Here is a 144,179-nt window from a genome sequence, read left to right on the forward strand (position 1 = left end):
ACATGTTTTGAGTATACATGCAAGTTTTAAATAAGACTGCTCACTTCTTTAGAAAAAACCTGACTCTCATGTACTGGTTTTGTCTTTGAAGCATCTGCTTTGCCTCTCACTCTCAGCAACAAGACTGAGACTGATGCTAAATGCTGCTTTAAATATTGTTTAACTACTAATCAGATGATGTCATCTCCAAACTTTAGCAAGCTGAAGGTGACCGCTTGGAAATGAGATATGTTTAGGATGCTTCCATCTAGTGGTAACTTAATGACACTGTTGATAATACAAAATTGGGAAAAAAGGGATTACAACACTACACTGCTGACAATGTTAATATTAATATGATAGCTTTTTGACTCTTTTTTTCAGTGTTAAGTCCAGCATTTAAGCAAATGACTGCAAAAAGAAAATCTTGAGTCATAACATTATATAATGGCGTGGATTGGCAGGGGCTGACAGGGGGGGGGGGGGGGGGGGGGGGGTATTCATTATTTCCAAACATAATGGCTCTGCTAAGCGCATACAAAAGCATATTTTCTTTTACAACTAATTATTAGTTTTACAAAATATATTTCTGACACAGCACCCAGTGGCATCAACAATGACACAGACATGGTAGAGGAGGAGGATAGCTTTGAAAGGAAGCGATGCCCTAAAGGCTGTTTCAAGAGGCAGGATCCACCACTTAGCCAGTAAAGGCTGTCTTGATCTTATCAAGTAGTTAAACTTCAACATCACCTCTGCAAAGTTCTTTCTTCAGTATTTCACCATGTTTCCACTTAAAGTAAGTGGTAAACTAAGCCTGCCTCGGAATTAATTGCCCAGATATCATTGTATTGTATGTACATTACAAGAAATTTGTTAAACTATTACACAGTTTCCCTTAAAAGTGAGAAGATAGATAGTTTATTAAAATGTCATGTGTGTGATAGTCTGTATTTGATGATGGGGAATGTAACTGAAGGAATTAAAGGACTAGTTCAAACTACAACTTGACTGCAGCTTGATATTGGAGTGTGTTAATAGTATACGGGTGTGTTGTGCAGAATGTTTTGCTGTAAAGGTATTTATTCCCCCAAATGTGGGAAAATCCTCTTTCACTGTGGATTAAGGAGACAGTGTGCAAAATGTTTACGGGAGGTGAAGGTGGAACGCAGAAAAGGAGAGGGGCTGAGAGGGAGGACAGTTAGAGGGAAGATATAAGCAGCAGAAAATGGTTTTTGAAAGCTGATATTAACTCCTTTTGGATTGAAGCTGTTGATACTTTGAGCCAATAATAAATACTTTTTTAAATATAATATCTTTCTCGCCAAATCACAAGTGTTCAGCTGCAAAACCTCTAAAATACTCACTATAACATACCTGCTAACACTCAGAAAAGGACATTTTAATCTGGGTTGATAGCCTCCCGTAGCAGAATTGATTAACTCCGCAACAACGCAATCAATCAAACTCCATCAAATCTATCATATCTGTAGATGATGAAACCAAATTAAAGTTTAAAATTTAAACTCTAAAAGTGATGCATAAAAGTGGGGAAAAAAAGAAAGAACAAAGTTGGACTGTCTTCATATTTCATCTGCTCTCCTTTCCTTCATTTTTTTAATGTGAGCAGGACAGGTGGCTTCCAGGTAGCTCAGCTTGTTCTCCAGACAAGCCGGTAATGCCTCCTATAAGATAAAACCTCGGCGAATGTGTTCCTGTCGACAGAGCTGCCACCGATAAGAGCGGAGGATCGCTAACAGCCTAGACAACTAAAAACACGAGAGGATGGGCCGGAGATAAAGAATGTAGGAGGTGGGAGGAAAGAAAAAAGAAAAAGGAAAAAGGGAGCGACAGCGATCAACTGCTGGCGATGCTATCCGACGCCATCCCTCTCTTACATCTCCTCTGCGAGTGTGTGCGGCGATCATAATCTGAAAGGGAGGAGAGGTGGATGGTGTGTGTGTGTGTGTGTGTGTGTGTGTGTGTGTGTGTGTGTGTGTGTGTGTGTGTGTGTGTGTATCTGGGTCATCAAGTCATCAATAACCACCTGCATTAGTGGAACAAACACACAGGCAAGGTCAAAATAGACTATTCAGACTGAGAAGGAGATGAATAGAAAAAAAAAGAAATTCCAGTGTGGGTCCTTTCCAGCTCTACACCACTCTATTCCCACAGGGGGATGAATAGATGGATGGATGAGCGCATGAATGGAAGAGTGGCATTTGAGTATCTACTTTTGACAGATCGGCGACGGCAGACTTGGCAAGAGGAAACAGGTGGGAGTTGGGGGGCTGCCTCTGGCTCGGGCAGAGAGAGGAAGGGAGCGAGGGGTGAATTATGGATGGATGGATTAAGTTAGGGAGGAGGAGGAGGAGGAATGGGGGGGGGGGGCTGTCTGACGAGGGCTGGTGCCCCGCTGACAGGCAAGCTGCTAGTTGGTGGAGTCACTTAGCCACACAGAGTCAACCAGAAATGATCGGGCATCTTTGCCTATGCAATGTACTGTAGCCCTTTTTTTCCTCTCCCAAAAAGGCCGCTGGGATTGGTTGCATGCAGCAGGGCTCCATCACAGGAGGGTGAAGCTGTGTGCTGCTCCGCTTTGAAAAAGGAACACAGGAGCAAGCAGCGGTGCAGGAGCTGACGGCGCTTTTAATAGTTTTGTTTTGTTGCCGTTCTGCGCTCGGCCCGCTCACTCCGCTGCTGCCGTCCTTCTTTTCATCTTATTCTTCTTCCCGCGTCGGACCGCTCACTCTTCGCCCTCCTCTACGTATGTGGACGGAAACCAGCCAACCTGAGGGGAGGGGAGGGGAGGAGAGGGGAGGAATTAGTAGCTATACAGAGGCTGAGAGACAGTATCAGTTTGTGATAGCTTGTGACTTATTTTTGTGACGCACTTTCTCACAACCTGCACTGGCTTGTTCTACCTTCAGTAGTATACAATCACCAGAGTGACTTTCAACAGCCCACAGAAAGGAGCTGTGTGTTGTATGTGTAGGAGGACAAATCAGTAGGAGTAGAATAATTTCATAATTAAAAAAAAAAAGATATTTCACAAGCAACCCCTGCTGAGTGGAACTCCAGAAAGTCCTTTTTCTAACACAATGTGACATTTGAATGATAATGATATTCCATGAGTCTACAGATACTACTTTTCAGACTCAAATAAATTGTTTTGTTATTTTTGGGTAGATTTATTCTGCTTTAATTGCATCTGTAACATATCTTTAAGTATGGTACCTGAGCTGAAAACTAACAAGCTGGTCTTCCATTGCCAAGACAATTAATAAGACAGATTAAGTCTGATTAAAATGCCATTAAATTACATGAGTAATTCCAGTAATAAATGACTGTTTAATGATAAATATAATATGCTGGCAGTCCCTTTGTACAAGTTTTTAGCGGACAACTCAATTTCAAAGAAAAAAAAGTTTATATTAAAAACTTTTAAGGGCATTAGTATTAGGGGTAAGTATCTTTTTCATGAAGTAGTGCTTTTAATTTACTTGTTATGGTGGTTTATCCCTGGAAAAGTTGAGCAGTACAAGGGTTTTAACTGGTTAAAAGCTTTAAACTGCTGTCTCCACACTCTACACACAGTATTTAGTGAGTAGCATCAACATACACAACAGGCTTAGTAAAAGAGAAAACCTCTTTCATTCACCACACTGACAGCATAGACACATTGCTAATAGCTGCAGCACACACACACACACACACACACACACACACACACACACACACACACACACACACACACACACACACACACACACACACACACACACACACACACACACACACACACACACAGGCTGAATTTGTTACTCAATCTAACACTCCCTGCCAAGCTGAAATGCAGTGCATCTGATTGGGAGTCAGTACTTTTCTGCATTTAGAGCAAGGATTATCTCAGTGCTGCATGCCTGATTATAGAGCGCTCTGTGTGGATAGGAACATTTATGCATTTAAGACATGCAAGCAGCAAGTTAACTCGTCCATGTGATGATACGGGGAAACAAAAATGTTGGAAACACGACAGACTTAAAGAAAGCAGAGCAAATCTGAATAGTCCCTTCCAGGTATCTGTAGACAAGAATATCTGCCAAATCTTTCTTCTTTAAAAAAGCCTGTTTTAAGTAGTCTAAAATTGGATTTAAGAACTTAACATCCAAATTGTAGAAACTAATCTGGTGTCTGACTGAGGTGAACTAATGAAGGTTCTGCAACATCTGAAATCATACCATACAGTTTTATCATTGCATCTAACTAATGTTAAAGGAGGCACAACAAGAATTCATGCTTCACACTTGGGACTTTTTCAGGCTTTTTATGAATAAATTCGGGAGCCAATACCAGCTACCAAAAATAATGTGAGTTTTTCTCCAATGTTCCATTCATTGATTGGAGGCTGTGTTTTACCGGCGTATGAAGGCAGCCACTTACCCTGCCGTTGACCTCGCCCCTCCACCACCCATTGGCTCCTGACTTTGTGTAGATCTTCACCACGTCACCCTCCTGTAGTGAGAGCTCCCGGGTGTCACGTGAGCTGAAGTCGTACCGCGCTATCGCCACGCCGATCACTTTGGGAGCGAACACTGCAGAAAGAGAAGGAAGGAGAGGGTCATACAATAACTGTAATTATTGAGTTCATCCTGGTTCAAGATGAATTTGAAACATTAAAAAAAAAAAAAATTAAGTTTCTGCATCAACACATACACACATGGTAATACACACACAGATTAACAGAGATGGTGATGGCAGATAGCGTTTAATTCACCAAGAAACACCTGGGGCTTCACCCTCATTTGAGAGGGTATCACATGTCCTTTTAAAAGTTGAGACTTAGCCAAGTTAGAACTAATGGTTTCATGACCCAATTCAGGTCTTGAGGCTAAGAGGAAAAACTAAATGGTTAAGTGAGAAATGATGTACACATGGATGATTTTGCTATCCATTTGCTTACCATATAACAGGTAATCTGACCAACAATAAACAGAGTTAAACCAGCTAATTCATCTGTGAGAAGTTTGTTCATACTCCTTGCTACCGGTGCATGGGATTTATTTATTTTACTCCACTATGTAGACTGTAGCTTTAGTTGAGATAGTCCAGCTGGAGTGTTCTGACAGTGATGTGTCTGTGTGGGAGAGACTAGAAGTCCTGTCGACAGCAGTATGAGAGCCAGATGTGGAGCAGGTTAGTTAGTTACCGCTGCCACCCCGCCGGTTTTCTTCTTTCTCCAGACACTAACTGGTGGGTCGTACTGGGCTAAGCTGACAGGTGGAAATGGAATGTCAGACCTCTACAACCCGGCCGTGGGGATAGAATATCTGATATAGAAGTGCTCTGTGTGTTTGGACACCCCCACCTTTACATTGACGGACAGACACATGAGCACACACGCATCAAATCCAGACACATATGCTTTAGAAAACTCCTCAAATACCACAACACTTTTTTCTCAACACTGTTTCTGCCTCTCACACAGTGCTTTTGACATGCAAAAATAACACAATACATTCATGCATTAATAAAACACATAGTCCCTGTCCTGCACACTGGATGGCAGTTATGTGGACGCAACTATGAAAGAGGTGCAAATGTAGGCTACAAGTTCAAGTTCTTCATATGTCCAAAAGGGGCAATTTGTTCTGCCACTGTAGTGATAAAAAACAACACAGGCCAAGATACACAAGATAAAGACACCACATAATAAAAAAAACACATATAAATACAGGAGTAAAAGGCAGAGATGCAGGCGATGATGTGAATGCACTGAGCTACAGCCAGCATGCTAAGCAGCTGTTTACATGATAGGAAAGAAAGACAGAAGTGTAAGAGAGACAGACCGACTGACTGACAGACAGAGAAGAGATACCTGTACCTGACCAGAAGGGAGCAGAGGAAGGAGGTACAAAGCTGTAGCCGGCAGGAGTTACAAGAGAGAGGCCGCAGAGCAATGGGGCTATGGCGGGGCAGGCCAGGCAGGGAGCGAAGAGATGCGAGAGGGCGGGGATGGGGGGGATGGTAGAAGGAGAGAGAAGCAAAGAAGAAGAAAAAAACATGTTTTTAAAAATCCCAACTCTGAGCCTTTTTTCAGAGGTATAAAGAACACAGTTGCAGTTTGATACAAAAATAAATGACGCCAGGCACAGGAGGAGCTCTAGCGAGTGTGGACTACTTCTTCCACACAGCCTCTGGTTGATGCAGCAGCATTTCCACATTCATTTGTATTGTTTCAGTGTTTATACTGTCTGGCCTAATGGCGGCACTGTATTTAGAAATCTGCATTTTTATCTCAAACAAGATGCAAATACTGAAAGCATCTCACTTCTCAAATGTCAGTCCAGTTAAAAAAAAGAAGCTGATATGTAAGTCACAGGTCTGATATGGCAGTAAGTTCACTCAACATCTGTCTCGTTTCCATAAAATTGTAAATTAAAGGTCAAATTAAAGGTCAAACTTCGTCAATTTTGACGATCCAGAACAAAAACGCACCGCACCACGTGGAGCGATGACACGTCAGGATTCCAATTTGCCAAAAGGATGTCTGCATCATTAATGAGAGACGACATCTTCACTCGCACATTTAATTGGGAGGAACATGCAGTGTAGTCACAATTACAGCATAGGGAATAGACTTCTATCTGCATATTTATAAAGACAATCATCCACTTGTAATACAGCCGCAACCGCAGATATGCACATCTCCTGCACAAAGTTCCTCTGACAGACACTCTTATCAGTGATGTTGCTATATTTCATTATTATAGGACTTAATTGTATCGTTACTGTCTTTGCATGTAGTCATTTTGCACCTTACGATGTCCACAGTGCAGATGTCTCTTCTTCACAAAGATTAACTGTGCCTTTATCTTGCTAACAACTTGAGAAATAACCCACTGGAGGCTGACTGCATTTGTATTTCTATCTGTCTTCTGCAATTTTCTACTGGCAGGGAAGAAGCTGCGGGCATTGATCCCATTCCAGCAATGTGTCAGTGCCTTGCTCTGGGGAATGGAACCTCTAACCCTGAAAGTTTTTGTTTTTTATTAGTTTTCATGGAGAGATTTGAGAGCCTCTGTACTCGGTTATTTTGGACTGTCAACATAACAAGTTATGTCTGAAGTACTGTAGGGAGAAAATGCTGATGCTAAAAAGAGTCTTTGCAGTAGAAATGAAATAAAAGCAGTTAGCAGAATGGATGCCAATGGATGATTTTGTCTAGAAAAAAATAACGGGTGAGCAAAGCTGATTATAATCTGATTGTCATATTATCTGAAATAGGCATTATCTATCTGGACTGCTCTAATACAAATACATTACATACAGACATAAGAAATCAGTGTGGTAAACTCTGGCTACACGACAACACAGGTCTGCTTCTGCATCATTACACAGGAGCCAACATTTCTGCCACCAGGAAGAGAAAATCTCATCCCCAAAATGGCAGATAAATGCCCAAACTTTATGAAAAATATGCCGCTCCCAACAATACTGTTGGCAAGTTAACTGGCCTGGGTTATTGATATGCTGTAAGGAGAGCAGAGCTCCAGTGGTTTTTAAAATGAATACTAATCAGCGCACTGAGAGACAGCTCAGCAGCCCCTAATGGCGTCTAGGTACGAGCAATATGAAGAGGGATCGCCCTCCACTTCAAACAGCCACCAAAACACCAGCAGCATTTCATGCTTCATTTTTGCAAAATCTGATTTGTGGACCACACTGGAATACACAATGTGAGCTGGTTGACTAATAGAGGAGACTACGGCCGAGACTACACACACACACACACACACATATCACATTGTATCGCCGCACTCAAGAGATAAGAGTGGAGATGAGTTAAAATCCAATCAGCAACCTGAAGTCCCCCGGACGCTGTCAGCTGAGATTGTTCCACAGACACATATTAATTTATATTTTGGGTTAACATGAGTATTGGTTCTATTGTGGTTCACTGTGTCGGTTAAAGACTATAAATCAATCAGTTTTGCCTTCTGCAAAGCTGTCCAACAAAACATTAAACAAAAGCAAAAATTAATTAGCAGCCTCCCAGCAGTGTTTTTGAGGAGGACGGATATCAAAACAAAAAATCATATAAAAGTGAAAGAGGGAAATGAAGTCTGCACATCAGGAGGCAGCCCACAAGACAGAAGACCACACCAGAACAAAACAAATTTGTATTGGAGCTGTCTCGACTTGTGTTTTGCACAACCAAACAGCTCTGTACAATCTGTTCACATTCCTCCTGCTCGGAATGAGTTCGTCAGCAAGCCAGGGACTTATTCTTTTGTCTTGTGCATGCAGTGGCACACAGGGTTCAAATGAAACCTCATTTCACCACTGATTGCGATAAGTCATAAATTTTCCATTAACCAACTGATAGGCGATGTTGCCTTGCCTGGCTCACACACTGGGTTTAATACCTTTTCTTCTGGCATTGCTTGAAACATTCAGCTTGGGAATGGCAGCGTGTGGGGTGTACATGGATGTTTTACAGGGCGAACAGCACTTTCTACTTTGGTTTTGGAGGTGGTAGACAGTCAACTCAGTCTTTAAAGCTCTCTTGATGGTTTTTCAACCTTATTCCCACCTGACATTTTCAGCCAAGCCTTTCACAGCAATAAAACAATGGATAAAAGGATTCATATTGAAGGTCTATTTTCTTAAAATAAACTCTTTCGCCCTTGTGCTCTTTAAAAACACCTTAAACCCCTCACTCCTACCTTTAAATGACATAATTGAATAGAATTGTTGTCAACCACATTCAGAAAAAACTACAGTGTTGTCACAAAAATGTCTATATTCACTCCTGAATAGCCAGTTTGGCAGTGCTCTGCTGTTTTGTCTGTTGTTCTCCTTCAAACACAAAAAAATCGACTCATTAAAATCTCAGTTCAAAGTTACACGCACCGCACCTGTTAAGTTCCAAGTCAGAAAGGAAAAGCACCTCGCTGGGTGTTATGTTCTGCTTCATTAGCTCTGATAAATAACATCTCTAACTCCCGAATGCTGAGAGGAATCAGGTTAGAACGGGTAATGACTGACAAAGTCGCAGAGTTAAGAAGGAACAGCAGCTGCATGCATAAATAATCATCCATGTGCTGCCTTCAAATGTAGCTCAAGTGCAGTTCTGGCGTTGGATTTGGAGACAACAGCTGCTTTACATTGAGGTGTTGCCAGGATGGTTTGTAACAAAACACACAGCTCAATCTAATGCAACTAAAAGAAAACTCACACAGCTGAAATCTTCACCCCGGCAACTGCCAGACAGCAAAGCACAACATCCAGAGGAACAGAGTGCTGTGACAAATTCTCGTAGTGTAACTAACTCATTTTTGTCTGTCTGAAGTATAAACTACTGTTTGTGGTGAGGCATGCTAACAGCTGAAACATAGCAACATTCTGCTAGAGAGCTTCTTTTCTGAAAAGTTAAGTTAAATCATCTATAAAGTTGATTAAAAAAATGAAAGTATCCAGATACTTAAAAATGAAACTACATATGTTAACTTACTGATACTATTGTATTAACAGTTGTATATGATGCCCCTATATATCCATCATGGAGTAAAAGTTGCTTTATATAAAATGTATTTGCCTTTTTGTGAAGAACATTAAATATATAACACACAGTTTAGATTTCAAAGTTATTAATAAAGGATTATATCACTTGAATTAATTAACTGATGAAACTATAACTGACATTGTAAGTAGTCTTGACTTTGGTTAACTCATTGAAGGTTCGTCCACATTATTTCACTCCCCCGAAACTCAAATTGATCTGATCTTCAGTAATCGGCCAGAGTGTGTTATCAAATCTAATAACATGCTTAGTAGATTCTGCAACCACCGTTTGACAGTTCAGTCAAAAACAATTAACATCAGAGGAGACTGAAGCGTTTTTAACAACAAATAGCTATGCGGCTCTTTAAGGCTGTGAAGATGCTCCCGAGTGAATTAAGGCGGTGTGCGAGAGAGTTGGAAAGGATGACAGATAAGAAAATAGAGCAGGCGGCTGCAGTGGTGGGTGGAAATCAGCAGAGCCAGTAACAGCAGCGTTTTGCAGGTCAGAGCAGGAACTATTAAGAGCAAATGGAGTATGAATGATCGGCAGAGTGTCAGATCACACAGACTGCTTTACTGACGTGAATGTGTTTGAAAAAATCTGCTTATGCTGACTAGCTGACAGCATATGTGACTATCATCTGAGGTTTAGAACTGCACTGGCTGTGGCCCTCAGGGCTGATAAACTTGTTGAATACATTTGCTCACTCATTAAACATTGCTATGCAGATTTTTTGCTAAATAATTTGAAACCTATATTGATTACATCCATATTTGTTTGCTATTTTTATCTTCTGGCGTTTGCAGGATCATTTCTACATTTCTTGGCACTTTACTGCCACCGACTGTCAGTGCATGAACACCAACTGGCAACCTCCAGGCCTGAAAAATGCAGCTAAGACAGAAGGGCCAACAACTGCAGTTCCACAAATGGCCACTTGGGGCTGGCTACAAGTGAGTGAGTAAATCCCACTAGACCCCCATATTAAAATGGCCAACTTTACAGTGGAAATAAACTTGTTTGCAGCCTGGTTTTGGTCTTTACAGCTAATTTCTTCACAGCTTTACAGGTTGGGAATATTTAAATAATATACCCATTTAAAATGTTTACTAAGGATTAAAGTTATGCATAACAGAAGTCTACAAACCATTAAGTGACATTACAGTGGCTACATCCATTATTTTTTTTACGATCTATAGTGAAAACATCACCACTGTATACAAATTGGGTGTCTTTTCATCCAAGTATTGCTTTTAATGAACCCAATAACTATATGATAAAAATATTCTTAGATTAAACTATTTTGAGCCCTGTTTTAGTCTAGAAAGCTATGTATCATCAGCTAGAAATATATAAATATAGGATGTAAAAGATGTTAACCTCTCAATATCCATACTTCTTTACCAGTACTTCAATCTTAAGTAATATATTAATCATTTTATCATTTTTGGGGTAGTTTTTACACTGTTTATTTATATCTGAAGTAAAGTGAAAAGGGGAAATAGATAAAAGTGTTTTTAGTGTGTGTTCCTCATGTGTACTTACTGTTGCCACCCAACCGGTTGATGCGGTGCATAGCAGCATTCTCTGGTTCCCGGTAAGGAAACTGCAACGTTGTGTCCAAACTCCTGAAACCTTCTCTCAGGGAGTGGTGTTTGTAGTACTCAATCAGCTCCTGGACACGCACGCAAACACACACACAAACACACACACAAACACACATACACCCAATTAAGCAAACTAATAAAAGATATGCAAGAATTTGCATAGATGTTTACTTCATAACACATTCATAAATGCTTTTTTTTTTGTTTTTGCTCTTGTGACAGTTTTTATAATATATTCAAGAAACATCTGTATCATTTGCATATCTGTCAAGTCACAGAGAGGAATCTTATTATTACCCGCTGCTTTTAAGCTGCTGTAGGCGTGAAATAGCTGAAATATCATGTGGTTACAAAAGATACAGCAGTATAAAGTTGAATTACAGCAATTGGAGAGAACTTTTATAAAATGGGTTTAAAATTAAAGGTTATCAAAATAATCTTTGAAAACACAACAATATTCCAATAGCAAATCTGAGAAACAGAAAATACAGTCCTAGCATAAATAAAATTGGTGAGCCTTTCCAATATTCACTGGACTTATCTATAATGCTGAAGCCCTTAGGCCAGTATAAACACGTCTCTAATCATGGCTATATTTGTGCACACTGCTAAAATAAAATTCAGGTTTTGACACTTCATTAAGCGAACGCAATGATTTATTTATGAATTGCAGTGGTGGAATATAAAAAAATAAAATAAAACAGGCTGAAAAGACTCACTAATATGCTCCTGAACTTCTTGTTCTCTGCGATGTAGAAGCAGCCCTCCTTCGTCAGGATCTTTATGTGCTTCACGTCGTTGTTGTACCTGTGGGCCATTGAATAAGTTATGAGTGTAATTTCCCTCTCTGATCACCGCCATCGATCGGTGGCCGGCCCCTGGCCCCTGTGGAGAGCACGGCCGTCGCTGTAATGCATAGGGTCCCAAAGGTTTGTGACACGTGAATGATGGGTGCTCAGAAACCCAGCCCAGCACCCTGCGCACACATTGTTGTGTTTGCATTAACAGGGTGGCTGATGGTGGTCTGAAGCTGGAGGAGTACAAGCTGTGGACAGAGCGTGCAGAAACCTGGATGTCTTGTTTTGTAAGTGATGATGATGCTTTCTGCTTGATCCACATACATTAAGTTGCTTTGTGTAGAATTTTTATCTTAAAAATGTAGATGTTTTAGTAGAAATCTGTGAAAACCATGGTGAAAAGCAGCGCAGTCTTGTTCTACTCTTGACTATATTTTGACAATTAAAGTTCTCACAATTAACAATTAACTATAACAGCTAAAACATGATAGATTACGGGTTTAAGAATCCAGTATGGACATAAATTGATAGATTTAATGTCAATAAAGTATTTTTAAAAAAGGAAATTAGTGAGTCAATGTTGCATTCTTAGTCCCTGGTATTGTTGAACAATACAAAAGGACCCTACATGACCAAATTAAACTGAATGTAATTTGGACACAGCATGAGTTGGGTCCTGGGTTGAATTTCAGTTAGTAAGAACGACATGGACCTTTGACAACCACAAGCTTTCAGAAAACTCAATTTAAGATTGAAATACCTTAAAGTGGCTATTTAGAAGCTAAAGAGATAGATACACACTTTCCTCAGGAGACAGTCGAAACAAAAATAAAGCTAAAAGGAGAGTGAATGTTGGACTTACATTCATTAAACAATCTTTTTTGTTTTTTCAAACTCACAGTTGCTCTACGTGTGGAGAAAGCTGCCTCCATTTTAGGGGAATACAGTTAATTTAAAATGCCAGGGTCTCTTGGCCATTTGGACACAATCATCAAAAATCCTCTGCCAGTTCAAACTATAAGAAAAAGGACATGAAGAAGAGGGCATTTCCAATCGTGAGTAATTCTTTAAATGTCGTTCCCACCGCTATGTAAGCTTCTTTTTCTATCCTGCTTCTCTCTTTCATGGTGAGGTTTTAACAACCTTGAACAGTCTTACAGTCGTTTTCTGCTCTGTTCACAGCGCTGCGCCTTTGTGTAACAAGCAATTAAGACTTCAACTGAGAAGGAACTTGAAGGCACTACGAGCAGTCCTTCGTGAGAGAGAGAAGGATGCTTAAAAAAAAAAGAAATGAAGTCTCAAGGAATTTTTTCCATTGCTCACAGAGAAGCGTTCTGGCTCCTTGTGGAGGAAAGTGCTCCTGCTTAACACTGCTGCCATTTAAAGGTAAGTTACAAACACTGCACCCAGATGTTCTAGAAAGTGCTTTGCCTTCATTACCAGGATTCCAATGGCTGTACGCTTCAAATGACAAGCTGCTAAGACTGTTCTTGTGAGTTTTGAAGTGAAACCATAACGGATACTATCACATACTGCTTAACTGAGATCCTGCTCAATGATTAGCATCTGTTTTGGTCAGTTTCACACACAAATCACTGTCTCAACCACAGAGGGAGAGCAAATCATCCTTCAAGGGAACTATAAATGGGTCCATCAGATTGTGTAGCATAGCCGGGAGTTTTCATCTGGTCAATATTGTGGTTTGGCTAAAGCATCTGATGAATCTAGCAGACTGTAGCTGCACACAGACAGAAAAACTCTCATGTAAGAGGAAGACAATCAATTGGATTATTTTGACCATTTAAAATTTTTACAGCAATTATAAGCCACTTTTATGAATGATAATATTGAATTTACATTAATTAAATCCAATAAATGTCTTTGTGATAGTGTTTCTATCGGTTTCTGAGGTACGACCTCTATTGATTGACCTAAAAAAAATGGCTGACTTACTTTATGCTGATGGCGTATTCTGTGAACTCTCTGCTGCGATGCCGGACTAGGTAGGTGCTGTTGACCCTGTTGATGAGTTCTGCCTCTGCCTGGAGCCTCTCCATGGGCCCTGCGAACCTGCACAGCGGTTAAAGAGGTTATTATGGAATGTAAAGTGAAATCGGTGGTTGTCTTTCAGCATCTGTGTGATGGTTTCCTACAGTTATTTGCTTGCACATATAGTTTAGAGCTGCGCAGCTTAATTGTGAAATTACATGAATGTGCATTTTGTGATTATCAAAGCAAATCTGTGCATTTTGGATGCATTTACACCTATATTTGCTGTGCTTTGCTATATCAAATAAAGCGTGATTCTTTTCAGCTAAAGTAAAGACATTGACCTTCTCATTCAAAATACATTGAGGCTGAGACAGCTGTATATGAACATACCAAGGTTGAGTGGAGTAATCGACGGGCTTCGGGACCTGGAGCAAAGTGCAAAAGTCAACATGAGAATTTGTTATTTTCATGAACCACCATCAACATGACTTACATCACTACAGTAAACAGTCCCACAGTACAGTTTTCGAGCAGATGTTTAGCTCTGCAATAAAACAAGTGCTTTTTTTACTTTATAACCCCAATAAAACATCCCAATCTAACCTTTTCTTATTTTTACAACATTGTAAAGACAGTTATACTAGTTTATTATCTACTAGATGTCTCATATTCCTGAAGCAGCTGGACAGAGTCTGAATTTCATTTTATCAAATGGAACATGACAATCCACTGGTGAGAAGAGGAGGAGATTTAGAAAAGGTAAAACAAAAACAGGCAACCAATACACTGTTCAGTCAGCAAAGAAGATAAAAAACGTTCTCGCTTCAGCTGACTTACTTTATGCTGAAGTATTTTCTTGTTGCTTTTAAGATATAGTTTTATTCTTTGCTTTAAATTGATAAGGCAAATTAGACTCTAAACCACCTGTATCTCATCTGACAAGCCAAGTTCCTTGTTGCTTGGAACATAAACACCCATTGGCTGTTTTTTTTCTTCTCATGCCAGTTAAAATAGTTTACTTCCCCATCAGAAATCCCCAGCTATCCTCATGACACTGAACTGCTAGTGAATACCGGCCAAATACACGGCGCTACAACAGGCCCTGCTGTAGCGACAGTGTAGAAGGAAAGGCTGCTTACACATGGGCAAGGCTTCACAGCGTCGCTTGGAAAGAAGCCAACCTCTTTCGTCGACAGGATTTTACCCTGAAACCACAGAGAGATAATTGCGTTATGTACATCTGGCTGACTCTGTCTCCATAATTCAGAAACAATTAGCTTGCAACACAGAGCAGTGCAAATTTACAGCCCTAGTTAACTATTGTTGAAATAATGGCTGGCAGGAAGAGAGTTTCTTATTCCTCCCATGGCGATGACTCTTTAAGCTCAATGCCTTGATTTATCAACAGTGGGGAGTCCATATAAATAGGGATTCTCTGGAGTCCTTCTCTTTCTAATTGACTGAGGGTTGATTCTATGTGAAGTGACAAAATATTTGATTTATATGCGACAATAATTCAGTCATGGATTCCATAGCGGGAGACAAAATGAATATTTGTTGTTATTATGTAATTAAAATCTTGAGAGTAAAAAAATGATAATAAAGCCTCTTAAATGAAAACCATCAAAGTCGATTGCTTTACTGCTGTTAAAGCTGCTAAATGAACTGAAGTCAATAAACATGCATGCAGCGTATATAGTATACATTAGCAGTATATTAGCTTTGGCTAATTTAGCACTGTCATATCATATTATGTACCACTCAAAATATCTATTTAGTATTTATTAAGAAGGAGCAGGATGCAAATACACTTTTACAATCGGGGTTGGCATGTTAAACCAATTAACGCAATTATTCATTGAATGTGTCGTCAAAAATAGGAAATGCTGGTGAAAATATTTTTGATGGTTCTGTGGTCTGTGGACACATGACTGCTACCTCAGGACATTTTATCAGTCCTTGAGGACAGTCCTGCTTTGTTGCTGCATCTTTGCTAAGACTGTAATAATGATTATAGCTGGTAACAGTGATGGAGTAAACAAATGGTTGCCATTGAATGAAATGAAATTACAGTGATCGATTCTATTTGTCACGCAACCCCCGAACAGAAATGATTATGGTCTGCTGGCTACAAAGGTGATGGATATTGAATGTTTACAGACTGTGGTGATGTGGCTGCCTCCGGTTAGGCTTTTACACAGGGTTAATTGAATTCTTTATCTATTTTATCTGTTTCTTATTAAGCATTGTGAGATTTGTTACCTTCCTCATTACATGTCTGTTTATAAAACTATAGATGTGCATGTCAGTATGACTCACAGTATGCTTCAGCTACAACCTTATTATAATTATTATGATGGCTTTTATTCAGCCTCATACACACACACATGGAGGAAGAACTCCTGAGTTTAAATGTATAAATGTTTCTAAAAAAAACCAAAAAACTTTCCTCCAGCAGTGAGGTTCAAATCACGTGTTGTCACATAACAGTAATTGCCTGCATAAAACAAATATTTCCAGCGTGTGTGTGGGAGTTTTACTTCCTTATAAGAAGTAGTGTGCTGTGTGTAATTGTCCGTGGGTGTGTACAGACACTATATATACTATAAGCTTCATTTTCACATGCAACTTGTTTGCAAGAACTGTCAAAATTACCTTCCCTTTTAATAAAAAGGCAAAAGTTTAGGTGATACACCACTGTAACGCTATTATATAATAAAAGGTCATGATAAGGGTTAGATAAGGTGTCGGTAAGTAGAGGAAATGAGAGATTTGGATACAGTAGATCCATTTTTGGGTCTGCGGAATAGTGATTAAGAGAGGGTGTGAATTCTGACCTGCCACCAGGGGCAGTGAAGGTCGGCGCAGATTAATTCGATGATGTCACCCGTCTGGATGTTGAGTGCTGGACCAGAAGAGGGGCTCGGCACACCGAAGTAGTTCCTGATAACCACCATCTTGGGCAAACCTGCAACAAGGACACAGTTTGAAAAAGGACATGAACTACAATGAATGACAGCATGTAAATAGTATACAGAGCATCCCAAGTCAATGATGATGAAACTTAATTTGGATATTTAATTTACATAAAACATGTCAACATGTCGGTCTTTTTCTTTATTAACAGTTGAATTGAAGAGTTGTGTTAATAAGTGAGTTAAATCTAAAGTTAGATGAGTTAAATGTGAAGTGGCAGAGAGCTTGAATTCTTTACATCAGTTTCAAACACTCTTGTCATCCAGGTCTTTCTGGAGAAACACAGGAACAGAGCTTTTATTCTCAACGAGGGCTTTAAGCTCCCTCGTTTCCTTTTAACAACGTAACAGTGAATACAGTCCTTAAGAGGCTGAATGAACTGAATTACAATAAAGCAACAGGTTTAAATAATACACTTTCCGGGTTCCTAAGGGATGCAGTAGAGCGTATTACACCTGCTGTTGCCCATTTACTCAATCTTTCTACAGAGCAAGTGAAGGTTTCCACAGAGCTCAAGAGTTCAAGAGTCATTCCTCTATATAAAGAAAGGGGACCAGTTTGAGATTATTATTATTATTGACCAGGTTCAACTTTAAGTGTTCTTTTTAAGGGAACTGAAAAGATCATACAAGAAGAGGTAATTGCATACTTATTGAGTCGAAGTATATCATTTGAATACAGTCAGGTTTCCCATATCCCAATATATCCCATATCCCAATCCCATACCACGAAAATTGCCTTCTATATTTAACAGACTGTATCGGAATGGAGGTTGATAAAGGCATGTCAGGTGGTCATGTCAGAACAAAAAGCCTTTGATTGTGACACTGTAGATCATGATATCCTGCTGTTTAAACTGAAGGCCATGGGGTTTAGCAAAGTGGCAATAAAATGGGTCAATTATGGAAGTCAATGGGAAACTTTCCAAAGCTAAAACTACCAGTTGTGGTGTCTCTCAAGGCAGGGTTCTAGGGCCACTCTTTTTTATAATTAAGACATGAACGATGCCTGTTCATCTGACAATTTTCTCTATGCAGACAATCTAGATATTCCCAGCTGCAACTGAAGGATGGTCTTTAACTCAGACAGAAATGTTAAGCAGGCGATGAAGAGATGACTAAAAAGTAGTCTCTCCCACGGACTTTGCACAAATAAACTCAGAGTTGTCAGTTAAATAGATATTGTGTTTGCACCTGTCAATCCTTGACGGTTTGTTTATGTGATCACTGTCGTCAGGTGAAGCAGTATCATGTGTATTTTATGATTGTAAAATAAATCAGACGAGTGTCAGTACTAAAGAAATCTCCACGACTTCTTTGACTCAAGTCCTTTCTTCAATCATGAACACCTGGCTGAATTTGTAAAAGTCTACGCGCGTATGTGTGTGACCTCAAGTCTAAAGGGACATGTTTGTCATTCTAAAGCTGCGTCTTTGCTCTACTAAACTATTCATGGCCCCATTACAGGTGGTAATGAGAGGGAGGAGACATGTGTACACACATACAAAACACCCCTTGTCAGTGTACTGCCCTTGCAAATCATTTTTCATTATCACAGTACAGATAAGCAGCAGTGCACTGTGGTGTATGTCTGGTCAAGTTGTTAGATAAAAGATAAGCAGGAGTGAGTTTCATTGTGTGTTTACTGCTGCATACTATATTGCAGCCCCATTAGGGAATTTTTAAAGAAAATTAAATCAATGTTAGAAACAATTAGACAAGTCCTAATCACATTTAAAATAAATAATCACGAGAATCATTTTGTTGTTTTTCACTATGTAATGCATGAACACTGCTTTGTCTTCAGAGATGCTTGATGCAATTTCCCCCATTTATTTCTCAACATTCATGCTGATAGTATGCACACTTTCTGCACACTTTCAATAATGCAATTTGTTTGCCGGAATGACCTCCATCAGCACTATTTGATTTTGAACAATGGCCAACTTTGATTCCATTATCCACCAAGAAATAACTGAAATTGAATTATAATATGTCTGCTATGAGGTATCCACCCATGCCAAACAAATCACAAGTTCATATCTCATATGCACAGTGCAATCAAATGTATTGTGCATTCGCTTTCTCTGCATTGTGTCATGACAGTGTTGTCCAAGAACACAAATAAGAGAGAAAGAAATTCAAGTGAGAGCATGAAAAAAGGGGAAGAGCTAAAGCCAAGTAATAGAGAAATCAACAACACTGTATTGAAAGCTAATAGATCTACAGTATATATCTGCCTTGCTTCTGATCCAGCACTGTGGCTGGCAGCCTGACATGTGCTAGCTCGCCTGAATAGCACTTCTAAAGACGCAGGGCCATGGAGAATTGAGTCTTGGGGGCATGAATTGCATTCCTATCCGCACAAGGACAAGCCATGTGTTAGTGCACCTTTGAAAACAGACAAAGAGAGCAGCGTCAAAATATTATGAAACGCCAAGGGCCGGGGCAATCAAATGCCTATTGATTTTAATGCGTCTTCAGTCAGAAATGATTTTCTACAGCATAATGGAAGGAGGGGTGGAAAAATGAGTGCTAAAGCCAGGTTTATGAGAGATTAAAGGCTCTCGGTGTAGTGTATGCACACACACACAAACACACACACACATGCAAACACACACACACACACAATTAGAAAGGATGCAGTGCGTTAGTCATATTCTCCTGGAGAATGATTGAAAGACAGAAAGCAACAGAGCAGATAGAGGCAGAAATATAACGGCTATGCTTACTATACAAACACAGAGCAGCTATTTCATGCACTCTGATTTGGGTTTTTTCAGGTTCAACTGTTTACATGAGCTTTTCAAAAGCTGTGATTGAGTCTCTGCTGCAATGATGAAAACCACTTAAATGACTACAGCTTCCTCTTTGATAAAGCAAGGTTACATCCTGATACCTGAAAAAATGATGACACTGGTAGCAATTCATGAAAACCTTTTAGCAATCCTGACAAACAACCTGATAGAGGAAAGTACATCTCTGTAATCATTTGATTACATTGATCTTCATATATAAATGAGCTAATCTGAGTTCATGGGAAGGGTGACAACTTTACTTTGATAATAATCCTACAATGTGTAAAAGGTGACAGTAAAGAAAATTCTCAATGTTTATACAGGTTAATTGATTTAGAAACAGTAGTCTCTATGCACAGAAACATCTCTAGTGAGCGAAAACAAATTGTAGAGGAGGAAACGAGGGTTGTGTGGGAGGTGGGAGGATGCCTAGTGTAGTGTTGTGTTCTGAATTTCTCACCTGGGTCTCGATCTTTGCCCTGTAAAAAAACAAAAACAAAGTGATAGTTACACACAGGCACAGGCATGAACACTCACACATGCACATAGACACAGGGGTCTTTTTAAAAAAAATTTCCTCAACTGACAGTGATCAAAAGATCATTCACCAGTTTTTCTATCACTGGCGCATACCAATCACTGCCATGGTGAAAAACATATATATCTTAAACACACTAATAAATCCACAGTCAGCGCACCCTCCATCCCCCTCTAATAGCTTATAACTTACTAAATCAATTATTAGCTTGACCCGTATTGCAGTGAGATTAATATGTTCAGACGTACAACCCCTATGAGATGAATATACCCACCTGCTGCTGCACACAGAATGAATATTTTAACCCAGCTCTGCTATCTCCCTCATACAGGCCACATGCAGTAAGTCTGGCATGGACGACACTGCATATAACATATTAAAACTCATATTGCATGAACTGACGCCGCAGGTGAACTGCTGTGCGGTCCTGCAGCAGCAGAAATGTTTTAAAGTTGCAGATAGCATTGCAGAATATAGACTAAAACTGGTGTGACTTTTATTGCAAAATACTACTATTTTTTTGCAGATGATGCACATATCACTTCAATAAATGACAAGGATTTAGTGTGTCTGACAAAACTGCATGAAGCCAATGGGACAATCAATAGGTATGGCACTAAAAACAGTATTTACATTAGATCTTGCTGCATAGATGCATATTTGTGGAATCTGATCAAAAATGCATGGCATCAAGGCAGTTGGTTCCCTAAAGGCTGCAACCTATGCCATTCTCAATGAAGTTTGCATTTTGCATTAAGCACTTTCTGTGCACACAAAAAACTGTACTGCACCAGTAAGGCAATAGAAAGGCTTCTCAATTTCACCCCACTTTTGTGTTTTTTCCTGATGATATGGGATCATTTTTCCTTATAGATCATACCAACATAGTGCAATCACAATAAATGACCATTGACAGACACAAGTTAAGTATAATGCAAGAACCCCATTCTTTTTTCCTGTTTGGGGATACTTGTGAGCAATGACGTTTCAGAGACAGGAGAGACAACTCAAGAGGTAAATCTGCAAAAACATTCTCGTCTCTGCCATCACACAGGCTGCAGCAAGTAAAGTCAATTGGAGTCTCCTTGGCAAATAGCTGCAGGAGAGAGCAGTCTTCAAAGTGCAGCAAAGCTTTTGGAAGAGGCGAACAGCAGACAGTATACACATCAACAAGGACGCGCACACGCACATACACACGTATACACATATAGCGGCGGCTCACCTGAGTTCTGACGGAGCCAGGATCTGAAAGAAGTTTGAGAACAGGCATAGTGAATGACGGGTTAGCGGGTGCACGCAAACACTTGCACACACTCATCGGTACAAGGCAACACTCCCTCATTAGTGGAGAAGGCAGACGCTCGTGTCTGACCGTGGTTCACTTTGTTTTGCTGTGCTGCCACTACCTGACAGCCAGGATAGAGGAGGTAACGAGGCAGGGGGGGGGGGGGCAGACCTGTGGGTTTTGCTCCACCAGTTTCTTTCATTGGCTCCCTGAGGAACAGGTAACACCCCCTTGACACTCACATACACACACCTGTGCATACACACACAAACATACCCCTGTGCCTGTAAAAACAGAACACTTGCATACTTCTACATTCACACACACACACACACACACACACACACACACACACACACACACACACACACACACACACACACACCGAACACACACACATGCACTAGCTGGCAGAAAGACACAAATATACACAATGTACCTACAGTACCTGTACACACACACACACACACACACACACACACACACACACACACACACACACACACACACACACACACACACACACACACACACACACACACACTTCTTTCAGCTGGCCTGTTCCTCAACTGAACTTTGACCTCTTACACAAACATATGGCAAGTGAGCTGATAACAAAGACAAAATGCAGGTAAACATTAGCTTATCTCTGACAATCACACACACAACTCACACAAGTTCATACACACATCGCCCTATACAGTGATTGAATGTGTGTTCATGTTATGTAGCCCTGCATGCATTGTTGTACTAGTAAAAAATGGGGCAACAAAGAAAAGTAAAATTAAAAACTCTGATTTGATGAAACACAGATTTAAGAGGAAGTAACAAGTATTTGTGTACTTGTACTTCTCGGAATTTTCCTCTAAGTAAAGTTTCAGACTTTTTTTTCTCCATACGTTTACTTACGTATGGTACTTAAGTACTAGTCCTCACCCCTGCATTTATCCCTGTTGCAGCACAGGGTGAATACTTTGTGGAGTAATGAGAAGGGGAATTCAAGCCGACATCCATGTCATCACAGCTCTGAGCTCTCCTGCCGCTGGTGTCGCCCAAATCTACTCAGGTACACAGTGTGCCCAGGTGGGCCTGGCAGTGGCGTTATTGCCTCTGCGACCTGATAGCATCGTGACAGATGCCCAGTCCAACAGGAGCTGGCAGCTTGCCACAGGGAATACAAACACACACGCATGCAAGATTGCGACACACGACGTTACAGCGTGTGCACATTGTAACAGTGCAGCTTGCATGCTTTCTTGGCTGTGAAAACATTGTGCAGAGTTTTGGTGCATGCACTTTTAAGACCTAAAAGAGCTTTCACAAATAAAAAGTGTGAATATTGTTTTTTCCACCTCTTCGCTCTCTCTCTTCTCTCTCTGTCTATCTCTCTCTCTCACACACACGCGCGCACAATCGCACAAGCAGAAGACATGCTAAGCTGGTTTCTGAAGGCCTTCTTTTCATTCCATGTCTTAAAGTTTTCCCTCCATTTCTCTCAGAGCTGTCAGTGTTCCTGCACAGGGAGCTGAGTGACAGACACACAACAGGGGCATAATAAAGAGAAAAAGTCTGGAGTTTCTTAAGACTCCTCAGTAAAACTACCATTAAGCTTTGGGGAGCGCTACAATGATACACAGTGACATTGCCTTTAAGCTGCTCTGAAGTGTCAAAACCACCCAGGGAAGCGGGGGAGCTTTTGAACTGGTATCAGATATATAGATCGAACATTTGGATGACCTTGGTTGGAAGAAATGAAGACATGTTTAAAATGTTTATATACTTTGGAGGAAACTAAAATTCCTACAATTCCACCTGGCAAAATCTTATTCACAATATCACTGTGTTGTTGCTGTTGTTGTTTTTTAAATTACAGTGCAACAAACCTCATGTGAACCCATAATTAGTCACACGAGACACTCGTATAACAGCTTTTATGTCCTGTTATGTGTCATCTGTCATAACGCTGCTATAAAAGTGCAGTTGTGCTTATACAATTAGCTTTAATGTCTCTCTCCAAAACATTTTGCTCAGTGACAGAATCGTTGCAGACTAGATGTGACTAGTATGACGTTGTGCAATAAAGTGAATGACTGTGGTAACCTTAAATTGGGTTGTATGTATGTGTGTGTGCGTGTGTGTGCAGCAGTGACATGTTACCTGTTTTTCCACAGGAGCCCAAGCGGCCCAGACATTCTTTATGAGCACCTAAACCACACTTGGAGCACAGGTAGCCCTGGTTAAAGATGCCCCTGCAGACAGATAAAAAGTCAGATTTATCACATTGATTGTTTTATAGTACACACACAGTGGGAACAGTATATCTGTGCAAAGAATAGAAAATTACTGTAATGCTTAAAGGAAGACACAGATCCGAGTGTGTTCTCACATTTTCTGACACTTAAGGGTGAATAACAGTTTGTAAGTACATTTTTCTTATTTAAAGGAGCAGTGTCACATTTCAATTTTTAATTTCAAGTCACACAAAATGTACTTTGGCCAATCCAGCGGCACCCAAACAACAGTACAGCCAGAACGCAACAGTGGCAATAACACAATTAAAACAAGTAGAGATAAGGAGGTTGTATAGAGGTCGAATTACCTCCAGTGAGGTGTTTCACTTTAAAACGACCCACAATGATAAAACACTAAAAATGCATATACTCATATCTAATAAATACTGTAAAGAAGACACTTATATTCTGTGAAATACATTTTGCATTAAAGATGCATGCACACACGTATGTGAAGGACAAAGCAGCAGTGTGTAGTTTCTGCTCTCATTTACATAACCGTCTCGCAGGTCCTTATTAAAATTACATGAAAGCAGAGGCTGCTTTGCTCGGCTCTCCTGCTAATTGACTGTTTAACCTCTTTGTGAAAAGTAGCATGGAGTTAACAGGGGAGGTACTTGCTGCTTTTTGTGCAGCTTATAGGTGTGTGTGTTATGTTATGGAAAGGAGACAGAAACTGTGTGTTAAAGCCATTTAAAGCAAGGTTTTTAAATTAAGAAATAAAAAAAACCCACTAAATTAATGAGATTTGCCATTTCCTTTTTGCTTTAAATTGTATACATCTTGACTCATAAGACTCATGATTACATATTTTGTGCCTTCGAATAAGAGGTTGAATTTCTGTCTTTTCAAGTTATATAAAAGCTACTGCTAATAAATAGATCTACGACAGTAGCCATGATGAAATATCCTAAAGAAAGAACGATCATGAAAACTTCACTCCAGGTGCTTCATGAGACCTTCCCCTGCTTGATTCTTGTTTTCTTATATTTTATATCTTTAGAAAATGTTTCAGCGCCTGTCTCTGTATATCCACAGCGCAGTAAACTTGTCCCCTTTCCCCATCCGTCGCCTTGAGGAAGTGCTGAAGTGTGACAGACATTTTTCTTCGGCGTCCTCGGTAGGTGAAACCACTCAGTCGTTCTCGCTGTGAGAAAGTCCATGAGGCGCAGTCCTCTGTGTGCCGATACCATTCAGCGAATTCAAAAGAAACTTTGTGTAACTGTGGCACATGTGCAGAGGAAGAGAGGACTGAAGGGAAGGTGACGAATAGATTGTCAGGGTACGCTGGAGAGGAATAGGAGGAGCGGAGGTCTTTCAAAAGAGTCATGACAGTTGTTTGAAGGGAAAAGGGTCCGCGTCTCGTCCTCGGTCTTTATGTTTGACGGCAGCCTTGAAGAGCGTTGTGTGTGTGTGCGCGGGTGTGTGTGTTTGAATAATAACTGGCCTCTTACCTCAGTAGCATGTGGCAAGAATTGCAGGAGGTGATTCTGTCAAAGGTGTGCATGTGAAAGTCATGGTGGTTGCTTGTTGCATTCTCAGGACGAATGTTGGATCTAAACAAGACATGAAATACAACCGACATTAGATCTATTGCATTTTTCATGTTAGGGAACACAAATGAGTAAATTTAGACATTTAAACATCTCTGAAAATTTACAATAAATTAAGAAGACCCAAGAAAATAAGGTAAACCTACCATCCTGCCCTCTAACTTGGGAAGTGGATATGTTATAGAGCAATAACACCACAAAAGCAAACTGCTGTTTATGCATATTTTAGCATAATGATCACAAATTTTACATTTTTCACCACTGTCATAGGCATAACTTTTTGGGTTGATGTCCTTACTGCAGTAAACGCATCTTAAAAATCAACCAGGGGCTGAAGCTTGATTGAAAAACAAGTCTATAACAGTAATAGACTTTATGTTATCATCAGGTAATGTAGTTTAAAATAGGAATTTACTGAAAACTCCCATCATTGTGATTCTGCTCTGACATGGAGAATTTGAGCATTTCTTTCATGAATTCTTATGACAGTAAAATCAAACCCAGAGGACGAACAATAAACACACATTTCAAAAGGATAATGCAAATCAGCTTTTTTTTCTTTTTCTTTTTTTTAGTTGTATGAAAAATGCAGTGTCAGCTGTTAGACTCTGAATCTTTAAAATTGATCATACCTGCACTGTCAAATAATACATATCATGTTAAAGTAGGTCAAACATTTGTTCACTCTTCCTATTTCAGGCTTTCTTACTGCAGTGAGCTACGGAATAAATAATAAATAATGACAATGATGATGCTCCAGAAGTGAAGCCTTTAGGTCAAATATCAAAAAACATACTTTGAAGTCATATATACTATAGGAACAGATGGGATCCATAAACTGTAAAAGCACAATACAGCACAATAAAAACTAACTGACACTGTAGGTTGTTCTGCAAATTACAGATGAGTCCAAATGAATGAATGAAAATGAGAGCCTGCTGCCAGTGTGGTTCCTGTAACAGCTTTGCTCTTTGATGAAACGTCAATTTCAAAGCAAATTTTAAGAAAAAATAAAAATTCTCTTATAATTGCAAGCAACAAACTCTTTCATTGCAACAGTAACATTTACTGATATAGTTCTTTGAAGTGGGGAGGAGAGAAATGCAAGAAGACAGGCAAGGTTTTCTTGGAGCGAGCACAGAAGTGTTTTTGGCCCCTGGGGACATGGAGAGCGAGAGAATTTACCCGAGTTTGCCTCTAGCGCAAAGGTCTGTTTATTTGAAATTTCAGAGGTCTTCCTTTTGTTTTCTGCGTTATAATAGGTACACACTATGACATTGTTAATTGGGTTTTTTGCTTAATAAGCTAATAGTGCTATTTCTGTACAAAGAGTTACCGTACAAAATGTTCTCAAGAAAACTGGATAAACAACACAGATCTACTGTCGACAGCCAATATATCAGCTTTTTAGATGGTTGTTAACTAGGAGACAAGACAAAGTGTCGTCTTTTTATAATGGGTGATTGTTTGACCTGAATATGTTGCTGTGGCATCTTTATAACAGCTACAGAATGATCACTGGACCTCAAAACCCTCCAAAAAAACCTCTCACTTTCCTTTTTTCACTGGAGTCAGAGGCTTGTTACAGCTCCACTGCTTCTCTGTGTGCTGAAAGCTTTAAAAGCTGTCCAAACTTTAACATTCAGAAAGCTCAGAAATACAATATGACTTCATTTAAAAGTCTTCTTCTTCACTTTCAAGGATGAAGTCTTCGCTCGCTTGCAACAGTTCGTCTTTTGTTCTCGGAGCTCGGATTTTCTCGCTCTCCGTATGCAGAGCGGTGTCTCTACCTACCCCTCGTGGCTGCCGAGCCTCAGTCGAGCAGAAAGCAGTGGGTGGCTCGGATATAAAGGCGGCATGTGAGGAAGCAACTGTTCACAGATCAGCTATTAAAAGTCGCAGGGGAGCATGTGATTGTCTTGTAGCGCCTCTCTATTCTCACAGCTCGTTAATTCAGCCCCAAAAGTTAATCAAGCGACACCCCCTGTTTGCGCAATCTCACTTCACACTAGGCTTCATCTTCCTAATCCTCATCTTCACTTCCTGTTAAGGCCTGTTGATTCCCTTTGGTGCTAGAAAATACTATTTCACAGATGTTTATTTTTTCTCAGTATTTATATCTATATTTTCACTGTAATTAACCCAGAGTTGAAAAAGCAGAGGGCAAGATGTCCACGTTTAGTCTTTTCAATATGGGCCAAAACAATCAAAAATGCTCCAAAAACACTACATTTCACATAATTCAACACTTTTCTTTAGACATGCTGTGCCAAATGTTCCAAACTCCACACTTTCAGATTAATAACACAGGATTTCCTTTATAAATGTGTCTCCAAGACCAGTTTTTACAAGTTGATTTTGATGTGTTAAACAGGTGGAGTGCTCCTTTAATTTTAGGGGGAAAAAATTCTATCAGCAGCTTTCAGGCCCAAAAACAACAATAAAAGAAAATACCTCTCTGCGCCTACTGTATATAATCAGACAAATTCCTGTTCACTTCTTGGTCTTGATTAACAAAGTGACTGTAATTACATTGAAGCAGCTTTATTTCATGGTTTAAAATGAGAGAATTGATTCCTGCCCTAATCCTGGACCCCCTCCTGCTCAGCCACATCTTCACAAACCTTCCCGTAGTACAAAATCTCTTCTTTCCTTTCTCTCCCGCTTTTTAAACTGGTTAAAACTATTTGAGTTTACACACAGTCGGGTCTAATCCTTTAAGAACTGTTGTTTTTTTGTGTTTAATAGGGAAGCTTGCATGTGCCAGCACAGTGAGGGGCAGGGGGGCTGGTAGAGTATCTCTAGGACAGTTAGTTGTTGTATTCATCTTTTTTTGGCTTTACAAGTGAAACACTACGGCTCCGTTTATCATTCTTGGCATCGGTTTGACAGTCAGAGTAGTTGAATTTGGATCCAGTTCAGGATGCTAACAGGTTGATTGAGTTTATGACACACGTGATGCTAATATTCAATTTAACTGTTTGTGTTATGGTAGTACTGGATACCCATAAAAATACAATACTGCACTCAGCAGACTATTGTCACATTGCTACCTATGAATTAGCTTTTTTTATGTTGCCTTAAGCTTTTCCAGTTCAGTTTGTGTATTTTTAAAAAGACCTGCTAATCTTTGTGTCTCAGTGTCATGTCCCTCATAAATCCTCAAGTGGCCCAACTTGAAGAACCGGAACGGCCGCAGTGTTTTTATGCTGTGACAAAGTGTGGAGGCAACAGAGACACACGCACTCTTATCACTGCTGTCTGTCGCACATGAAAAAAACACCCATACGCACGCACGCAGTACACACTCACATGGCCATGCCAAACTGTTCCAGCCACTTCTTTTTCAGCTCTTTGGTCTTGAAGAAGAATTCAAAGCCGCTCTGGCCCTGGTTGTGAGTGAGGTAGAATCCGTAGGACCACTGTAAGAAAAAAACACAAGTTTGAAAGAGAACATAAAAGCCAATGATTGAATTGAGGGGTTTTTTTGCGTGAAAGAAAAAAAAACAGAGAAGGAGGGGGGTTAGGAACTGAATGAGACTGGATGCAGGGAGACAGATGGAGGCAAAGAGATGCAAAATGAAAGAGGGATGCCTCGGGGAGAGCAAACACAAAGGGTTGTGGGGTTGGAGGGCGGCAGAACTGACAGACAGAGACAAAACAGAGAGGAAGAGCATGAAGGAGAGAAGGAATGCGAGGTAGCTTTGCCATATAACTGCTGGGCATATGACAGCATGCACAGACACAAGAAGCGTGTAAGCCTGTAATCAGCTACCATTACGGACTTCAAAAGGACAAATATTAGTCTATTAGCCTCTGTGTCAACACATGCCTCTGTATTTAGATAGCATTGCTAAACAGATGCACTTTTTATGACTCCTCGTTGTGGTTTTTTTGGGAAATTCTAGAGCTCAGCTCTGAAGGCTAAAACATTGCCAAGCTCCCGGTGGAAGCTCACAGCGCTGACAGGGGAGGGCCGCGCTTCTCTGACAGCACTGTGAGCTTCCATCGTGAGGAAAAAGGAAAGGAAAGCAGCGCTCTACAGAGGCATTCCCAGTGGACATCAGCAAAAATATCGTCTTAGCTACCAATTTGTAAAGAGATACAGGAGAAAGGGTTTGTCTTTCTGTCAGTTTGTCTCTTTTTCTGCTTGAGTGATCTCTGGAACACATGCAGACTGTTAATATAAAGGACTTGTGTTGTTCTTCTTCCTCCAGTCACCTTTAATCTGACCCATAGTTATTTCTCCCACCATGCAGGTCAACATGAAGGAGTAAAACCTACATTTTAAATTGTTCATTCAGACTTGTGTTTCTTGCTAACTGATGAATGTAAGTCAGATATTCATTTTCCTTTTCCTTGGTCTCCAATAACGCTAACTTTGGTGCTGGGTAGATAATATAAACCAAGAAGAAAAATATTAAAGTTGCAGGCCGTAAAAACCAAAACAATGAGCTGAAAGATGCTAAAAAAGTCTAGTAATAAGTATCTGTGGGTGGATCAATAAGAGCGATCACATTACAAATCATCATTTGTTTGTTTTTTAACAGTGGATTGAGTCTAACGGTGGTGTGTATGGCCCTCATTTTCCAAACAATTAGGCTCGTTGTATACTTGGTTTTACCTCCTGATGACTTGCATACAAATGTGATCATTTTGCTTCTATGATGAGCCTTTTTATCGCTGCTTCCCTCAGACAGCCGGTGTCGTCTTTAGCATTTCAGTGATAAATATGTCATCAAGCAAATCGCATCATGTCCATCATGTCAGAGGTGAACGACACTGTGGTAGCTGCAACTTTCATAAAAATAAAAAAAAAGAACTATATGAGCCCATATGGGTCTAAACCATCTAAACCATCACTAATGTCTGCTATTTACAGCATCATGATTACTCAAATCATTGTTTCCTGGCACGCCTTACATATCATTCCTCATTATGATTGGCAATATTTTTCACCACTTGGCACTTATTCAGTATTCAGTGTGTGTGTGTGCGTGTGTGCGTGCGTGTGTGTGTAGTCAGGCCCAAAGCGAGGTTTAATGATAACACCATCTGGGGAGGAGGCAGACTGTTCTAGTCTGACACTGTTTCAGCATAATGCTGCTAAATGAACAAGACAATGTAAAACATGTTTTGGAACAAGCATGTACCAAATTATTTAAGACTCTTTTCAGTTGATTATTTAGTTGTTTGTGTTTCGAGCTGGAAAGAATCTTGCATGTAGTTTATTTTAGCGACACATTTCAGGATTCAGGAGCACAGAAGGCAGCAGCGGTTGTAGAGGTTGTTACAGAGTGCTCGTAAAATACCAACAAGAAGCGAGTTACCTCCGATTTTTATTCAATTCTATAAACCTACATTTATCTGAAAAATTGTTATGGCGACTCATTATGCTGAAGTAGCGTTGTTAATTGGTTTGTCAGGAGTCCAACATTGTTTCTGAGCTTTGCTGACTCAGTCATAAAGAAGCAATAATGAACTCAACAGCGCAAGACTTCCCTCCATTATAGTTGATTGGTTGTTATGAGAGATGCTTCTTTTGTTCTTTTCATTTTACAGCATGTTAAAAAGTAAGTTCTGTTATTATTTCATAACTATTTAGATGCACTGTACGGCAACAGCAGCGCTAAAAGTCATGATATATACTGTATATACACACTACATTGTTTTGGCATAAAATCCACAAATTCAAATGTCATGAAAAGCTATTTAAGTAGCCTAAAGTGGGTTATTTATTTGTGAAAATGGTGATAAAACACCATCAAATTAAACTCAATGTTAAAAACAGCCTTTCTTTTCTAGCCGGTGATGTTCAAGTGGATTGAATCAGTGTGAACTCAAAGTGACTCAACCAGTGAGACCTGAGAATTACAAGCATCCTTATTACAGGTTAAAACTATACCATTAGAAGTATGAATCATGAGTTCCTCTTCACTGTGACGTATCCGGACTAAGAAGTGTTGAGGCAAACTACCTGGCTGTCAGCTCAGTGAATAATCACAGACTTTAAGAATCACTTAGATGTTTTTTTTTTCATTGGGTTAAAATTCAAGGCCTGTGTTTTCATTGTTAAAAGCTCTCTGTTTCTGTGTTCAGAACAATCAAGAAGAAAAAAAAAAGTTAAGTGTGTGGTCTGCAGGCCTGGTAGAGAAAAGAGCTATCTGTTATTTTCCTTCTTTGAATTCAAATGATTTAATTGAGGCTAATATTTCTGCATATCTGAGGTAAAACATCATCACTATGTAGCTTTGCCAAAAGTGCAATTGAGATTCTTGGAACAGAAAAGGAAATGTTCACAAAGAGATGTGTTGCTGCCAAAAACAGAAAAGAAAATAAGCTGAAATGACTGAAAGATGTGCCAATATCTTTTCCAAGGTGATGGCCTGGAAAAAATGTACTTCAGCGTGTACATGGTTTTCAGGGGAATTCACCTGGGAGACCTTCACATGTGTAGTCTGGGGGGATCAATACCAGTGTAATCTACAACACAATGCATGGCTTCTCCACGTCTTTCCTTTAAAAAATCAGAAAATCCCCAAAACTGTATTGTTCTGTAGGAGTGTTATTTTTTAAGGGGTCTATTATAAAATTCAATGATACATCTGTAAAAACCCTCCCAGAATGTGTGATTTCTCTACCTGAATTTTACAGGTGTAATTAATATGATCAATAGTGGCTGCAGTCCTTTTACAGTTGCCAGTGCATGCTGGATCACTAGCATGGTTTCCTGATGCAGCTAAATATAACACAGCCATGTCTATGAATGCCTTCAGTCACCCAGGACACAAAGCCAACAATAATGTTATTAGTTGCACCTTTGAGTCAAAATGTCTGCAGTGAGGAGAAAAAAAAAAGCCAGCCAGCCTCATGCTTTGCCGCAGTATTTTCCTCCAAAATGTAAATAGCAACAATGAAGCGGAGGGGCGATGTGGTTTAATGGGAACCGTATCAGTGTGTGTGTGTGTGTGTGTGTGTGTGTGTGTGTGTGTGTGTGTGTGTGTGTGTGTGTGTGTGTGCAGACCTTTCGGTTCTCCTTGTCCGATGTGGGGTTGTTTGTGATCTTGAAGAGGTGCAGGTCGATCACTTCTTTCATCTCGTAGTTGTCTCCTCGCCGCTTACAAACGATCACCGCAGCATCGAACAGGAAGATGTGTCTGCGGTTAATAAGAGCGAAGTCATTGAAGTTATATAAGGTGCGCCCTGTAACTAAAAGCTACGATATGCAACATTTGTGACGTGACAACATCAGAAAAAAAAAAGATTTATTACACATTATCAGCCTGGGTTTGTTTGGAATCCTGTGTGGGCATTACTCAAACATCCTTGTTACCTGACACTGCACTTTTAATGAGGTTTAGGATATTTTTGAAGTGTATTCTCGGTGTAAAAGGACAAAAAAAAAGAATTCACAGTCACAGAATTGACATCTCTTTAAAGATGTGGATTGCTTCAGCCTCAAGCAAGCTGTTGTTTGAACACACAGTAGACCGCTCATCAAGGTGGCTGACAAGTGTTTGATAAGTATAATCCTAGGACTAACAATGCAGCTTCTGTCTGATGGAAAGGTTGCACGCTGTAGCTTTGAAATAAGATATCATCATTCGTGACACGCATCCATTTTTGCAAAGTAGTTTAGTTGAAGCTATTGCTGGGATATTAGTTGTTATGCTGAAGAACTTGCACATTATTAATCCCTAAATCAACTAAATTTTTCACATTTTTCAATCTAGCACTAACTCAACTACAATATCATTGAGGAACACTTCCCAAATGAGGGCTTATTTATCTATTCAGCTTCCTTGAAATGTTGTAAATGAAGAGCCTTTACCCTGAAGGAAGTTCACTTTATTGTGTTCTTGAGCTATGGGACACACAGGTTTAGTTTCAAACAGCACTTTGGCCTGAAGTAATGCACGCTCTGGCAGTTTTCCAACTTCAGCAGCAGCACTGAGTCTAGAGTGAAGCTGATGTCAGTCATTATAAGTGAACCAGCACGCCAGCCTGACATCTCACCTGTCCTGTTTGGCTCGTTTGTCCACTGAGGCCACCCGTACCTCCCCGTCGACTTTGGGTCTCCCGTAGTTAATCAGAGGTTGATTCTAGAAAAGAGAAGCAGGAAAGAGATGGGGGCGTGATCTGATAGTATTTCTGAGAACTGTAAAATTAAGAATAGCCTCTCGTTATTTGGAAGAATCGGTTGGCTTACCAGGTTTTCGATGGATCTCTGGTACTGATCTATTTCTCGCAACGTCTCATTGTCTCTCTTGACTTCGTTGACATACTGAGCCAAGTCCTGAAAACAAACAGACAATGATCAAGTCTTTTTATTGTATTCCTGGGAGCTGAATGGCAGCAGTGACTAACAGATTAAAGTCCTTTTTTTCCCTTTATGCTTTGTTTTTGTTTCTTTTTGTGCAGTTTTTCCTCTTCTAGGTGGGCTATAAACCCCAGTGAGACACGTTGCACAGTATATGATACTAGACCATACTATAAGTATACTTGGCTTGACTAAAATGACACTGAAACACTACTTTGAGCTACATAATGAGCAGAGCTTATAAATTAAGAAGAGGACTCATTTATTTATGTGTAGTCAAATGTTGTGAACATGCAGTGATTTGCAATGAAGTGAAATATCCTACACTGTGTTTTCAAACTCTTTTTATTACCATAATTATGCTTGTAGCTTGTTTTTATAGCAGCTTGAAAAAACATGTCATGAATTAGAGGGGGATTTCACACAAATGTTAATGGTACTGGCTAATATTGATGATGATTAATAATAAACTGCACGTTATTTAATTGATTAATTTAATGTAACTCCAAAGTAAATAATGCTGTCTGTTTTCTGAAGGATTTCTCAATCGTTTTTGGCGCTTCGGGTATTGTTTCAGTTTTTGAAATTAATTTGAGCCTCTAATTGTTGGATGCAACTGAAACAGCTGTTGGAAAAACAAAAAAGGGGCAATCCATCCACTTTTTGTACTAAGACATTATATGTGCAGCTTCTGTCTTATCTTTATTGGGAATTTCTGTCAGAGAGCTCATAGAGGTTTTATCATAATGTACAGAAATGTTATGATATATTGCTGATTGTACTGTATGTAAACTCAATCTACATTAATTTGTAAAACTGTATTGTCTTCATATACTGTGTATGACAGGAAGTCTTACCCTTCATCTATAGCTGAATGTATTCATTGTTTAATTATCTTATTTGATCTTATTCTTTTATAATCCAAGTTGTAAACATACAATTATATTATATTATATTATAAATGCAAGTACCTTCATTGCGTCCAGTGCTTTCCGCAGATTGGTCTTGTCTGTGGCATCATGAGTGTGTTTCATCAGCTCCTGTTGGACAGAAAAACAATCACACACACAAAATATAAGTGCCCAAGTGTCCTATAGCAACTCACCTTTTCAATGGGAAAATGGACCCACTGGAGTAAACATTTTATTAGATTCCATAAGGTAAAATATATAAAATAAATAAATAAAGAAAGAAATTCTGTGTGTTTAATCATAAAACATAGAAATTCATGATATCTTAAGTTATCCTGCTGAAAACGCACAGTGCAGCACAGCTACATCCCACACATGAACTTAATGCTTTTGGCTCTAGATATGAAATGAAAAAGGTTACTGCGAAAAGAATCCTGTCCTGAAATAAATCAGATACTGTGTGTGTGCGCGAGTGTGTATGTGTGTGTGTGTGTGTGTGTGTAGCTACTCATCTATTGCGAGTGTGTGCGTGCAAGTGTGCATCTGAAATTGCTTGCCTGTGCCTGGCTGCAGCGTAAACAAGACATCTAGACCTCAGCAGTGGAGGATAAGGAAGGATACCATGCATGTCCTTCATACAGGCCAATACGGTATTACACACATACACACACACACACACACACACACACACACACACACATATATATACACACCAAGCCGCTAAGGGAGATATATATGTCTGCTTGGCACTTCTCAAATACCTGGTGTCAGTCAAGCTCAACCTGGGCATTATTATCACTAGCAAGACGACAGAGTCCTATTTATCAAGCCTTGCTCCCACCTTCACACATCCTGAGCGATACAGAGGAAGGGAGTGGTCACACTGATAGCCGGGACCATACATGATGGACTCATTGAGGGAATCGTGTTGTGGTGGGTTCAGGGGGCGGGGGGGTGATGGAGAAATGATGAGCAGAGGCAGCGAGGAAGAAAGGGAGAAAGATTGATGACAAAAAAGAGAGAAAGAAAGAAACAACAAGAGAGAGGAACTCGGGGAGCGAGAGGAAGTGACAAGGCATTAGTTGTACAGATTCTGGCTGTCACCGTGTGGGAAAGTAACCCAGGATATGTTTTATTCGGTGCTGCCCGCTATTACCTGCCTGTTCCGCAGAAAAGACTCGGCCCGTGTTGACACAACATGAGACGCTTTGTTCCGACGTAGCTTTTCTTTTTCTTTTGGGTCATACGTTAGTGTTTCATGCAAATATGAGGGGGTAAGATCAGATGGTTCCAGAGGTTTCAGAAAGCCTAATTTCGGAGATTTTATTGAAAAACTTCAGTGAAATCAGCTCATTTCTGCCTGAACAAAACAAGTGAAACTATAAATGAGCAGTTGGAAGATTATAATATGCATGGCCTCTACTTACAGGCATATTGTTCTATTAAACCTGCTGTTCGATACGCAGATAACAGATGTGTCCTTCATTAGTGAAGGAAAAATGCCATCTGATAAATGCATCTTAATACCTGTAAGTAAAGAATATAGTAAATACATCTTCCAAACCACTTCAAGTCAAACTCACAAGGCAGATTTGTAGCTACAGAAGCAAAATAAACATCACAATTTGAATTTCATGAGCAGCTGAATACCTAAATCAAAAATGTTACCCAAACTGTATGCTTTAAACTTAAATTGGCTTCACTCCCCAGTTCAATCCCCTGTGTCTACCTATATAGGTGTGTCCAACCTCAGCCCTTACAACCCTCCCCTCCCAAACCCCCTTTCTTCTTCTTGTGCCCTCCATCCCTAGTCTCGCTCCCTTTAGGCTCCTCGACGTTCCAGACACATCACGACTATCATTCATCACTTGACCCCCTTCATCCTTCAACGAAATAAATCATTTTTGTGTATTTGATTATTGCGTTCTTGAATTTGTCTGCCTGAATTTGTAAACTCTGCCTCAAACTACTTCAATTCAAGTCCTTGAAATGGCACAACTTGAAATGACCTACTGGAAATCACATAAATTCATACAGATGGTTCTCAAAGTAAAATATTTCAGCAATTCAATTTCAATTTTAGTTATCCAGTAAATCTGTTCCTCCTGCAATCAATGATCATCTAAGCTTCAACATTAGTATACACACAATCAACAAAAAAATATTAAATTAAATTAAATGGAATCAAGAACACTGAGGCTATACCTCCTCCCTATGAATGCCTGGTGCAAGGAGGCTTTTGTCGCCTCCGCACCCACCCAAACACACGTATGCACACACACACATACACACACCTGTTTACCGAGAACAATGCAGCTGCTTATCTTTTCATTAACATAGGCCACACACCACGTATGCATTATAAACGCACCACCCTAAATCTGTTCGACTTATCCAGTGGGAGGAATGTGTGCAGTATGCCTATGTATGTTTACTTGGCATATTCACACACATCAAAGGTATATTGGCATACACACACCCACACACACTGTACACATCATTTATTCTTCATAAATGTGGCTTTAGTTAGATAGCAACTCTCACACACCCAAAAGCTGGATGTGTAAAAATAAGATAAGATTTTATTGTCGTTGTGCAGTCACCTATACAATGAACTTGGGAGTGCCACAACTGACCTACAGAATAATAATAATAATAATAATAATAATAACTGCAAATATAACAAATATAATATGTAGAAAATGATTGAAATAAAAGCCCTTCTCTTTGTCACAAACTGGGCCTGCATAGATTAAGGTAACACACTAATATTTCATGATTAATATGTTGTATAGGATAAACAATAGCACCTATGTTATATGCAATAGCATATCTATATGATGTCAATATTTCAATTTTTCTATCATGAAGACACCAGAAATATCACCTAATCAAATATTAGAGTGTAATCAAAAAATTATGCAATATCAAAATATCTGTATTTATTTGTAATCCGAATAAAGGAGAAGAGAATGTTTCAATTGTCTGTGACATTGGTAACTTTCCACTGACTTTGTCTGAGCTTCCTACAAACTCCAGATTCAGATTCTCAACACTTCAAAAATACTTCACCTCTCTGTCACTTCCCTCCCTCGTGTTTGCCTTGCTCTGTCTGCTGCTCTCTCTTTCAGTCCTGACTTCACTTCATCTATTTTCTCTCTCCTCCTCCTTGATTGTCTCGATCAGATGACAATTAAGGAGCTACAGAAACAGACAGACGAGGAGCCTGAAGGACGAAGGCAGAGGAGGGTTGAAAAGGTGGACGACACTGCCTCAGGTGGAGATGTGGAGTAGTGACGCTACGGAGTCGTCTCATAAAGTGTGACTGGGGGTGACGGAGCCTTTTTTGATTCAACATTTAGGTGTTTTGCACTGTGATCTCACATTTGTACTGTCTGTCCCTGTGATCTGTCTGTGACTATGTTTTTATTATGAATGTGCTCATTTATACACCTGGCTGCCACCGCATTTCCCCTGGTGGGATAATAAAGTTAGACTTGATGAATCAAGAACTCCCCCATGGAGCTGTGCCATTTTCTGACAGTCATTTAGAAAGTCGGGAAAGACTTTTAACTCACAGTTTCTGTCCTGCTTTGATCATTTGCAATGACAGTGAGTGATATTATATACAGCTGAGTAGTGTGGAGTTTGTTGTAAATAAATGAGTACAGAAAGCTTATTACACAGCTGACTATGCGTTATGTAACAGTGATGTGTGATTAAATAAAAATATAATAATAATGTATAGAATATATTATTTTCCCCCAAACTTACTGAGAAGATAGAACAAATAGAACTGATGCTGCTAAATCTTAATGATCATGCTTATGTTTCCCCAAGAACATGATCACATCTGCATGAAACATCTGTCACAATCTGAACTGCTTCTATATGAATAATAAGGATTAAAAATACAGAACGTCTGTTACTACAGAAGCATAGAAATAGGATAGTTTAGGTCGGAGCACTTTACTTTACCTGCAGAAGAAGGTGATACTTCAAGACTCGCTGCATAGGAACCACAAGCAGATCCCTCAGTGTGAACTTGCCATAGTTGGCTCTCTTTGAACATTCCTGTATAAAGACAAAGAAAGATAATCAATACATTATCTCATAAATTAATTATATAGAGACCTTGCAAAAAAATCACCTTAAGATTTGAAAGAGTCAAAACTGCTTTAAGAAACTTAATTTTAATTTATTTTTTCACTTGCTAGTGATGAGAATAGTGAGGATAGGAGTATTACAGCCTCAGAGAGAACTAAGCAGTGATCGATGATAATCACCTGCAATACCTCAGGTACACACTTGAGGGCATTAACCGACCACACTGAGATGTTTGAGGGATGAAACATTTGTCACACCGGCTGTACAGAATCACTTACTGACACCGAATACATGAAACCCCTTTACCTCTAGCTTCATGCGTACGTCCTCTCTGTCTTTGCAGATGGTGTCCAGAGTGGCGATGGACGTCTCCACATGGCTGCAGTATTTCCCGTAGATCAGCAACCTGAATCCGATCAAACACATAAGGGAACTGAAAGAATGACCAGGTGCTGCACTTCCCTCAAACAGTATCTAAGACTTTAAAGGCCTCAACAACAACATCAATGAAAAATAAAGCTGATTGCATTTTTATTTTAGTCCTAAATTGGGCGAAATTAATAGAAGTTCTATATGCAGCATGAGAAAAACTAAATCCCTGTTCTGTATTCATCTAAAAATTATGCAAAGACATTTTCAGGGGATTATGGGTTGTAAAGTATATACTGTACCTCTCTTTGAACGTGATGAATATCTGGTAAAGGTTCTGGGCACTTCTCTGTTGGACTGACTCTTGGATTTCCACTAGTAAACCTTTGTGAACTTTAACCAGTTCCTGAAACACAAAATCACACAATATTTCATGTTGATCTGCTTCCCTTTTCTTTACTGTCATTCAGGGTTGTGACTAGCAATTATTTTCATTATTGATGCATCAGCTGATAAATTAGATGTAAGGAAATAATGAAATAATGAAAACTGCTCATCTTATTGATGAGATATATAGTTTATCCAAGAGACACAGATTAAGACAAAGAATAGCAGCAAATCCTCACAATACAGGGGCTGGAATTAGGAAATGTTTGGGGGTGTTTTGCTTAAAAAATGACTAAACCAATTAATCAATTAGCAAAATAGATGATTCAGCTCTTTCATTTCAACATTTGTAACATTTAGATGGTGGTATATGACATTAAATGCAATCTCTTTTAAGATGAACCTGTAAGTATTTATCCTGTTTTGCAGAACTTAAACCTAAACAGGATACACTGATATAAATGTGTTAGGTTTTGTGGTTAGTTTTTTTTTTTTTTGTGTTTTTGAATATGTCAGCAACTACTGGCTAGACTGCAATGCCTGCTGTAGTTTTCTTATTAGCGACCATTAGCAGCCACGTCAACAAACTGAACTAAGATGATGAACATTATATCTGGTATAACACTGTCATTATGACCATGTTATTATGATCATGCATGCTTATTATGCACGTTAAAAGCTGTGTGAGAAGTTGTGTTTCAATGTGTGTATTTTCACATTGGGACTTTTACAGCAGGTATTTGACTAGTCACACATGTGTTGCTAATAACGTTAACGTTGGCTTTCCAGAATTCAAGCATCCCAGTGAGTCATAACAGTGAGACAGCATGCACAATACCAGGACCCTGAAGCTGAAGCAGCTAAATGGAATTCAGCCATCATTGATTTCATTATTTACACCTGTGCTTTTTCCTACTGAGACATTAAGAAAAAACATGATGCTCAACCAAAATCAATCAGTGTTCATCATTTATCTCACTGCTGTAACATGTCAAAAAAAGTATTGAAAAATAATTTTGTGAGCCAAAGTTGACCACCCAGCTGGATTATTATACTGTAAAAGCCAAAGACTTACCGGGACGTTCACAAACACATTTTCCATCTCGACATGGGTTAAAAACGTGGTGAGGGGCGTCATGAAGTGCTGCAAAGAGAAAGCAAGAGAATGAAGCTCGTCCCTCTAGAATAAGTGTGGGAAAGTCATTTGGAGAGAAGCTATTATATTATGAGGCCAAGTTGCAAAGAGCTACAGTCAGCAAAAAACAAGGAGGACTGTCTGGGTCACGACAATAATCTCATTTTCAGAGTTTGCAATTTAATGATTTCCTCTCAGAAAAACTCCCGCCACACAGTCACCTCTACATCTCAAAGGAACGGGCGAGCACAAACTAAATTCCACCATCCACTTCATAACGAAAGTCATCTACTGAGATACTCCGCTGGGAAATCAGGCAAGGTCTTTTTCCAGACGTACACAAGAGGGAGAAGACAAGTAACTGTGGCTGGGGGGATGGGGGGGTTAAGAGACGGTGGGCCTTCCACAGTTCTGTAAAAGTGCAGGGTAAGGTGGAAATCATCCACCACAAAAGGTCTTTTCCTTTAGTTTGCTCTCAGCAGTGCTCAGTTTACTCAGTACCCACTGCTGAGTTCAAATATAAAAATAGAGTCCTTCAGTTATTTCTCTCAGGGACTAAAGATTGGTTTCACTCATTATTTTTTCTATTATACCTTAAACCAGTGATTATATTCAGTCGGTTTCACACATTGCACTTCATATGGAGTTCAAATTGATTTCTAATGGAGCTGGATTATTTTCACCTAAAAAAGTTAAGCTTTTCTTTTATAGTTGACCCACTGTGTGTGCTCAGGAGTAGATATACATACTGTATTGCTGGTGCTGATGAAACTGGCTATATACAGTAATTAGTCATGGGAAAACACATCACTAACTGTCATTCTAGATTCAGTCAATTAGTCATGAGAGAATAGTTACTATTTTACTCATATAGAGGTTTTGGTAAATCTTGAAGCTCTGAGTTGTAACTTGTTAGTTCTGATATATAACAGAAAAATAGTAGTTTCATTTTTAATAGACTTTGGCTCCTCAACACACCACACTCTTAATGTTGATATCAGTTTACCGCAATTTGATATAGTTTCACATTTAAAAGTTCCGAGGAGAGAGTATCATTAAAGTCAGCGATTTTCAAGACAAGTATGGTGGTGTGTAAGATTATGAATGAGGCAGGAAAGAAGAGTATTATTCTGCTACTCTCATTGAGGTCTTTTCATTTTTACTTTACTTTGATCTTGATGTGGTTTTTGGGTGAAATACTTGATTTTTTTTACCTCTTGAAGTGTGTGAACAGTTGTTGAAATGATACAATTTTGACAGATATAGGAGAGAAACACTCTTTGGTTAAACTGCACACAACTCAAATATGTCAACATGTTGATTGGGTAGGGGGGAGTGGGGTCACAAGTAGACACTGTTTATTCGTTGGGAGCCACTGAAAACCTGAAAACTTGATGACTCAGCACACAAAATCACTAAAACTGTTCAGTGTAAAGCATTGTTTTATAAGTCATGGTGTCAATAAGTCATATTAAGATGTCATTACAATACAGTAACAAAACCCATCAGTCAGCCAGTCTGTACCTTCTCTATAGACTCCAGGGTTTCAGTGTATTTCTCCTCTGTCTGCTTGATCTCTGTTAAACAGCAACTCCTGATGTCAGTCTCCACCTGTTTCTGGAACGTCTACACACACACACACACACACACACACACACACACACACACACACACACACACACACACACACACACACACACACACACACGCGCACACACACAGGCCTGTTACTATGTGCCACCACTGTGGGTGATGTGGCTGACAAACTGTTGTATCATCAACCAGATGTAACCCTTCATGTCATATCAGGGATTCACACATGCAAGCTTGATTCTCAGCTGATTGTGACACAAGATGTGAGGTTTGAAACCATTCATGAACTTCATAAATAAAACTAAACTATGAAATGCTGGAAGTCTGCAGGTCTCAGTAGTAGTACGAGAATCTGTTTGGCTTTTTTCAGTGGATTTATCTATCGAAAGCAATGAATGGAAAAAATAGATTAATTCAGCTCAATCCAAAAACATTGGATAAGAAATTAACAAATGTATGATTATATGATGAATAATATATAGCAAACTCTACACAAAAACTAAGTTTAATGTCTTAAATGTATGTATGTTAATTGAAGGTCTTTTTACTTCACATGTATTTGCACTCTTGGGAAGAAAGAGAATAAATGTGTTTCCCAAAAAGTCGAACTATTCCGTTAACACATGACTTGTAGCATGTGTACAAGTCATGTACTTAGTTAACACCTGTATCAATGAGTTGCAGTAAAGGTGTGAGAGAAGTTAAAGAGCTCTGACCGGAGGAGGGATGACTTCTGTCTTCATCAGGTCCTCATAGATCTCTCCGCCATCTTCATCGTCATACACGCAGTCGTAGAGATCGTCCTCATCCTCCACCCCGTTCTCACTGCAGCACACATGACAGGATAAGGTAGTGATGTTACATTACATCATACTGCTGTGTGATCCTCAGTGCTGGTGAGAGGTTAATGGTTTTTTACTGTTCATGACAGCCACATGAAGATATTACATTGAACACACACGCACACACACACACACACACACACACACACACACACACACACACACACACACACACACACACACACACACACACACACACACACACACACACACAAACACAAACACACAGAAAGCGCCAGCCAGTTCTGGTTTAACAGACACAGGTTTTAATACTATACTACAAATCCTGTTAGTGAGGGGCAACACTTAATCCACGGCTGTGAAAGTGGTTCAGGAACACACACACACACACACACACACACACACACACACACACACACACACACACACACACACACACACAAGACTTTTCTGTGTGAAGCCACAGGCCTTTTCTGATTGCTCACATCCAAGCCAATTACTTTACCTCAGCAACTGGACCAACATGGCATGACTCATGAAAGAAATGTTAGGGGGAAAACTCTCAAAGAGGCACTTCCATACAGAGCACGTAGGTACTCTATGGTACATTAGGGTAAAGAACAGGGGCGGAAGTGAGGCATGTATTTTCAAAAAATACTCCACCACGCCTGACAGAGTGTCGGGTGGATATTGGCATTAACACTGCAAAATGATCTGTATTTCCCTAGTAAATGATTTGCTGGTCAGCTCTGTGATAGTATGGTTTTAGCATGAATGTGAAGTTAGAAATAGTGAGAACACAAGAGGAACAAGTTATTGTTTAAGTTCAAATATGTTGGAAAGTCTATTAGTTTTATGGAGATTTATTTAATTTGCTGTTACAAAAATAACAAGCTGTTTCAACAAGAAGGGATTGCTATTATAGAAAGAAAGGGTGTTAAGTAATGGGTAATTCACTCAATATAGAAATGTAGAAATACTTTTATTTATTTATTTTTTTGCTTGGGTTTTGGTTGTTTCACTTGAGAGATTTCTGCACTTTTCTCTTTGGCTTTTTTCTCCTCTGGTTAGAATTGGTTGGGAATTCAGATGGAAGTGATTATGTCACATATTTGAATGGTCACCACAGTCCTTCACAACAGTTCTGATGAAGCAGATTAAGTGAGGGTTTGAAGTTGTTGTTGTTATTGTTGGTTGTGGAGTTTTTGACCACTAGCAACACCACAGAACAATGTTTTAAAGAGTGGGTTCACATGATGTTTATATTGCATATGTGTGGGCCATGTTGTACAGTCATCCTGTTGGTTAGACACTATTCCACAGATCAACAGCTGGTAGCGGTAACATGCAAAGAAACTTAGCAATGTTCCAACAAAGGAAGAGAAGTAGAAACTGCTCACAAGTAAACAATGAAGGAATTAAAACATTTTAAATACCATATTACCAAATGTTTCATGAGAAAGGAAGGAAGGAAGACATCTGTTTGCTTTACTTTTTCGTTTTGTGTCTATACTAGAAAATTCCACCTTGTAACTTTAACATGAGAAGCAAAGTTTGAGGGGCTTTACTATGAGTTTTATCATTACAAATCACACAACACAAATCACTACTAACCAACATTAAATTCCCAATATCCTTTCAGTATTCATTAGAAAAGATACTTGTATTATTCAACGAAATGTTAACATGCACCCTTTTTTTGTTCATTTCCAGCCACACTGGCAGCTGTGGAGCATCAAGTCTCTTTGATACATCTGAAAATGATTCTCTCAAGGGTCTAATAAGCAACAACACCTAATCTTCGGTTACATTAAACCGAAGTATGCTAATAAAGACCGAAGACGACCATTGCAAGGTAATATACAGAATCTACTCTTCAACCTTTTTTTGCAAACACTGCATCTTCATTAGCAGTTGCGATTTACAAATATGTAGATTTATTGTGGTCATGACCTGTGGCAGTGGTTGTGAGGAATTTGTATCAGTTAGTCTGACAGTTGGATCCAAATGAAACAAGAAGATTATAAATTAAAGTGAAAAGTGAATCCCTCCTGTGTTGGGGGATGGGTATGTTCATGCATATGTGTGTGTTTCTGTATATATGTTATGTCTATTTAATGTCAGTTTAGCACTGAGCAGATGGGAGTGGAGAGCTGCTCTGTTCAGTGTGATCCAGGCTGCCACATCCACCTCATATCCACTGCTGCCTGCTGTCAGCCCCTCTGTTTTCCTCTGTCACTGCTGACTAGTGGACTGCCTCCTACTCCAGGAGCTGTCAGCACTAAACATAGACCAGAGCACCGCGTCATCCTAAGGCCTCCCAAAAGTATTTTAACTGTAAGGTAATCTGCTTTACATCAGAACACAAGCCACAATATCTCTTCCCTTAAAATGGTTTTCAATATCAAACCCATATTTTTTCCACAATTGTTAATAGTTGCATGCTTAGATTCAAGAAGTGACTTTTAACTCAGTGTCGGCCAAAAATAGAGACATATAAATCTAATTAGTTAAAAGGCATTTGCTTATGAAGAGAGCCTTGAATCTATAATGAAATGTTTAAATAAGCATGTGTTACAAATACAAGAAAACATTGGTGAGAGGAAAAATATTAGCAAAAATAGAACTATGTTGCAAACTGGCAGCTAAAGCACTGTCAAAAACCACATTAACCAAGCCACTGTCAAGTCTCTAAAGTTCTTTCAGATCCTGTTTTTTTGTTGTTGCTGCATTGCATTAAGATAGAAGGCTTTGCATGAGATAGTGGCAGCAGCCCTGTAAGCAAAATGTGTGTTCCTTATTTACATTCACAAAAGGAAAAATGCATTTTTTGTTTAAAGTTTAAAGTAAAACTGACAAGGCTGTGTGTTCACATGTTCTGAGAAAGCAGTCACTTTCACATCACTTATCGGGTTGATTTGATCTACCAAAAAGCATTTACACTCTGCAGCGCTTTCATAAGAATTCGGGGGAAAAGGGTTGAATACAAACTGTAAACATGATTAAACCACAAGCCTACATGACTTGTGGTTAACAGCTATGAGAAAAAACTGGGGTGATGGAGTGAGGTGGTGCTGACAACACAGTAGGAAGTGGCTGCTTTTCAGTCAACACCCAGGGAACAAATGCTACCCACGCCCACAATAGGATTTGAGAGTAAATTAAGATATTTTAAATTAGGAAAAGGGAGGAGAGGAGAGGAGAGGAGAGATAACATACTCTATAAGGTCTTCCAAGTGGTTGTAGATATCCTCATCTTCAACACTCTCTTCTGTAGGAAAAGGCCTTTTAAGGGGAAAAAAAGAAAGAATCCTGTGTTGGCTTTAAAAGCTTCATACATCAAGCATCACGTGTTCAGCTGTATTATTATGATCATGATAAACGATGCAATGCGTCAGTTCAACATACCTGAGTCCAGTTTGCTGTGCGATCGCTGTGTGAGAAAGTTTAGATAGTGTGTCCATAACCTGCAATGAAAAAAAAAAAAAAAAAGGAAATGCAAAGTGAAACATAAATCTGGTTTTAGAGTTTGTTGATTTGCGCTCGGTGCTCAAGCAGCGCTGCATTTCTTAAAGGAGACACACGAGGGCAGCATTCTCAAACACTCCACCGCCACTACCAAAACACACTGCACTGTGTAACTCACACCTTGTTACATTCCATGAATCAGTCAGTCAAGTTGCACAAGGAAACTTCTATTACCAAATAGAAGTTCATCATGTATATGTAATGGTATAACATACATTTCCACAGGATTCCTTTTAAAGTACAGCAGAGCTCTATTTCTCCTCCTTTAATGCAACCAGAATCACAAAATACACCAAGAAACAATGAGAGAGGTGTTAAATAAGAGGGGAACATTGATGTTGCTGCCCAATAAAAAAAACGATTAAATCAACACGCAGTTAACACTTAGTGGAACAGTAACAGCAGGGCAGAGTTGCATGAACTGATCAGTAATTGATCGCGCTGTGGAGTAAACCACGCTACGCCCCTCATATGCTGACATGCTTGCTATTAGTATGACATGTAATTTCACGCTGCTGTGCTCAGTCCTACCGGTGTCCTTGACCCCGCGTGTACGTGTGAGTGTGACCTGCTTCACTAATCACTGAACTCACCTGCTGAATGAATGATACAGCTCTATTATCAGAGTCAACCCTAACCCTAACCCAAACAGGCAACCCCTGTCCATTCATGAGACCTGGCGAACATATATTGTAGGTCATCTACCCACTAGTACCAAATGTAGTCATGCTGGTGAAAACATAACCGCACACACATCACAGATGAACCATAGATACATTTGCCCTGGAGCACAAGCTCTCACAAATCAATACTGATCACACAACTGGCCTTTCCCTTCCCCCCACCAGTGACACACAAAGGACAGAAAGAGACCGAAATGTTGCCATATATGGCTCTAGTGTAAACCCTTAGGAGCCAATAATGTAACATGTAGTGTGTCACCGATGAGTTAAGGTTCATCCAATGTAGCTAGCTTAAGATTTGTGTTGATCTATGGTATTCCCTGATTCTGTTAATCAGGTGAAAGGTCCCTCGTAGACAAGCTGACTAGTGCCGATCAATGGAAATATGTAATCAATCAAACTGCATCACATCCGTCATGTCAGAGGTGGATGACGCTGACTGACATCTCACGCGTCATCGATCAATCCGCCCGAGTTCGAGAAGATCTTTTATCATCTCTGACAAGTGTCACAGCGGTGTATTAATGATACACAAATTAAAGCTGAGGTCATGAGTCGCAGCTGTGGTCAAAGGAAAATATCAGTCAAGAGCAGCTAAACAGTGGGAGGGGGTGGTGTGCTGGTGACAGAGCTACAGGGGCTCAGCGGCAGCGGTTGATTACGGTGATTCGTGAGCGGAGGCAGCAGAGGTGCACAGGTGGTTCAGACTTGCATTAATATACAATCGTACAAATGACAAATTAGGATATAATTGGTCCTTTCCATACTCCATTGAGTAACCATAGAGACCTTATGCTTTATTATAGATGACATCATTCCTGGGAGAGTGGTATTAGGCATTTGGACCCTTCTCTATATACAAATTAAATGTTTTTTCTCCCTGAAAAAGTGAAGTAGTGAGTAGTGGCTGTAGGTATTCTGTTCAGAATGCATACAGTCCCAACAACCTGCACCAATTACCGGAATGTAGCCTTAAAGGTAGAATCAAGGGCAAAAAAAAGTCTGCCAAGCATTCACTGCTGCTCTTTAAGCTTATTGGTAAAAACTGAAGGCACCATTTTTATCGACCCTCCTCTTCTATCATCTGATTAATTGTGGCTGGACAGCAAGAGAACAATTTTCAGAGAGATTTTGTGAGGAAAATCAACCCGAACTAATAAAAGTAGAGTGGATAAAAATAGGCTTTTGTCAAGTGTGGAGTGGAAAATGTCCTGCCAGCTGCAGTGGAAGTTACACCCGAAGACCAGCGTGCCAATCGAAGTACAATTCATTTTCCACTCATTCATGTTTCAATGTGTTATGAACAACTATTATAACAAGAACCTCAATCACATTCACTTGCATTCATTCTCTTGACTGTATTGCGCACTAATCTTCTGATCTTTTAACAGAACGATGGTGCCTTCACTTTACCGCACAGTGTAGGAACTTTTTTCTAAATTACATGAGAAATAGGACCCAAAACTAAAACCTATAGAGTGTTTAGAGCTGTCACACTATCAGCTGCATGCAGACTGATGTCCTGAAGCAGGAGCCTTGACTATAGAAAACCTCTGCTATCAATGGGCTTCTCAGTGAGCAAAGAGGAATGAAAACAAGAGACAATTTTTGAGCGTAACTGACATTTTGGGGGCTATCTTTGATTTCTGTGTGTGTGTGACAACTGTTAAAATGCTTTTGCAACATTAACTGCAATATGCTAATGAACACATGGGTTTTAAATATTAAAATACATGTCAGTTTGAGCGCCGCAGTCCAAACACAGACATGCATAGACGCATTGAAAGTGACACATCCCGTTTCTGAGCGCATCCTCCGATATTCAAAGGGAATCTTCTTCCCTCCAGTTATTAATCATCACTCAGCTGTTAGACAGAGATGCTAGTGTACACACTCCAATAATGAATGAAGAGCATGACATCTTGAGGCCAGTTGGCAGGTACAACGAGTCCATAAAGCTGAAGATCCACTGCATGCTCTCCAAAGCTCTGGTGGCTTTCCAGTTTCAGTTGGCAGCTGAGGACGAGTAGCATAGAGTTGCGCTTTTTGGCTTTGGCCAATACATGAGTCACTCACTCACACACACACACACACACACACACACACACACACACACACACACACACACACACACACACACACACACACACACACACACACACACACACATGCACAACAGAACTGACCATCTGCACACAGCCAAGACTTTCTGAAGACTCGCAAGCATTTTATCCATCGGCGGTTACACCACTAATAATAGAAACGTGTCCACAAAGGAAATTAAGGGTTGAAATTCCAACAGGCCATCAGCTTAATTTTAGCAAAAATGTCATTAGTCAGCAAAGTAAAAATATAGATGATTACCACTGTGTGAAGAAAAAAAGGTCTTAGAGTTGCTAGACTTAAAAATACATCATGATTCAACTGTCACAAGGTCTCCGATGCAAGACTGGTGCAGTATCTCTTCTGTAAAGCTGCACTGAGCGACTGTCTCATCAGATCACAAAGTGGACCCAAAATGATGCTGTCAGGTTCCCAGTAAACATTCACCAGTACGCTAAGATGTCATAAAAGAGATTCCAGCTGCAATGATCAAAGGTGACGCATTACATTTGGGGTCTAGTGTATGTACATAAAGCAGAGGTCCGAGGTTAGCAGCCGTGTAGCTGATGAGTACTGATTCTGAGGTGATGAAGGCTCTTTGATGGAGGCTTACAAACCTGCCCTGTCTGACCACGGTCGCACCGCTGGATCTAATGAGTCACACCAGAGCAATTAAAGCGGGATGAGGGATCTGTGTCTGTTGAGATGAAAGGGAGATGAGTACACAGCGTGTGTGTGTGTGTGTGTGTGTGTGTGTGTGTGTGTGTGTGTGTGTGTGTGTGTGTGTGTGTGTGTGTGTGTGTGTGTGTGTGTGTGTGTGGGTGTGTGTGTGGGTGTGTGCGCGTGGTTGGATGTCAGTAGCAATCTGTCGGCTCCTGGCGAATTTTTAAAAAGAGCAATCACACTACTCCACATGATTGTTTCTATATTGACAGACAGTGCATACGCATATTGTGCCACTTTAAAGTAAAAAAAATGCAGGTTTTCAGATTTTCATCATTATAATATAATACTTGGCAAGTGGACACAGCGTTGGCACAGTCATATAGTGAAGAGAATGCAGATAAAATGTTCATGCAGACGTAATTTGACAGTCAGTATGCTCAATATTGTCGCACTATGATGCCTCTGAATGGATCTTATAAAGGGGAGATATGGATGTTTGCTGCTTTCACTGAAAGATCAATACTGGTCCTGCAGTGTAGTATAAGTAGAGCGGATGAGGACACAGACAGGACAAATTGATTATCAGGAAGCAATATGAGATGATTTCTAATATCTGCTATCAGCATCTTCTCTTCCGTTCATTCCGAGACATTCTTCACTGCTTCTCATGAGAACTTTAAAAATGGGTGATGCATTTTCAGTGTGTAACATGCCAACAGTTTTATTGGTTTCACACACACACGACCCAGCATGCTGGCCCAGTTTCCTACGCTCCGCTTTCACTCCTCCTTTCTGTGGCTTGTATTCTTTTCGTTGCCTTTTTCTTAATCTAAATTACTGATTACCAGCTAAAAATAGCGATCAGTTAGGTAATCCGCTGGAACGCGAACATTTGGCGATATTATATATTTTTGTTTACGTCGCCTTCAAAAAGCAGAGCATAGGCACAAATGAGGAGAAGAACACTTTATTCCTGCTTACAGATTGCAATTGAGGTCACCTACCCACTTAGAGATGCCGAAATCACAGCTGAAAACGGTGCTTAACTACAGTGTTTGGCTGGGAATCAAACCGTACAACACAGTCACACTGACAAACACACAACTTTATGTACAAAGTCACCTACATAATAATAATCTTTTTATTTTTAGCTTAGATTCTGGCTGATTTGCTGTTTTCACAAACCTACAAACAAAAAAATGAGGTATGGAACATACATAGAATAGGTTTCACATGCCCGTGACTGTCTGACTGAGACTGACCAGGGATCAGCTGTTTGGTGGACACTGCCTTTGGGGTTTTCTCACTCCCACACATGAGATAAACCAGGAGGGAAACACTTCAGGGACCGATTCAACCACACCAAACAAGCAGGTGTGAAGGCACCTTCAGAGAGTGTTAGCATCATCTGCAGCTCTCACTGACTGTTATTTCGGGGGGATTTCACTGTAGTAGTGTCTGACTCTAGAGTGTATTCATGCTTAAAATATTTAGAACAGTTTAAGTGCTAGAAGGATGAGTTTGCTTGTGTAAAATCTAAGGATGTGCTTTGATGTGCCAATGAAGAAATTCAACTTTTTCTAACAAACTATGGTTTTACAGTTTTAAATTGTCAGAAGACTACAGAAAACCATAAAAGGTTTGTTGGGGTTGAAAAGCTCTAAGTCTCTTTTCCCAAAAAAAGCCTTTTAATGGCACCGCCTCTCATTTTTGCAGCCCATGTTTGATTAAACTTGTATGAAAGGCTGGAAAACAAGTCGGTAAAATTCTGTTTGTGTTTTAGAGAGAAAACCAAAACGCTCCTCGCTCGCATGCTTTTCACATCAAACATGTTGCTGTTGAAACAGTCTGGAAATAAATCACGGGTGAATATTTACCAACCTCCTCTGTTTCCCTGTGATTGAGCCTAGTGACAAATAATGGATGTCAAATTCGCCGAGACATGAAAAGACACACAATTTACATAAAAATACACAATGGAGACAGTAAGTACAATGCATGATGGTGTGAAATGTGTGGGTGTGTGTCAGTGTGTGACAGAGAGAGTGTGTAGTACGTGTGTTATTTAGACTAATTGACTTCAGTATCTTTCCTGTGTGTGCATGTGTGCTGGGGGGGCTGTTGTTGCATGTGAGACCGATTGTTATTTGTATATACTATATGATTACATAAATGTGTGTACACTTGTGCGTGTGTGTGTGTCTGTGTGTGTCTGAGCAAGTGTGTCTGACAGATGCAGCGGCATATAAAATTCAATCCACATAGCGAGAAGCCAATAAAAGCCTGATTGGCTCTGAGAAAGACAGACTAGCTAATGTTTGGCAATCAGTGCCATGGCTCATTAACGTCCATAATACATAATTAGTGTGTTTGGATATACAGACATATAGCTGATTGGAATGCGGCACACGTTTGCCATTTTCTCCTCAGTCTTCATTGCCTGCATCATTTAGTCCGCCGCTCTCCTCATCAAACACTGCCTCACTTGCATTAATTCTACTGTCATGCATATAAGACAGCAGAACTTCCTAAAACACATTCCTTACATCCGATCATGTCCACACTGAGCCAGCTACATCTCAAAACTCATCTTTTTCTCAGGATCTTTGCACTCCGTACACATCAAGCAGGTGTTTTTCATTCATAAAAACAGAGCTTTTTTTTTCAATCTCATGTTTTAGCATTTATGTGAAAAACTAAACTTTTGAGAAATGATAACATGAGCCATCTCGGACACAATGACGCAGTGAAGTTAAGAAGCCAACTGTCTGTCACCTTTAACTGTTTCTGTGAAATGTTAATGTCATTATAGCTGAAAGCTCACATGACTGGAGCAGTCCTGACATTAGGACTGCAACTGATGGATAATGTTCATTATTGATTAATCTCGATCAATCATTTGTCTGTAATATGTTACAAAATAGTGAAATATGCCCTTCACAATTTCCCAAAGTGCCAGGTGTTGTCTTCCAATTGTTTTTTTTTCTTAACAGTCTAAAATTCAAATATATTCACTTTACTGTCACTTATGACGAAGAAAAACAGCAAACTGTGACAGTTAATAATCTGGTTACAATGAATCTTTAGTATATTTTCTATTAAAAAAAGGTTTCAGTGATTAGTCAATAATTGATACATTTTCTGTAGTTGCTCCATATGAGGAAATGACTTTATTAATGTCTCAGCACAGCAGCACAGGGATTAGTGTTCCCCTGGCAAAGTATTTATGAGCCAAGATCAAATGATTGATTTGTTTTTATTTATTTAAAAAGCTGTATTAAAAGGTGGTACAGGGTAACCATGGCAATCAGGAGGGGGAAAATCACTAGAGCTGTGTAGCTGAGGCTGCGAGCTTGTGACACTAACCTGTGATGCATTGATGCTAAACTATCAGCTGCACAACCTCACAACTGTTTGGAAGGTGCCTGGTAGCCATTAATATATCTGGTGGTTTCTACTCAGAAATGGCAATAATGGTCATGGATGACATTTGGATATAGAGCATGTACAGCATTATAGTAAATAACATGCTGATTAACAAATGAGGATGTTTCCATGGCCCACAAACAATATGACCATAGTAGTAGCTGCAAGTTTTGAAAGTGTTGTCATTCAGTTCTAATGACTCAATAACTGGCCCAGCTGCTGAGATGTCTCATGTTCAAAAACTCTTTTTCCAGCACAAACTTTGGAACAAATCGGTCCCAGTGGAAGCTGAAGACACTCCAAGTCCTCCTCTAACTACACTATGTCACGCTCTGACTAAGTCTTTTGGCTTTCAGTTCAGTTTGTGCTCCAGTGGAAGTAAAAGTAACAACAGTATAAGCTCTGAGTCCCTCCTAGTAACTCCACCGCAACAGCGTTAGGTCAAAAACAAGGTCACCGTCGCTGTCCAGGTAAATCACATCAAACCCCACAGACTGAACCCCCTCGGGTCACAGATGCATTCACACACACCCCAGTAATCAAAGCCGATCCTTGAAATCCTCCTTCACTGCTGCACATCTCTGCAATATTTTATGCTCATATTGACAGAGCAACGTATCGCCCATGTAATCACCCATTTGTACAGTTTTCACAACACTGAACAAGCATACTGATATTCCCACACAGTTCGAGGCCTTGATGCACAAACACATCTCATCTGCCAGATCCTGGAGTGACTTCAACTGAATTTCACACTGTGTGAATCAGCAGGCTGCCCATAACTGACCAGCAGTGTGCCACCAGCCACACCATCACACCTACAGACACACATTCTACATAAAATCAAGTAAGAATTATTCATACTGAAGCTTGCCTTGGTCTTCCACTACTGTACTCAAGACTGAAATACTTGTCCCTTAGATTACGGGTTTTGTACACACATTCGTGGTCCCTACTTTTGGTACATGGGTGGTCTTCAGGTCAATTTTAATGTGCCCAGTACTTCCTACAATGTGGTTGAAATGTTATGTTTTTTTATGAAATGCCTCAACAACTACTGGATAAATTGCTATGAAATTTGGTACATGGGTGGTCTTCAGGTCAAATTTAATGTGCCCAGTACTTCCTATCAGCCTCAGCCTGTGTTTACAATCTTAGCCTGTTAGTCATTGTTAGAATACTAACACTCTAAGCTAAGATGGAGAACATTATACATGTTAAACATAAGCGTTCTAGCATTGTCAAAGCAGGCATGTTAGCATGTAGCTCCAAGCACCCCCATTGTGAGTACAGCCTCACTCTTAGACTTCAACATTTTCATCCATTTTTTCTCTAAAAACTTGTTGTTTTCTCTTTCAGTGCAGTTTACAGCAAATGGATTCATTATGGTGCAATAGCCACTCATAAACCTCTTGATTGTGTCTCTCTGCTGATGCGTCTCTCCGAGTCATTGTTCCAAACTATGAATGGTGAAAAGGTGATTTGTGCTGTAGATGGTTCTTATACAGTCCAATTTCCACCCATTTGAATTTTGTAACTGACACAGAGACCATTTTGAAAAGGGCAAGTACTTTCAAGAAGTACTTGGCAGGTGAACCATCCGTCCATCACTGTCTTACCTTGCAAGGCAGCTGGATTCATGACGCTAATTGGTCTGAACAACCGGTGATTTCGGACACAAGCTCATAACTTGAAGCCTGTCATGATGGATTCGCACGTGATCTCACAAATCCAGCTGCCTCGCAAGGTAATCTACCCGGAGATAGCGTGAGGATTCCCAGAGCTTCTTGCTACTGTGCTCACTGCTGTTATTATCATCGAATCCATTGTGGCAGCCATGCTTAAGACATAACCTCATCTCTCCACCCACTCCCAAGCCAATCTACAACACAATCTCCATTGTTTCATCACGCTGACATGACAATCTCATTCCCTCACCACTGAAACACTACTCCACAGTTAACTAAGGACGAAGTGAAGCAAACGGGGGAAAAAGCGGTCTCCCCGAGGGGTCTTTCAGTCGAAAATATAAACTCTGTTTTTAAGAGTCCTTCAAACAACTGCTGAAGTGAAGCTATCGGGATACAGTTTAAAAGCTGCAGAATTTCAGTTCCTTGTAGACTCATCTGGGGAGCTAAGACTTGAAAGACTCGCCAAAACCATAACCAAGTGTAAGAGCAAGTTTGAGTGGGTTGCCTGCATTGTAAACGATGTCCTAAGGCTGTCAGTGAAAATCCATATGGACATTCCTCACTATATTTTTTTTCTTCTTCTACTCAAGGCTTTTGATCCTGCTGTGTCAGTCATGGACCCCTACGCTTCAGTTTTAGGCAGCTCGTCCCACCCTGTGGAACCATATGAGTCACAAGAGGGGACAGCCAAGAGCTGAAATCAGTTTTGGGAAGCTGTGTTCAAATTCCATACTCTATTAATTCTAAGCAGGTTTTTGAGCAAGATGTGTGTTGACAGTGAAGCACAATGAAATACATCAGAATGCAGACTAGTGTAGGTCCACTTGATTTATGAATGACAGTTTTGAGCCACAATGCAATGCACAAAGTATATGGATGAGCTTCTTACAGTTGCAAAAAATAACATAAATTGTGGATGATAGTGACAGTTCCACAATGATGTAGGACAACAAAAAATAAGAATTGAATTGAATTTTCTCTTTTTTATCATTGTACTGAAAGTTGAATATTTGGGTTTTTTGGAGTGTTAGTAAAACAAAAGAAGATATTTCAAATTGTCAACTTGGGCTATGGAGAAATGTTTTACTATTCTGACATTTAATGAATGTTATAAATGATTGAATCATTAATTGAAAAATAATTATTGTTTGTTGCAGCCCTACATTGCAGCTCTATACTGGTACTACTTTAAATCACTTGACAGCTGTATGGAGATGGTGTAATTAGTTGAATTAGTCAATACAGGTCAATTTGTCCACAACCTTAACATGAAATTTGGAAGCAAAATGCTATAACTCTGAGGACATACATCTCTAATGGGATAAACTATTTGTATGTAGTTGCATTATAATAACAGTTAGAGAAGCACATGTGTTACTAACACTAATAATGGCTCTGTTCTATTCAGGTATCCTAAATCATGACAGAGACATCGTGTGAGCATTGGATTATGGGATTGTTCACAAAAAGAGGGATACATGCCAGGACACTACTGCTGTGTCCCAATTCCATGCTACCTATTAATTGTATACAGTGTACTATTTTGTATACAGGTAGTTATTTTAGCCACAGCCCTACTATGAAGTCTGCTGGTTCTTTCTGTAGTCATCTAATAAGGAACAGAAAAAGAAAAAGCCAGCAGGGCGGCAGTACTCTTGACCAAGAAGAACTTGAAAGGCAACACAAATGAGAGCTGCCGAAAATATGAAAAAATGCTGTACTGGCCGCGGTTATAAATATAAAAAGTGATACTTCTCAAACCCAAACATTTTTATGTAGCAATCTGCCAAACCACTATAATGTAGTGATTTTCCAGCCACAACATGAGACACATACAGAATCTTTGGCGGCGCTGTGTTTGATTTACAACCACACTGGCTGTAGGTAAACAAAGGCTGAATCAGGGTTATCTATCTTGCTGCACCTCACACCACTATTCATCACGGTAGTTTACATGTCAACCGTTTTATTGCCGTCTCCTGTCGATGTTGGATTATAGTGTTGACCAGAGCCATAACAGGCAAATACTCAGTGAGACGTTGCCATAAATCCAAATCTCCTTGGAAAAAAAAGTAAACATAATGACATCTGTATTATTGGCTCAAGACAGCGAAAGCCTGAAAAGTAAATGAAGAATTCCCATATCCCAGCTCTTTAAATCCTGGTTGTCAGTTTAGCATAAAGTTTTAAATTTCAGGTCAACCAGTCATCCCTATTGGCTTTTATTGGTCACTTTATGTGGTTTGTGTTATTAGGCAGGATTAATATGTTATAAATCTACCAGTTTAATCAGTCTAGGTCTAGAAAAGCAGGGTTGCGACAGAGCAGAGCGTCCAATGACTGATGTAACTTCATTTATTATTTGCCCAAGATGAATTCTGATGTAAGTTATGGTAAGTGTGGGAAACCTTGATGTTCATAACATGACACGTTAAAATCCAAGTGATGAAATCCAAAACTGGCACCGAAACAGCAACGAACCAGCCTGATTAAGCAAATACAGTTCAGCCCCTCCGTAATGCAACAAATGTGGTTCCCACTTCTGCACGCGCGCTGCCAAAGCATTGTCCACAAATAGCCGGCTTGTCATATCTATATGGCATAAGTGGGTTAGCATCACTTAGCATACCCTTAGGAGCCCCCATTTTAATCACGAACAATTAAATACACACTGTTTCTATCTCGCTGTGCAGATTCTGTACATTAGTCATGCGACTGTGTGCAATCTCTTCATGGCGTTTCTCAGTGACTTTCGCATGAATAATTAAATGACACAGAGTAAAATATGACACTTTGAAGCCATTACAAAAGCTTAGAGTAACATAAAACAAATGCATGTATTTACAACCATTCTTAAAAAGGTTACATTTATGGGGTCTTTTTCCTAACTTTATTCAAGAGTGTTGTCTTTTAATTTGAGGGCATGATTTATTGATTTTTACATTCAGATTTTATCATTCTTTCCCTCAAACCCTGCTTGCACTTGGATTTGCTCTGCTTGTGCTCAAACTGTATGCTTGTGCTCAGATACATTGTTGCTTGCTTCTAGCTTCAGCTCTTCTCCTCGAGCTCAGGCTGCTTCTGTGCACTCATCAAACATCTGCTCTCTGATTCTGCTCTGCACTCAGAGTTTTTTGTGCAACAAGCCTATCACAATCCCCCCAACCAATAGGGTCCAGGTTTAGTGTTGACCAATGAAATGATCCCTGCTTTCTCGCGGGCATGTTCACATCACTACTTACAGAGTCCCATACGGGCGATTACTCTTAACCGAGTTCATCCACTCCCGCCCTCCGGGGCTTTATTAAATGTACTTCCTTTGTTTTCTTGTATGACTTTTGGAATAAAAGGACAGTTAATATATATACCAGTGTCCATACTTTTTCTCAATGACTACATATACTAGTAGCGGTACAGCACATCAACGGAAGGAGAGAGAAGAAAATGACGTCACTTTCATGACTTCGGCGATCAGTTTCACTCCGATCGGAGGTCAACCCTAACCCTAACCCTAACCCTAACCCTCAGGTACATTTTTTATGTTAATGGTGCTAATACATGCCTTTAAATTAAATTGATGAAGTCGTATTTGCTCCAGAAGAATACATCCATAATAATATGACTTGCATTTTAATGCATTTATTGTCCTAATAGTGGATATCACCAAGTTTTTATAAAATTCTCAGATTCTCAAGCAAATCTAGATGACAGCAGTAACAGAATACAAGCAAAGATCCAATACTTTAAATGAATTACAACCCCGCCTGTACATCCGATCCTTACCTCCTATTAATCCTCGGTTTGGGCTTGGAGGAGACCATCAGCACACCTGCGCCCAAGCACAGAGCAAATACAACCTGATAAACCTGAGTTTAGATATCACACATCAGACAAGATGAAGAGATTAGTATTGATTAACACCTCCCCGAAGACATGAGCTGTAATAGATAACACACATTATTTTCCATTATCCCTAGATCGTGTCTTAAGAGGGACATTAGAAATCATTTTATGAGGTTCATGACATCCTGTGTGTGTGTGTGTGTGTGTGTGTGTGTGTGTGTGTGTGTGTGTGTGTGTGTGTGTGTGTGTGTGTGTGTGTGTGTCAATTTGTACAAGTTCTACAGCCTCTACAGTGTGCTTGTGCATAAGGTGACATTTTATGCCATTGACCAACACCATTTTGAAGCACACACATCTACTGGAATAGTAAGGAACATTAGGAATGATCTGCATCTGTAGCGCGCTTCAAATGTCTTATTTTTGTGCCTGTGCTGTTAAAATGAAGCTTAAACCATCATTTCTTACTGATCTCATTTTGGCTGTTTCTCTTGTTGAACTATACAGTGATCAGTTGAGGATTCTTTCTCATGAACTAACCAAGACAGTTATAAAAACTGCAGTGGTTTAATCCCAATTCAGGTGTTTTCTGTATTCTAGTGAACTAGAAACCACAACTCTTCATGTAAGATGAGTCATAAGGCTTCCTCTGCCGTGTATCATTTCATCTACCGCATGCATTCAAACTTTTATCAGTTGCCCATGTGATTTGAAAGGCAAAAACACTTCTTTTTGGATATTATGTAAGTCGTAACAGTTTCTATAGTAAACGGTGAAGTGGGATCAGATTTTCTGAGCATTCAGAGTGGAGGAAGGAGATTAGTTTTTAGAGTCGCCCCCGCTTTGAATGACAGCGCATCCACCCACTCCACCTACACCTCTTGGAAGCAATGCAGAGAAAAAAAGACCCCAACCCCCCGTCTCATTGTGGCAGCTTTGAGCATCTGGAAAAAGCATCGTTTACATGCATACGGACCTCTACATGGTGTCTGCAGGATCTTTTTAGACTACAGAAAAACATCTCTGAGAGATCTGAAGAGCATAAATGTTGCTGTGAAATCCCATTTGTTGCTGTTAGCTCAGATACGTTGGAGACATGACAGATGCTGCCTCCGGCACCTCATAAAAGATTTAGAAAGAAAAGTTTTCAAAGATGCGGTAGAGACAGGGATTGAACACTTGTTGGAAATAAAATCCCCTCATTCCTCCTCTTTTAGATGGAGTCGGCAGGTGCCCAAGGGAAACTGGCCTCACAGCAGGGAGATAAGTGGACAGAGGAGAGCCAAATAAACATGCAGAATCTAAACATTTCATGGTTGCCCATCTGACCGTGGGCAATTCGTGTTCTGAATCTAAATGCACCTCGTACAGTCGTCTGTAAAGAGGATCAAAGTTTCTTTGTTCGACTTTGTTATAAGCTGCATAGTGGAGTTCGGTTGGTGCATTTTTTATGTCCAATACTTTCACTTTGGGTTGGCTGCCAAGAGAAATCACTGTCAGCATGCTGAAAAAGCTTTGCAGTAAGTAGGACTTCACTGACAGTTTTGGAGGACGTTTGGAAAACAGTAGCCCTGTTCCAAGACTATAAACTACATACTCGTGGCTCATACATCTGTTACAGAAAGGATGCTCTCCAAAAGAAAAAGGGCTTCTCTTAAACGAATAGTTTGAGGATTGATGAAGCTACCACTAACAGCTGGTTAGCTTACCTTAGAACAGAGACTGAAAACAGGAGACAGACTTTCTCTGTCTAAAAGTAACAAAATCTGCATAAAGTTGCATAATTCATACAGTATCTTGATTTTTGCTGTAACAACAACATATTGCATTGTTTTTGTTGTATTTGGCAATTTTCAAGTTAAACATTTTCAATCTCTGACTTAATTGAAACGTAGATAGCCTCCTTCAGTCCCCGCTGGTTGCCTAGCAACCTCACAGTGACAAAAAGACCCAGCTCCTGGATAAGAAATAAATGCCAGTAGCTAAAAAAAATGTAAAATCGAGTTCCAGGAAATATCCATTGAGCAACATGATACGTGGTATAGAGTCCTGGATCAGGGGTAGAAGTGAAGCTGCTGGAAATAAATATTTGGCTGGCATTCAGTATCTTTTTCAAGCCCCCATGTTTTTCTTTTTGTCAGGCTGGAAAAACCTCTAAAATAATATTTAGACTAGAAGACATTTAACCTCTGCACTGAAATCCAAAGCAATGCCATCTCTAATGTCTTGGGAAGGTTTTTGTCACGTTTTGAGGGTTGAGTTTTAAGGGCATCTCATACAAATACATGTAGTCCAAATACATGTGAATAGTAGACAGTAAACAGTGACTGGACCAAAGACCCACTTTTAACCAGGCCAACAGCCACCTTTGAAAACAATACATCAGTCTAACCTTATTTTGTGTCATTTAGCTACACTGGGATGTAGGTCTTTCCCCTGTAGTCCCAGGTAAAAAAGCATTCTGTATTGAAGATGGGAAAAAAGCTGTTAGAAAGTAGGACAGCGAGGGGAGGGGGGCTGGTTTGTAGACCTGCACTTCAGTCTTTGTAGTCTTTGATCCTGACCACGGTGGCTGAGCTTCACATACGCTCTGGCTGGCCCAGACTCAGCGGTGTCCTAAAAATACCTGGCATGTCTGCATGGCCAGGTAACCTCAATAACCAGCAACACTCTTGAGATGCAAAGCCTTTGCACTGCTGTTCAGTACCTCACACTACTCGCAGAGAGCAGCCAATCCACACCACTGCCCAGACAACAGGAGGGAGTGTTTGTATGCCATCTAAAATGGAGAGTTTTGCAATGTATCTTTTGATTTCAAATATTTGTACTTTATGATTTGTATTTTCTATTTGCAGCTGGAAAGAATCAAAAATCTATTCAAGTTTTTAAAATGAAAAACATTTTCCTTTGAGTCTTCCCCTCTGTGCTAAGCATTTCTGTGCTGAGCGTTTATGTGTAATAGACTCAATAGGAGGTTCCCTTTGAACTGGTATGGGGCAAGAATGTTCGACACACTCACTCACTCACACAGCATGCAGAAAAAGTGGCAAGCATATAAATTTCCCCCATCCAGTCTTCTAGTTTGAGCAACCTTCTCCCTCTTTGCTCTCTTTCTCTGTGTCATACACAAACCCTCTCTCTACACACACACTTCCACTTCCAGGGGCCGGGGCCCGGTCAAAGGAAGAGTGGGTGCTTGATAGAGTCTATGTCAGGACAGCACAGGAGACAAGCTCAGGAAATTTAGGGGAAGTCTAATTGTCTTGGTCCCACATGCACACACAAAATATAGGTCTTGACGCCACGGTAAGAAATACACCACACCAGAGGAGGTAGATTCGATTTTGACAGCATGAGTGGGAATGGAACAATTTATGCAACTTCACACTCACACACACACATACGCAGCGGATACATGTATAATGGTTGTTAATGCATCATCACACCTGAAACTAAATTTAAATTGATCCACACACTCATACACATACAGAAAGAAACAACTCCAGAGGGAGTCTGTGGTCACCGTTTCCTCTTCCTGTTTCCTGCTGCTAACTGAGACTTGAGATGAGTCAGTACACAAGGGAGTCAATGCTAACCCCCCCCCACACACACACACACACACACACAAAGTAGCCTCTCATATGCACACATTGTTTTGCCTCATTTGTATTTAAAAAGACCATGTTGTATTTGAAATGTCAGAATTATCATCAGAAACAGAACATATAGTATGTGTGACGGCTGTAAACACACACGATCTGCTGGAGATCAGTAATAGCCTCTGTCTCACTCCAGCCACACTGGTGCCAATATTTCTCAAATTTCAGCTAATTCCCCATAAACCCTGCAACAGCAGGTTTTATCATCGCTGCCAAATGTCTGAAATTATCCTAATCTATATTTCCATTAGTTTTTCCTGTTATCACAAACCAGGGTGCTTCACATTGGCAGTTTAATGCCATTTTCAGCCATTTTCAGACATGAATATGAGATTATTTTCAGTCCTAAAATAACTAAGATACTTTTAATGAAAAAACAGATCTGAATCTGAGCCCCAGCGGAGAGTAGATGCATATATAGATATAGATGTCCATATCCTTAAATTATTAATTCACTTTTACTGTTAAAAGGAAAGATGCTTGTTTTTAACTTTTTTGTTGCATTAGCTTATGGTCTGTTTAATCACACTCACGTGCCTCCACTCATCATTACATCGCTATCCACTCTCCTTACATACTTTAGAAGAGCTAAATAATTGATAGTTTTTTTTCTGTTTCATTAATTTATAGTTACTAAGTCTAATGTAATTGTCTGTGAATCTAATGTTAGCTCAAGCAGCTACAGTGTAGAGATGTACCACTATTAGAGGTCATCAATCCTATATAAAAATATTGTAATTGTCATATGTGACTTTCCAGCAGTCAGAAGTACATGGCTGTTACCAATAAATTATATTGTTTAACTTATTATATTGTCCACATTTGTGTGACACAGTGAAATGTAATAGATGGAAAATATAGTTTGCCTTATAATTCAAGCTAGAAGGTACTTAATGAGGGATTTCCAAATCTATCTAATTGTTTATTTCTTAAAGCAAACCAAATCATTTCTAATTGTTAAGTAAGCCATGCAACCATGTCTTCATAATTGGGAAACTAGTTTTATTACAATGTGTACAGATTTATTTTTATTTTTTTGCTCTAGTTAGGAAATAAGAAGGAAAGCAGAAATTAGATTTATCATTGTTTCAGATGAGCGATAACATCACTTCCTAGCAACAGAGGTATCACCTGCACTTTAATGAAAGATTATTACAAAAACTCATTGTAAAAATGGCATACACCTTGTACTTTTTTGTTGCTGGATGGACATCAACTTTGCAACTTTTGTGCTGTAATGAAGTCAAGAAGCTTATACAAAAGATGCTGAACGATGTAAAATAAAGCGTAGACGTTTCTAGTTGCAACCAACACCTTTTTAAAAACACATATTTTGTGTCCATGTGTCTCTATGTCTGGCACATTGAGCTACCTTTGGTTTCCAGATGAAATACCCCTACAGAAACCCCCTCCTTGTCGCCAGGTGATGGTTACCACACCTAAGACATCCACTGCGCTCACACAGGGATCAAACAGATGTCCGCAATCATCAAAGAAGTTTCCCTCTCACACCCTGAAACAATCACACAGGCACTTCGGCGCTACAGCTGGTCAGCAGGGATGCAGAGAGCTCGCTGGCTGCGCCATCCTCAGCGAGACGCATGCGTGCATTCACGCTAGAAAGAATGCCAGTTGATATGAGACGTGTGATTCCAGTGGAAGCAGCTGTCATGCAGTCAGTCACTGGGAGTGCATGAATTATCCACAGAGCTTTCAACGCAGCAGCTTTACAGCAGGTTCCATCAAATTGTTGTAGAGACAATTCAAACTTCAAACACACTGAATGTGAAAGTAAGTGAACCGCACACAGCACACACAGCATGAAAATTGGAACTGGAGGTAAATGACAACTACTGCACAGTCAGTGTGAGTATATGTTTCTACAGTAACCAGACAATTAGAGCACATATATATATAGCTCAGGGCTGAAGCTGTAAGCAGGGTGGGTAAAGCCTACGTTACCTCAAGTCACTTTATTGTGTGATGATGCGAATATTTTGTTTGACTCAAGATTGACTTTCATTCTACATGGTCCTTCTTTTTTTTAAACCAAAAAACACACAAGTAAATATTTTGAGTCTGCATGGAAGGCCTGCATAAACACTGTCTCAAAATTATTTTAAAAAAGAGGGCCCTGCCCATGTTGTATTTCCCTCTCAAACTCAGTTCCTGCTCTCAGTTGAAACATGAGAGTCTGTCTGCCCTAAAAAACAGAACTCTCCACATGCATACTTCAACTTCATCAGTCAAGCTACTCCTGCTTGCAGATGACACTTCTGTATTCCTGATCTATAAACAATGATTTCAGTTACCAGAGAGAACCCAGACTGTTGACTACAAACACCTTTCTCAGGGCAGACAAGGTGTAGCTGATAAATCAATGATGACTCCATTTAGGAGTCAGCCAGCATGAATAACAATTTGAGTCGCGCCTGACTGACATATCGGTCAGCCGATATTATCAACCGATACTGGCCTATCGTGTATATCGGTATTGATTTTAATGTTGTCCAATATGATATATATATAAGGGGTTTTTTGTTCTGTGTTTTTAATTAACATTTATTTCTAATTGTTAAATTATCTATCATGCCTCCATTACATATCTTTGTCACAGGTGTTTGATGACCACATTTGAGGGATCATTGCAAAAAACGTATAACTTCTCAATATATAACATTATTGGCATCTAAATCGATATTGGAATTTTTGTACTCCCTAATATCGGTATCAGCTTCTGCCCCTGAAATCTAGTATCAGTAAGGCCATAACAACAATTGGACTGCAACCACTATTAGTGCTTCTGGTTATACCTGTGTTTGGACAGGTCCAAAAGTCTACTAGTAAAATCAAACCAATTGTTTTTGCATCTGTGGGACATATTTTCTCACCACAAGCTTCCAAAATTCCAATGTGTCCTGTATATTTGTGTTCTTTTACTGGGTTTTCTCTATGAAGACAGAAAGCCCTTTCAAACAGCATTTAGACTATTATGGGAAAGTAAGGCTCCACATGTACAGCCAGACTAAGGAATCTGTTCTTTGGGCTGACAGTTTAATTGAAGGTTTAACTGAGTGGCACCGTTAGAAGCTATAGAGTAAAACCTCCTACACCACACTGGAAAGATTTTGCTGGTGATCCAGATGAAGGTAACAATGGTGTGGAAGGAACACTTAGGCCAATATGTGATTTTTTTTTTTTTTTTTAATAAAAGGCAATATCAGTCCCACATATTGACCACCCATTATACTCATTTACCCCTAATGGTGGCTATTAAAATCTGCTACCAAAGTAATTGTGGACCACTTTTGCTGCAGCTTACCCGTGCAGTACAAAGATACACCCCAAGTATCCATTAGCACATAGCAGACACATGATATCTGACCGCACAGATCTGCTAGAGAGAGCACAGCTGAAGGACAAAAGAGACATACAGAGAGGGAGAGATGATGGGGGGCTGGTCTGCAGATGTATCTCCCCTTTAGTGGATTTCCACGGTTAAATTTATCACAGTCAACTGAGGAGGAAGACACTAATCAATAAACCCTCCCTGTCTTTCTCTCTTCATTTCCTTTGCTTACCCCTCCCCATGCTGTCATTCTCCACAACCCCCAATCCCCCAAAAAATACACACAATCAGCATGTTCACCCTCTTTAAAATGCTGGAGAGCATTAAAGTGGTAGAAGATGGTAATAGAGCAGATCCCACTCAGGCTGACTTGGGATTATCATTGTTTGAATTTGAAGGTCTTAAAAGGTCTCAATCACAGTGTGAACAAAAAGGATGTCGATTCAAGTGGTGGGATGAATGTACAAACCTTCCTGCATCTGATAAATGACAGAGCCACACAGTAAAGGTGTGGTAATGTCGTTGCAGATGGATGAATAGGATGCAGCTGCAAGAACAAGAGGGTGCCGCATCAATCTCTTATTGCTATATTTTTACATATTATACGACTAAACACATGCAGATGTGGCATCTTCTAGCCTATTCAAAGGAAGTTGCGGTTCAGAAAAAATTTGCATAGTCTACAGAAAGAACTGATCTGAGGTTACTTCACTGTATAGGAATCAGTCCACATCAGGATCAGTGTTCATCAATCAGCCAGCTGTGCTTTGTGTCTCCACAGCCTGGACTCAAAGGTTTTTAATCATAGTTTGTTTTTTTATGGAAATTCAGCTTTTTTTATTCACATTTAAATATGTTCATAAGGCAAGAAATGCTTTTATTTCAGAGAATTTCAGAGAGCAATAGCATTAGAAGTAATAGTTTGATATTATTCACTTTCTTGCCGAGCTACATTAGAAGATCATTACCACTCGTATTTTTCTGTTAAATATGAAAGAAACGGGTAGCTTAGCTTAGCATAAAGACTAGAAACAGTGGGAAATAGTAGTAATACAAAATCCACTATATCTGCCTTATACATTGATAATCAACACATTATTTCTCAATTGTAAAAAAAAAAAAAAAAAAAAAAAAGAGAAGACAATTAGTAGTATTATGTGGGGTTATGTTGGGGACTACTACTTGGTAGGGTGCAGTGACTTTCTGGAGTCTTGTCTTCACATGTTGTTGAACAGAAACCTTTAGTAGTTAGTGATTAGTATTTATTTATACCAGGTTTAGTGGTGAAATGAGCATAAACCAATTTTATGATTCCAAAAAAAACACATATGATACCGTAAATAAATAAATGTGGTCAACTATTGCATTACTCCTTGCCTAACTAAAATAAAAACTGCATGCTTATTCATCTAAATGTGTTTTCTTGTATCATTTAAAGTGCACATATTAGGTGACACATTGTTTCACACAGTGTGAGATAACGTAATGATAACATGTGGCTTGATGAATTCCTGTCACATGACTGGCAGTCCTGTGGTTGTGAACCGCTGACTGAAAGAGAAGCACAGTGGCAAAAACATTGCTAAAGGGACTGCAGCTGTGGTTAGTTTCAACATGCACATGACTTAAAGTGTACTGCATTATTTAATAGGTCAGTCCATGACACTCATTTTCCCAAGTACTGAGCAACTGTCCATCATGTGACTCTGGAAAGCTCCTGTCAGCACACTGAATCTATTTTGAAATGAGCTGATACAAGATGACTGAACATAACAATAAAATAGAAGTGAGACAATTAGTCATTCACTCTCATGGATGATGAGAGCAGCATGTTTTTTCACTCATGTCACAACCCGAGGCTGAAGCAGCAAGAGGATGCTGTAGCTCTCTATAGCTCCTCTAAATACTGCGCAACATAAACTTTGGCGTTGTATCACCTCTCTCTCTCTCTCTCTCTCTGCCAGGTGTGTATCAGTGTGTGTGTGTGTGTGTGTGTGTGTGTGTGTGTGTGTGTCTGCATGCCCTGTGAAGCCGAGTTTATCTTCTCTCTACAGAGCCCCAGCCCTCCATGTGTCTACAAGACAGATGTGCAAACCAGATGTTCCCGAGGAGAAAGAGCTACAGACAGAGCTGCTGTATCTGTCTGTATGTTTTCCTAGTTAGAGTACAAGAACACCAACAAGCCACAAGCTTTTGTTTGTCAGGTGTATGGGTGTTATCACAAACTCTAACGCACAAGTTTCTCCCTTTGAGTCTAGTCATGTTTTCTATGAAGTGAATCTCATCAGGGACTCTTCTTTTTCTCCTAGATTTCCTTCCCAGCTTTCAAGGTAGAGAAGTGAAGTGGAATTTACAGGCTGTATTGTTAAGCTCGTCTCAAGAAAGTTCAGTTCAAAACATGTCCGCTACAGGAAGGAAGGAAAATACCTTAAGATTACACAGCACAACTGTTGAAGCCCGACAGAGAGATACCCAGCACGTGCTTCCTCACAGACTCTATCACGACTACCACACAAGCTCTAAAATAAACAGGCACAATTGTTTTATTCAGTGGCAGTCCAGCAGCTATTTTAAAGACAGAAAAGAAAAAGAAAAAAACGCTGGAACTGCAGGTGAGTGGCAGCTTCGCCCATTCCCTCCTCTCCTCACTCCATTAGCCTCTGCAGAGCCAGCCAAGCAAGGATTACGGGGCCAACTTGCTGTCTAATTTCAGAGATGTTAAATTCACTCCGGGCAATGTGGGATTCACTCAAGACACTTATCAAAGTGCTCTACCCAAGCCAACAGGATTCACAGGAGGAAAATGAGGGTGAAATCAGACATCAGACCAGCTGAATATAAGTGTAGTTAAAGGCTTAAGTGACAGCTTATCTTGGTCACCTAATTGGACTGAGACTTCACTCATTAAGCCATTTACTTGCAGGTTACTATACGAGCATTTATTGCTTGGGCTATCTATAGGCTCAAAGTACATTTTGAGGGTAAAATTCTCAAATCGTGTTTACTTGGAGGGACTTTGTGTGACTAAACAACTGGGAAAAAAGTGAAATAATGAAGCAACGATACCCTTAGGGTCCAATACTATTGACAGTCGCTAGAGGCTGACTCATAGCTTAAGTAAAAAAAAATAATGGTTTCAATCTCTAAATTCAGGCCCTCTTACAAGTGCACTGGTGGTCAATTTGGAAATGATTACCTTGACAGTTAGCTTAGCTTAGCATAAAGACTGGAAATAGGGATAAACGGCTAGACTGGCTCAGTCCAAATTCATCAAAATCCACCTGACAGTGCTTCTAAAGCTAACCTTAGAAATTGTAAAATGTTGTTTTTATACCAAATGACTGTTACATGAAGAGATATAACACATTAATTAGTGAGCATTAGAGGTTCTGGTGAGCAGATTCTGTTGGACAGAACCAGACTAGTTGTTTCCTCCTGCTTTCAGTCTTAATTCTAAACTAAGCTAAGATACATTTAGCACATTGATATGAGAGTAGTATCAATCCTCTCATCTCAGACTATTTCCCAAAATGTTGAACTATTGCCAGCCAACTTGCGTCAACCAGCTGGAGAGAGATTTTAGTTTTACATTTGGGAATGGGTTGGGATTGGGGATAGTAAAAATACTTTATGAATACTGTAAAAGCAGCACAAATGAAATATCATTGTATTGGGGTGGAGATATCTCAAAATAAGAAAAAACAAAACGATCTGCTATCTTCCTCTAGAGCTAAGAGAGAAAATGTGTTTTTATTTCTTTGTTGTTTGAGTGATTTGGTTGAACTTGTTGAATCTTGGAAAGAGAAACCTATAATTAAAAGGGCTGGGTTGCAATGGGAGAACATTACATTATGATACAGTAAAATGTGTTTGTATTTCTAACACTTGCCACAATTTTTCATAATTATTGGAGAGTGTGTATTCAGTATATGGATTCATGTGCACAATAATTGCACTACCATCATAAGACAATGTAAGCTGCAAAACTGGAAACCCCCTGTAATAATAAACCTGACAGGAAAGACATATTATTTTAACTCTCCAGAGGAAAAAGAGTTTGAACTCTTACTAATAAAACAGTTTCCTCCTTTATAAACTCAAAGGGAAGAATGCTACTCAAATAGTTGTGGGAAACAAAGAGAACACTAGTACTGATGTTTCCTCAAAATACACAGCTATATTTTGTCATCAAGAAGTAGTTTTGTTGCTTCCTCTTATTTACTGTGACATTTGTTTTGGGGCCATGAGAGTTGGCAGGATGGATCAATCGATGTGACATATGCAACGCCTTATGTTTAAAATCCATGTTTTGTTACTTAATGACTGCTAAATCCAACAGTCTGATGAGACATGGTGTTTCTTTAAATTGCAGGGTCTGACATTTCAAATAAAATCTAATCAAAACAGTAAAAAAAAATTTCAGAAGTAAAGACAAAGATTTGCATATGCATATCCTAATTCTAATTTGTCAGCGGTCCTAATGTGTTTTAATTATAGATGACTTAATTTTCTCAGCTACTTAATTCAACTTGTTACGACAGCAAAATAAAGTATTTAAGTAACACAGAGATTAAAAACAAGCTTTTGGCCATCTAATGCCTTTCTATTTTCCTTTCTCTATTCTATAGCTCATTTCATTTTTCATAAATTCCATAGTGTATTGTAAAATACTTTTTTAAATCTGGATGGTGCTCCACTGACAAGTTCATCTGAGAGACAGTATTAACATATCTTTTATAAGTCAGTGTCTTCATTAAAGCAATACTTTTCAGTGGATGTTGGCCAATTAGTCATTTTCCATTTCCAGTAATACAACCAGAAACAGTAAAATTATCAAGGGCCAGACTCTGCCGGGGTCACGATGATTTTGATCATTATTTTCTCATCAATGAACAGCAAAGTCGAAAAGTGCAGTTACTGTCAAAGTCAACAAGGCGATTCAACAACCATCAGCCCCTCTGAGTGCACTGGATGCCCCATTATCAGTGCACAGTTGAACCATAATTACACAGCCTTTCATTTCACAAGCTGCTAGCTTTCGTAAACTTTTTTGCGGTAGTGTTGCTTGCTGACCAGCGTGTTTGACATGAAAAGGGAAGTACAAAAGACTACTGTTTAGAAGTGCTTTTCCACGAATCAAAAAACTAAAAGTATATTAACTTTAAGTAACAGTCAGATTGTTTCTTAATAGGATGTGGTTTTGTTTTCTTGTCTCATAAAAGCCACATAAAAATGCTGATAAATGGATATTAGTATGTGTTTCATTTCATTGGAAATCAAAATATCACAATCATTGTTTCACTTCTGATGATAGTTCTGTTCTTCTGTTTATTGTAGAACTCAGTGCAGGATATTAGTGTTCCATTATGCTCTAAATTCCACTTCTGAGGCTTGTTTACAGACTTCTATAATAATTAAATTGAGGCGACTAATCAATCAATATATCTGTGTCTCCCCCACAAACACAAATAATATATTTTACGCTGAGATACATGACCTTGCCATCTCATAAATGCTTCATAACGTGTGCACCGGCATCCAACAGCATCCTCTCTCCGCTCAAGGCAGCGATTACTAATTAAACCTCCCGGGGACTTCACGAGGGCAGCGGCAGGGTTGTCAAAGAGCCGCAGACATTTTCACAGCGCTACAAGCAAAGACTGACAATCCTATCAAAGTAATGAACCTGAGGCCAGACTCGTAACCCCTTGTAAAGTCTGCACAGTGAGGCATTTTCAGCCTAATGAGAGGAAGCGATTAAACTGCAGGGTCATGTTGCTTACTTCAGCTTTAGCTCAGAGTTTAGGAGTGTGCGGAAAGCTGCTATATGGCCCCAGACTGTTTATGTGAGTGCCTGTATTGCCATTCAAGGAATTGTTCGGCATATAGGGAAATTTGCTTATTCACTCTCTTGCTGAGAGTTTATGCGTCACATCTGTACGCTCAATATGTAGCTACTGCCAGGAGACAGTTAGCTCAGCTTAGCATACATTTCGGAAACTGTGGGAAAGAGATAGCACGTCTCTGTCGAAAAGAAATTACTTAATTAACACCTTTAGATAGATATGAAGTGAAACAGGAACTTCCACGTCCGGTTCCAGAAAACTTCATTCACAGAAACCAGGGTCTATTCTTAACAGTATATCATGTGGCTCATACATTTAAATAAGGACAATAGGTTTTGAAAAAAACGTTCAAATATTGTCGTTCACCCAATATTTATGTTTTTTAAGCTGCTCTTCCCATTAGCCCTAGACGTTAGCAAGCTAAATATCGCAGCTTTACAGAGGAGCCCTGTCCATGATCGAGCCGTGGGGCCGCGCTGCGCTTATAGTTTTTTCATTCCCTACAAAAATGTCTCACCATCAGAACGAAGAATCAAGGAGGTCATTACACTCAGCCATGAAGTAGTCCAGTACATAACCATGACTAAAATGCCAAATTCAACAGTTTTACATGTAGATTTTTGTATAGGTTAAACTAATGAGATATAACATTAATTTGTGAACTTTACATGCACAGCTAAATGGATATACTTACTTTAGCACAGAGCTAGGCTAGCTGTTCCCCCTGCCTCCAGTCTTTATGCTAAGCTAAGCTAATCATCTCATTACTCTGCCTTCATATTGAACAGACCAGGGTTATTATTGTTAACTAAAACGAAGACTAAAACTAAAACTAGCAGTGAAAAAATAATTTAGTTAACTGAAATAAATTATAAACTATAATACCCCTGGAACAGACACGAGAGTGGTATTGCTCTTCTAAGCTAACTCTCAAAAAAATTCAGCTGAGCAAAATCAAATCCAGGCTTATGTAAATCTTTACAAACAGAAGCATACACACTGGATTCTGCGCACCAAGATCTTCATTACAATTTAAAATCAAAATCCAAGATAAAGCAGCTCTTTCACTTATAAATAATTTTGTTCCATAACTTCCACATAAAGTCAAGAGTGGGTGTAAAAGCACATTTGACTAATTCAGTCTTTAGGGACAGCTTGAGCACACAGTGAGGGTGGATGCAGGCCGTCGTTCCCAACTATTCTAGAAAATACAAGCCTCCATCTCTTGCTGTGTCGCCGAACAATCCTGCCTTACCTTTCCAAAGTCCCTGACGTCAAAAAGGTCGAAGGCCTCAAACAGCTCACTTTTCTTCATGCCGAATATGTCGCTGCATGCTGCCAGGAAGGTCCTGATATTCTTCAGGCACAGGAACTGTGTTGAGGAGACAGAAAGAGTTCATCTGTGAATTAGTCACTTGAAAATGTAGCCTATGGTATTTATTAACATCATGATGAGTTAATATGTTTTCATTTTCATTTACAAAGAGTGTATTTTTAGGTTACTGAATAAGATTCTTCTACTTTTCCATTCTGTCTGCTAGCCTTCATTATGACTGTCTAATCAGGACACGCAGCTGAGGACCTACCAAACACACTGCAGGACCACAGCTCTAAAAGATAGATGAATCAATGTTTATAACCACCAGGAGAGCATCTTCTTTCATTAATATGATATGTATCTTGTTGAAATAGGACAGTGGAGTAGTGGCTAATTAGGAGGGGATCATTCAATAGTGCACGAAATAAAGAGAGATATAATTTCCTTTTACTGGTACGGTATGATGTCAGCACTAAGCCCATGTGAACAAAAGAAAAAACAAACAAAGAACAGGAAAATCAATTTACAGTTTGAAAAAGCACTTCTGTAATTTACTCCCATCGTATTTGTGTGTAATTTCTCACTTCTCTGTTTAATGATTAAAAATACAAGTGACAGACGCTCACTGCTATTATACTTCTCTTCCAAAAATTGTTATTCACTGTTCATTCTTCTCATTCTTCACAAATTCACTGCTCACAAATCTAAGCTATAATATAAATAGCTCCTCCGCACATATATTAAGACATAAAAGTACTCTTTTTGGAACAATAATGTGTGTCTAATGTATTGTATTGTAATGTATTTTCCTAAAAATAAAAACAAATATAATTAACACTTTAAAATCCTTAAAATGGTATCTACTCTTTGTACCTCATTAAAAATTCCAGAAGCTATGACTATGTACATATTTTTCATTTCAACACAACACACACGATGTCTCCTACTTCACTTTAAAGTCCACTCAGTGTTTATGCGCTGGAGGCTTCAAGTTTCCATATCACACTTGTATAAATTGCATACTGGACCAGGAATGGCTTCCAAATTAGTTGTGAGGTCATAAATCATGCTTGTAAGCCCACCCCTTACACTCAAATTTTCAATGAGCACAAAAAAAAGTAGGAACAAGAAAAAAATATGTATTTCTAATGTATTTTTGAGTGGATGGGGGCTTAAAATTAACTTGGACTTAAAAAGCAAAATACGTCATTTCATGAGAACCTTTTCTGCAACTGTAAAACCTTTAATGCACTAGGATGGACATGTATAATTCTATTTTTACATCATATTGTAAATGTTACTTTTAGTCATGCATTAATTTCCATATAGTTCCATAGGTTGTAATATTAAATATTAAAGTAGCATATTGCGGGTAATACTCATGTACTAAATACTAATGTAGAAGAAACGAATAGACCATGGAACTCTCTCTCGGCTAATTTTCATACACTGAGCTTAATTACAGTGGTGGGTGCACCTTGACCCAAGAAAATTGAATCAAACGATCAATGAGTAACTCGTCTAATGAACAAGGCCATTCACTGAGACTCTTAAGTGTTTTCTGCTTCGTCTGCAACCAAAATCTTTAGCTAATGATCTCAATGGAACTTAATCCAGCCACTATTTATCCAAATTATGCCACCGTTACCACTGAATGCTGCCCAGGAACACAGATGAAACAGGAAATATTTGGGTTGGGGGGGGCAGAGTATTTCAGTAAGATTTTCTGAGGTGGTTTTCAGACACTGAAGAGTACAGAGTGGCTGGCAGGCAAGCAGGAACTGAAGAAAAAGGTGTCAACATGGTGAAATTAGCCAACATGCAACAGTGTGTCTGACTGACGCCCGTTAGCCTTCCTGTCGCTGATACAGGGTGGACCCAAAGAGGACACTGATGAAAGAAATGTTTCAGGAAGTGATGGGTTTTTTTGCTACACTGCAGTGCTGGTTTTGGGTAAAGCACATGATGTCATTTAGCTGAACTGAAGTGTAGTATTTTTTCAATGATATGAAGAGCAGAACGGGTATTAGAAACTAGTTTTGACATTTTATTCTAAAAAACGAACTCAAATGTTTGCAAGAGTAAAGACACATCTGTCACAAGTAGATCATGGCTAATGTAGTTTCACACAAAGTGATGCTTGCATGATGGAACTGCTACAGAGCTACATATATACAGTGTCAATATTGACATGCAGGTTACAAAGACAATAGAATACCAGTGCCAACACAAAGGCAAAGACCAGCTGTGTGGTCTTGACTAGTGCATGTGAGCAGTGAGGCATTATGAATGTGGCAGTAGAAGGGACCAGCATCTAAAATGAGAAAAGACTACTGAGTTCACAACATTGTAGTATATTTAGAGGGGGAAAGATATAAATGAAACACTGCAAGTAAAAATAATGTCATCATCAAAGCTGTAGTTAAACTGGAAGCTAATACTGTATAAATGGGTATGCAGTAAAAAAACAAAAAAAACAATTCTATTTGAGTCATTAAAAAACTGCTAAGTCACTTTCAGTTGACATTCCATCCACTCTCTCAAAATGACATCAGGTATAGTTACTGCGTCAACAGCACTTGCAATCTAACATTATTGGAAATTCTTTAGCGATAAGCTTCGGTATAACAGCGCATCGTCACCATCTCCTTCTTCTTCTTGGGTAACAGGTTGAACAGGAAATGGATTTCATTATCTGTTTCCTGTTCCTCAAGAGAAGCAAAACTCTGAGCCATGCTGTTAATATGTGGAGTCCATGTTCAGAGGACTCACTGTGCTCATGATAGACAACCTATAAGAAAATAACTCATCTCGGAAAACAAAGCAGCCAGACCTACTCTGACATAACACACCTTCACCCTCGTTGTAGAAAAGCAAGATCAGATTTATCTGCAAGGCGCATGTCCATGCATCAAATATGAAATGCCTCTCCACTCCAATTGAATTACGCTTTACAGATGGCTTCACATGAGAGAGGAAAAAAGCCCCCAGCCAGTGAGCCTAAGATAAGACACAGCGTAAAGCAGAGAGCGAGCAGTGAGTGAATAATATTGAATGTTTACACTCGTACACATCACTTTCTTTTATCAGACAAGCACATCTTGTCTGCCTGGAGTCTCTGGAGAGTCCCAAAGGACCTCAGTATATTATCTGAGGGAAGCAGCTTCACAGAGCAAGACAGTGTCTCTGCTGCACCGAGCTGAAGACAGTAAAAGGAGAATTGTATTAACAAGAGTGAAGCAGCATGAAGCAACCAGTTACTGTTCCACTGACAGCATTTCTTTGCATTAGTGACTCTCTGGGGCTCAGAAAGTCAATGGCCTAATGTGTGAATACATATGTGTGTGTGTGTGTGTGTGTGTGTGTGTGTGTGTGTGTGTGTGTGTGTGTGTGTGTGTGTGTGTGTGTGTGTGTGTGTGTGTGTGTGTGTGTGTGTGTGTGTGTGTGTGTGTGTGGGCTAGAGTCACTGTGGCAAACTAAAATTAGGATTAAAATGTATGACAATGTTTTTGCTAATGTTGAACATCTTAGTTTAGCATGCTAACATTTGCTAACATTTTCAAAACCTAAAAGGGGCTATAAACAACATTCTTAACAATAGTAGGATTATTTATAGGCTATATAAAAGTGGTCATGCATAGTGAGAAATATCACATGACTGCCATTTTGGTTTTACTACCCACAAATTATTGAGCTACCGCTCTAATCACATCTCAAACAGCACAAAGTTAGCAACTAGCTGGTGAAGAAAGTCAGATATTTTACACAGGAGTTGGTGGAGACCAGAAACGAAGCTAATAGAAAAGTGACTATTGTAGCTACATTAACCAGGTGGCCAAAAATACGACAAAATGAATGTTAATGCTCAATGTATAAATAAACAACTTGCTAGCATCAACTTTATGAGGTGATAATCTCAGTTTTCAATACCTTACCCTCAGGTAGTATGACAACACAAAAGTTAATGAAGGTTTAAAACTATAGACTTCAAACAGAGCTTTAAAAATAGCACTGGCCTTTAAAACACCTGTTATTGTCTTAGCACATATATTGAATGTATTGACGTATTTGGGTTGATAGGAAATTCCAGTAAAGAAATGCTAAAGCTACATTTTAAGTCATGTAGAAACATTGCCATCCACCAGAGAGCACTGACTTTATTTTTCAACACTCAGTACAGATCTTGGTACCAACGGTTTGAAAAAAAACATTTAGAGGGCCCCTATCAGACACATTTATTCATGTTACTATACAGAATGTGTTTATGAAAAAAACTTATAGGCTAAAATTGTTGTCTGATTTTTTTTAAACCCTCAAATATCAATATTGTCAGTATTCATAATCCAGTATTCACAAATGTACCAGCTGACACTGTACCAAATCCAAGGCAAATATAACCAACAATGTTAATAAAAACCTATTTATGCATATTCATGAAACCTGCAACAACCTCAATGTGAAGATTGAGGTATTAGGGACAGATTAAGCTTCAACCTCTCCGCAGGAAGCACCACACTGACTCAGTTTGGATCAAAATGCATTGCTTATACAAGACCCGTGCACGGAAAGCTTAAAATCCCACCCGAGCATTTCATCTCTCAGACCAACCATCTGGAATATGAGGCAAAAAATATTCCTGTAAGACAAGCCATCTCGCTGCTGCGCTTTTGATATGAGCCAGGTCGCGCTCTGTATCCACAATAAGTATCCAGTTTCTGCTTATGTATTCCTTCATACAAGTCAAAGCTCCATAGCAACAAGCTGGAGCCTTTTATGGCCCCTGTGCGTATTGTGGAGCTTAATGAAATCCTGTTCTTGTTCTCTCATAGATCTCCACAATAAGAAACAGACAGAGTTTGGCCCTCTCACTGTTTAAATCTTGTTGGGCATCAATTAATGACAACCAAATGGATGAGTCTCTCGCAGAGGGAATCAAGGCCTGTGCAAAGAATCGTATTCAGTAGTTAAAAGCTCTCGTATGCTTACAGATAGCAGTGTGGAAAGTTAAGATGAAAGTAATGAATAGAAACTATGCTTAAGCTATGTAAAGAGAAAATAATACTCTGTGACCATTCTGGCAGGCTTATATGTCTTCCACCTTCAAATCTTGCTGAGATTATGCCATTGATATATTGTGTCTGGTATGAATGACATATTGTCCACAGCAGTCATCTGTGGAACTCTTTTGTCAAGATTCTGTCTTAACCAGTGGGTGACATATCACAGTTCAAGCGATCAGGTCACATCCATGTCATGTAGGCTTTTGTCAGCTGTGTAACCAGGAAATGGGAGGTGGAACGTAGGCGAAGGTCTGCTGACGCTGACGGACCTGCTGCTCTCTCTCAGCCTTAGGTTGGGGTCATCGCAGAGGACAAGTGAGACAACGGGGACTAGCCAGACACCCGTGAGATTACTTATCTAAATGGAATATTGTCAACATAAAGCCATGGTCAGCAGCTTTTCATTCCAGCAGTACATAGTGGTAACTGATCGCTTCTCCTTTCTGGTTTAAGGTGCGTTAAACTGTGAAATGGGCCGCCTCTTGGGTTGGAATGAAAATCCACAGACTTGGTTTAGAACTGCAGATGAGTGAGAAACACTGACAAAGCAGATAGTCTTTCCAGTCATTCTTTCCAGTCACTCTTTCCAGTCACTTTCATGACTCTGATAACCCCCTTTTAGATGGCGACAACCTCCTTATCACCTCTTTATCTTATAACATTTTCCTGTAAGGGGGTACTCTGTGTTTTCAGGATTACGGCTCATCTGTCCCACATGCATCTTTAGGTGAAGATTAAACGAATACGAGGTTCTTACACTACACAAACCCACAAGGCTTCACATGCAGAGCGAAACATATCACTTTTCACAGGAAGTGGATAAAAGTAGTAATGTTCTGAACTTCCTCATTTACTCATTCACTACTCCCTCAATTATTGACACTAGCTCGCTCTGTGATAAGAAGTGAATTGAGATTTCAGACACTTTTTACTTCTATAAAATGTGCCACTTCCTCACAAAAGGCTTAGATCAGTGTGGTCACATTCAACATTTTTGTTTTCTATTTGCAGCAGATGCTCTGAACCACATAGCTGCTTCCAATATTCAAGAATCTTGAATCAATGGTACCATCTAAAACCTTTAGTATACTGTACTCTTTTCTACTCTACTCTAATCTACTCCACAAGTTGTTATCTGTAAGTTGTTTGTCACAAAGATCACTGTAACAATAGGGAAGCATACTAAATTCCTTCATCTTCCTTTTTTGCACTGGCAAACAACAACTGTGCATCATAGCCGTCATCTAGTCAGAACACATTCACAGTTCAGTTAATGTTGGTTTCAGAAGATTAATCATTTTTCTGTCACCTCCCTCTCTTCCTGATCAACAAAAGTTCACATGTTTTATAAAGTCCTGTTCTGCTGAACGTTGATTAAATTACTATGTCATCACCCCACCATGTCTGAGCTGTTTTATGTCACAGTTTTGGAAAAGGTTTGTTTTCCCTGCTCATACTTCAAAACCTGTAATTTTAGATTCATCCACTCTAGAAAATTACAGTCAAAGACATTCTCCAGGTTTCTGAGTTTCCTTAATGTAATGACAATAAGGCCAAAGCTCCCTACCCCCTCCTTCCCCTCCTACCCATCCACCTCTCTACCTCCCCCACAACAAAATAAGTGTCTCCCAAGCCATTTTCCATTAAATCTTGGTTTTAACCCCGATGACCCCTCACATATACACTCAGCTTACTCCATCCCCCCACTAGATAAGGGAATTGAATTAGTGCTACGGCGTGAGATATGAATTATCTTGGCTGCAGCAACGCAGGTCAAGTAGCTTCAGCTTCAGCTTTAGCTGTGTGTAATTGGCTCAAAAGAAGGTTTATGAGGGGTAAAGGTGACGGAGGGTTGAATGTCATGTAAACTGAAAAATAAAACTTAAAAACCATATGTGGGAGCAGTACAGTGAAGCAAGAAGCAGCCAGTACTCCTCCTCCCCCTCTGATTTTTCTCCCTCTTGGATGATAGTGTTAAGAAAAGGGTGAGTAATGCTCTGCTGTGCAACTTGACAAAGCATGGTATAGTACAGTTTGACCCCTTGTGTGTGCCTGTGCCCATTTAGGTGTGGGATTTGACCGATTAGGGCTTTTTGAAGGCACAGTGCCATCAAATGCTGATCTTTTTAGATTTAAGCTGCCGAGAGCCAAAGTTTCAAGCTGATAAACTCAAAGTTTCTGCAGATTTTTTTATTTTTGGCATGTTAGAGCCTCCCAGGAAATGGTGTATCATAAAACTGTATACACTGTGTTAATAATAAAAACAATATATAGCCTTGTTCCATACATCCCTTGTGTGTGCTATCTTATACGAGCATGAGCACCGCTACTATTTCTACACACATTGCAGGGTTTCTTAGCCCTTCTTTCTCTATCTTCATTACACAAATAAGGACATTCCCATTTCCAACAGACAACAGTCATCCATCACTTACACCCTGAGTCTTTCAGCAGGGGCTGCCTTATACGTTACTATCCCTGCTGGAAAAGACACAGGCTCAGTAATCTCCTGAACTGCGGTAGCCATTGGTGATATTTATACACAAACACAAAAACTTACTGTACATATACTGTTAACACACAAGGTGTCCATAAATTCTATTTTAGGCAGTGTGTCGAGGTTTTAGTGAGTCTTAAATCAGCTTTCCGAAAACCTGCAGAGCTTGATACAGCACTGTGCACCTCACGTGGCTCCAGGTTTCCACTACAGTGAACCTGGGAGTAAAAGGCTGCACACACACGGCTGCTGGCTACGACAATGGTTATAGTCTGGCATCATCTGGATCGACATCTACAATTCTTGTCTGCACTGACTTCCAAATAGCATCTTGACATTTTCATCAAGCTTAATAAAGGGTAAAACTGCTATTATCATTGGTTAATGTTGTATTAACGTAATATTAAAATATTCATTATTATAATGTACGCTGAGAGGTCTCGTTTGATGTGGGTGAACCACCGGCTACATTTAAAATGTCACATGTGATGATGATGGTTTGCCAGTAAAGACAATAGACAGTATTGACTTTCTCTGAGCTTTCAGAGCACTCAACAGTGATTAACTGAAGCATCAATGCCAAAACTGAGAAACATAATAACCATTGATTGCAGGTACATTCTCCACCGCTGAATATCTCCTAATAAAATCAGCATATACATCATCTATACTTTAATGTGCACTGGAGCATAGCCTTTACCGGTTGGCTGCCGTGCAGTCTTGTTACCTAGGTGACGGAATGAAAGGTCAGGACACGGCGCACGTGTACGTGTACGAGTGAAGTGCTATATAATCTTGTCTTTGCAAACGTCCTTGTCCATGTCACTGTACATGAAGCAGCACATGAATATGCATATTATTGTGGTGACACAGCGGAACAAACCAGTGTGACTGCATTACGCTGTACTGGAATCACAAACAGGAGGCGGTGGTGCCTTGCGCAGACATGGCATGCACAGCTGCAGTAATGTGGTGTTTACACACTGGCAGGTGCAATGCTTTCTTCAAAAATGAGTCAACAGGGGCAGCAAAGCCTCAGCAACTCAGGGGAGGTCATGATGGGACTCAAACTGTGTCCAAATGTGCACATACTGCATAGTAATAGCAGGCAATTTTCAGTATGTGCCATAAGTATGCAAATTGAGAGGGCTAAATGGATGAGCATGCATACAATATAGATGGGAATGTTAAGTTTAAAGTATGGGCACTGATTAAACCTGACCAACCCTTGCCGCCTTACCGTTCCCATAGAAACAACACAGGAAGGGACATTTTCCACACGAGATGATAGAGGATGGAAAGTGGAACAGCAACAATGATTTTGTTTCCTCAAATAATGAATCACATAAAATACCGTAGACTCAACATGTACAATACAAATATGGAGTCAGTGTGTGGTTGTATAAGTGTATGATTCTGGACTTCATCCATTTGTAACTGTTGCTGCTTACAGTGTTTCACAAATGTGGTTTTCTGAAGTACCTGTTATTACTCTAACATCTAATCTGAGACTGATTCACAGTACACATGGAAGACCAGGTGAGTACAATTATCTAGCTGATTCATTTAAAGAAGGGGGCTGCAACATCTGCTGTAGAAAACTTGAACCAGGGTATCGGAAAGGCTGTAAAAGGTTGTATTAATATGTAAGATCTATAGATTTATATTAATTTAATGCTTACTTTGCATCAGTATAAGGTAAACATATTTGTTATGATAAGTTTATGGTATTTATTGTGCACTCATCTACTTAATCTCGCTTCTTACTCAATTTCTTTCAAACCACTGTTAAACACTCTTTCATGGCTCTTTTGAATGATTGAGGGAGAGTGTGTGCTGTGCTGTGTGCACACTAAGTTTGTATGTTGAGCACACACACACACAAAAGAAGCACATGCATTAAGCACAGAAGCACTAAGTATTAATGACCACTTTCAACACTTCACCACATCACTTTAAATGGCCACTCCTCGCTCATCTCAGACCTTATTCTGATTTATTATCAAGTATTGACATCTCATTTACAGTGGCAGTGCTACAGCAGGCTTTATTTCCTCTGAACTCTCACTTATTATTCCTATTCTTAAATGTAAAGTACACACTTTTTAAAAAGTATCTTTTAGCTATTTGGGAACATTTCATTTTATGTTTTTACTATTATGTGGCTGTAAGTTTTAACTACAGTCTTCTCTGCCCATGTGACTGCTCTTATTCTGCAGGAACCAAAAGAAAATCAAGACATTCTCTCTCTGTCTTTCTCATTCTCCCACGCTATCTCTTTCTAACTTTTGTCTTTGCAAGTGCCTTTGAAGCCTGCTGCATGGAGTGTTCGCTGTGTGAAACCAGCTTTTTCTATTCATTGTTTGACATCACAGAACGTTGGTCTCAGCTTGATGAAATATACATATGTACCATTTATAATGCATAGTAGTATTGTCAAAGTCCACTATATGTGCTGATGTAATATGCCTGTCAAGGTCTCCAAGAGTCAAATTCTGGTCAGTTTGTCAATCAGGACACACCTGCTGCACACCTGTCAAAATGTAAAAAGAATTTGAATGTATTATGGTATTAATTTAGAGGCTAATAAGAATAAGTGAAAGTTGTATGATTATGAAAAAGGTCACAGCTTGATGCTGCAGTCGTCTTTCCACATGATGACAGCTTAAAACACACTCTAGCATAATAAATCAATCACATGCATCAGCAGTGCTTCTGTTTTGTGTTGTAATATGCTCAAAGCTTAGCCTGCTAGTCAGCTATAACTCTACTGTATTCTGCACCACTGTAAAATAACCAGATGATTAATTCATAAATGTCTTAATTAAGTCTTCATGGTATTTCCATGATGGTTCAGAATCAGTGTTCTGTAAAATTCATGATGTGTTTCTTTCTCTTGTTCTTCTGTGTATTGATGTATTTCCTCGCTCTGTGCAACACTTTCTGCCGTTTGATGCTCATTAAAATTAGACCTGACTCTCTTTCTCACACTTTCACTTCAAAAATGAAAAACAGGCCTCGAAACCTTTGAAGAGCTGTGTGAAGAGCTAAGTGGGTTTTTTTTTTTTCTTTCGCTGTGTGAAGAGTGGTGACTTTTCTCCTCGTTGTGTCTGTCTGACATCTCAGTGCTTTGGTCTGAGCTTGATCGAGGGCATGTTTAGTTTCACTTCCTTCCTCTATTCCATTTCCTGATTTCCTGTGCACGTCGAGGCTTCACGGCTGGTCTATGTGAGAGGCTTTCAGCAGCTGGTGGGGTTTGCGACAATGTTCTCATTCTGAAACCGCAGCTTATAATCCTGTGTCATGGAAAACATGGCAACAGTAGGCTTGACAAGTTAAGGGTGTCGGGGCAAATTTCAAGATTTCAATTTCAAATCGAGTTATAACTAATTTTAACCTCAAACCTAACCCTCGCTTTTCTGTATTTAAGCAGTTATTTCTGTTTGTCCTAAATGCATCAATGATGTCATTCTTTGTGACACACTACTAGCTTGCTATTTAACCCACTCATATACTGTAAGGAGGTTAATACCCTTGCTAACAACTCCTACAAGCAGTGTTTGGAAGATATTTGCAGTCTAAACTAAGATTAAGCAGAACACCAAAACCAAATGTTTCAAGAAGCAGAAGAATGGAGACTACATGCTGCCTGTTTGACCGCATGGTTTGTTTGTTGGGCCATGATCGCAATCCATAGTTCCCTGTGACGCTGAACCCCTGATTTTCACAAAGTGAGACAAAAACAACCACTGATTATGTGGCGTTTTGTCTGGTACAAAAACAAAATGCAGCAGTTGCAGTGGCTGAACAGTGTCTAGACTATGTAATTGAATCATTACAGCCTTGTAAAGCAATGATCAAAGAGGGTGAAAATTATGCTTTATACTGATCGGAGGCCCTTAGCTGGAACTTTGAGCTCTTCATTTTAAAAGGTTTAGCAAACCTTGTAAAACTGCACAATTTCAAGCACCCATGCACAGTAGAGATACACAACATATGAGTCCTCCAATCATCTAATCACTGCATCATTCCTAATCTTTCACCATAGAACTGGCAGCTACACAGATCAACTCATTTCCTCAATGAACACACTGATCCAGGCTGTTTCATCTCATTATTTCACTGCTTTTTCATCCTGCGTACAATCAGTTTGCTCGCTCTTTGTTGACCTTACATGAAGCCATTTCACAACAGAACTGACTCACTGGCAGCCTATGTTGCAGAATAAGAAGCAGCCCGTCCTGATGCCAACATCACACATGTGAACCCTCCAGAGATTCTGATGCATTATGCTTTAATTATGCAGCTAACACCAGCACAGTGGGCTAGCCCTTCAGGGTCCTTTATGTCCTTGGAGATGCATCTATGGAGGCCAGACAGGCTCTTTGTAGCCCTGTCCCTCTACTGCCTTTGTCTTTCCATCTCAGAGGTCCCTTGGGTGAGGCCACGGTGGCGTCCCATGTGTTATTACTGGCCAATGATAAAGTGGCTGCCACGGCCCTCATGAATTATGCACAGCAAAAGGGAAGCAACTCCACCCTCAGTTATGTAAATGTAACTTTGAGGAGACAGGGGGGGTAAAGTTGCTGGAGGGGGGCGTGACACCCATTTTAGCTGAACATCGATGCACTCGTAGAGGGAGTTGTTATCCAGCATCACATGGTGTGAATGTGTGTGAAAGGGGAAGTCACATAAAGTAGTAAAGTTCCAGATCCACTAATAAATATGAAATGATAAAGATTTTAATATAAAGGTACATTCGTCACAACAACTATATGACCTCATAGGCAGGCCATGAAAGTGTCTAGTGTGTCTCCCTAATATAGATCCTCCGGTGAACAGGAAATGATGCACTTTGTGTGTCTCTCTTTTATGCAATATAGAGAAAAACTAGAGTAGGTGGTTTACACGAGCTGTTACAACGAAATGAGAACCACCTTACAAACCTCAAACTTTATCACGAATAACATTTCAACCTGGACACGCTATTCCACTGAAAGCTGACCTCTTGGAAGTGTAGTTCAAAACCGCTGCAGTAACTAGCACCTACCACATCGAAGCACAACAGTATGGGTGTAAATTATGCACACATACACACATGGACTTGCACATTACGATGCTAATTCGCCTCTGAATGTAGCATCATGACTGGCTCCCACAGTGAGTAAGCCACCCAACCAAGCATAAAACAAACTGACTATAAATAACCCAGTCTGAGCCAGACCAAGCACTGAGCATAGGTAAGGTTCACAACCCTTCTACTTATGGCAACTCTTTTCTATGTCATTATGTCATGACTGACAGTAAACACTGCCCTACTGATGCCCCTTTACCAATAATTGTAAATGCAAATGGACCAATAAGCTTCTCCTCTTACATCCCCAATCTAGTTTGGTCTGAAATTTCCGAGTAAAAAGATCCTTCGACAGCTATTCCCATTGCCATTGATGACATTACAATCCTCTATGCTTTTTTAAACTGTCCGCTTGACCTGTGTGCTAAAGCTGAACAGCACGTCTCCAATTTGATTGTGAAAAGCCAGTAACTGCATATCGTATTGACTGTGCCACTGTGACATAGCGTTTGGAGTGCTTTTTCCAGGAAACGAGACTAATCCCCCTCTCCATCACAGTGCAACCATAAAACTGATATTCAAACCTAAATCACCTGTTTTGCATCAGATGAGAGCATTAGGGCACCCATTACAGACTAGTCTCAGTTTGTGTGTGTCACCGGTACAGTCACAATTTATCTGCAGCAGGTCTGCAGGATCAGTAGGTGAGTGTCTACCTCACTGTGTGCTGTCACCATGCCAGAAACCCAGATTCTCTGTTATGAAGGCGAATATTAATCTGGACCTGGCTCCAGCTGTCCTGTTATTGAAGCAGATGGTATCTAACAAACAGAGCCATGTGGACACAGCTAACTCTTTATTTAACTATCTATCTATCTATCTATCTATCTATCTATCTATATATATATATATATATACCTATCTGGGAACTCTAACAGTGGGGATTTTGTTCAAATAGTTTCTATTGTAGTATTCACAGTGTATAACTGCTACATTGCATTGTCATATGAAAAAATGTAAAGACAAACCATGCAACCAGACTGGAAATTATGATAATTGCCTTTGTCACTTCTTATAACCAGGGAAGTCATACAAAATCCCCTTTTGTCTGATATTGAAATGATATACCAGATTATTCATGTGCTTAATCCTATGAAATAAATCCACTTCTCTTATTAGGATAAAACACAACAAAGCCTCATCCCCACTTCACCTTTTATCCATTGTGTGTCTACATCACCTATAGAGGGCAGATTGAGGAGCCCTGACAACATAACGGTTCAGTGTTTACAAAACCAGTTTGAGGGTAAAAGTCAATATGAGTAAGTTATATTACAAGGTTAGGTAAAATACCGAGGGAAAGTGTCGGGTTTTTCACTTTTTGCGCAACTTTTACATCTCACCAAGTTGGCTCAGATAGGTGACAGCCAAACTCCGTTCAATTCTTCATCCGTTTAGTGTTTCCTTACTCGCTGTCAAACGTACTCGCGTCATAAAACAAAATGTAAGAGCTCCTCACATTGGTTAGGAGACTATCTTGTCTTCGGCATAGATCCAAAACCCAAGCACCTATTGGGTGACTAAAATTCTCTCTAATATAATGTATTGACTTGCCTTTTCCGCCACCAGAATACACCGTGGAGGCGGTAACAAGCGGTGTAACCACATTCATTAAAGTTAAGATTTTCTTTACACAAAAAGCTAAATTGTGTATTACATCATGCCGAATTTTCCTATATAGCTGTTTTCATTTAAAATAAGCGTCAGTCATGCTCATACAAGTATATACAGTTGCTGGGAAGAAGGTAAACCTTAAACTGGCGTATTTCTTAATGAAGTCTGGTTGCGCGCTCTCCATTGGGGCAAAATTGTAGTTTGGCGTCGGAGCAAGAAACAGGCTGCCTACAGTCGTCTCTTACCTGTGACATTTGAGGCCGGAGGTTAATCTCCTTTAGGTTGATGGACTGGGGTCTCATGTTGTTGAGCAGGTGGCAGAGGAGGACCCCATCCCGGAGGGTTTGTGCCAAGTCAAATACCTGTGCAGACTCCCATGTAACCCGGTGGTTAACTGGAAGCACCTTGCAGTTTATTAACCACAGCGCGCACTGCCTCCAATACTCCATCATTATTATGACTTAAGAAGGAACGAGCTTTAAGAGAATTTGTTTCTTAAGCAAGGGGAACTGCTGGCAGGCTCACTGGTGCGCCTTAAATCGTATCCATGCTATATTTCGCCAACTGTAAAACTGGATGAAAACAGATCTGGACCGCGGTAGAGAGCTGGCAGGGATGCAGGCAGCCGCTCGGAGGATGACAGTCCGGTGAACTGAGGCTGTGGATGGAGGATGAACTCTCTCTCTCTCTCTCTCTCTCTCTCTCTCTCTCTTTCTCTCTTCCCTCCCCCTCACCCAGTTCTTCACCTCTTCCGCTTGCAACCCATAGGCTCGTTCAGTAGGCAACTGTATGAAATTACAGTTTCAAGAAATTACAAGTTACAGCCCTCAAGCAGACTGTGGATGTTTTAAAGCGCAACACAGAACACAGAAGACAGGGAAATAAACATGCATTTGCTTAGATTAAACTTGTGTAAAGAATGTTTACAGCCGGTTATAATGTACCATGCCTAAGTTGTTCTCTTCATGCAAACCAACTGCACTTAAAGAGTAATGATAGGCTATGGCTTATCTATTAATGATTAAACAAAACAAATAAGCACAGTTTTCTGATACACAACGCCACCTTTCCTTAGTAGAGCCTTATTATAATCAGCATGCCCAAATGTTAGCTGTGGTCGTGACTCATAAACTCACCGAAACTAAGCCTACTTAGCTGGATTTGGCATAAGTCATAATGACATGAGTTGAAATAAAGCTCAATAAAGCACACTTTAACAACATTCTACTGTGTATTGCATTAATTTAATATGTCTTCTGGGATATTTATAAGATAATTAATACTTTCAAAGATCCATGACTAATTGTAACTACAATATCATTACATTACAGGAAATGTGGTACCTTTATATTTGTAGACATTTAATTTATGTACAGTATTTGCTTATATATTAATGCATGTCTGCATGTTCGTGATGCATATAGGGTGTTTTTAGAATTATTTAATTTAATTTTCATTTGCATGTGTGATTATTATCATCAAATATGGGAAAGATGTGTCACTTGCAAAAGTTAAGGTGTGTCATCTGATTTTTTTTTTAATGTTGAAGACGACGCGCAAACTTAAGGTTTTGGTTTATTGGTATTGTAGCTGATGTTAACTGTATGTATCATGTTTCCATTTTGACTAACACCAAAAGTCATTTGTGTTTGTGGTATTCAAATTAGTCAAATAGAATTTTGAGAGCAATGTGCTTCCTTATTTAAAAAAAAAAAAAAAAAAAAGGACGTTGGAAACTACCTGGAATTGGTTTAGAGGAAATTTTCATTTGAAGTAACTGACTGCATTTTTTAAAATTAGTTTAATTCATGATTGTGTTGGAGCATCTCTGTATTTTAACACCTCTACAACTGTATTTTAATACCTTTCCAGATCTATGTGTACATTATGGATTGATTCCTCTGCTTCAGTCTATAAGCCGTCTCACAAATGATGTCCACCAAATGCATTATCACTGTCTACAATGAAAGACTAATAAGGACTCTTTCCTCATCTTAATAAAGCCTTTTCCTGTCCCGATTTACAACCTCTTACCATCATTTCCTCTGTTTTGAAGAACATAAAAACAACCGCTTCTTGTTTTTACTATACCTCGACACTAAAATGGCATCACACATTCACAAAAGTGACATTTAAATATTTGTCCAATACAGTAACTGTGAAATATGTGTTTGCTTTCATGCTTTAAGAATGAGCCTTTTTTAACATAGATTAATGGCAGTATATTTTTCCACAAATGTACAGAGCGACACCCCAATACAGACATTTCGCTACCAGAGGGAAAAGCATTTACATTCCTTACATATTCATCCAGCAAATGTAGAAACCTGCTTATCATACCGCTGCAAGCATGACTGGCATGACTGAGCCAATACATAGCCTAAGTGAAGCTGAGTTTATCTTTTTTTTTTGCTACTGTGTGAATAAAATGAGAAGATTTATAGGCATCAAATTCAATGTTTTAAATTGCTCAGTAATGGGAATGGAAATGCCATGGCATATTAAAGTATGCGCAAGCTGCCTTTGCCTTTGCTACCATGCAGAGAACAGTTCATTAGGCAGTCTTTTAATTAGTTAGAGGCAACTCCTTCCTACCACAGATACTACTGTATATGCGAAATAAGAGAGAGCACCTGCAATACAATTTAGACTGGCGCACACATTTATGCATCCCTGTTGGGCTGAGCAAAAAGCAATAGGCTATATAAAGACTGTAAAGTAAATACACAGTATAAACATCTGAATCAGGATGTGCAAAAAAGCAGTAGTAGTTTAAGTGGCAGAATAACAGGAAGATATAATAAAAATGGAGCATTTTAAATTTGTTGCATGACATAACAAAGAGAGGAATGTGACAGTATGAGAAATCCAATATGTGAAACAAATACAACCCTCTATATAGTACAGGGTGTGCAGAAATGTGCTGGTAATCACATTAACAGTACTATATTTGGGCTGCTCTTACAGTGCTGCATGAAATGATGGAGGAGAAGAAGAAGAAGAAGTGCACATCTTCCGGATTAGTTTCACTTTGCAGATCGAAATGAGAATCACAGACGTAAAGATTGGAAGAGGAAGGAACCCTATAGAATAAAAATGGTACTATGCAAAAGGATGTATGTCTATGAATCACACTGAACACATTCATACACAATGACTGAACAGGCAGGCCTGTGCAAACAATGTCCAAGATAAGTCTCCGGCATTTGCAGTTTTGCTCTCACTCTGTGTGTATCTCACTTCTTCATCTCCTCTCTTCATATTTGTGCAGAAGATTTGGAAGAATGTCAGCACTCCTACTCTTTTGTTTATCGCCGTTGTATTCAGATGGAGAGTGATCAGGGAACGGAGGGAGTTTGTGCGGTTCGGTTTTGGGTGTCCAGCTTTGTCTTCCACTCGGTGCACACTGGATGCCATGGCTAGCATAGTGCAGATGACAGGAGAGGTGGCCTGTGTCCGGATGCTGGCGTACCTCTCAGCACCCTTCTCCTGTTTCAGTTTCCTCTCCCAGACTGGAAGGACAGCCATGCAGCCAGACAATTATCAGCATTCCCATGATTAATGCTGTGCAGGGGCTGAGAGGAAGCACACACACACATATGATTGTAGCATAACATGTGTTACTTTATTAAAGATGCTTTATGGTACATTTTCAGTGCCAGAGCTATTATCACACACTGTGTACATGAGTTGTTAATGGATAACATACATTAGGGATATTGCAGTGCACTATTCAAATAGTATGAAAACAGACTTAGACTTGTGATTACCTTTCATCAGTGCACAGATGAATGACTTGTCTATTTCTAGGTTATTTCACCTGGACTATGACCAGGATTGGAAGGTAATGACTAACTGTGTCAGCTTCCAAGAATCAGCATGATTATGTCTGGGCACATATGGCAGATGTGATCTTACTGCCAGGATTTTTTTTCACTGTCAGAACACATGAAGTGCTTCAACAATCAAGTAGAAACTAATATATCCACTGAGTGTGTGATGATGAGCAAAAACACAAGATGATTGAACAAGACAAAAAGTGTTAATGTTTATTAATGATGTAAAGAACAAAATATAAGTTGCTTTTTTGGTTTTGGGTTTAAAGATTCTTAATAGAAGATACAAATTTATGTCTGTCTATGTATTTACTCTCTTATATTACTCCCTTTTCTCTCCTAGGGGTTTAGCCTCTTCAGTTCTAGGCCAAAAAACTGTTTTTGTCCTACTTCCATTTGTGTGCCTCTTTCAAAGTCTCTTCGTAGCTTCAAATGTAGATGTATTCCCCATAACCCTTTTCAAAATAACCATGAAGGAATATTCCATCGAAATAGATGCGTCCAAGATTTAAGAATGATCAGATACGTACATGTAGAATTTGGGTTTGCACAGACAATTATGCAGGTATCATAATCTGTGAGATGTTTGGTTAAAACTGACAGCAACTATAGAGTTCCAACAGCACTGTAATGCATTTTCTGCCTATGATATTACTGGTTAACTGCAACATCAAACATCCACTAGCATACTAGCTAATTTTGCATGTAAAGACCAGATCTGCTGTTATGTTGATTGAGATACAGAAATCACTTTGTGTGCAAACGTTACTGAACTATGGGCAAAACGCCAGCGTTCCACTGAGGTTGATATGATTAAAAGATCTGTGACATCTAGTCATATTTAAACAGGATTATTCTAGTAGCTCTGTGAGACAGCGGGCAATATGCTAATAATAACAATGCTGACATGTTGATGTTCAGCAGATAATCTTTTTCTTGTTTGTTATCTTGGTTTAGCATGTAAGCATACTAGCATTCACTACTTAGCACTACTGTACATACACAGTACAGCTGAGGCTGATGGGAATGCCATTAGTTTGGCAAGTATTTGGTCATAAATCAAAGTATTGGACACATTTGACTTTTGACCTGATGATGGTGCTAAAGGAAAGGTCAGAGGCTCTTCATTGTTATTACAGTACATCCTGTCAGGGAGCAGGAATGTCTACACTAAATTCCAGAGCAATCCATTCACTTCTGTTGTTGAGACACTTTTACTCAAAACCACAAATGTTGACCTCATGGTGGCACTACAAGAAAAGTCAAGAGATCATCAAAGTGGTTCAGATACATTCTCTAAGGCCCATGAATGTTTCTACTAAATTTGATGGTTATTAATCCAATAGTTGTTGACTTTTTAGTCTGGAACAAAGTGGTGAATCCACTGACCGGACTAATTGCTGCCAGGCTAATTAGTAAGTGCTACACTTTGATCAGACTGGAGCCTAATAGAGAAAGAGAAATGACTCAACATGAATAAATATCACGCAGGTTTCCATTAAAGTGTTAGTGTGGCTTGTAAGTGGATCCACAGCATTGTGTCCAGGTCAGCATACCTTCAACATGTTGTTACTTTGCAAGTTTTGGCATCAAATGACGGAGTGGCATCCCCTCCGCCCCCTACTATCCTGTCAGTTGATCAAAGCCCCCAATGCTCAGCATCTCCCAAACACGCGGGCACTGCCACGCTGCCCGCTCACCATCAATAACTTCTTGCTCTCCTGCCAGGCCGTAATTTAAAGAGCTTCACCCTGCTCATTGTGTCACTTGATCTGGTGACAGTGGCTGATCTATTTGTGCAGCTCTTTTATCCCCTCTGTGAAGGGCATGTTATCTCTCTGCCAGAGAAAGCAAATGCTCTCCATTTCCTGCAGATTTTCTCTATGAAATGCCTTTTGTACTTTCGAATTAATGCATTTACATAAATTTGAATGTTATGTAATTGTTTTTAATTCAATGAACTTCATTTGAACTCATGCATACTTTCCATTTGTATTAACCTTTTACTTAAGTAAACTAAGTGTTTCTTACATTACAAACATTTCTTAGTTTTTTGGTACTTTACTCCATTACTGCAAGTCTGAACTTAAAGGAGAGTAAATGCCTTCACTTTTCTCCCAGAATGACGCCCACTACCATAACCCAGAGGTAATAGTGAAGGCAACTATAGCAGCTTTGGTTCATTGTTTTCTAACTGGTATTGATTGCGTGACCCTACCCGTAGCACTCTATTTTGCTGGTTTAGGAGGCCAGAAGAGAAATCAATGGGCTGGGATACCCATGAGAGGCCCGGGATAAGTGAAGCCTGGCCAGGCCTCGCAGCGTTTCATCAGAGTTGGAACACTGGCGGAGATCAGCTGGGGAACCGTCAGGGATGGAGGCAATGGACTGGAAGGTTCACATAGAGAGAGAGAGAGAGAGAGAGAGAGAGAGAGAGAGAGAGAGAGAGAGAGAGAGAGAGAGAGAGAGAGAGAGAGAGAGAGAGAGAGAGAGAGAGAGAGACTGAGTGAATGCAGGATGAAATCACAAATGATGAAGAGAGTCTTTGAAAGCTATTTCAACATAATTTGCCCTACGGTATTGCAGCAGAGTTCATTAAGTGCAGACTAACCAATAAATGAGGTGTTTAACCTTTGAGGAATAAAATAAAAAAACATTAATAGCGTTATTAAAAACCATCTTGACTTTGGACACATGAGATCACACGCAGTAACAGTCCAGACCCAGGCTCAGAGGGCTGGCGTCATCTCCAGTGTTACATCTTCCCAGAGGGCTTCAAAATTCCAGCAAAGCAGAACTGACAGTGTCTCCAACAGCATTTTGATTCTCCAGCACAGTCAGAAGAAAATATAACTCTAACATGCAGTGCTGCATCAATAGACTTGTTCCCTACTGTATCCTTTTAATATTTACTGTTGTAAATAAAGATGACACTGCAGCAGCTTACTGTATTCAATTAGGGATTATGCCAAGAACCACAAACATGCATTAGATAAGCAGAATAGTATTATTGCATAAATAATTTCCTGAGGTTAGTTTGAAGACCTAAGAACATTTGCTCAAGTCTTGTACTTAAGTGCAATTTTAAGGTACTTGTACTTTACTTGATATTTTCATTTTATGCTCCTTGATATTTCTACTACATATTTGATGGCTTTTATTTACATAAAATAACATAATGATATAATTATAAACTACACTGCATTGTTAAAAATTAGACCAGTGTTTCCCCAACTTTCTGATTTGTGGCCTGAAATGGAATTATACCCTTTTATTACTGTCTTAAGGTTATGTTATACGGCCTTTATTAAAACATTGTAAGACTCTGTGCTCTCTGCTTCCCGTGTGAAAATGTTCCCAACACACACCATCAAAGGTGAGCTGTGGGACTGAGCCACTGTAACTTTACTGCTCATTAGAGAGAGACAGAGAGGGAGAGTCCAAGGAGGAGAGGCAGATAAGGATTCAGCCATCAACTCTTAATTCTCAGCAGGGACAGAAAACAACTCCCTAGAGATACAATTAATTAATTAAAAATAATTATATCGCAAGCGGCTGTATGAACAATTACTGAGACTCAACTTCATGCAGTGTCTCTTCAGCCTAGCAAATCTGCATTTGGAACATTTTTCTGATGTCCAGTACAAAGAAAGCAACATTTCTCCTCTTGATTTCCCCTCTAATGGTTTTAAATAAATAAACAGCTTCAGGCCCAAAGAGGTCAAACTCTCTATCATCATATTAAAGAAAAGTTCTGAAAAAATCATCCAAATTTATGTAACAGAACTTTGTTTTCCCTACCCAGCCTTTCATCTCAATACCCCTTAATTTTATTTTTTACAAAGCAGTGCCAACTAGCTCCACCTAGAGCAATACACTGCTACTTCAACTCATCAGTATGTACTTATTTAAAACTGTTAACCTTCGTGTCGTCCTCCCGGGTCAAATTGACCATCCTTCTTTCCTCCCTTCCTTCCTCTCTCCCTCCGTCTCTCTTTCCTTCCTCCATCCCCCTTTCTTCCTTCCTTCTGTCCTTCCTTCCTTCCTCCCTCCCTCCTTCTTTCCTTTCCTTCCTCCCTTCCTTCTTTCCTCCCTCCCTCCTTCTCTCTTCTTTCCTCCCACCTACCCTCTTTCCTTCCTTCCTCCCTTCCTCTTTTCCTTTCTCCCTCCCTCCCTCCCTCCCTACCTCCCTCCCTCCTTCCTTCTTTCCTCCCTCCCTCCTACCTTCCTTCCTTCCTTTCCTTTCCTGCCTCCCTTCCTTCTTTCCTTTCCTTTCCTTTCCTCCCTTCCTTCCTTCCTCCCTCCTTTTCCTTCCTTCCTTGACTCGAGGACAACAGGAGGGTTAAATATATAAGCCTGGTTTTCTGCAAACAAGTAATCCAGTGTCTTTATTGATGATGACTTCCAAATGCCACATTATAATTGATTTTTAAAAAGCATCTAATGACAACAGTAATGGTGTCATGACACTATTACAACATATAAGTATAAAACTTCCTTTCTGTTGACTACTGATGCTTGATCGTTACAGTCAAACTCTATAAACCTTACCTCACAAATATTGTCTGGTGTGTTAACCCCCATCTCAACCCCTCTTGTGCCTCCTAACTGTTTTTCTTGAGTCACCATTGGTGTTTGCTTATCAGGGGGCTGGTAGGACCCTCCCCTTGTTAGAAAACTAACACACAACATCCTGTGACACATAGAGGAGTGACACATAGAGGAGTGACACAAGGTGACGAAGAGGCTCTGAGGTAAAAATAAACAAGTTTGTCTTTGTTTCTGACATAAAAAACTGTTCAGCACTTTATGAATTGAAAAAATACAAGTATTAATATTCTGAGTATATGTCAATAGATAACAACAAAATAACCAAACGTGCTCTGTCTAATAGGTAATACTAATAATGATCTAATCTACATATCAGTTCTAATGTAATCAAATAGTTGTTGCATCCTTTACATTGTAACTTTAAAACTAAGTAAATAACAACAACTATAAGAGGACAAGCTTGAATGAGATTTGCATTTTTAAAAAACAAGATAGCTGCTTTCACATGCTGCATTTGGACATGATGACTGTTGTTTTTACCAGTTTAAATCTAGATTAAATCTTAAAATGTGAAAAATGTTTAATCAGACTACATTTCAATTTCCTACAAGAATAGTAGCAGTATTTCTATTTCATTTCATGACAGGAAATTCAATTCAGGCAACGGTCTTTTTTTACCGTTATGTTTTACTACAGGATGAAACCCGTATAATATTTCAGCCCATTCATTTATACTCGCTTCTATCTGTAATGAAAGCAGATGGCCTTGAGTGTGGCAGACAGAGCGATTGGGGCCATTATCGGGGCAGCAGTGGCAGATGCAGCAGGTAAGATAAACTGTGTGTGATACTGATGCTGGGACTCTTTAATTACTGCAGCAGTGTTTTCCATCCTGGAAACCACATCCAAACCACAAGTTAATTAGTCTACTGCATGTTTTGATGCTTACCAGAAAGTTTCTGTTATTTCATGATGTACATATAAGTTGAATTATTTTCTATCATAGATATGAGTGTTACACAATATGCAATTTCAAACTGTGTTTGATTGTTTTCTTGAGAGTTGCACAAAAGCTTATCAGTAGAATTATCTATTTGCAACATCTGTATATGCTGATAAAGCATAGGGGTGGTTCCTTAACTTGTGTAAGTCGTGTTGACTTCAAGGTTATGAAAGCTCAGTTTGAGCATCAGCATAACTTAGCTTAGATGCTTTTATCAGTTGTTGCTTGGCTTCTTTTTAAAATCAGCATTTGCTTTCTACAATATAACAACCATCAACCTCTCTTTGAATGTTATCTATTCTCACCAGACTGTATATACAATATGTCATGTCAGCCACATAACAAACAAAACTATTGAATGTACCACTGGTTCTCTCCCCCCCCCCCCCCCCCCCCCCCCCCCCTGTTCTACTGTCTACTGTGTTTGTGTGTTGCACCCATACAGCCCAGCCCATGCACTGGATCTACAACCCAGAGAGGCTGAAAGAAGTTCTCTCTGATCTGGAGCCCTCTCCGGAGTTTCGGCCTCAGTCAGCGAATCCTTTCTACCGCAGGGAGACGGGCGAGCAGACCTGCTATGGGGACCAGGCGTACGTCCTGCTGGAGTCACTGAGTCAGTGCGGAGGTACTGAAATTCACCCAGACACAGACAGCAACTATCTGTCATTATGTTAACAAGACATACTCAGTGCCTGCAGAGTAATGGTTCTAAAATGAACACTACATGTCCCATAAGTTCTGTAGTTTTCTTAGGAGTAGGCTTTCTTTCAAGATTTCAAGATTCCACATATTTGAAGATTTTTTTCTCTCTCATTTTGGAAGTGACTTTTATAACAGCCTTTTCTTTATTGCATCACCTGCCACTGCAAGAAATATAGCTTTAGATCTTTTTTTTTCACTGAATGACCTCAGTCCTCTTGCTGTTTTGTGTTTTAAAGCCATGAAGAATTCCTGCTAAATCTGATGTAAAATTAGCATACCAAACCTTCATGGCCCTATTTGTTTGCTGCAATGATAATCAGGACTTGAAATTATGGCTCTGATGAGTTTTTGATGTTAAAAATGGAAAGAATGTGAAAGGAGAAGGTCACTTGCCTTTTAACTGCGTACTCTATATAACATATGTAACATCGATCTGTTTAACAGTGAGCAAACAATAAAACAGTAGTCAGTCTCATAAAGACGAATTAAAAAAACATATGGGAAAAAAGTTACATGCATAGCTCTTCCAGTTGTAAAAGCAACTGAAACGTAACATGATGGTTCTCTTAAGCTACATTGTGTCATGTGTGGGCAGATGTTGATGTGCAAGACTTGACCCGCCGCATCTACAAGTTCTTTGGCCCGGGGACTGTGTACGACCTGCCTCTCAATGATCCTTACCGGAAGAAAGGAGGTACGTGTTCAGTTCAGCTGTAGTTCATCTAACCAAATAACAAGTCATGACTGTGATATCCAGCTAACCACATTAATCATCAACTCAACAACCCAAAAGGATGTGAGAGTCTCTGTCACTGTCTGATAACACTGTGTATAATGTTTTTCCTACTATCTGATGGGGAATTCCCTCCCCATGAAAATATTCCATACTGTCAGACTTCCCTGTTTTTGCTGCTTTTTATTATCGGGACATCATGTAAATGCTGTGCTGCTATAAATCTCCATTACAGCACAGAGCACCCTTGGGTACATTAAAGTGCAGACTGCGGTTGCCAGCCTCTTTATGTCTTATTTGTAATGAATATAATAAGAGCTGTGTCATCATCGTCGGCAGTGATAGGCCTCCTGACGGAAAAGACAAAGAAAAGAGCTCCACCTACAGAAACTTAAACAGTATCAACAGAGTCAAGTAAAGACACAATATACATGAGCCAGTTGTATGTGACAGAAATACCTCAAAAATGGACTGCCAAAATATTGAAAATGGTCATGCTGATTATCACTTTAAAATCGGTTGACTCATGTCAAATCATGACATTGTTTTAATTTGTTAGGCCCCAAAGCCATCCTCCCCATTGATGGTCCATGGAGGAACGGGAGCCTGAAAGCTTTCATGAGAAATGTGGATGCTGGCGAAGAAGAGACTGGTAAAGATTACAGATCATAGATGCATGAAAACCTCTCCAGGCTGATGTTTTGGGGTTGTTGTAATATGTGTGTTTGTGTGTGTTTGAGGCTCTGATGTGGACTGTCAGATGGACGGTGTGACCAAGCTGGCTCCGGTGGTGGCCATGTACGCCGGACGACCTGACATGCTGGAGAAAGTGGAGGAAGCGATGCGGGTCACCCAGAATAATGACATGTGTGTGGCTGTGACATTGGCTGCAGCAAGGTAAGACACTTTCTAATACTTTCAAAGAAGATTGTAGAAACTCATGATATAACAAGTCATAAATAAGTCATAAAATAATGTTAAGGGGTAATGCTTAACCCTTGTCTGTATGTCTGACTTTGTATGTGTGATGTCAGGTTTTTGGAGCATTTCATTCTAAATGGTCCAGACCCCAATGCTCTGGATGCAGTTCTGGCTCAGCTGAATGACCCGAAGAGACAGAACCCTCAGGATCTGGACAGGGCCGTCATTGGTAAAGCTCAATGTGTTTTTTAAAGGATCATTTATTTCAACATTTAGTGAAACCGTTTGTAACATACACTAATTCACCCTTCTTATTGAGATTAAGATGAGAACATTGATATCACTGTAATATCTGCACATCAAATATGAAGCTGGAGTCTGGAAGTAATTGGCTTAGTTTAGCATAAAGAAAGAAACAGGGAAACACAGCACAGGAAACAGTTATTTCCAAAGCTCCAAAAGTGCACTTATCAGCACGTCTTATGTTTCAGTTGATGTAATGAGCCTTGGAAGTACTGGTAATTCAATTTGTTTTTACCTTTGGACAAAACCAAGCTAGCTGTTTCCCCTTGCTTTGAGTCTTGATGCTAAGTAGAACCACTCCAGGCTCTCATTCCAAATTTATGAAGACATAAGATTGGCACTGACCAAACTCACTGCATAAAAACAAATGGGTATATTAGCCCAAATGTAAAATCTGTGAGCTAACAAGACATTTTTGGCAGCTGCACTTTACTGTTTATTCTATCAGGATGGATTTGATGGGATATCTGCTGTACAGTATTGCTTGAGGCAGCTTTTTATTTTGCTCATTATTCTGCTCTTATCTTTCTTTAAAAAACAGAGGGATGGGTGTATTTGTTCTTGTAATTTATATGAAATCAATAAAGATCCGCAACGCAAAAGGGAACCCTCTGGTTTTCCCCCTAAAAATCAAGATACAACAAATTCCAAGAAAGATGAAAAGGATACATAATGTATGTTATGAAAAAAGTCAGAGACAGGCAAAATGGGCTCCAATGTTTATACATTAAACAATACTTTTTATCTCTTTTCCTCTATATCTGCTAAAGCGCATATCCACCAGGTGAAGGACAACCTAGCCAAGACATCCCAACAGCTTGTACCTGCTGTGTTCACAAACACATGAGGTAAGCCAGTCGGTAGCAGCAGGATCCAGGTCTGTTGACTTGGCATGGCTTGCATACCCTTCCTGACAGTATATCCGTTAGTAGGTCTTCCAGCCTTTGATCTTCTGACTAATGGTCTCCCTCCTCCTTCCTTTTCATTTCCCCCATCCCGCTGAGTTGAGTGTCTCAGGTTTTATAGGACAGAGAGGTTGAGAAGGTTAATGTACATGTGAGAGTTCTGCTCAAGTGTCTTCTATAACTGTAAAATTGATGCTAATGACAAAGTAAAGCAAATTATGGCGTTTTTTTCGTAATAACATGAATATTTTCTGATATAAATGTCTCAATCTGCTATTGAATCTGTCTCCAGCTTTGCCCGGTGCGTTCCAGGGAGCGCTTCATGTAGTCCTGACTCAGAATCAGTTGGATGAAGGTGTCAGGACCACCATGCGCTGCGGGGGATGCACCGCCAGTCGAGCCTCCTTTGTAGGAGCCTGTTTTGGGGCACAGGTACTGTAAGAATGTGGCAGTCAGGCTTAGAAAATGATTAGTCACTGATGGAGATCAGCAGGAGTAGGTTTACATTTCAAACTGATTTTGAATATATTTTTTAAAGAGGATCATTCATTGAAAAACACTTGAGTGTCTTAGCCTGTAAAAAGGTTACTCAATCTTGCTGTCTCAATACACAATACCACCAATGACAACATGACCAACTAATATCAGGAAAATATATTAACCATGTTTTTTTCATACATCAATGACACCACTTGTAAATGAAGAAATACACTCCACTGCTTTCTTGCCAAGAGAGAAGACCTTCTCATCTTACTTTCGGCAAGAAAGTGAATAAGCATGTCTCTTAAAATGTTATCCCTTTAAGCTACTGATGTTACGATGACATTTATTAGAAAGTGGTTGGTCTGCTTTCCAACATTCCTGGAAGGTCAAAACCTGAAAGGTGTCTTGATAAATGGCAGTTATGTTAAATGTTATTGGCACAACAATTGGTTGTTGAGTGTGAAGACAGCACTAATGGACCAGAAAGGTGAAGCCAATTAAAAACACCGTTCTGTATGGGGTGTCAATTCAGTCGCGACAAACAATTATAGATTTGTAAAGTTTCAGTTCATCTAGAAACACAATGAAATACAACACTGCCACTCTGTAATGTATTCATTCCTGGTAACATTATCCAACTTAATCTTTTTAATGTCTTTACCATATTACACACTAACATACTCTCTGTTGCAACTCAGTTGACAATTTATGGAGAGGTATGATTTATAAAGTATCATCCAAATAAAGGGGAGAGTTGCTAGCCAAGTGGTAATAATGGTTTACTTACTGTTTAAATGTAAAATGTAAAACACAGATTACTGGTAACAACATTAATTGGAGAATACTACTTAAGCTCTGGTTTATGCTGCCAAACTAAAATCTAAACTGACTAAGTAACTAATGTTTTAGGTTTTTCAGTATCTACTGTACCAGAGAGACAGCAGGTCATGAATATATTCGCTACGCATATTGTCGTCAGTAATTGTGGAACTCTTTTTGATGAGTTTGACAGTGACCTTGGATATTGTGCAAGCTTTTTGCCTCCTGGATGTTTTCAGCTGTCATCTTGATGTGTTTTCAGACCGGCCTCCAGGGGATCCCAGAGTCTTGGAGGGCGAGGACACTCAGATATCCTCGTCTGTTGGAGCTCGCCGAAAATGTGGTCCAAAAAAGTCAACAGATGTAGTTCAGCTTTGAATTTACCCTGTTTTTATCACCCGCAGAGTATTTATAGAGTTTGGATAATTGCCTTTCAATGCTAATTTTTGAAGACTTTCTACACTTGCAGATGTGCTTTGATATGACAGTCCATGACAGTTGCATTCAAAAGTCTTGTACTGAGTGAAACTTGAATCCCTTTGCTCTGTCAAAGCTGCATTATGTAAGAAGGTGAAAATCTGTGCAAAGTATTTATGCTGTGTTGAGGACATGAAACACATTTCTCCACAGCAACTGCATTTAAAAAAACAACAGCAACCAATAAAGACCTTAAATGTCCCCAACATGTCTGTATCATTCTATTATCTGCATTTAAAGACTAAATATAATGGCATTTCGCGAGTATCTAACTTCCATATCGTGACATATTTCCAAATGAAACAGGATAGAATGTTGAACTAAAAATTGAAGATGTATTGATGGTTGGATGTCATGATATTATTGGTTGAAACTGGTTTGTTCAAGCCTACGTAAGCACACGTCATATTTTGGTTTAATAGGAAGAAGACATGACTGGATTTTGATATAATAATACAAAGAATTTGATTTTTTTGTATATTTTTGGCCTATATTGATAAATAAATGTACAATGATATGATTTCAAAGGGTTTAAAGCATTTTTCATTTCATCTTTCAAGTTCTTAACTGTAAAGTGGACAGCTCAGATTTATTAATGTCAAGAAACATGCCTTGCCTTGATGAGAAAGTGATTTTGCTGGGGTTAAGTTTCGCCGGTCTTCAGTCTTTATATTCTCTGGAGCACATTCTCTTATTGTGAATTGAAAGAGCAGATACACACAGATTTACTACTGGAACCAGATACTGTAAGCTATTCCTCCCTCAAAGGAGCTGTTCTGCCTTCCTAGAAGTGCTGACTTTCATATTCACGTGTTTAAAGCACCCGCCCCAACAATTCTGAAATTTAGCCAAGCATAAAGCATAGCCAAAGCCTTAATATCTTTGACATAGTGCGGTTGTAAAAAATGCAGTGTAGGCTACTATTGGAGTCCATTAGTTTTTTGTTGTTGTTTTTTTTTGTTGCTTACTAGCTTGTTAAAAAATGATTCAAATCTGAAACATGCCAAGGTTAATATTGTAAATCAAAACCATTATGTAAACTGGTATTACATGTCATCTTGGCTTCGCAGTAAGAAACAACATAAGTCATTCTGATGGGAAAAACCCACCGCAGTTCCAGTCGTGCAGCCTTAACGCAACGCAGGAACAATTGTCTGGATGAAAAAACCTTGGAGCCATCGTTTAGCTGACTAGAGAGGTTATGGCTGATGGTTCATTGGTAGCCTACAGAAAGGAAGTCATTTGATTTCTCTCTCTGCCTGACTTCCTCCCACACAGCAGGTAGCAGGCTCTGTCTGGCATAATTACATCCAGACCTGAAGACTGTTTTTGTTTTTCCGAAACTGCCAAAGTACACTTCCTCAAGACATTTTTTTTAGAAACAAAAGGAAAGTTGAGTATGATGTTGAAATATAGTCAATATCAATACACAGTAACACACATCGTTTTTGAACTTGACAAGTCTAACAGTATTTATTGCAGCTTTATGAGATAATATCTGTATAGTCTGCACGTAACAGGCACTATGGAGATTTTAGAATTGATCTGCGTGCATCAAACCTGCATCATGGTGAATCACTCTTAGGAGGACAGTCTAAAGAATCTATCCCTGTGCCTATGGAGTCAAGCCATGACTGCTCCCAAAAAACAGTCAAACATAAAACTGCATGAGTAATGGTCCATCATTAAAATGTAACAGTTGTCAGTTATTTAAAAATATACTCTTCCTCGTGAATAGGAAAGTATGTCCAAACTTTTGACTGGTACTGTATATAAATAAATCAATGGTAGGCTATGCTGTTTATACAGTCAGTGGTCAGTGATGGGTCACAGGCAAAGGGTGTGAGGTCAGAAGTTCATGTTCCAGGATGTTCATGATGATCATTATTGGGTTCAGCTACTGTTGCATTTATAAGCTACTTAGTTTGAATGTGGTTTAGACTGCAGTGGTAAGGACTATGAGCTATTATGCATACATATCTGTAAGTAGCCTAAGAGAATCTATTCATGACACGACGTGACCTTTTAAGTCTTTTTTTGAACCTCTTCGAAAGCTGAAGATAGCGCCACCACACGTACACGCATGATGCCTTCACTGTCATTTTCAAGTTTCTAACGTGTAAATATGAATTCATGTCTGATTATGGAAAAAATGCATATCCATTTCCAACTGGCACCTCTGCATTACATTTGCTATGTATTGTATTTATATAAAATGGTGTAATTTCCCTAACTTTGACAAACAACACTACAACACATAAAAAATAAGATAGATGAAATGTTGCCATAACATTCAGCTGATACGCATTCTCTCTCTCTCTCTCTCTCTCTCTCTCTCTCTCTCTCTCTCTCTCTCTGTTCATTATGGTCACAGGACATTTAGATTATCCCATTTATTTACTTCTTCCTTTCTTGACTGAAACGCCCATCGTAATGTGATCGCAACATTTCCGCATGATATGAACGCTACAAAAGATGAGTGACATTGAAGTGGAACATGGCGAAGCAAGAGAGTTATCTCCGTCGCTCGGCAGAGTAGAGCGACTAAGAGTTAACGTGATAAACAATGGGCAAAATATTACTGACGGTGTTTTTCCTACTGGGAGAAAGTCTAACCTTACCATACAACATTGAACTGTATAGGTTGTCACACATTATGTAGAGGTAAAGCCTTGTTTCCGTCGTACAAGCCTAGTTGGATGTCACCAGTCGTTTGCAGGCCAGTCGACACAAATGAACAGTCACCTAACTAAACATTGTGTTGTGTATTTGCTGTGTGATTGCTTTTCGTTGTTCAACAAAAAGACATTTAACATTCAACTTTTAATCTCAACGTCGTTGTGTGTCGAATAGTGTGGTCTGCTGTGGGCGGAGGAGTGAACTATCTTGTCAGTGTACTATCTTTGTCAGGATCAACAGCTGGGTGGGAACTCCGACAAAAAAAAAGTTGCTTCAATGACATTTTCTACAGAGATGGCAGTTTGACTGTAAAACGAGCCAGTTGTAGTATTAAGAGTTTATTACCCCGGCGGTGTCATGGATTTTAATGTGAAGCGGTTAGCCGCAGACGCTGGTACCTTCCTGAGTCGTGCCGTACAAGTAAGTTTACCCGTCTTGTTCGTGGAAGTTGTTGCTAACTAATGTTAGCTGGTAGCCTAGCCAGTCAGATAGCGTTAGCTCGCTTTCTAAGCGCCCACACTTTGCTGTTATTGTGTTGCTAAGAAGCCTATTATCATTTGAGAGAAACATGTTTTTTTTAGCTATTGGCACATTGGCATTGTGTTTTGGGGCTGTAACACAACTAGCGACATGTATTATAGCCAACATTTGTTTAACAGAAGCATCAAAGCAGGCCCCAGAATTCATCAGATAGAGCTATCATCAGTAGCTAGGTAGATAACGTTCATGTATGACATATAAAGGCATCTTTCAGCAAACATGCCTTTCATGACACTGTGGCCCCGCTAAATTTCTCAGTCTAGTGTATCATTTTCTTGGCGATAAGTTGTGTGCACATTACCAATGCATGTATTCTCTGTCAGTTTACAGAGGAGAAACTTGGCCAGGCTGAAAAGACAGAGTTGGATGCCCATTTGGAGAACCTTTTGGTCAGAGCTGAGAACACCAAGCAATGGACAGAGAGGATCATGAAGCAGACAGAAGTCTTATTACAGCCCAACCCAAGTGAGACCACACTTTTTACTGTTGGATGAGCTTGACTGAACTGATAAACCCTTTTTTTTTGGTCTTCCCTTCAGAGAAACACAAGACAGCTCCACTAAATCAAATCTAACATTATGTAATGAGACTCATGCCTTCCTGTAATAATGATCAAATCAAATTTTAAAGTGGACATTTTGTTGAGTTATATGTTACATATATACAAGATAGATGTTATAAGATAGACCTTTCCATAAAAAATGAGCTACAGTTACTCAGGAAAGATCTCGGATCTCGAGAGGAAGGTCACATGAAAAAATGATAAGCATGTCTGAGCTGGTGTTTGGGATACATCAGTACGGTATGTAGGGCGCCTGTGAAGTCTGTAAGCTCAGCTGTGCATCCCTTCTTTGCTCACACCATGTTGCCATAATGCTGCAGCACAACAAACACAGACGGACCATCTGCTCCTTACAGTCTTGTGTTAACAGTCTTGGATATGGTAAAGTGGATTTGTTCTACTTTTATCATATGCTGCACATACATACCATAGATGTGCTGAGTGTGTCTGCGTTCATCCATGTGATAATATGAAATAAAGGCCAATCAGATTCGACAGCAAAGTTATTGGGGAGAGTTTGTTTGTTGCTTTACTTGCATTGTTGAAAGCTGCTAATTTCACTTTCCAGGCCTTAGGCAGGCTGTTTGGAGCTGACTTGGACTAACTGTCCCGTGGACACTGCCTGCCTTTGGCCTGCTCACTGTAGTCTTATGACTTTGTAATTGAGTTTTCTTGCAATCTGCAGATGTCCGACTAGAAGAATTTGTGTATGAGAAATTGGAGAAGAAAGCCCCAACGCGAATGAACAACCATGAGCTGTTGGGCCAGTCCATGATCGAGTCAGGAAATGAATTTGGTCCTGGAACCGCTTACGGTGAGTGACAGAGGGAGCCTGCCTCTCGCTACTTCTGAACAACAGCACTTTGTACTAATCCATAGGCCTGTCTGCATTGCCAATTAGTATTTAGGGTTGATTTGCTAAATTGTACAGTCTCCTGTCCAGTGTTGTGTTGGGAGTGACGTCTTGTTTTGCTGCTGACCATTACAGGAAATGCTCTGATTAAATGTGGCGAGACAGAGAAGCAGATTGGTGGGGCAGAGCGGGAGTTCATTCACAGTTCGGCCATCAACTTCCTGACACCTTTCAGGAACTTTCTAGAGGGTGACTTCAAAACCATCCTGGTGAGTTGGACTCCTGAATTTTATCCGGAATAGGTATGCCCCCTGAAAACCAGGTTTTGAAATGGAGTTGCCTCTAACATTGTAAGAACCAGGGGTATCTTTGAAGTGGGCTCTTAAATACATTTAGTTATTACTTAAGGTAAAGATGCACCATCTCCTCTGCTCTCTGTGTCGGTGTTTGACAGAGGGCGAGTCTCAGCTGCTCCACACACACACACAGGTGGACACAGTTAACTTTGGCTCATTACCGTATGTGCAATAAAACCTTTGCAAGTAAAAAGCCAATAAGCACTTGATCAAACTACCTGTACATCACTTTCGATTGTTTTAGATTTGTCTTTAGTGAAATATTACTGAGTTTACATAGTCATGTTGACGTTGTAAACATTAGTGTTGCAGCTATAGGAACACATTTTAATCAAATCTGACTCTGTTCTGAGGTAACTGCTTTTTAAAATTAAATTATTTTTAAAAAGCAATTGAAAAAGAACCGATAAGAGTATCGATAAAAAAAAAAAACTGATAAGGAGTATCAACAAAATCCTAATGATACCCATCACTAGTCTATCATTTCTGGACTTTGAACTTTTGAACTTATATTCACACTACTGGCTGTAGAGTTTAAAGCAATACAGTCCCTCTCATTTTGCCACCATAATAATCAAATATCACACAGTACTCATAATCCTTTAAGTTTAGAAATTACTCTTAAAAACATTTAAATAGTCAAATCTGTAGAAGAAGTTTCAGAAATGAAAGGAGGATCAGCTCAGAAGTGCTCTGGCAGTAATGGAGGCTTCTTAATTCTATAACTAGGTTCAGGTCTGCCATCTACTTGAAGAAAATATAAAACCAGTACCAAACAGGACACTGTCATTACCATCATCACTGTTTTTATTTCTAATGTGGAATAAAAGTCTTACTGCCCTCATCTGATGTCCCAGCCAAGTTTCTGTTGATTAAAAACAAAACACTTCCTCTCACTTTTTCTCAATGTCTCTCTCCAGCGGCTGTTAGTTGTAAAGCTTTTATCTTTAAGCAGCAACAGCAGCAGTCAGCCTTTTAGTCAACACGGCATTAGCAAATGCTAAATAGTGGGTGTGTGAAAATAGGTCTGTATAAAGAGAGGGCGTTTAGAAGCTTTTGTATTAAGCACTTAGGAAGGAATGGAAAAAAGAGAGTGTCAACAGTGTGGTGGTTAGGTGATGAAGAGCACATGACAGACTCGCTGTTGCTCAGTTTGTTTTTGGCATAAGTATCTAAACTTCCCTCAGATAATTAAGAGTATCCTATTTTGTAGGATTCAGCTGGTCAGCCTCTTAAAGAACTCTCAATGTTACCATTAGACCATTTATAGTATTCCTCCAAACATTCAAGAATCCCAACATTATTGTTTATCTTCCATTAAGTGTATTATGACAGGAAGTTTTAATCACTGTTCTCATCTGGGGGAAAATAGTGACAATATATTTGGTACGTGGACCTGTGAGCTGTATGTGTCTGAAGGTTTTATTGTGTAATTTGTGTCCAGAAAGAACGGAAGCTACTGCAGGTCAAACGCTTGGATCTGGATGCTGCCAAAACCAGGCTAAAGAAAGCCAGGATGGCTGATGCAAGAGCTGCAGTAAGTACACACACAGACACACATATATATATATATATATATATAATAAAGAATGCATCTTTTTTTTTTTTACATCTGGATGTTTGGTTTTTATTTTAATGCTGACCAGTGAACAAATGTCCTTGAATTCCGCTTCCTTATGGTAGAAGATGAGCTATCTGGGCACGTCCCCTTGTCTCTCCGTCTTAAGTCACACAAGTCACAACTGACGCACTGTTACACAACACTGAAGCTGACCATTTCATCTCTTGTGACTCGCATACAGTCACATGAGAAACGTTGGGAAGTTTAGACTTCCCTTTTTTTCTGGACAGTTGTTTTTCTTGCTGTGATATCCCCTTTTTTCTCAAGTTTCTTCTCATTTTTGTGTCTTTTTGTCCTTTCGTTCAGATAATTTGGATTTGAGTAACACAGACTGCTCATTGTACCAAATTTGGAAACAAGCAGTGTCTTATTCCAAATGTAATATTTCACGGAGACACATTTGTCCCTGTGCCACATGATGTGTCAAACATTACCAAACTGACCCAATATGATGATGATGAGCATACTTTTGCTGAAATATGAGAACTAAATGGGGAGTTCAGGGCCTTTTTAAACAAAATTTTAAAACACATTTGCAGCATTTTATTCGGTATCTGAGGTCTTAAAAGGCTCTCCAGTTCGCGACCAGTTAAACAATGTCTGAAGATGATATCTATAATGACCTCAGTATTTATCGACCGAGCCAAGACTTGGCTCAGCGGAAGACGACATCCTCTCGGAAAGCACAACCTCCCCGTCTGGGAGAGTGGAACACGAGGGGGAGTGCCAGTCGGAAAATAGACGAGACGAGAAGGCAACTAAGCTACAGATATTTTATTCCACTAGAAGTTATATCACTAAAGAGAGGGATGAGATGGCACACATTTTTACCAAGAATGAGCCACTGAGATCCAGTGAGCTTTATTTCTATCTCTCTTTAAACAACATTTATTATAATATCCCCTCTGGCATATAGTGGTCATTAACTGTCAAATAGTGTGTTTATTCTCTACAAACAGAGTGCTCCCTGTGAAAGTACTTCTGGGTAAACTTGTTCTCTCTTTAAAGAGGAGAGTCACATAAACACAGGAAGTGTAAATAAGAGTTTCTGTCAGTTAGCACCAGCATCGGTTATCTTTTAATCTTTGATCAGCGGTGGTGCATCAGCGCCCGTTTTTCTTCTTTTGAGAGAAAGCCAGCGTTGAACATACCACAAGGAGTTTGAGGTGACTCTGACTCAGTGATGTGAAAGTGGAGGATGACATTTGTCACGGCCCTGCCACCCTGTGCAGAGTGTGGTTTTGTCAAAACAAGCTGCTGTCTCATTCTGGCATACACACACACGCAGAAAACACACAGAGTGCAAAGATGTGTTGTGTTGGCTGTGAGCGTGCAGCAGCTGTAGCTCTAACTACTATGTCACTGTTTTCAAAATGCAAAGCAGCAGATGTGAGCCGAGGAAGTGACAGAGGTGAGTGGAATGTTGGAGCCATCTTTGAATCGAACACACACACACACACAAACACGCACCCACCAAACACATTGGTAGAAGTGTCAACAGCTGCAGTCTATCTTTTTTCCTCCAATCTCCTCTGTGACACATACTGCCGTACCTCATGGAAAACTTTGAATCCTCATAGAGAAGACATACAACAAGCAAACACTGTAAATACACACTTCCTCCACACACACACCCCTCTCTCTCTCTCTCTCTCTCTCCCTCTGGTGTAAGCCGCAGAGAGCGCGGGACAGTGAGGCCATTGTCCTTGTCAGTCTCGGCTCCACACCATATGTTTATTGGACTTTTTAACAAGTCTCAACAAGCCATTGTTCCAGCAGCTCTCATATTGAAACCTTTGGCTCCATATGAGGAAAAGGAAACATTTCCCTCAGGACAGAAACTTCATGTCCACTTGTCCTGTCTGTTTTTATTCGTACAAATCTTGTCTCTGTTTGTCTGGTCTTGTCCCATTGAAACTATATTATGTCACATCCACAGATACAGACTTGGACTCACTCATGGTATATGTTGATATTCAGTTTAAATTGATATTTTTCATGCCAGACTTGTTTTTCCTCTAAATTGCAACATGTTTGAGACCATGGGACACAAATACTCAATTCAGATACCGATAATATGACCTAATGTATCATATCAGAGGCAGCAACATATCTAATGTTTTAAAATGGAACAAAACATTCAGGATTTAAACTAAATGTACTGTGTGTCCTTTGGTCTGTAAATCACTGATTACTCGCATATACCATAAAGTTAAACTTAATCGTCTGTGCTTTAATCATCATCATTCTTACGTGATGATTACTGCAAATCAGCTGCATTTCTATATTGAATTTACTCTATAAAAATTACATTTTGTTTCTTCCATCTCAGGCGGAGCAGGAGCTGAGGATGACCCAGAGCGAGTTTGACCGGCAGGCAGAGATCACCCGACTGCTGTTAGAGGGCGTCAGCAGCACCCATGTATGTCGCCCAGCACACACAAACACACCCGTCCAATGTCCTCCCCGCTCCGTCTTCCACTTTAATCTCAGTCATTAAAATGAATAACAGGAACAGAAATTATTGTTGATGTGTTTGGCACAAAGTTTTCCGTGAGTCGTGAATCAAACAACAGCTAATATTTTAGTGACATTTTTATTTTAAAAAGGGGGGGGGGGGAGAGTACTCCAGCTATTTAATATTGCGGGTCATAATTGTGGGATTCACAAGAGACACATTTTATAAAAAATGGTCCAAATAAAAGGAGCTGAGGCTGATATATCCTGACTTTGGTCAAGCTCTACATCTTTCAGACTCAACGTTTGATGCTTAGCCAAGATCACCCTGATGATGTCAACGGATCAGATGCCTCTCTCTTTCTTTCTCAGACTTAACAAAGCTCCTCCAGAACAACAGAAGACACAATACAAATGTTTTCACTATTTACTATGAATGCGATGTCTTAAAAAAACACATTTTCCATTAGAGATACCAAAGATTTTGATAGAAGTGAGATGTTTGCGTTCTGCAAATCTAACTTCAAAGCATATGAAAATTGTTCTGTTGAATTTTCGTGGGAAATTGAAATATGTGGTAAGTTCAATGAAACTTCATAAAACACTTTTCTCTCATCTCTTCATGCGCATTACCAGGCACACCACCTACGCTGCTTGAATGACTTTGTGGAGGCCCAGACCACATACTACGCACAGTGTTACCAGTACATGGTGGATCTCCAAAAGCAGCTCGGCAGGTGAAGGACCACCGTCACCTCACATTCCCTGTGTCAACTCCCATTGACAAGTCATTCACAGTCCTAGCTCTGTTATTTTTCTTCCTAAAAAAGGGTTTATTTCCTGTAAATAAAAGTACTGATGATGAATATTCTTGTTATCGTCTTGTTCTAATACAGTCAAAGCAGTGAGAGTACATGTAAGGTTATGTATGGTTTACACCTTTCACATGATTAATTCTGAAAAACTGAACCAAAGGATGAGTTTACAGAAAGTTCAGCTTCAATCTAACTGAGACTTGTTAAATGACTGTATCAGGACTGAAACTGAACTGACTTTATGTTAATACTCAGCATTTTACCACCCAGTTTCAGTTGTCAGCGCTCATTCGTCTCCCGTCTTTCCAGTTTCCCCTCGTCATTCTCCAACAACAACCAGTCGTCGGTGTCGGGCGGGGCCAGCATCTCAGTCCCCACCATACCGGTGTCGGCCTCCCTGCCCAACCCGTCTGGCCGCGGCAGCTCAGCCGCATCGGGTGGCTTCAACGAACTGCGTAGCTCCAGCGGCAGCCGCAAAGCCCGAGTCCTTTACGACTACGACGCCGCCAGCAGCAGCGAACTTTCCCTGCTGGCTGATGAGGTGAGGCTGACACAGTTCATGGTCTGTTAAAACTTATCCTGAAGAAAAACGACATTCTCTGTGTCGTTTAGTTTAACTGTTTATTCAGGTTTTTATTTTCAAATAAGACTTGGGAAGCTGAGATTAAACTCTTACTCTGCTTTTTGTTTTAACCACATTATCCTTTAAAGCACTCCCTTTCCTGGAAAGCAAAAAGTTGTCCGTTACAAGCCTGTGGTTGACCAACCCAGCATGACATCATTCATTCAAATACTAGTACAAAAAAATTCCAGTCCGCCCTTGCATATTGAGAGCCAGCTGTGTGTGCAATAGTGCTTCTGACTGGTGTGCTGCTGTTGATAATTATAAAGTATTTCATAAAATGTCTCTGCTTTAACAAATGAATAGAAGCTGGTAAACACTACGTTTCTATGTTTCCCAGGTGATCACAGTCAGCAGCGTCCCCGGTATGGATTCAGACTGGCTGATGGGCGAGAGAGGCAACCAGAAGGGCAAAGTGCCAATCACCTACCTGGAGCTACTTAACTGAGACCACACAAACAGCCCCCTCCAGCCCTCTGTAACCAGCTGTGATCTCATATTTATATATTGTGTTGCAGGGACAGGCCTCACTTCTTTCTTTTTTTTTCTCTTCCATTCAGTCATTTTACAGTAAGTTTTATTTGTATGAAAAGGAGGAGTCTCAGTTTTAGCGGAGACTCGAGCTGGAATGAATAAATTGGAGTGAGGGGAAAGGACACGGACCTATTCCCTGATCTGTTTGTATGCAACTGCAGTACATTTCTAAAAAAAAAAAAACTTTAAAAAAAACTTGCTTCCATGCCTTTCGTGTGTTTGATGCCATGCAATCTACAATATGTGCCAGAACATCTCCCAAACTGTAACTTTTGATATCAATTAGGTTTCGTTTACACTATATTATCTCAGATGGTGACCATGGCTTTTTATGTGAGGGTTTTTTTTCCTTCCCTCACTGCTAATTCAAGTTTTGTTTTTTTTCCAAGTAGTGATACACATTTTGTTATTCCATAAAAAAAGCACTTCAGTTTGAAATGGAGAGTGATGCTGACTATTTCAAGTCTTATTTTATAATTGATAATCTTACAGTGCAGTTACGGTTATCCTAAATATATATAGTGTTTTTTTTAACAGTATGTATTGTGTTTCAGCTTTATTCACTCAGAGCCTGTAAAACTCATTGTTTCAGTACATTTGATTGATGAGTTTTAAATGTGCTGATAGCCAAGCAGTTATTAAATTCAATAACCAGGTATTCAATTAAGTGCCTATCACAGTGAATCGGCCTTTTTTTTAAAAAAACATTTGCCTTTTTTTGTTGCTACACCAACAGTATTGAGACCATCGACTCCGTCTCCTCTTATTAGTATTGAATCCTAATATATCTGTCTAAGTTATTGAGAATTGGAATTTCCACATTTCTTCAGGAAGTCGTAAACCAGAAGACAGTTGTTATCAGGTTAAGTTATTACTGGGTGTGTTCTTCATAAACACATCGTTTTTACTTTTTGACAAAACTAATATGTTTCATTAGTTTCCCCTAAACCTAAAATTCAGCTCCACATAGAAATGAAAAAAAAAAAGTCTCATTACATTCTGGGAGATTCAACTATATTATTACACAGCTGCTTTTTGTTTTGTGTAACTGATAAAATAGCATACAACTGTAAAATAAATATACAATATGATGCATTAAAAATAAGAAAATGTCACATATCTGTTGAGATTTCATTGTATTTTTTTGCACATTGCTTTTCATGAGGAAAATGTGTCGTCTTTACATTGAGCTTCATTTTCTCTTGTTCACCGGTGGAACCAGCAGGTGGCAGAACAGGCAACCATTTGTGTATGTACAGTAAGATACGGTGACTGGTTACGGGGAAATGATTTGACTTTTGGAATCTATAATTTGACAGAATTTGAATTTCCTTTTTTTATGTATGCAAAGTAACAGTTAAAAAAAAATACCGGAACTAGACAAAGATCAAAAGAGAATAAAGAATATTGTACAACCAAGCAATGTCAAAAAATACAAAAAAGAGAAAAAGAACATTTCCACAATAAAAAAAGAACTATAATATTCTCCACTCATTCATTTTCTGAAAACACTGTCAGATAATCACATTTTTTCTATAGCACTACAAAAAATGTGTAGCATTGATGTGTCAATTAAAGAAAGTATGATTTTAACACTCATAAAGTCAGTTTCACAACTTTCAGGGCTGAAAATTGTCCATTTTAACATATAGAGGAAGTCTTGTCAGCAGAGCAGAAAGAGTAGATCCTGTCTTTTATTGGTGGCCCTTTCCTGACACATTCCCCAGTGCTTTCTACAACTCCCACAACAGTTCCTGGTCCAACAGCTGTAAACCAGTAACATACAAATCCCCAGAAAATCACTCAGAACACTGGCCCAGTTTGAAAGACCCTTTTCATTTGAAGAAGATTTCATAGTAGGGTAAACAAAGGCATGCGGGACTTATAATGGCCTCACTTGACCTTTTTTAAGTGTCATGAGAGCACCTCTGTGGCCTCTTTTGCGCTCATTATATTCATCCATTAATCATTTTTCAAAATTAACAACTGAAGTCATGTCCCGTCCGGTTTGCTAAACAATAGGTCCAGTGCGAAGGTCTTTGTCGTCACCATTTGGTCAGCAGGAAGGATTAAGAGGAAGTGGAGTTTTGCAAACTGCTTGTTGGCTTCCTCAGAAACAGCTTGTGTGTCAGCTTGCTTGGAAGAATATTTTATTTTTTAGCACGTGCCCATTAAGAAAACATCAGAGACATAAGCCTTTGACCTTAATAGTTACATTTACCAAAAGTGTTTTCTGAGTGTTTTTTAAAAATGTGAAGCTTAAAAACCCAACTGAGGATAAAAAAAATCAAGAATTTTGATAGGTGAACATCAGTGCTCAGCTTGACCTTGTTAACACTATTCTGAGTAACACATCTGACATTTCTGTAATCTGACATCTGTATCTCTAAAAAATCACCTCACCCAGTTAGATAAAGTTCACCAATTCACACTTAGATGAGATAGCATGGGTGAGAGAAAAGAAAAACTTCCTCTTTCGTTGGTCCTTGTTTTCTTTCACGTTTGCACAGAAAACAGAAAACACTTTTAGGCCACCTGAAAGTTTCCTCTACAGGAAATAAATAAAAAGCCAAATGCCCCCCCAGCCCCCCTTTACACTGTATATTCAACTCTCTTGAGCAAGGCTTTGGTTTCACTATGGTCTACTCACAGTAATGTCATATTCAAGTAATATAATGAGGCAGCTCCACATTCTTTTTGACAGCTGCTTAGAGAATCTGAGAGCAAAATCAGTATGTTTGGGTACAAAAACAAGGCAGATGCATTTAAATGTTTGGTTTTTTTCAGTAAGTCAGAGCACGAAAGAGAACGGAGGAAAAGCAAAACCAAAAGATTTGCAGCTGCTTATCTGATATCTTCTGCTGATGTTGCTGGTTTACTCTGGAATTGAGTAACAGGCAGTATTACCAAATGATCACTACTTGACATACAGTTGCTACTGAGGTAGTGTTTTATTTTTTTCACGCTAGTGGTGTCGCTCTGTGGATGGCAGCTTTGGTTGGTGGTCTGACATTTCCTCAAGTGCCAACATGTGGTTCACATAGGTGGTTTTGAGTGAAAAGTCCCAGCAACTGTTGGATGGGTTGCCATGCCAAAACTGTAATAGCTACTAAAACTGTAATCATTTTGGTGATCCTATTACTTTCCATCTAGTGCCATCATCAGTTTAAAATTCTATGACCAAATTCCTGCAAACCTAATGACATTCCCATCAACTTCAGTTTTTGAGTGTTTAGTTAGAAATGTTGGCATGCTAAACTAGGATATATATTGCCTGCTAAACATAAACAATTACAATTGTCATTTTGAGCATGTTAGCACTAATGTTAGCATGTAGCTCAAAGACCCTCTGAGTAAAACAGCTGTTAGCATGGCTGTATACTCTTAGTTTTGTTGTGCCTTATTTTGTGCAATTAGGCACAACACCCAATTGTACATATCCAGAGAATGACTGCAAATCATCCATTCAATTGAGCACCAAAATTCACCTCATTTTTAATGAACACTCAAGATGTTCCACTTTATTCAAATATGTAGTTGATTATCAATACTGACATTGTCTCTGAAAGCTATTACTAGAAATAACACAATTATATTGTCTTGGTACTTGTTCAGTGAGATCAGGAATACATTTACATTCTGAAAGTTAGAACATGTGACTGCGACCACTTCTGCCATTAGCTATACATCCACATATATCTATGTTATATTTACATTTAGTTGAGATGAACCACAGTATGCACCTGCTGTCAGAATGCAACTCAAATGAATCTTTTTTGACCACTTAGGGTTGAATTGCACTTCCTCTCACGTGTGCATCTACCAATGAGAAACTGTGACCGCTAATTTCACTGCACACGGCTTGCCAAGAAGATTGTGGTGTATATTTGGTAACTCGCCACATGTACGGACTCAATAACCACAACTGAGCTGTATTGTAAATACAGATCAACTGAATCATTATCTGTTTGGGAGTTGTGTAGTCTACAATATGTTTGGGATCACATGTGTCCCTGACCACCTCTAAATATGGCTTGAGCAACCAGATTGAGTACATTTACATGTCACGTTCAGTTAGCTACAAAGCTATCAAGGTCTGGCAGCCATGTTGTATGAAAGCCCTCTAACCTATTTTATATAGATGTCTTAACATCTAACCTAATACAGCTGAGTAGTCAAATGAAATTCCTCTTGGTCAACAATCTTTGACCAGTGCCAGAGAGTCTTCCGCAAATGATGATCTGTTAGCTGCAAGTCTTACCCAATTCTTTCCAATGTAATGGGTTTCTTAATCTGCTTAGTCAGGCCAGTAGCAGCACTTTAACATTCTCGACTTTCTTCTGGCATTTATTAAGTTACCAAGGCAAAATCCATTTTACTACTTAAAACTAAATCTCTCTGCCCTGAAGTTAAACTGTAAAAGATCACCAATGTCTTTACTCTTTTTTTACTTAGGCCTACTAATTACTATATAACGTGGTAGATATGTAAACATGGTGATGTTTTAAGGTTTGTCAAGGCTTCTCTTCGGTTTCTCTTTTTATGTTCCAACCACCATGACCCTGAGCATCACCACAGCGGTATTTTGGTTACTTTCTGGTTAGGCCTCCGGCACTCTACACAGTTACACGCTAATCTGCCAGCCTTCCCACTCCTGAACACACATACACACACTGGTAGAAAGTACGTTGTAATAGTTATCTGTTGTGCAATGTACGTACACACACACACACACACAAGAAGGATATGATGACATCTATCCAAATTTGGTCAAACATAGTGGTCTGTCACTGCTTTTCTATCAAGTGCCGTCACAATAAATGAACAAGTATCTATATGCATCCAGAACTGCTCCTCATACGTAGTGACATACTGGAATTTCATGTCGATGTTGCATCTGTATGTCGGTGATGGGAAGGAAACCTCAAACCCCTCCTCTTTGTAATACAGAACTGGGCAGTTGCTGCACATCTTAGCAAAACAGGAAATTTCATGTTTCCTCTGCTGCTTATAGCAACAGCTTTCATCACACTACTTCTGCATATGTTCACACACAAACACATACAACCCCCCCCCTCCCACACACACACACATACACACACTCTCTCACACATACACCCTCCACACAGTCACACACAAAGTCCCACAAGAACTCAGCCACATTTTTACATCAGAGTACCAGGATTATAGCCTGGTTTTGAACCGCACTTTAATGAGCAAAGCACAGCTGTGACAAAAAAATGGCATGCCTTGATAATTCTTGCAACATTTCTCCATCATTATTGTAGACAGTTTAACAACTTTATTTTCAACATACATTCTGTTACAGTTCTCAATAATATACTACACAAAATATGGTGTACTGTGTTGTTTTGTGTAGGGTTTATAAAGTATCAGTACGATGTAGGCTTCAAACATTTCTTTTTGATTGATTTTTTTACTATTTGGGGCTTAACAGTGAGGAGAACAACAATTGAAATGCCCACAAAAGGAAGACAGACAGACACGAAAAGGATAATATACCAGAGCAGTGATTCCACATCCTCCTCATCACATTCAAATGACTGGGAATCACTCACTCTGTGTGTTGTGAAGAGATCTTCACATTCAATGTATGACTGTCCAACCATATTGATTGTCTTTGTTGTTTCAAATGTCCTGAACCATTCAGTTTCGCAGCAGTTGAATGGATTTCCTGTGAGGAAAAGAGTCTGAAGTTTCGGGGCTAATGTTATAGCCTGACCTGAGGGAATTGTGGACAGTCTGTTGTCCCTCAAGTCGAGCAGTTTTAGGTCGAGACTAAGGAGGGAAGGGGGAAGCTGGGTCAGAAAGTTCCCTGAAATGTTTAATGACTTCAGACTTTGGAAATTCGAGAAGTCGAAGTCCTGTATTTGTGTGTTTCCTAAACCTAAATGCTGTAACATTTTGCTAAGACTTTGTAACGATTGTTGGACAGTGAGGCCAGAGTTATCAGACAATTCCAAGTGTGTGAGCGACAACCCAGTGAACGAAGATGGTGGAATCCTTTTAAGGTTGCATCCCTTAAGGTAAAGCTGCCTTAGAGATACAATGTTTCTCCAATCCACACAAGCTGAGATATTGTCTGTACTCGTCTCAGCTTCCACAGGAAGGCAGATGTCAATGTTGTTGTAACTGAGATCCACTGATCTGAGGCTTGGCAATGAGGAAAATAATCCAGACGATAGCCAGTCAAGATCATTCAGGCTAAGGTTAAGGTAGGTCAGATTGCCAAAAGTGGTCAGTGTACCTTCATCTGCTACTATCTGGTTCAGCCTGTTGTTGCTGATATCTAACTCATACAAGCTGCCAGAGAAATGCTCTAAAGTTAGATTCAAGGTTTCTAGACAGTTTGTGTACATTCGAAGTCTGGACAGGACAGGCATTTTGTGGATGAATCCTTGAGGGAAATACTGCACCAGGTTTCCACTTAGGTCTAAAATCTCTAGAGAGGAGATGTCACCGTGAAGACTGTCGTTCCATAACTGAGCCGTCACATTGTTATTATTCCTCTTCAGGTTGTAGAACTCAACAGTCTTGGGCGAGTCCGGGGATGTGTCATTGTCTGACAGGTGTTCGTAAAAACTCACACGGTTGTGGGATAGGTAAAGGTTCCGCAGGTGACTTTGGCTGGGCAAGAAAGGGAAGAAGAGTAGTTTGTTATCTGACAGGTCAAGCGTCTCTAGCTGGAAAGTGTCATTGAGGTCTTGTCGAGAGATGAACCATTCAATGAAGTTGTGGCTGGCATTGAGAACCACCAACTGTGTCATGTGGAAGTCAGTTAGGCAAGTCAGATAGTTGAAAGCCAAGCTGAGCCGCTGGAGCTTGGGATTGCCGTCGAAGGCACTATCAATCTCAAACAGGGTGTTCCTCTGCAGGTCGAGTTCTTTGAGCTGGTGGAGATCACTGAACGAGGTCTCATCCAGCCTCCGTAACATGTTGCCAGAGAGATTGAGGTATTCCAGGGATGTTAGATTTTGGAGAAGAGTGGCAGCCATTTCATCATCAAGTTTATTTTCAGAGAGATCTAAATATCTAAGCCCAGCTAGCTTCTTTAACGCACAGCTAGTTTCTTGGTAGCCAATATCAAGATCATTATTTGCTAAATTTAGGCCTTCTAACAATTTTGAGTCTTTAAAAGTGTTGGCTTCTAATTTCTGCATACTGTTACAGGCTAGACTCAGGGTGTTTAGTGAGGGGTATTGGAGAAGAGAATTGTCCTGTAGTGTTTGAATGTGATTGTAGTTGAGCTGAAGCTCCTCGATGTTGTCTGGCAGTCCTGCTGGTACAGACGAGAGTTTGCCATTGTTGCACAGCACCGTTCTTTGTTTCTGCAATAGAGGGGGAGAGTACTTTTAAGTTCTTGCATTTATGTGTTGGTTTGTTGGAGTGAAATGTTTGAGTCAGGATTAGGTTTTTCATATTGCTACAAGCATTAAGAAAACTCTAACTCAAACATTTCTAACATTGTAACTTTTTTATAATTGACTAATTTTGACAGGTTTAGAGACAAAATCACATGGGAAGTTACTCATCAGTAAGGATTTTATCTATCTTTTTTTCTTATTTTTCTTCAAAATTGATCATTTACTTAACATAGTTTCAGTTTTTCAGCTAACTTTAACTTTAAGCTACACATACTATAAGGCTTGCTCCAAATGTGATTAAAACACATCCTTCCCACATAATAATAGTCACACCGTAAACAGTTTATTGCAAGTATTCTTCAGCTGGCTGCCAATTTTCTGCTGCTCTTAGATCACATAAAAAATGTCAATAATTGGCTTCTATTTTTTGAGCATCCTTTTTTTCATATACAGTTTATTATTTATATTGACGTGCCTTAAATAATATACATATATAGTATATTGAAATCTACCATTACCAAGCTACAACACATAATTCTCTTTTTCTTCTTCAATTTTTGTTGTACCACTTTCCACTGAGGCATTCTTCATGAATTGTTTATAAGTTGTAACTAATTAACTAAATCATTAATAGGAATAACTTTTTGGTACGTTGTGAAAAAAGAATTAAAGAGTTAGTTGAACAGCACAGCCTCCAGACCAAATCACGTTTGTAAAAGCTTATCAGCATTCGTGCACAAACCTATAGGAAAGTGAGTAAGTAATAAAAGTAAGTAATACAGGTTTCTTCCACTTCAATAGTACATTGTTTAAAATATTAATAAGTTGTTATTAAGTTTGGTGGCTCTCGGTCATCCTGATGAGCCGAAGAGCTGACTAAAAAGATAAACCCTTTATGCCTCATTTGGAAGTGAATTGCACCAGTGTGAAAATGACTAATTTTTTGACATTTAATAGACATTTTAATACAGCTTTGAAGTATTTTCTGATATATTATGACTTTGCCTTGATGATTATGTAATGTAAGAAACATCAGAGCGCACACTTTCTTCTTCTTTTTTTCCCCATCAGAGTATTCGCACCTCTGTTCCTGAGAATTTACTCAGTTCACTTCAAGAAGGACTTTTATGAAGCTGTGTGAAAGAGAGACAGCTTACCATCTGGCATGGGCTGTGTTGTGGATGACTTGAGAGGATTCTCCACATGTGTAGTAAGCAAAACAGGATTGGAGTGAGCCTGTGGACTGGCATCTTAACATCCTCACTGTCGAAAATAAAATAAAAAGAGAAAGGTATGAGAGGTATGATGGTATAGTTATTTATATACTTGCACATCTTTGACAAATATGATAGCACAACCCTAACCCTGCCATGACCTCGCTCTCCTTCAGTGTGAAGTCATAGTTACTATGATTTGCATGTGATGACCTGGTCTCATGAAAGTTTGGTAATGAGCATGAGGTCTTAAAATTCAAATATGTCATCTGCGTGTGACAATGTTGAGAAATGGATTTCTCCACTTCTTCAGCCCTGATAGTTTGGCTTCAATTCCCACCTCATGCCAAGAACTTTACATACGATGATACGTTAGATCATAACTAAAACATTTTCTGTGTTGTCAAGGTAATTATTTTAGTTAAGTTATTAATTAAAACAATATCCTTTGACAAACATGTGAGAATGGTGTGTCCAGTCCATGCTCCTACTACATGTCTTACACAGTGGAAAAATGTAATCCTTACATTATAATCTGCAATTATTTTCTGTTGTAAATACAGGTTACCTTGTACAATGAAATAAGTTACAGTAAAGTTGAAAGTGGAAAGAAATAATATGACAAATGTTTTGCTTTTACTTGGATTTGGATCCAGCACAACCTGTTGTAAATGTTGTCCGTATTATATCACATTTCATCATGAGAACAGCAGCTGGACATTTTGGTCAAATTTCCCAAATTTCACCTCAAACCGCTAACTGGCGCATGCTGAATATGGAGGCCTTGGGTTCCGTTTTGGCTTGCACGCACTGTCAATCTTTGCATTTTAATGTAAATAAATCGGTTTGAGAGGTCGTCAAACTATCTCAGTTAATTTTCCTGTCACATGAACAATTCTTCATTTTCTCTTGCTGTGTGTACTGAACCATACTTACTTTTTCTAATTTTGTTTTGAGTGTTACTGAATGTGCTGCAACCATAAAGACATACAAGCAGGATGGGCATACACTTAACCACATTTACTGTACACTGAATACTGATTGCACTAATGTACATCTGAGGGTTCCATTCGCATTCGTATAATGATAAAATATGTGATATAGTCATGTAAAATTAAATACACATGAATATTTTTTGTTTCACTTTATGTTTCATTACGCTGATGACACTGAGCCAGTTGGTTTTTCCAACTTTAAATATTTTAACTCAAAGGACATTATTTACACTAAAAATCAAACAATGTTGTCAAGTAAATAAGGATCTAGTATGCATTTTCAGTAACATTTAGTAAATCCAGATGAACTAGACTAACATACTTTGCAAAAACTAAATTCCATAACATAAACATAATTATAAGTATTTAGTCATGCAGTCACAGATAGGCTTTCACAAAATGTTCTATATGAAATTCTATACAATACTGGCAGGATTGAAAGTATGCACAAAACTCTGATCGATAAGGTACGTTGCTCGAATACATCAAAGACCACTCATGACCAAGTATGTTTAAATTCAACATTCTTATATAAGATAAAGCATGCAGTTTGCCTCTTTTAGCAGTATAAGTATCAGTGCATAGTGCAGTAGCAGGTGAATGCACAGTACATTTACTTACACTGGTGGTTAGGTGTGGATTTCCCAAGCCACTGACGGTTGATCCCCTGACCATACCGCTGGTTGACTCTCTGGTGCAGAGTGCGTTCTCATGTGCATTCAGCTGCCTTCATCTGCTATGACTGAAGCACTGTTGCCTCTCTTCTACTATTCACGGAAGCAGGCAGGCAACGGAAACCAAGTCACATGGACAAGCTGCAAATCAGAAAGAGGTTCTCAAGCCCGGGGCCACAGGAAGAGAGTGCAGGCTTTCACAGCTCTCAACCAGCACAGCAGAAGTTTCTTTTTTCTTTTTTTTCTCTTCCTGACAGTGCTAAGAACAGCAATATCGATGTACATGCTGCTAAGGCTGGTAGCACAACTGCCACCGCAAAAACCTAATGAGAACACACCCTTCACACCCTCAGTTCGTTCTGATCATTCAGTCTTGTAAAGAGGAAACCACTCAACACACACACCCTTCCTGCACCCTTAAGCCTGTCACGGCAACAGCAATTACAAACATACATATACACACTTCAACTTTGCTATATGAAGGGTTACTATGATACCGGCTCAGATGTCACATTATAACGTAAGAAATCAAGAGGATGATTGAAAAAACCTAATGGACAATACAAACCATGTCACTGCAAAATGGTCTAAGTGAGTAATGGAGAAGTCCTTAAATGTTTTACTTTCAACACATTAACATTTTGCAACATGGCTACTTTAAGTAACCAAGAATCTTCTCCTCACACTTCATATATCATCTGTGTTTCTTTTGTTGTCGAGTTGGATGCATCTTAAGTTCTATCTTGTCTTTAACTCCACTTGTTACATGTGTCTCCTAACCCATGGTCATAAGAATAGGGAATTAGGAATCAGGAAGTGATGGTGCTGTCCTTGAAAAGTTGATTTGTTAGTAATTCCTTCCTGTTTTCACATATAACATCTCAAGCTCTCACTTCTGACTCTGCTGTACAGTAAGTTGGGTGGCCAAACATTGTCACAGTCAAACACCATTTAAGTACAAAACATCTGATGGAAAGTGCATGGACATCTGCTTGGCCGTCGAAATTTAAACAAGCACTGCTACTCTGTGACGCTCACATATAATATTAACCATAAGATCATCATGTAGTTTTGCATGTTGGTTTTGCATCATTGCTAAATTTCATGGCAAAGGCCAACATTGCTTCTGAATATCTCAAAGACGAAACCAGCTTTGACTATTACACCTATGGTACATCCACTGTTTGGTTGTGCATATTCAGCTAATCTAATTGTGAAATATTAAAGATCTGAGAAAGAGTAGATACTAATATGATACAATTTTGGCCTACTGAAAAACATTGCATGATAGCATCACCTTTGCTACACTGACCCATTGTAGTTATCTGTTGACCAGTGGTGGCAGTGCTTCCTCAGAATAGAGACACTGTTAAAAATAAAGTCACCACAGAAGTAGGATAAGTAGATAGATATATAGATAGATAGATAGATAGATAGATAGATAGATAGATAGATAGATAGATAGATAGATAGATAGATAGATAGATAGATAGATAGATAGATAGATAGATAGATAGATAGATAGATAGATAGATAGATAGATAGATAGATAGATAGATAGATAGATAGATAGATAAATAGATAGATAGATAGATAGATAGATAGATTTGTTCATAACTTGTTCAAATACCTTCAAACAGGAGATAAAATGCTTTATTTATTGGCTCCACCCTAAAGTTGACCAACCAGGCTGACCTCTACACACAGAATAAATGGCCGCTGTGAGTTTATAAACCGTGTTCACTTCTAGTTGTCTGCAATCGAAGACATTTCTCAGCTGTCGCACGTGTTGCTCTTGTATTGTGAGCAGATGGGGGAGAAACTGATGTGATATCTGCAGCACACGTGTGAAATCCGGGCACTTTACTCTGCCTGTTTCAGTTTTCATGGTTGTATTGAAATACAGTACAGTATGAACATTTGCATTCTATTTTAGAGAGTCAGGGAGGTGTTGTGGCAGTTTGGGTGTAAAGTCCCATGGGTGAGGCCATGAGGTTGCATGTAGGACGTTTCTAATTTGCACAAAACCTGTGTGAAACCCCAGTTTCTCAGGTTTAGTGCTTTTGAATTGTCCTATTTCACATATTAGACATACTGTATATTATATTCCTTTTATCCACCTAACCCTTCATAATATTTTATATTCAATGCAATATCTAAACTATTTGGAATATTTAAAGGTGTTGTTTAATTATGAAATTCACCCACTGCTGCAGGTTATTAAACATACATTAAATTTGTAAATACCTACCTGATATTGATTACTTGCATAATGTGCATAAACCAACTGCTGCCCTCTTGTGGATTTGATTCTCCATTTCAATTGATGCGTGTTAAAATGTTTCTCCACTCCCTTTTCACTTTCCCTTCTTTCTAACATAAGCAGTGTTTTTGTGTATTAAAATGTGGAAGATAAATGAAGCAACACAATAGTAACTGAGCCTTTGGCCCACTGATGAAAGATTTTCCATTTGCAGTATTATAATTATTATGATTAGAACAGAATCGCTCCTCAGTTCACTCGTACAAGCATGACGCCACACAGCAACACTGTTTGGATCTCTGGGAGTGAGGTCGAGTGAGGTCCAAAAGCACTTGAAAAGATCTTCAAGATTGCCACTTTACCATCCATTTAAAAAGTTTCCATTCCAATGTCCACTTAAGCAACAGTTATTCACAGTTATTCACAGAAGAGGTAACAGTAATGAACACCAGTAGAAATCCATGCTTTTCTTGCAAGACACTAGCAGCCTTTCATGCAGAGGCAGGGATATATTGTGCACATGTGGATGAAAAGTGAAGCTGAGGTATAATTACTGTCAATTCAGCAGTTCTTATAGGTGAGTCGGTGCTGCAAAGGCCCAGTTACAGGAAGCTTGATACTGCAATTGGAGAAATTCAGCCTGAGAGACTGACTGACAGATGGGCATCACACGATCAAGGATGGAAAGACTGACATTGATAGACAGTTTAGCAAACAGACACTCAGGGTCAGAACAAGATAGAAAAGGCAGGAGACTGGAGAGACAGCTGTATATTAAGATACTCAGACAGGGAAATTGTAGGAGAAAGTGACAAACAGGCAGACATAAAGCAGCTGTGCTCTAGCGTTGACAGCATATTCAATCAATCTTCATTGAAGTGGTAATCCTCTCCTTCACTGTTGAGGTCATACTGCAGTACAACAGCATGTTCTGTACTGTGATGTCTTATCTGTTTATTTCCTGTTAATAAAGGTGCACTTTGTTTTTCTCCGTTTATTCACCGTGGTGATTCATGCTAATCTGATTCGGTGCATTCATAACAATCTGCTGCTATTATTGCTGCCGGCAATGTACAACACGCCTCTCTCTGTTCACTGGAGAATGAACATATTTTTCATTGTATTTAGAACAGCATAATGTACAGAAAAACTTAAACTTAGATGAATTGAATGTGTTAGTGCTGTTGTTGTAGACTCAGCTTAAAACATTGATACAAATGCAACGCTTAAAATGAAGGTGTTGTTGATTCAGGATGTAGTTTGTGGTCTTGTTAGGTAAATATCCTAAAGCAAAAGTATTTTTCAGTCAGTGTTGCTGATGCAATTTTTCCTGTTTTGGCATGTTTATTATATTTTTAGGCTGTTCTCTGCATGCTTTTGTAATGTGTGCAATACATAGAAAGTTCAGATGTTTTTGCCTCTGGATGCTGCTGTATGTTGCTTTGAAAATGTACTTGACATGGTAAGACCTTTATTAAAATTGATAGATACTGCTGATGCTAACTAGAGCTCAGCTTAAAGGGTCTCTCCACTAACTTTAAACGTTCAATTCAGTTTACTCGTTATGATTTTGTTTGAGCTTGGAACATAAAATCTTTAACAAAAAACCTGAGTTAAAAACTGGTAATGTGACATTTGAAAGACATTGTCAAGGACATTCTAGCAAAAGACACTATTGAGTTGCATCATGGGAAGTGTTTGCTTGACCTATACTAACTGTCGAAAATGTCAGGATATCTCAAACTTTTGCTGCTTTGATTTTGACCATCTTTTCTTTTTTTGAAGTCCCTCAGTTTTATGGTAGTAAATCACTAAAATCACTGGAGTAGCCCTTTAATGTGAATCACTAATGTATCTGGTCTGTAACTGTGATATATGGTAAATTAAAAAAATTGCAGCAGGCTGCTCACTAAAACAAATGCATAAATAGGCCTGTGCCTTATAAATCAGTACGAACTGTGCCTTTAATCCAAAATAGATATACCATCAGCCCCAAAATGGTATTTTTCCCATTAATTGCTGAAACTTGACATTGATTTTTAAAGGTTCTGTTGAGTGCTGAGCAAGAATTTGCTTTCAGTGGAGCTGCAGTGCAACACATTAGTACTAAATGGACAGCCTTGACCTGAAAAGCTTTTTTCATGCTGTCACTCATGGTGATGTACAGTACGCGCTGCTGATGTTGTTGTGCAATTCATTTTTTATACCTAAAAACGCTGCCACGTTAGCAGTAACAGAGTATATACAATGCATGGTATAAACATCTGAGGTAGTTCATCTTGCATATTGGATAATGTAAATTTTGTATTCTTTGCATTGTTGTAGCTACTGCCGTTACAGTGCATGCATATCATTGATGTCCTCTCAAAACCACATTTATCCAAAACTTTAACTTTCCACAGTCTAAGATAAAGATAAAAAGCCCTGTTTTCAGCTTTGTGATGATCTATGAATTTCATTTTGAGTCAGCTTTTCAGTTTTCTTTTAAGTTTTAAAAAAAGCTGAATTTCCTCAACCCATAACCGTTTATCACTCAGCTCAAATTTGGAAATACTTGGTTTTTACTGAACTGCAACAATATGCAGTTCTTTGGCTCTTAATCTGCCTGTTTCTGCTTTGTGTTTACGACTTCCTTGTTTATTTCTTATTTGGGTGGCTGATTCACAGCATTGAGGCGGAAACATGTGGTGTAACTGACCTGTAACTTCTCACACAACAAACATCAAAGCATCACGCCATCTTTATTCTAAGAGTGGCACCATGTAGACTTTATTTTCAGGCCTTTTAACCATACAGTATCTATAGTACCATAGATAAAACCAAGAAATAAATAGTGTGTAATACTACAGTAGCACATTAAAAAGGACGCACATTAACATGTATATATTTTCCACCATTACTGGATCAGTACTTTAAAAGGGCAGATGTTACAGTCTATACGCCAGTATCCATGCACATGCATGACAGCTGGTCGGCATGTTCTCTACTGATATGGCATAAAACCTTAATAATCCAGTCACCGATCATAATTTAACTCATACAACAGCTAGCTTTGATAACGACTATTGCGTCACTTGTTAAAATTGTCATAAAGTATTTGTCACATTAGAATAATTTTGGCCTTATTCAAGCAGACATAAAATCTCAGGTAAATGTTCAGCACTGTGAGTCTGAATTGGATGAAATTAAATGATGTCCCGCTTTCCTGTAAATGGAACAGTACAGCATTTAAACTGTAAAAGTGGATGCTTCCACGTTGATACAGAAACATGTTTATGGCAGTCTGCACACATTCCTTTTCCCTGTAGTATGTCCAGAATGTCCAAAAAACTTTGACTCTGGATTCATGTTGAGCTGTAGTAGAAATGTTAACAGTCCTCTGTATGAATGTAAATAGGGTTGCTTGGACCACTTGGCCTCCAAATCCTTTTGAAACAGAGCAACAAACAGGGTCAGCAGTACATCAAAAGGGAAAGTCCTGCGCTTGCCGGTGGTCTGTTAGTTGTAATTAGTGGCACAGGTTGTCCTGCTTCTAGCCGTCCAGAGGCTTCCCCAGGTACACCATGGTGACTTCAGTGTTTCCATACACTGCGGAGACAGCAGGGAACAAGCAGGCTTTGGGCAGTCCACGAAACGCTATTCCAAGAAACTCAAAACCCCTCTCGAAGGCTAACGTCTTGTCGTCCATGTCGAGAATTACTCGTATTCTCTCTCCAATCTGCAGACAAACACAGTTACACTGTAGTGTTGGTAACACATTATACACTCCTTCAACATTATCCAAAATCTTATGAAGATATAGTTGTAACTGCATCTCCTACCTGATATTTGGGTGCATTGTTACACTGTGGGAAATTTCCATTGACCTCCCCGTTATGAAGCAGGTTGTTGTCGACCAGGTTCCAGCCCCAGCTCTGGTCATCACTGCCCAGCAGGGCCACATAGCCTTGGCACTGCATGGACGCCCGCTTCGTGGCAATACCTATCACTGCCACAGTACCGAGGGGGCCTTCCCACCAGATCTCCCAGGCGTGTCGCCCCTCCGTAAAGCCGATCTTGCCACGCGCTCCGTCTGTGCTCTGGGCGATGGGGTTGCGGTGCAAGGTGAAACCATTCTTTTTCACGTAAACATTGCGGGAGCAGTCGTGGGAGCTCAGAGCATGTTGATAAGCCTTGAGCTGTAGAGCAGAACAGAAGAGGGATCAGCGTTTTATTGTAGTAATTGGAGAACTCTGAGGATTTGGACATTTCCTATTAGATATGGATTCTTTCATAAACGAGGTAAGACATAGTCATGGACTTTGTTATTTACATCCTGACAGAACGTATTGCACAAATCAGGGCTTTGCAGCTCAAAGCTTTTGTGAAGTCTTTCACAATTTGTGTTATAAGCAGATGATTATAGCTGCTAATCACAGTGTGAGATTAATTAATCAATATCTTCCTGTGAAAGATTCTATCTGTTGGAAAAAGATTGAATTTTGCCATTTTCAAGTGTAGCATCTGATCTTTTACTGGGGAAATGCCTCAAAAAGTGAGGTTCGTTGACCTCCAAGGTTCCTTAAAGAAGTTTCATAGGGCCCCCAGGAAAATGAACAAGATGTCACTGATACTAAAGACAGTCCCATTTAGAGAGTGTATGTTTCACTGCCTTAAAACAATATTTCACCCTTAGTGGGCCTATTATTTATCCTATATGATGCAAATCAATAATCAAGTAAAAATCACGATCAATGATGTTGAAATAGAGTGTAAAGAGTGTATGAAAATTAATTTTTGGTCATGATAATTGATCCTAAATGACGTTGTAAACCACACATCAATACTGTAAAATCAAAAATGCCTAAGATCATTGCATCATACAAAACTAAAGATATCTTGAATCAGACCTCGCTATTTATAGCCTACTGTGTTGTTCTATTATAACCTGCTGTGTGGAGATTTGGAGAAACATAAAAAACAACTCTCATCCAATTGCCTCAGAAGACAGCTATATTAGTCGATAAGATTATTATGAACCAATCATCACACTATTTATTAACTTGCTTTAAAATGTTATGATCTAGTTGATCTTAAAACTATACAGGCTGTTTGAAATGAGAGAGAGACAGTATGAATTTAGGGGAATAGGTATGTTTAAAAAAACAAGGGTAAAGATAAATATTATTTTCAAAAACAGATGTAGTTCTGTCAGAGGGGTAAAACCTGAGGAATAAGTGGAATTAAGAATATGTAATCCAATATACACATTTTTTAAAAAATGTTTAAGGTGGTAAACAGTATGAAACTCAGGTATGACCAGTAGTGAAAGGGTTGCATGTTAAAACATGTTATGTAAAAAAGGGTTGGTTATAATTAGATATGCTTCAGACTACACCTGTTCCTTTTAATTTAATTCTTCATTGTTATTTATTTATTTCTATGAGCATTTATTGAGTAAAACTGTTGATGAAATGTGTTGTTAATAATGACTGAAGAACATTATTAGCCTACTATTAGGCTACTACTACTATGTGAGGAGACAGAGCAGCTAGCAGCTGTGTTCCGTGCAGAGCAAAGGTAGCACTGGACAGGCAGCTTTATTTAACACACTACGTCATTAATCACGGTTGCTGGTGGTATTTTTTGATAAACCTACTTTCCCCTTGTAGGTGGGCAGGTTGCACAGAATGTCAGACCGCATAGCTTCTTCGCTTAGAGAGCGGTTACACAGACTGCGCCACACCTCGCTGTTTTCATCCGCCAGGATATTGTTCCAGTGCCAGCACACCAACGAGCACCGCATCAGGTCGAACATCTCCAGATAGGAGAAAATATGCTCCAGGACCCGGGCTGGCAGCCTCCCGGCCACCCCTGCGCCTCCTCCGGCTGCGGCGGTGTAGGGAGAGCCGGCGGAGCTGCAACTGGCTGCGGCTGCTGCGCCCGAACAGGAGGAACCACCACCTCCTCCTCCTCCTCCTCCACCGGCCGCTCCAGACATTAAAGCCCTGCTCTTTACCGACGACACAAGCCGACTGAAAAGAGCCACCTTACACCGCAGAATGATTCCTAATAGAAGTCAAATGTCAACATGTCACCTATGAAATCACATATAGGTCGCAGTGAAACCACAACAGTATGGAAGCCACTCTTCCCAGTTCAATGGCTGAATGGAAACGATGCGTCAAGGTCCTGGAAGAGCCAAAACAAATATGACGCCGCTGCCAAATAAACACGCTAATTCATCTGTAAATATGTTGACTATTTAAAGGTGCAGTTACGTTGGCTAAATTCAGTAAGATACGTTTTCATATAAAAGAAAACAGCTGCTGCACAAGACAATAATATTATTTTTGCCTGCAAGGACCACACAACAGACAATAATGTTGCTCAGTTAGTTTTGCAACGATGTTGCGCTGTATGGATATTCAACGTGACATTGTTGCGATGTTTAAGTGTAGCAAAAAAAGAAAATTAAAATAAAAACCCATAAAAATCTGTAACAAATAAAGATAATAATACTTCAAAATAAACCATTTAATCTGTTACTTCCTGTCAGTCGGATTCATTATCACCTTATTTTAGATTCTGCGTGAATTGAGGACATAACTATATATATATTTTTTTATTTTCTATTAGTTTTTTTCTGTGACGTTTAAAGAGGAAAACACATTAAAAGGAAAGTAAAAATATGTTACCCGATTTTAAAAAGTGTTATTTAATATTTTTAAAATGAACCGACCACGTGACATCACCCGGAAGTGACGTCGAGTGCTCAAAAGAGTTCAGCAGAGCATCTGGGAGCAAAAAACACCAGCTAGCTTAATTTTCATTTTTACAGCAGAAGACCATCGGAGAGGACTGCCAGACATTCAGAAACAGTGAGCATGTAAGTTATTGTGGTTTATCGGCACCGTTAGCAGACTTGTGCGTTACGTGTGGGACAGTGTGTCTCCTCAGCTGAGCTGTGCGGCCTGTTGACAAGCTGTCCACATCTGGCTGCTTTCCAGGGCTGTGCTGCTGTGGGTTTAGCGCGGTCAGACAGGTGTTTAGCAGGTCAGTCCGTACATCTCCACACATACCTGCACTGGGAGAAAACACCACGCATTATTATTAGGCTTAATGTGTTAAAACAGTTCATGATAACAAAGCTCCGCTGCGTCAGAAAGAAAACATGTAGCGTCATCTTTAAAAAAAAAATACCTTTAGCCTAATTATTAATATCGACCAGGATTATAAGCGAAACCGCTCGAGTAGCTCGCTATTAAAAGCTAAAAAAAAAAATCAACTTTTTATAATTGCTGCTGCGTAGTACATGGTGGAGGAAGGGAATAAGAGGAATCAATGGTCAAATGCGTTGTCTAGCTGAGGGCTGCTAACTGTATCGGATGTGTCACTGTTTTACATGCAGCATATACAATGAATAGGAGATTTGTTTAAAGGCTATCACGTCATCACGTCAGCTCCCGTCGTTTCCATTAAATAACAACTTTAAAAAAGATGCGTGTTCTCCATAAATACACACGATGCTACAGCTGTCATCACCACACAGTTTTCACTGTCTTCGCTTCACCTGCAATATTAAGGGGAATATTTTGCATTTATTCATGTTTAAAAATAAACGTGAAGTAGCATTCTTTGTAATGGGATGTAAGGCATTATAGCCGCCGCTAGATGGCAGGACTGAGAAGGGACGTTTGTGTTATGATGCCAATGGTATATTTTTTCTAAACGAGCATCCGAGCAGCCGAGGTGAAGACATCTACTGGAGTGGAATGAACATTTATAATAGTGTGATTTACAGAACTGTTTGCCTGCATGTAAAAAAAAAAAAAGTGTATCTTTCAGCTTCTCTTGCAGTGTATTGTCATTCCCTCCACAGAAAATCAAATAAAAAGTGGAAAGATCGAGTGGGAGAACTTAGTCATGTGAGGTCACCGCAAATGATTTTTAAAAATTTGTTCCTTTATTCCTTTTATTGTAAACCTCCACCCACAAAATGTGACAACTCTATATGAAATATTTATGGACAGCATATTAAAGATAAAGAATCAATTCTACCACTTTTCATGTGCATGTCCATATCAGCACCACATGTGACCTGGAGGATGTGCAAGCCTTCTTTCTCCATCACATCAGTGGAAGTTAAAAATTGTGAAATGAAAACAAACCCCATAGTTTTTGTCCACTTTATTGACAGCATAATTAATAAATATACGCAATTTTAAAAATAGTAATAATAAAAGAAACAAAATAAGTAAGATGGAATGCAAAAGCTGAAGAGTAAATTCATCTCTTCAGTCTCTGTCTGTCTGTCTGTCTGTCTGTCTGTCTGCCTGCCTGTCTGTATGTCCTTCAATTTTCTCGGCAACCATTCATCACTTCACACTTGGCGGCGGTGTTGCTGAGAACTCATTCAATTGTGGTGTTGAGTGTGAAGTTGTTTGGATGAGCCGTTCTCATGAACGAGCACTGTGCTAGTCGCATGAAAAGGTGTTGCGGTGTTCTCAGTGCAGCTGCTATTTGAATACACATGTTCTGTGCTTCTTTTATTGCAGCATCTGTGAGCAAGAGACCATAATGAATCCGGTGTACAGCCCTGCGCCAACAGGGGTCCCCTTTACCAATACTAAGGGTATAGGCTACCCAGGTAACTTCATGTGCCGGTGTTCATTACAGTGAGAAAATGTTGTAAATCAAAGGGGGAAGAGGATTTAACTCTGGTTGTGTTTGTTTTGGTTTTTGGTAGTTGGATTTCCTGTTGGTTATGCAACAGCTGCCCCAACATACAATCCCAATGTCTACCCAGGAGCAAACCCAGCCTTCTCCAGCGGTAAGAAGAATGTCTTTTAAAACCCACTTTTCTCTTCAACAAATACACAATACTTTGTCATCTGGTGTTTTCTTATACAAACTGTATCAGTCATGGTGGACTAATTTTAGATTTAAAGGAAAGTGCACTAATGTATAATTTCCTGCTGTTCTTGGTCCCCATCCACTGACTGTACTTCTGATAATCAGCACCATTAATGTGACATTTCTTCCTCCTACCCAGGCTACGCTCCAGGCACTCCTTTCAAAATGTCCTGCTCTCCCAACACAGGGACTGTCCCACCATACTCCTCCTCACCCAACCCCTACCATACTGCCGTTTACCCTGTCAGGAGCACCTACCCCCAACAGAACCCATATGCACAGGTTAGTATTAATGAATGCGTCATTGAAGGATGACACATTTCAGCTCTTATATTAAAAAAATAAATGGCTGAAGATGGCGCCATAATCAAAGGTCTAAATTTAGAACGTTGATGCTATAAAAGTTCCTTTTTTGATGTTGCTGCTTAATATTTCAGTTTTCTAATTTTGCATCTCTTAATCCAGTTTCAAGTCTAATGTTTTGAACTGTAACATCTTTTGTTGATCCAGGCATTAATACCTTCACAACAACAAGGCACTTATTACACACAGCCTCTGTATGCTGCACCGCCTCATGTTATCCATCACACGACAGTGGTTCAGCCAAATGGGATGCCTGCAGCCATGTATGCCCCCCAAATCCCTCCTCCCCGCCACAACGGTGTCGCCATGGGGATGGTAGCTGGCACCACCATGGCCATGTCAGCTGGTGGGCTGCACTTTGTTTTATTGTTTATTATTGTCAAATAGAAGTGATTGATGTGAATTGTTAGTGATGGCTCACTCTGCTTCTCAGGGACTTTGTTGACGACTCCATCACCAGCGCCACCACACCAAGTCACGATGCCCACATATCGGACTAATGGCACACCCAGCTACAGCTACGTGCCCCCGCAGTGGTGAAGATAGGGCAGCGTGAGTATGATGTTTAGAACAGTGGTTCTCAATGTAGGGTGTAAGGAACCCCAGGGTATCTTGTTGGGGTAAAAAAGGGGAATAATCAAATTTATGACTATTTTGGTTTTGGGTTTCATACACTTTCTGTAATAAAACATCTAAAAGCAAAACATTTTATCAGATGGGGGTCTGTGGACTAATATGTGTCAAATTGGGGGTCCCTTACATGAACAACGTTTGAGAATCACTGATTCAGATGACATTTATTGTCTACACCTCCACTAGAGATGCACACAGTGTATATTAACAGTTTACATGTTGTTCTCTCTGCAGGTCAGACGATGATAGATATGCATTCACACTCTACTCCAGTGTTTTTTGCTATTGGTGAAGACCTGCTCTGTCGGCGTCTGCCACCAGTTACTCTTCTTCCAGCATAATGTGAATCTGAAACCTAACTACATAGAAAGAGGCCCATTTGGATAGGCAGGGGGGGAGGAATAGGCCCATCCCCATGTCCCCTCTTAACGGAATAAGGCTGCATTCCACGCCACACCCCAACGCCAGCACCTTTACAGACCCGCTGCATATCTCACATCAAACGGCAACACCTCCATGCAAACTTTTTTCGTAGACAGTCATGCAGGTTTTTATAGCTTAAACACTTAAGTGGTGAAAAGGGAGTTTGGAATTGTTTGTTTTTTGTTTTTTTTATTATTATTTTGGGGATACATATGATATGACGTTGAGTGCATGTGTATATATAGATATATGAAGTAATGCTAGCTCAATCTACCTGCTGTGACAGATGCAAAATCAACAAAAGGCACACATCCAAAGGAACTAAAAAAAAAAAAAAAAAAAGTAATAATCTGCAATGCTGAATCACCAGTGACCATGTCTTAAATGTGAAAGAAAAAAAAGACAAAACGTTTGTTCATGCAAAAACAAGCCTGCGCAATCGAGTGCAGACTAAACTGTACTATTTTCACTGCTTTGTGTTTTGGTAAGTGATGCTAGGTTTTTATTATTTCTAAGTGATGCAGTGTATGCATTGTGTCTTACCATTTTTGTATTTTAGGAAAAAGATGGGACTTTTAAGTTTGTGCCTCTGACTGACGGCCATTCCAACACTTAATCATTCTAAGTGTTTGGTTTTTTTTCCTGCAATGTCAATCTTTTTAGAAAAAGAGTATCATACTCTACAACAGTCTGACACAGCTTTTATTTCCTGTTTGAAACACTTTTGGGTGATATCAATATTAAAACTATTCGCTTATTTAAGCCAGATGTATTCTTGGTTGGAAACAAGTATAGGAAGCTGTTGGAAATCATTTTCACCCATTTAATGAGAGTGAATGAGCAGGAAACAGCTCTGCGCGTGAGTGTATGAAAGTGTATGAAAGTGGATTAAAATACAAAACCATTAATAATGGTGCCATACAGTACAACTTAACTAGGATATTAGACCTATGTGTCACAATAATCAATTTGCTCTTAGGTAGGTCTGAAGCACTACACCATTACATCACTGCTAACTGTGCACATGTTAGGCAAATATGATATTGTTAAAACTCCATTTGTGAATAGCACTACTGAAGGAAAGCACTAATTTAAAACAGTTTATAAAGATAAACCTGACCTTTTGACATTGCTCACTGTGTTACCCACGAGGTTCCAGGCTAACCCACCAGTATCACTGTCTCAGACTTGCTTTTCTATGTTGCCTCAGTCACCTCAGTTAAATAATCTGTTTTGTAAATGTTATTTTTGTGATTTTGGTTCTTGTTTTGTATTCTAAAGAAAGACCAAAAATAAAAACAAATATAAGGATAATGTTGTCCTCCCTTATTGTGTTGTTTGGTACTTTTTGACCCTGAACAATGGCAGACAGTTAACAGTTGGCTACCACCAAAAGTTAGCCATTGAGGAAAAATATATATTCACATGAGTAATTACACCACTTCATGCCCCAAACTGTAATATATATGTTGATATTGTGTTTTTTGAGTGTATGTGGAGAAAACTGATCATAAACCGTAATAGTTATTAAAAGCGGGTTCAGTTCATTTATCATTTTCAATCCAGTAGGGGGCGGTAGTACGCCTATCTGTTAGTTTGACAACCGCCATAAAAAGTAAAAGAAGAAGACTTCCCAGCATGCCATTCGACGCGCGAATTTGTATTTTGTTGTGATGTTTGTTATCTGCTAACGCTACATTAACATGTCAACTATTTCATCCTTTATACATCTCTGCGTATTTCTTGGACTTGTTAGTGTAAGTCTTGTTAATTTTGAATCTATCTGACTAACTTTAGTTTGTGTTTAATGTAAAGTTGTTTTGTATTCAACCAGGCAAAGAATAACCAGTGTCACGGTCAAACGAGTGACCGTGTTAACTGGTGACTGTCAGTAGAGTAATATAACAACAATTTTACTTTCAGCAAAATACTTTAAGAAACGTGAATGTTTCTTATTGGTGACACCGTCGTGTTTTTAACAGCTGCCATCACTTCGTCGCACTCAGCTGAAAGTCACCAGTTAACACGGTCACTCATTAAACTGTAACACCGGCAGAACTTCCACTTACTTTAAAAAGGAGATGAATACTTAAAAAAAAACTCAGTGTTCACTTATAGAGATATGATACGTGATAGACACAAACTGGATATTTTGGTAGAAGAAAGTTAAACACACTGTCGCCGTTAATAGCCAAACAAATGTGAACTCAGGATGCCATTTTCTTCCCTAGGATGGCGAAGTCATGACCCACCCGTATCTGGCTCTGAGTAACTCGTTGCCTTCGATAGTTGGGTTGGTTCAGAGGGAGGGTGCGGCGGGTCATGACTTTGGCATCCTAGGAAAAAAAACATCACCATAAAGGTAGGAAAAGTTTGAAGGATATGAACCAGAATATTGTTACTGTTCACTATAGAAAAATACAGGTGTAGCTGGACTAACAATACTGAACGAAGGCTGAACTTGTAGCATAATGGAGTTATTGAGGGTCCAACGTGTGCATGCACTTAATCAGAAATAAACTGAAACATGGGATGTACCATATTTTTCACAGGTAGTGGGCAGATAATAGCAGGAATGTTATTGGCTGAGTTTTGGCAGTGAACTGAGGATGAGCAGCCCCATCCTGAGCAGCAGGACCCCCAAACCAGATGACCCCTTTGAGGATTTATGGAGGCAACTAGGAGAGTGTCATCAAAATACACTTCAAGGTAACAACAACATGGTGTACTGTTTCTGAGCTTAAATGTCCTTATTGGTCATAATGAATAAGCAGGTAAGAGTTCAGAGGGACCCTCAGACCGGATATTTATTATATATTAATATATAATTCTCAAATCCACTTTTTGCTATTAATGTTTTGTTTTTCAACACCTATCAGTATTGCATTTTTTTACTGTTTCTTTCTTTCTTTTAGAACTGGAGGAAAAAGTGAACAAGTTAAAAAAGGAGCGCTGTTTGTGAGTCTGCCGTGTTAATCTACTGTTTTAAAAGATAATAAAGAGATGAGTTTTTGATTAAGGTTTTAGCATGTTATTTGTGAATAGTGACATTTAGTCCCACGTCATCTCCATTAGTTGAACTGACATTGTTGTCTTTTTTTCTGCAGAGATGCACAGAGACTTGAGGTATATTACAATCGTAACCAGCAGCTGAAGGAGCAAAACAAAACCTTGGAGGATGCTGTCAGTCTTTTTGAGGAAAGGTAAATCCCTCAAAGACTAATAACATATCTTCTGCCTGTTATAGCCTGGTTCCAGCTTTTTTTGTTGTTAGTTGTAAGCACATTTGCTCTGTTGTTTCACTACAAATTGTAAGTTTAAAGTACAATTTACTGTAAAACACACACAGGTATTAGGCACTCTATCACTCAGGCATGATATAGTTTTCCACAGATGAGTGAATTCCAAGCAGTGTAAGGAATAGAAGTTGAATGATAAAGAAAAAAAAGTGCATTTGATTTATTCTATCCACCTAATGTGAGTATATGAGTAGAGAGACAGATGTGGGTTCTAGTTTTCTTGTTGGCTGATTGTTTGTTTTCTTGCTTTGTAAATTTGTGCTTATAACTGCATAACCTGAAAAAGGTTCTCATTTTAAATAGAAACTATATGTAAAATAAAGACAAACAACCACATTGTTTCCAGACTCCGAGTTGGAGAGTGTGACCGATGTTCCATCTTAGAGGAGAACTTGAAAAACAGCCAAGATCAGACTGAGCGCTTCATCACCAAACTGAGTGAGTTTGATCATTTTTCTTTTTAGTCCTACGATGCAAAGAGCTGTGGCTAAATTAGTATTTAGACTCTTAAATTTCAGTTTATTTTCAGTGTAGAATGAGTTTTTCCAGCTTCACCTTCATACGTGTATACAATCATACATTAGATTAAGTTCAAGTTTGGTAAAGATATTTATGGCCTATTCAGAATGAATTGCAATGTCCTTGGTAATAGCTTATCTTTTCATTTATTGCCATCATTGGGTCAATTTGAATTCTTCTGTCCAAACTCATGACATTGGAAAAAAAGTATGCACATCAGATGTTGGACCAAACAGGAGAAATCATGTACAATCTGCACACTGTTTTCTGCTCCCATATGTTCTTCAGTTTACTGTTGCTATAACATCTAATGCCATCAGCCTCTTGTGCGCTTCGTGTTTAGTGCTAATTAGCAAATGTGAGCTAAAACACTAAACTAAGATGTGAGCATGGTAAACATTCTACCTGATGAACATGGTGAGCATAATATTGTGATGTGTGTGTGTGTGTGTGTGTGTGTGTGTGTGTGTGTGTGTGTGTGTGTGTGTGTGTGTGTGTGTGTGTGTGTGTGTGTGTGTGTGTGTGTGTGTGTGTGTGTGTGTGTGTGTGTGTGAAATTTCTTTGCTGTGCAGAGCATGAAAGAAACAGCCTGGTGGATGAAAACAGAAAACTTCACGCTGAGCTGCAAAAGTTAAAGATGTCTTGGTAAGCTCTTCAGTGTATTAGCCATGTTTTATTCAGCTCTCTTTGACTTTGAATATTAAAATATATTTATTTAATTTTTTTGTTCTGTATAAGCTGCCTAAGACAACTACAATACCAAAGGTTTTGTGATCATAGTTTCTGTTCTGCTTTACTTGCCAGTCAGGTTTCAGGTGTCCTCCATACATTTGGAAGGAGAGTTTTTTTTATCTGTTAGTGAGTGTTTAAGCTGTGGTGTTCTGCAGCAAAATAAACATTCACGTCGAAGTTTCAGTTCCCAGTTGAACATCACAGGTGTTATTTTTATCAGCTCAGGACCTCAGCGGGCCTCATCCCCGGAACTGGAAGAGGGCATCATCCCAGACTCCCCAGTCCTGCCGAGCTCGCTGCCTGTAGCAAACAAACTGAAGAAGCGTAAAAATAGCGTCAAAACCAAACACGTTCGCTACGCAGAGATGCCTTTACGACAATCCAACAACTCACTCTTCAGTGGTCAGTTCTGCTAGTAAAATCCAAACCTTTTAATGCTCATTTCTGATCTGCTGAGTCTTTTAACTTGTGTTGTTCTTTCTCTAGATCTGAATAAGGGGCTGGGTGATAATGATGTAAAGAATCCTAGAAGAGCAGAAGTGCTTGTACCCAATACATGTGAATTGGACACCTCCCAGATTTTAGGTATGTCTTCAACCACCTTTTCTTAGATTATGTCACCATTTAAAATTAAGAAACATGAAGTCATGTGAAAACAGGAAGACTATACTTTTATAATTAGAAACAGCTTCTTTTTTTTTTTTTTTTTTTTGCATTTCCTTCCTTCCACGAGTCTGTCTGTACATCTCCTACTGCATCACCAGACAACATTTATCTACACACACACACACACACACACACACACACACACACACACACACACACACACACACACACACACACACACACACACACACACACACACACCATATCTGCCTAATTCACATGCGCAGAAAAGAGGCGTTCCTGTAAATGCACCCTGTTGAGTCAGATTCAACTGTGGTGTTAGATTAGGCTACCACTCTACTGGCAGGACTGATGATTGAAAATAAAATAAAATATAAACTACCTATTGATTATATTAGCCTCTTCTCTGCCCCTGCATCACAGATTGACTTGATAATAATTTCATAATTTTGGCCTGGGTATGGAAGTCAAACATTTTCAGCCATATGTTGCTAACCATGATCGTGTGTTGCAAGCTGCTGCAATTGCTTGAACAGATCTGTCTTGTTTCAGATGATGACATGGAAGAGGTGATAGCAGAAACATGTGGCCTTGAACTTATTAAACAGCCTTACATGGTAGGTAATCAGTGGAATGTAATCAGTGATTATAAATAATGTATTTGGTGCTGTAAGAGAAATTACAGTTGGTGGCAAACATACACATTTACTGTTGAAATTCTTCCACAGATTAGAGAGAAAATTGTTCAGAAAGGGTGATTTCATTGTTTGTAAAGGGAAGAAAATCCTAAAAATGTGCCTTATCTTTCAACTTCTCCTTTCATCCTTGTTTTCTAATAGAAAATCCACTGCGCACTGAATAGTTATTTTAAAACCGTTTATTTGGATTGTATCTATAATCTTTTAATATGTTTTCTCTTCTCAGAAAACTGAAAGAACTGCAGGTCAGCAAAGCAGCTCAAACTCTCCCTGGAAGTGTAATTTTCGTTTAAAGTAAGGACATCAACAGTTGGCAAACTCATCTTTAATATGTTGTTGCAGTACTGTGAGCAAGTACTGCCACCAAAGTCATACATTTTGAATTCTACAGTAGTGGTAAATAAAAACTTTGGCATATAAAAAAAAGACACTGGCAGCAATGCATGCCTCTGCTCTTCCCTCATTATTTTCATTGAATTTAGTTCTTACTTCATGTAATGAAACAAAACATCTGTTTCTTTGCATGAAGGCCTTACCGCTCCTCCACTATATCCACACTGATCCACAGTCCAGACTCGACCACCGAAAGGTCCCCATCTCTTCTCCCTCGTGTCAAACGGTTTTCAGAAGAGGTCTCCATTTGCAAAGCAAAGCGGAAGAAGGAGGAAGGTGAGCCAGAGGTGCGGGAGGAGGACAGACAGAAGGAAGACCAGCATGTAGAATCTGAACCAGTCCAAAGAACCTCTGCACCTTTAAGCAATCAAAGCTTCAAGAAGGAGTCATCTGGCTGCAAGGTTAGTTTTGTGTTCAAATCTGTCTCACTTCCTGCCAGCATGTCTGTTTAGAAAGGTGAACTGCAGCACTATTTTCAAATGTGAAGTGTCCTGGCTTCCAGTTAACCAAACTCCATCCACTAAAAAGAAATCTTTTGGCCCATACACCTGTAAAGAATGTTATTTTCCCCAGGACACTTGTGACATTCATGGAACACAGTGCTCCACACATGTGGCATTTTAGCTGTTAACTTACTTAACTTAGATGAATAGAACAAAATAAGAACTCAGTATGGTTATAAAATGTCATGCCTTTAACATTGAACAGATTCAGTCAGCACACAATGGGACTTCGAACGAAAGGCTAAATGTTTCCAGTGCAAGTCCTACTTTCAAGAAGCCAAACTGGAACGTTAAAGACCAAGCAAACCGGACAAGAAACCCTCTGCAGGGTCTGAACAAGTCAAACATACAACATGAAGCAGAAGATGGTAAGTTCTCTCATGTCTGATGGTCTCTGATTGAAGATGAAACTGATTTAAAATGTAAAGCATTTCCCACAAATGTGTTTAAGCCCCTTTTAAGACTTTTAACATAACTACATGTTGTACAGTTATAGATGTCTCCTTACAGTGCCTTCTTAATTGTGTCCCTCACTGTGCTTTTCCAGCTGAAAAGAAGCACAAAGTGGAGCCCATGTGGAGCATTGACCCTGCACTCGCCCTGTCCATGTATGACAGCGAGTGGAGAGGAGATGAGGTACAGTCACATGACCTGCTATACAGTTACAGACACTGTGTCCCTGATCAATATTTAAACGGTTTTGAGCTCCACTGTACTGACATAAAATGCATTATGGTATGAGTAGCCTTTCATTACATACATTTTGCTCAAATTTCAAGTGTTTGTAGTAGTTTCAGCTTGATAATTTGGAGGTTGACTGCTGTTCCTATTTGCTAATGGAAGCAAATAGGAACTGTATTTATGTAACTGTGAATTGATGTAATTGGCATAAACTGTTTATTTTTTTAAATCAATGTAAAAAATGTTTGATAAGTTATATCTTGTTGCTAATGTTCATCTGAATATATGTTTTTGGATATATTTATTACGTGGATTCTGTTACACCAGGCTTATCTGTGTTTTAGCAAAAGGAGGAACAACACACACACGGGGAATTAGCAGACACTGACTGCACTTGGGTCAGTCACAGCTTACTGCAGTGTCGGGCAGGAAACAGCCAGGACAGAGGAGACGGGGGTAAATATGACTTAAACATGTGATTGGTCGCTCAATTTGTATTAATTTTTTTATTGTCAGTATAAACCTCTTGATCCTGTAATTCATTCATGTGTTTGGTTTTCAAGGACTAGGCGAGAAGGCGAATGACAGTTTGGATCAAATGTTTGACACCACAGCTTACGGGGAGTACAAATCTTTCATCAATTCACACCCAGAGACCAAGCCTTGTGATCATGATGATGATGATGAG

The 144,179-nt window shown here is 39.4% G+C and overlaps 7 protein-coding genes across 9 annotated transcripts in view; 4 read left to right on the plus strand and 3 right to left on the minus strand.

Annotated features, from left to right (window-relative positions):
* Window positions 1-2,373: 2,373 nt before the first annotated feature.
* On the minus strand, window positions 2,374-87,874 carry LOC134002245 (guanine nucleotide exchange factor VAV3). Its single transcript, XM_062441550.1, has 27 exons — window positions 87,668-87,874; window positions 73,055-73,171; window positions 46,417-46,475; window positions 46,228-46,293; window positions 42,922-43,030; window positions 42,137-42,238; window positions 40,553-40,621; window positions 39,393-39,496; window positions 39,028-39,127; window positions 38,593-38,688; window positions 34,675-34,743; window positions 33,593-33,679; window positions 33,400-33,485; window positions 32,408-32,540; window positions 28,696-28,805; window positions 25,285-25,386; window positions 23,697-23,788; window positions 21,477-21,499; window positions 20,177-20,195; window positions 16,781-16,911; window positions 15,083-15,148; window positions 14,334-14,368; window positions 13,905-14,021; window positions 11,874-11,961; window positions 11,093-11,222; window positions 4,423-4,574; window positions 2,374-2,770 (listed from the first exon to the last, which is right to left on the minus strand). Exons 1-27 carry the CDS (start codon window positions 87,872-87,874, stop codon window positions 2,726-2,728), a joined length of 2,514 nt encoding a protein of 837 aa, XP_062297534.1. The 3' UTR covers window positions 2,374-2,725.
* Window positions 87,875-95,968: 8,094 nt separating this feature from the next.
* On the plus strand, window positions 95,969-102,656 carry LOC134002253 (crystallin J1B-like). 2 transcript variants are annotated; one of them, XM_062441562.1, is made up of 10 exons: window positions 95,969-96,012; window positions 96,567-96,636; window positions 97,258-97,437; window positions 98,110-98,208; window positions 98,807-98,899; window positions 98,988-99,144; window positions 99,282-99,397; window positions 100,242-100,319; window positions 100,669-100,808; window positions 101,941-102,656. In XM_062441562.1, the coding sequence occupies exons 2-10, from the start codon at window positions 96,570-96,572 to the stop codon at window positions 102,043-102,045; spliced, it is 1,035 nt and encodes a 344-aa protein (XP_062297546.1). In that variant the 5' UTR covers window positions 95,969-96,012; window positions 96,567-96,569; the 3' UTR covers window positions 102,046-102,656. The 2 variants fall into 2 exon arrangements, with proteins under 2 accessions (XP_062297546.1, XP_062297547.1); XM_062441563.1 differs by having other exon boundaries at window positions 95,970-96,012; window positions 96,570-96,636.
* A 2,431-nt stretch (window positions 102,657-105,087) lies between these two features.
* sh3glb1a (SH3-domain GRB2-like endophilin B1a) lies at window positions 105,088-114,587 on the plus strand. The gene is made up of 9 exons (XM_062441662.1): window positions 105,088-105,254; window positions 105,698-105,839; window positions 106,622-106,750; window positions 106,925-107,058; window positions 108,590-108,682; window positions 111,099-111,188; window positions 111,860-111,960; window positions 112,348-112,579; window positions 113,001-114,587. Exons 1-9 carry the CDS (start codon window positions 105,192-105,194, stop codon window positions 113,106-113,108), a joined length of 1,092 nt encoding a protein of 363 aa, XP_062297646.1. The 5' UTR covers window positions 105,088-105,191; the 3' UTR covers window positions 113,109-114,587.
* A 3,775-nt stretch (window positions 114,588-118,362) lies between these two features.
* On the minus strand, window positions 118,363-123,514 carry nrros (negative regulator of reactive oxygen species). The gene is made up of 3 exons (XM_062441543.1): window positions 123,410-123,514; window positions 121,737-121,842; window positions 118,363-120,543 (listed from the first exon to the last, which is right to left on the minus strand). The coding sequence occupies exons 2-3, from the start codon at window positions 121,827-121,829 to the stop codon at window positions 118,588-118,590; spliced, it is 2,049 nt and encodes a 682-aa protein (XP_062297527.1). The 5' UTR covers window positions 121,830-121,842; window positions 123,410-123,514; the 3' UTR covers window positions 118,363-118,587.
* A 4,972-nt stretch (window positions 123,515-128,486) lies between these two features.
* On the minus strand, window positions 128,487-131,854 carry fbxo45 (F-box protein 45). The gene is made up of 3 exons (XM_062441916.1): window positions 131,364-131,854; window positions 129,547-129,903; window positions 128,487-129,443 (listed from the first exon to the last, which is right to left on the minus strand). Exons 1-3 carry the CDS (start codon window positions 131,703-131,705, stop codon window positions 129,258-129,260), a joined length of 885 nt encoding a protein of 294 aa, XP_062297900.1. The 5' UTR covers window positions 131,706-131,854; the 3' UTR covers window positions 128,487-129,257.
* Window positions 131,855-132,476: 622 nt separating this feature from the next.
* On the plus strand, window positions 132,477-137,353 carry fam168b (family with sequence similarity 168 member B). The gene is made up of 7 exons (XM_062441917.1): window positions 132,477-132,593; window positions 134,263-134,354; window positions 134,454-134,537; window positions 134,760-134,902; window positions 135,131-135,329; window positions 135,417-135,535; window positions 135,851-137,353. The coding sequence occupies exons 2-6, from the start codon at window positions 134,285-134,287 to the stop codon at window positions 135,521-135,523; spliced, it is 603 nt and encodes a 200-aa protein (XP_062297901.1). The 5' UTR covers window positions 132,477-132,593; window positions 134,263-134,284; the 3' UTR covers window positions 135,524-135,535; window positions 135,851-137,353.
* Window positions 137,354-137,706: 353 nt separating this feature from the next.
* Window positions 137,707-144,179, plus strand: part of rbbp8 (retinoblastoma binding protein 8) — a 7,635-nt gene continuing 1,162 nt past the window's right edge. The window contains exons 1-15 of one of the 2 annotated variants that reach the window (XM_062441918.1): window positions 137,707-137,796; window positions 138,592-138,748; window positions 138,955-138,997; window positions 139,147-139,242; window positions 139,685-139,776; window positions 140,430-140,502; window positions 140,810-140,991; window positions 141,076-141,174; window positions 141,769-141,833; window positions 142,141-142,208; window positions 142,444-142,708; window positions 143,016-143,178; window positions 143,358-143,446; window positions 143,836-143,947; window positions 144,055-144,179. The exon at window positions 144,055-144,179 is cut by the window's right edge and continues 61 nt beyond it. In XM_062441918.1, coding sequence (XP_062297902.1) covers window positions 138,649-138,748; window positions 138,955-138,997; window positions 139,147-139,242; window positions 139,685-139,776; window positions 140,430-140,502; window positions 140,810-140,991; window positions 141,076-141,174; window positions 141,769-141,833; window positions 142,141-142,208; window positions 142,444-142,708; window positions 143,016-143,178; window positions 143,358-143,446; window positions 143,836-143,947; window positions 144,055-144,179 — 1,572 coding nt within the window. In that variant the 5' untranslated portion in view covers window positions 137,707-137,796; window positions 138,592-138,648. The remainder of the gene's footprint in view (window positions 137,797-138,591; window positions 138,749-138,954; window positions 138,998-139,146; window positions 139,243-139,684; window positions 139,777-140,429; window positions 140,503-140,809; window positions 140,992-141,075; window positions 141,175-141,768; window positions 141,834-142,140; window positions 142,209-142,443; window positions 142,709-143,015; window positions 143,179-143,357; window positions 143,447-143,835; window positions 143,948-144,054) is intronic. The other variant, XM_062441919.1, reaches the window with a different exon arrangement.

The sequence above is a fragment of the Scomber scombrus genome, chromosome 20 (genome assembly GCF_963691925.1).
Source record: "Scomber scombrus chromosome 20, fScoSco1.1, whole genome shotgun sequence".
NCBI lineage: Eukaryota > Metazoa > Chordata > Actinopteri > Scombriformes > Scombridae > Scomber > Scomber scombrus.

What these genes read in the sequence shown, in the direction of transcription:
- LOC134002245 (XM_062441550.1), bottom strand. Translation starts at nt 87,874, where the DNA reads ATGATGGAGTATTGGAGGCAGTGCGCGCTGTGGTTAATAAACTGCAAG. An exon ending in CAGAAGTCATCCCTCCTCCG is followed by an intron (nt 42,239 to 42,921) that starts GTCAGAGCTCTT and finishes GTGTGTGTGTAG; the next exon opens with ACGTTCCAGAAACAGGTGGA. An exon ending in ATGTGTTTGTGAACGTCCCG is followed by an intron (nt 39,497 to 40,552) that starts GTAAGTCTTTGG and finishes TTTGTGTTTCAG; the next exon opens with GAACTGGTTAAAGTTCACAA.
- sh3glb1a (XM_062441662.1), top strand. Translation starts at nt 105,192, where the DNA reads ATGGATTTTAATGTGAAGCGGTTAGCCGCAGACGCTGGTACCTTCCTG. An exon ending in CTTATTACAGCCCAACCCAA is followed by an intron (nt 105,840 to 106,621) that starts GTGAGACCACAC and finishes TGCAATCTGCAG; the next exon opens with ATGTCCGACTAGAAGAATTT. An exon ending in TGGCTGATGCAAGAGCTGCA is followed by an intron (nt 108,683 to 111,098) that starts GTAAGTACACAC and finishes CTTCCATCTCAG; the next exon opens with GCGGAGCAGGAGCTGAGGAT.
- nrros (XM_062441543.1), bottom strand. Translation starts at nt 121,829, where the DNA reads ATGCCAGTCCACAGGCTCACTCCAATCCTGTTTTGCTTACTACACATG. An exon ending in AACACAGCCCATGCCAGATG is followed by an intron (nt 120,544 to 121,736) that starts GTAAGCTGTCTC and finishes CCTCTATTGCAG; the next exon opens with AAACAAAGAACGGTGCTGTG.
- fbxo45 (XM_062441916.1), bottom strand. Translation starts at nt 131,705, where the DNA reads ATGTCTGGAGCGGCCGGTGGAGGAGGAGGAGGAGGAGGTGGTGGTTCC. An exon ending in TGCCCACCTACAAGGGGAAA is followed by an intron (nt 129,904 to 131,363) that starts GTAGGTTTATCA and finishes TCTGCTCTACAG; the next exon opens with CTCAAGGCTTATCAACATGC. An exon ending in ACAATGCACCCAAATATCAG is followed by an intron (nt 129,444 to 129,546) that starts GTAGGAGATGCA and finishes GTTTGTCTGCAG; the next exon opens with ATTGGAGAGAGAATACGAGT.
- fam168b (XM_062441917.1), top strand. Translation starts at nt 134,285, where the DNA reads ATGAATCCGGTGTACAGCCCTGCGCCAACAGGGGTCCCCTTTACCAAT. An exon ending in AAACCCAGCCTTCTCCAGCG is followed by an intron (nt 134,538 to 134,759) that starts GTAAGAAGAATG and finishes CCTCCTACCCAG; the next exon opens with GCTACGCTCCAGGCACTCCT. An exon ending in CACCATGGCCATGTCAGCTG is followed by an intron (nt 135,330 to 135,416) that starts GTGGGCTGCACT and finishes TCTGCTTCTCAG; the next exon opens with GGACTTTGTTGACGACTCCA.